Below are 139,925 nucleotides of genomic sequence, written 5' to 3'. Positions count from 1 at the left end.
ATGTCAGATACTGTGTTAAGAATTGACGATTCAAAGGTTAAAGGCTTTAGTTTATGATCTCCAGAAGCTCAAAGTCTAGTAAAAAAGACTGATGAGTTCTGTGATGGAGAATATGCTGACACAACATGGGGACCAGTCGTGAAGAAGGTGGACTCTCTCACCCAGCTGACTGGGTTGGGTCCTGGCTGTGCCACTAACTAGCTCTGTAGCCTTGAGCAAATGTCTAATCTCTCTAAACCAGCACTGATCAATAGAAATATAATACAAGCCACATATATAATTTAAATTTTTCTAGTAGGTTTTTTGTTTTTGTTTTTGTTTTTGATGCACCACACGGCATATGAGATCTTAGTTTTCTGACCAGGGATTGAACCTGCACCCCCTGCATTGGAAGCACAGAGTCTTAACCACTGGACAACCAGGGAAGTCCCTCTAGTAGTATGTTTTAAAAAGTAATGAGAAACAGGTAAAATTAATTGTAATAAGTTTTATGCCCCATTTAATCATTCATAAATTGGGGATAAAAATAGCTTCTATCTCATGGAGTTCTAATGAGGAATAAGTGATTAAATACATGTATTTAGAACAGTGATGGTTTTAAGCATGATAAGCACTCATTAAATGTTAGCTATTATTATTTTTAAGAATAATTGTTTTATTATTATAGAGGCTATGAGAATATAGATAAGGAGCCTAGAATATAGATAAGGTAATGTTAGAATTGAATCCTGAAGAATGAACAGGATTAGCAATTAGCTTAGCAAAGAGTAGGTGGTGGGAGGAAAGTTCTAGATTAAAAGATCAGTATGTGCAGGGAGACATAAATGTGATGAACACTAGGAAGTAAAAACAGTATGGTTAGAATATAAGGCATGTGGGAGTGACAAATGATGATGCTGGATTGGTAAGTGGGCCAAATCATTAAGGACCTTTATCTCAAAGGTATGAAAGAAATTTAAGTGTTTGGTCAGAATTTTTTGTATTTGAAAGGTCACAGTATCAGTGGTATTAAGGATTAGAAAGGGTCCAGATGAGAGGGCTTCACCTGATATCACACAAGTAGTCTGTAGAAAGCTGGGATTAAAACTAAGGATTTTCTGAGTCTTTAGTCTATATCATTTCTATTACACAAGGCTGCTTCCTCGGGCAGTAGAGATAAAAGAGCTTGGAATCTGGAGTTGTGGCTTATGTGTAACTTGGAGCAAGTGACTCAGTACTCTGAACCTCCATTAAAATAGAGATTCTATTATTCACTTCATAGTTTTTTTAGGAGAATTAACTATGTTAATATTGTGAGTCAGCTTGGCATAAACTTAATAAATATTAGCTGTACAACCAAAAAAGTAATCAGTTTCCTTTCTTCCAAAACGTGAAACAGTAACTCAAGAGAGAACATATGCACACGTGAGATAATAGATAAACAATATAAGGCGCTGCTTTTAAGCACTAAAGTTAGAAGTTAAGGGAGGATGAGAGGGAGATGCAAGAGGGAGGAGATATGGGGATATATGTATATGTATAGCTGATTCACTTTGTTATACAGCAGCAACTAACACACCATTGTAAAGCAATTATACTCCAATAAAGATGTTAAAAAATAAAAAATAAATTAGAAGTTAAAATAGTACAGTAAATACTGTGGGAGATCAGGAAAACTGGAGAGTTAGGAATGTCATGAAACTAATAAGTGGGGCTCTAAAGTATGGTCAAGAATTAGATGGGCAAAACAAAAAAAGAAGGACTTTTTGGACAGGAGAAGCAATAATAAACTAGTTACAATGAAGAAATAATGTTGAATGTTAGGAATACAGTTAATAAAATCATTAATTCCTCATGTTTAATGCTTGCTTTTTATATGCCCGGATCTAGGGGTCACACTGAAAACAGATGTTTAAGTGAAAATCTACATACTGAAAAGGGAAACCCTCCCTCCACAAATTCTTCCTTTCACTTGACTCAGAACATGGGCCATCAAGCTCCTACATCCCACCCCCGTGTAACGGAGCAGGACCCTATGGGGACTTCCCCAAACAGACCTGCCCCCACCCCATGTCCTTTGCCTACCTCTTGTTTGTAGAAAATCTTCAGCTTCCTAGGCCTCCTCCAAGTTCCAGAAAGTAAATTTAATCAAAGAAGTGAGAAATGCAGAAAGGAAGGAAAACAGTCAAGCAGGACAAAATAATAACAGTTTAGCCATTAAAAACGTCAAGGACATTTAGTTCATCCTTAAGGGCTATAGATAATATTCTGAGCCATGTCCTTTGAGCTGTTTTGAAGATACTGAACCCTCCCCCGTCCCAGGTGGAAGAAGTTAATTTTATGCTGCCCACAAGCACGTAGACCCAGTCCATTTGGAACCAGAAGGTTGATGATGTTGACTCCCGATTACCTCACCACCAACCAATCAGAAGAATGTCCACAAGCTGATCACACACCCCACAAACCCCTCTCCCTCACCTTGTCTTTAAAAACCTTCCCTGAAAGCCAAGACATCTGGGAGTTCAGGCCTTTTGAGCTCTAGCTACCTGGACTCCTTGCTTGGCGCCCTGCAATAAACGCTGCACTTTCCCTTCACCACAACCCGATGTCAGTAAATTGACTTTACTGCGCACGGGCAGGTGGACCCAAGTTTGGTTGGTAACACACTTTCCAAGTAGAAGGTTGAAGTATTTCATTATGGGGAAACTGATCAGCCCAAAATAAAACACTATAGGTGCCAACATTTGGGGATACTCTAACAAAACAGCCAGGTCCCTGCCCAGTAATCCTGCAGTGAAACCAATTATTCATCATGTCCTTACACACAAACACTTAACTTCCAATCAACATTTTAGTACTCACTCTCAAGTATGAACCCATAGTGAAGGACTACTAGATATGCTGACATATAATCCCTCTTTTGTCCTCTGGGCTTAATGTTTCTTGCCTTTCTATCCTTGACTGAGAATAAAAACAATGTAGGTTTGTCATTGGAAAGCCCTAAGAATTAATTTCCACCTCAAAAGAATAAATTTCCCCCTTTTTAGTCTGTCTTTTTCCCTTTAGACCTAGTTTCTGCTCTTCTTACCTCAAAGGTAAAGCAATAACATTAGCAGTTTTTCAACAAAGAGAGATTAGGTAAAAGTAATGCTTTGTGCAAGTCAAAAATCCAAATCTAATAGGAAAGTTTATTTGAAATACATTTAAATACCTCTTAATAGCCTTTAAGATAATAGTTTAAATGTTGCTTAAATAGTTTTCTCACAGGAGACTCCCTAAAAGACCATCTCTCTTTGATAACAGTTTTCCTTTCTTAATCCATGCTCATCTTCATATTTTTCTAAGTTCTGTAATTTAGCCTTTTCCCTAATCACGCTTCTCACCTGACAAGCCATTTGCTTTATTCTGTTTGATTACATTATTCTTGAATTAGACCCTTTCACACCACTAGCTTTTCCATCTTATCCTTCCTTAGTTTAGCACACCATATTTATATTCCCAATATGGAATGTTCTCAGTATTTTCAGTTTCATTATGTTGTTTCCAATATAGCAGCTTTTTTTCTCCTAGCATCAGACTCATAGTAAATTTGTATTTTTATGTCTTATAGATGGGAAGTCTAAACCTAGAGCCAAGAAATCAACAATAGGGCAGCAGGACATTCTCAAAGAAGGTTCATCCCAAGGAATAAAGATGGAAGAAATTACAAAGAGAAATTTTATATTGGGAGAAACCTGGAAATCTGGAATCAGCACATAAACGAGAAGAAATATCTGGGAAAAGATTTAGTCACCTTCATGAAAATTTCTGCCAAAGAAAGTGATATAGAATCTAATGAATTTGGGGAAAGTTTCAGTGAAAAATCAATGCTTGTTTCAGAGCAGAGTGATACTATAGAAGAGCATTGCCATGAATGTGGTACACATGGAAAAATGTTCAAACAAAACTCAGATTTAATTATACAAAGTAAATGTGTTGTAAAGAAACCTTATAAATATAGTGAATGTGGGAAAACCTTCAGAGACCACACTACTCTCATTCAACATCAAACAAGTCATACTGGAGAACGACCTTATAAATGTAATGAATGTGAAAAGAGATTTAACCAGAGTTCCCATTTAACAAACCATGAGAAGACTCATACTGGAGAAAAGCCCTACAAATGCAATGAATGTGGGAAGGCCTTCAGTTATTGCTCAGTCCTTATTCAACATCAGAGAATTCATAGTGGGGAAAGACCTTACGAGTGTACTGAATGTGGCAAGACATTCAGTCGTAGTACATAACTTACTCAGCATCAAAGAATTCATACTAGTGAGAAACCATATAAATGTCTTGAATGTGGAAAGGCTTTTAGCCGGAGCACACATCTTACTCTACAACAAAGAATTCATACTGGAGAGAAACCTTATGAATGCAACGAATGTGGTAAAACCTTTAGTCAGAGTGCACATCTTACTCAACATCAAAGAATTCATATAGGAGAAAAGCCCTATGAATGTAACAAATGTGGGAAAGCCTTCAGTGATCACTCAGCTCTTACTCAACATCATATTGTCCATACTGGAGAGAAACTTTTTGAATGTAATGACTGTGGGAAAGCTTTCAGTTACTGTTCAGACCTCATTCAACATCAGAGAATGCATAGTGGAGAGAAACCATACAAATGCAATGAATGTGGGAATGCCTTTAGTGATTGTTCAGCCCTTATTCAGCATCAAAGGACTCACACTGGAGAGAAACCTTATGAGTGTAATGAATGTGGGAAAACCTTTGGTAACTACTCAGCTCTTATTCGACATCAAAGAACTCACACTGGAGAGAAGCCATATGAATGTAAGGAATGTGGGAAAGCCTTCAGCAGAAGTACATACCTTACTCAACATCAGAGAAGTCATAGAGGAGAGAAACCATATAAATGTAATGAATGTGGGAAAACTTTTACCCAGAGTTCATTCCTTACACAACACTGAGGGTTCATACTGGAGAAAAACCTTACAAATGTGATGAATGTGGGAAAGCTTTTAGTGACCGCTCAGGGCATATTCAGCATCAGAGAATCCCCACTGGAGAGAAGCTCTATGAGTGTAACGATTGTGGGAAAGCTTTCAGTTTCTGTTCAGCCCTTATTCAGCACAAGAGAATTCATACTGGAGAGAAGCCCTTTAAATGCAATGACTGTGGAAAAGCCTTCAGTCAGAGTACAAACCTCACAAATCACCAGAAAACTCATACCATTGAAAAATCTTATAAATGCAATGAATGTGGAAAAGCCGTTAGTTACTGTTCAGGCCTTATTCAACATCAGATCATTCATACTGGAGTGAAACCTTATGAATGCAATAAATGTGGCAAAGCCTTCAGCCAGAAGACCAACCTTAAAAAACATCAGAAAACTCATACTAAAGAAAAACTCTACAAATGTAATGAATGTGGGAAAGCCTTTAGCCAGAGCACATATCTTACAAAACACCAGAAAATTCATAGTGGAGAGAAGGCAAATATACATACTGAGTGTAGGAAAACCTTTAGACAAAACTCTTCTTTTGTTCAACATGAAAAGCTTCACACTGGAGAGAAATCCTCTGAATGCCTTGGGAACTTGGCTAGTATGGAGACCTTCCCCAGGTAAACAGAAAGAGGATCCTGAAAACTGTCAACTTCAGGACTTCCCTGGTGGTGCAGTGGTTAAGAATCCGCCCGCCAATGCAGGGGACACAGGTTCGATCCCTGGTCCAGGAAGATCCCATATGCCACGGAGCAGCTAAGCTTGTGCGCCACAACTACTGAGCCTGTGCTCTAGAGCTCGTGAGCCACAACTACTGAGCCCGTGTGCCACAACTACTGAAGCCCGCACACCTAGAGCCTGTGCTCCACAGCAAGAGAAGCCACTGCAATGAGAAGCCCATGCACTACAACAAATAGTAACCCCCACTCACCGCAACTAGAGAAAGCCCAAGCACAACAACGAAGACCCAATGCAGCCAAAAACAAAACAAACAAGCAAACAAACAAAAAACCTGTCAACTTCCTAGAGTGACCACATAGTTTAGTGGAAAGAGCACTTGTTTGGGTTTTGGAAGTCCTGGATTCTAATCTCAGCTCTATTACTAACTAGGTCTATTTGTTATTTTGAGGTTAAGTTGCTTTACCTCTTTAAACTTTGGTTTACTCACCTGAAAATTTGGAAGGCCTGATTAATTTATATTTAAGGTCCACATTTATTGTTTTTTTTACTAATGCAGGCTTCTGTAGATGTGGTTCTTAAACTGTGACTTATTTACTCTACATCAAGTGTGATTCAATGAAGATATAGACCACATGCCATATATGCTATATATTACCCTTGTATTTTTTCTCCAAAATGCAACATATTATGAATATTGAAGAATATTGAGATATAATAGTATAAATTCCATGATTTATTGCAGTAGGAACATTGGGATCTTTTCTTAAGGATATGATGTTGGATAAAACCCCAGCAAAGAATGAATCGAACTGTTGGTATATAAAGCTAGCTTTCGGGACTTCCCTGGTGGTGCAGTGGTTAAGAATATGCCTGCCAATGCAGGGGACACAGGTTCAATCCCTGGTCTGGGAAGTTCCCACATGCCGCAGAGCAACTAAGCCCGTGCGCCACAACTACTGAGCCTGTGCTCTAGACCCTGAGAGCCACGACTGCTGAAGCCCGCACGCCTAGAGCCCGTGCTCTGAAACAAGAGAAGCCACCGCAAAGAGAAGCCCGCACACCGCAATGAAGAGTAACCCCCACTCGCCGCAACTAGAGAAAGCCTGCGTGTAGCAGCAAAGACCCAACATAGCCAAAAATAAATAAATACATTTATTTAAAAAATAATAAAATAAAGCTAGCTTTCCTAGAATTTATTCAAACTTAATCTTACAATGTAACTTTCTCAACTTTCTCTACTAAATTGAGTATTGTTGCCATCATCTCCCAGATGAAAAGGAACTAGAAACATGTCTTGGGCAGATTACCAAGAAAAGATGAAATTGGGAACTTCATTTGTTATTTACACACCTAAATATGTAAGGGTCATCTGAATGAGAATAAATTTTGAGTTTCAGAACATCTAGAAAAGTTCGTTGGTCTGTTGTCTGACTTCTTCCTGTGGTTATAGAGACAATGGCCTGAAAATATGAAGATTTACCTCAGAATCCTGTGATTTTAAATTCACTACCTAGGGACAGAAAAAAATCCACTTATGGAACTTATCCAATACGTGGTTTTGGAGAGTAGTCCAGACTTTCAAAGTCTGGTGTTTGTTTTGGTGTCCAAGAAAACTGTTCACACATAAGCATAAACTGTAATGGACTTGCTACACAAGCTTTGGGAAAACCTGGACTTAAGGCAGCAGTGTTTAAGCTTTTCTGAATTTATGTATCCTTTTAAGAACCTATGAAAGTCGCAGACTTTCTCACCATAAAAATGCATGACATGTTCACACAATTTTGTAAGCAGTTACAAAATAAAGTTAATAGTATTACAAATACATATACACTATACTAACAATAATTTGAAAGTGTAATGGAAAAGAGATTTTATTCACAATAGCTATAGAAACAAAAAATATTTAGGAATGAATTTAGTAAGAAATAGACAAAACCAAAAAAAATTTGAGCAGTCTGCACATTCTCTTGAGAAATAGCTCATTTGAGGGAATTGGTACGGAAAATGGTTAAGGGCACCAATTTCTCAACCTATCAGTTGTGTAACTTTTGGTCAGAGAATATAACCTCTCAGAGTTAGTTCCTTCATCTGTAAAATAATGACAAGGTTACCTGTCAAGAGTTACCTTAGAGATTAAATGAGATGATATATAAATGTGCCAGACACTTTGTGGGAAGTTTACTATTGTAATTATATAACATATATAATATTATATGTTATTAATTATTTAATATAATAACATACTGTAATATATAGTATATAATATACTACAATATACCATAATAGTTATTACAGTAAGCTATTATAGTATATTGTACATATTATATAATAACTTATGTGAACTATTTTATTATGCTGTGACCTCAATGATGGCATAAATTATAAATTATTTAGTCAGTCAAAAAATGGTAGGCTCAGAAGGAGTAGGAGATATCCTTTCTATTGAACAATAATAATAGTACCTAATGGCCCTGAAACCAAAATTGACTGGAAATGTAACTTGCCGAAGGACATTTTTTAAAGTCAGGTTTATTGGGGTATACTTGAATCAATAATTTAAAATCTTCCCACAAAAAAGGCTCTAGACACTGATAGATTTACCAGTGGATTCTGCCAAACAGTAAATAAAGAACTGTTCCATGCTTCCAGAGAGTAAGAGAGTCTGCTCTTCCCAACTCATTCTGTGTCTAGCATAGCCTTGATACAAAAGTCTGACAAGGACAATATTTAGAAAGGAAAATTACAAGCCAGTCTCATTCATGATCATAGATGCAAAACTCTTGAACAAAATATTGACCCACTGTCTATCCAGGTAAGTGTGAAAGATAATACAGCACTACCGAGTTGGATTTATCCAAAGAATGAATGTTGGCTGAAGATTATAGAATCAATCGACATTAATTAATCCCACTGAAAGATCAAAGAAGGGAATTCCCTGGTGGTCCAGTGGTTAGGACTCCACACTTCCATTGCAGGCGGCTCAGGTTCGATCCCTAGTAGGGGAACTAGGATCCCACAAGCTGCATAGCTAAAAAAAAAAAAAAAAAAAAAAGGAATATTAACATTATTTTAAAAAATCAAAGGAGAAACACATATGATCATCTCAATGGATGCAGAAAAGGTTTTGGTAAAATTCAACATACATTCACCAATAATAATACTTCTAAGCAAACTAAAAATAGAGAAGAACTTCTTTTGTTTGAAAAAGAACATGTATAAAAAGCCAAGGGCAGCATCACACTTATGGTGAAATTGTGAAAGCTATCTCAGCTATCTCAGAGTAGTAAGACCACTACCACTCAATGCTGTACTGTAGGTCCTAGCCAGTGCTGCAAAGCAAGACAAACAAAAGAGAGAATTGTAATGAAGAAATAAAATTCTTATTATTTAGAGTTATTACTACAGTATGCAGAAAATTTTAAATCCTCATAAATAATTAAAATCAGTGAGATTTAGCAAGATTGCTGGATACAAAATAAATTGTTTTTCTATGAGTTCTAACATTGAACTTAAAATGGCATTAATATCAAATACACAGGAATAAATTTAAGAAACAATGCAAAATTCTTCATAGGAAAAATAAAACTCTATTGAGTGGCATTAAATAAGACCTAGATAACTGAAGTTACATATTATGTTTATGGATTGTAAAATGATACAATATTGTAAAAATATTTACTCTTCTAAAATTGATTAATAGATTAATGTAATTCCAATTAAAATCTCAACATTTTGTTGAACTTAATAAGATCTTTCTAAATATTTGGGAATGAAAAGAGCCAAGAACAGCTAAAAGAGTCAAGAAAAAGGAAGAAGAAGAGAAAGAGGAGGAAGGGGACACTTTCTCATCCATACCCAAAAACTTCCTTTAGAGCCTTATCAACGCAGAGTGGTATTGGTTCAAGGATAGACAAATGGACCAGTGGAACATTAAAAAAAGAGCACATCTGGTATGTAATAAATAGGACCCTGTAGAAGAGTAAGGAAAGGAAGGACTTTTCAATAAATTGTGCTAGCATAATTAGATCTCTATATGGAAAATATACACCATACATAAAAATTAATTCAGCTGCATTAATTAATTTGCTGAAATGTAAAAGGCAAAAGTATAAAACATTTAGAAGAGAATATTTCAAAATCCCTGAGGACTTTGGGATAGGAGAGGGTTTCTAAAGGAATAAGACACAACAGCACTAAACATAAGGGGAAATTTGATAAATTTAAGTGAAATGAAGAACTCTGTTCATCCAAAAAAAAAAAATATATAAAATAATGAAACACAGAATGGGAGAAGATATTTCCAATATAAATAACAAACAGGAGTAGCATGAAAATATGGTATAAAGAACTTTTATGAGTCCATGACTCTATGAACTCTATGACTTCTTGAGAGAGTGAGCCAGGCAGAAGATGTTTGTCTTTTATTTAGCTTGAGATGTCAAACACAGCGTCACTTTGGCTTCATTCTGTTTCTTAGAAGCGAGTCACTAAGCCCAGCCCATAGTCAAGGAGAAGGCAATCAGACTCCACCTTTTGATAAGAGGAGTGCCAAAGAATTTGTGGAAATATATTTTTTTAAAACTACAGCAACCAACTTTATTAGAAATTAGGAAAATGCAAGTTATCCTCTAATTAAATACTACTGATCTTCCACAAGAATTACTAAAATTAATATGACAAGAAGTACTATTTGGCAAGGATGTGACATAATAAGAACTTTCATCACCACTATTGTCTAAACTGATACAACTACTTTAGAAAACAGTTGGACACTATCTAATAAGTTGAAGATACACATACCCTATTATCCTAGACATATACCCAAGAGAAATATGTGCACAAGGAGATTTGTATAAGAATGTTCATAGTAGTATTGTTTGTATAGCCAAGAATTGGAAACAACCTGAATGAACCTGTACAGTAAATTGGATAAATAATGTTGAATACTATTCAACAATTGACAATGAACAGATCAGAGCTACACACAAAAATATGGATGAATCTTACAAGCATAATTTTGTGAAAAGAAGACACAAAGGAAACATTTAGTATGATTATACTTATATAAATTTAAAAACCACAAAATTATGATATATTGTTTAGGGATGTATGAGTAGATGGTAAAATGTATTAAGAATGTAAAAAATGGTTACCATAAAAGTCAGGATTGTGGTTTTCTGGGGGGATAAGAAGAGTGTGGAAGGCAGGGTGAGTGGAAGGGACATACTGAGGGCTTCTGGAGTGCAGCAATGCTCTTTTTTTTTTTTTTTTTTTTGCTCCTGAGTAATGGTTATATCTTATAAATAAGGTTTTATTTACTTCTCTGTATGTTTTGTTTTGCAATAAAGTGTAAAACTAAGCAAAGACAAACAAGGAAGCTTTCTATGTTATCAATGTGTAAAGTTTTCCAAAATATATTGTGAGGTATCAAAAGCAAGACCCAGAACATATGAATCTATATATTTACATGCAAGTGCATAAAGAAACTCCAGAAGGTTAAGTAACAAATTAATAATAGTAGAAACCTGTGGATGGTGGAGAAAAGAGAAGGAACCAGGTAGGTGAGTAACAGGGATGGGGAGGAAACTTTTAACTGTATAACTATTTATACATTTTTGAACTCTATGAGTGTATTACCTTTTCAAAATACAAAACAACCAAATAAATACAATTTCTTAACAGCACTATTCAGAAGTCTTATAGGAAAATGTGTCCTCTTTAGAACAGATTCCCACTCACTTGGAGCCTCATGTATTATCTTCATCCAGCCTTAGCTCCAGTAGCTCAGGAGTCAAGGTTTATTCCTGGACAGTTGAAGGTCTGGAAAGTGGAACAACTAGTGATTACACAGATGAACATCTGCAGCTCTCCAGATGGGATTAGAAGTCTTAGGTGCTTAGTCCTAACTGCAGGGTCAAGCTTTAAGTCCTTGCACAAGCACTGACTAGCAATGGTGGGTCACATAATTAAACAGAAGACCCACGGTTAGCAACTCAGTCAGGTTTGTACACACACCCACAACAGGGAGCTATATAAATGGAATTCAGACCCTTTTTCTATGAACAGACCATTCCTGTTCCCTTTCAGGGTTAAACACTTGAAATTTGCTTGTACATCCACCTGTGGAAAAACTCATTTATTGTACCCTGGTAGACCATTCATTCAACATGTATGCAACAAATTGTTAATGAGTAGCTGCTATTTAACATGTACTCCTCGAGATACTGGGACTAAACCTGTGAACAAAATGGGCAAAACTCTATCCTCATGGAGTTTGCATTGTAATGGGAAATGCAGACCAATGAATAAGTAAAATGTATAGTGCAGTAGATGGTGATAAGTATGAATGAAAAAATATAGCAAAAAGATAATAGGGATGGCTTCTTTTTTCTTTTTATTGTCTTGTTATTTTAAATATGTTGAACAGGTAAGCCTGCACTGAGAAAGTGATATCTGAGCAGACCTGAAGGATATGAGGAAATGAGGTAGGCACGTGTTTGGGAAAGGGTGTTTCCAGGCAGAGGAAGCAGCCTGTGCAAAGGATTGAGGCAGGAGTATGTCTGACTTGTCTGAGGAAGAACAAGGAACTAGAGAGGAGGGTGGAGGGGAGGAGGGGAGGATGGGAGGGCTCTTGCAGGCCACTAGAAGCACTTTGGTTTCTTTACTGAACAGGAGGGAAACTCTTGGAGAGTTTCAAACCCTTGGGGAATTTTGCACTACTTCTGTGTGTAGAATAGACAGGAAAGGGGCAAGGTTACTAGAAACCGGGGGACCAGTGACAGGCCTATTGTAAAAATTGAGGTGATGGACCCGAGAAACGCCTGAGGATCTACATACTGGAAATGTTCTCAATAGCCAGCTGTGGTCACAACCACTACTGGCCACAGGGCAGGCTAAGATTATTTTCTTTTTTAAGTGAAATGAGGACTGTTTGGACTTCACCTCAAATTGTATCTTGTTGCCAGGTAGAACTGGCCTGGAGGAAAAGACAGAAGCAAATTTCCAGAGTAACGAACTCCCTCTTTATTCACAACAGGAGCAACTTCACATAAAACCTGAGGTGCTCAATCAGTAAAATGCCTTTAAAATGGTTTTGTAGAAAGGAAACAAAAATTAATGTAAAATTGTGTCAAAGGAAAAAAAAGGAGAGGGGAGGAGGTTGGGATTAACATATACACGCTACTATATATAAAATAAATAATCAACAAGGACCTACTGTATAGCACAGGGATCTCTACTCAATACTCTGTAATAACCTATGTGGGAAAAGAATCTGAAAGAAGAATAGATATATGTATATGTGCAACTGAACCACTTTGCTGTATACCTGAAACTAACACATTAAAAATCAACTATACTCTAATATAAAATAAAAAATTTTTAAATTAGGTGAGAGATTGATAGGCCTTCTAGTATGATAGCAAAGGAAATAGTAAAAACTGGTTGAATTATGGATATATTTTGAAGGTGGAGCTGATAGATGAGATGTAAGATCTGAGCAAAAGCAAAGACTCACAGATAACTGCACAGATGGAGTAGTTGTTTACTGAGATGGGGGAAGATTGGGGAGGAGAAAGTTTGGGGAGAAGATTAGGAATTCAGTCTTTGGCAATGTTAAGTATAAAATACTTGTCGAGAAGGCAGCTGCATATGTGAATTTGGAGTTTGAAGGAACAGTCCAAGATGGAAAGACATTTCCATATACGTGGTATTTAAGGACTGAGCCCTGAGAGTGCAAATGTAAGATTCATACAAGAGATAGTTATAATACAACATGTAATAAGGACTATTAATAAGATTGAAATAACTTCAGGAATCCTGGGTGTATTCTAGGAGTTTCTAAACCAGTCTTGAGGAGTCAGCAAAAGCTTCGGGGAAGAGGTAGTGGGTAATGTCTGAACTGAGATCCAAAGGACAAGTAGGAACTGGCAAATGGGAAAGGGAGAAGGAATTCCAGGGGAAATGCAACCTCGACGTCCAAAAGCAAGAGAGGACACGAAACAGTCGGGAATTCCCCTGCCCCTTTCCACTCCAACTTCTCTGTCACATTCACCCTCCTGCCGGAGGAGGGACTATAGACGTTTGGAGGGAAGTTAAATTGGAGAGATTTAACATTTGGATTTGGTGGGCAATATTTTTGTGGCTTCTAGTTACTTCTGTGTGGAGTGAAGTTCTTATTCGGCATCTAGCAGTGCAATTTCTGGAAGGTAGCACGCAGAGGCAGCCGCGAACAACAGGAGGCTTGATGTGCAGAGGCTTCCAAAAGCCCTATTCCGAGACCAACTCCGAAAACAAAAATCTTGTTTTCAGACACAGGAACTCCTGTCCCCTGTCAAAACGGATCCAAACGTTATCCAATCGGAAATGGAATTCTGAAAATCTGGCTCCCTTTCAGGCAAAGAAAAACCTCTTGAGATTTTTGACAGGTTCTTCTCAAGCGAGGGTTTCCTCAAGGCTTTGCCCCGCCGCCCCCTCCTCGGTTCCCCCTGCAGATCCTCCTGTGAGCCCAGACAAGCTTCTGAAGAAGCGGGTTCAGAGACTGAATATTTGGCGGATTGGAAACAAGCAGACTTGGAGGGGCTGCTGGAACCCTGTGGTTCTCAAGGGGACCGAAAAGAGGCCGAGTAAAGGGAGCACTGAGCTGAGCTAGGGGGGAGGAAGAAAAAGACGAGGGAAAGAAGAAAAGAAAAGAAGCCATTCTTGTGTTTGAAAACCCACTTGTGATAACGGAGTTGAATATCGACGAGGGAACATCCGTTTATAAGCAGAGTGGGCCAGCTGAAGTGTATTGGACAGGAAACCCAGAGATCGATGCATCGGAACCAACCTTGGCTGCAAGTTTTATAGCAACTCCATCGTTAAGCTGTATTCAAACAGTTGAACTAAATCTACATCTAGATCTTACATATTTCACCTTTCCTAAGGTATTTACCTTTCAAAAGTCGCCTCTCAGAGGATCAGTCTGCCATAGAAGTGTGGCACGTGAGTCCCATGTTCTAACCTTTCATGGAAAATTCTCGCCCTTCTGCTTGATAAATTAAGACATTTCTGATAAATTAAGATTCATTTGGCTGTGGCACAGTGCCCCGGGGTGTAAATATGCTCTCCTCCCGGATTCCCATCACGGGAACAATGGGAAGAACTGAATCCTTCAGTAGACGTAGTCTTGTACATGATTTCATGGAGGAGGGAGGAGGACAAATTCCACATTTACTTCCATTATGTCCTCCATTAAAGGGTCTTTAAATTATTATCTGTTTATTATGCTTTGATTAATTATGTGCAAGTAGATGCAGATATAGCACAATCCACAAGAAGTATTTTTAATACAGATTTAGGTTCAAAAGAAAAACATCAGATTTCAATGTTTATACCTGTATTTGGTACAGAGAAGCATGGTAGGAAAATCAAGAAGATACTAAATATAAAAAGATGTTGTATTCGAATAAAATTCTATGAGAGACACGGGATGGCAATAACGAATTCAAGGAAATAAAAGATCAAAGGAAAATCTTTCACAGAAGTTTAACAAGGGCTTTCTCTTCTCTCTCTTTCTCAAGAGATGTTGGTAAGTATTAAATTACTATAGTTTTAAGATTCCTTTGATATAAGCTACTCTATCCTTCAGAAAAATTGAACCTTATGAGGAAAAATGTTACATGTCCACTGAAAAAAAATGTGAGGGGGAATATCGAATTTATCAAAATTCTGTTGGGGGTTAAGAATGCCCCCAAAGCAATTGAACTGTACAAAGGAGACCGAATAAAGAGGTGCTTCCAGAGCCTGGGTAGCTCAGTCGGTAGAGCATCAGACTTTTAATCTGAGGGTCCAGGGTTCAAGTCCCTGTCCAGGCGCTATGGACCTGTGTTTCCATGGGCCAATGGTACTTAAGATTTTCTCCCAAAAAAATGTGGGTTAAACTTTGATGACTTTTACTTACCTACAGTGAGAAAACGCCAAGAAGTCAGTTACCTTCAGCCTTAGCTAGTGGTTGAGATTTGATATTCTGTTCCAAACAAAAGATGATTTTAGCAGTTTTTAATAATAGACACTTCCTGAGGAACACAGTACAAAGCCCTTACAGCCCATGAAATATAAGAAAGCTATCCCTCGAGACTAGGGTGTTTTATTTATATAGGAAGACAAATGAGTTAGAATAACTAGAATGATTCTGAAAAAAAGGAATAAAGTGGAAGAAAACATTCTTATTATTTCAAGACTTACTATACAGCCACAGTAATAAAGAGTGTACATTTTTGGCAGAGGGATAGATATATGTCGATGAAAGAGTATAGAGAATCCAGAAAGCACCACATGCAAGTACATCTAAATTATTTTTTACAGAAGTGCAGAAGCAATTCAGTAGAGGAAGAAAAGTCTTTTCACAAGATTGGGGTGGAGCAATCCATAGACAAAAGAAGCCAGCCTCAGCCTAAACCTCACACTTTATTTAAAAAGTAACTGAAAAAAAAAAAGTAACTGAAAATGGTTCATAGATTTAAAATAAAATATAAAACTTTTAGAAAAAATATGAGAAAATTTGGGGGACCTGGGGCTTGGTGGAGAGTTCCTAGACATAACACCAAACACACAATCCATAAAAGACAAATTTGACTAACTGGATTTCATCAAAATTAAAAACTTTTGCTCTGCAAAGGACTCTGTGAAGAAAATTAAAAAAACAGGCTACAGACTGGGAGAAAATATTTGCAAATCACATATCTGGCTAAGATATATCTAGAATATACAAAGACCTCTCAAAACTCCACATTAAAACAACACTCAATCCAATTAGAAAATGGGCAAAAAACATGAAAAGACATTTCACCAAAGAGGATACACAAATGGGAAATAACCACATGAAAAGATGTTCAATATCACTAGTCATTTAGGAAATATATATTAAGACCATGGTGAGATATCATTACACACCTATTGCAAGAGATAAAATAACAAATGGTAACAACTGCAACACGTTGGTAAGAATACAGAGAAACTGGATCTGTTATACATTGCTCATAGGAATGTAGAATGGTGTAGCCACTCTGAAAAGTAGTTTGTCAGTTTCTTAAAGAACTAAACACACACTTACCATACAACTCAGCAATTCCACTCCTAGGCATTTATCCCAGAACAATGAAAACTTATATCCACACAAAACCCTGTGCATTATTATTTATAGGAGCTTTATTTGTAATAGTTCAAACCTGAAAACAACCAAAATGTTCCTTAATAGGTGAATAGGTTAAAAAAGCTGTGGTCCATCTATACTATGGATTACTACTCAAAAGTAAAAAAAATGAACTATTGATACATGCCACCTTGATACATTATCTTTGCAACTTCATGTGAATTTATAACTATAAGTATAATTACTTCATGTGAATTTATAATTATTTATGATTATTTCATTGAAATAATATATTTATTATATAATATACACACTTCCTCTTCCTCATGAACTTGGCCATGTGACTTGGTTTGACTAATGAAATGTCCGTGGAAATGTCCAGTCTGACATATCAGAGAAGTTAAGAACCATTATGTGGGGAATTAGGTAGAAGAGCCCTTGGTAATCAAATCACTTGGTTCATAGATAGGTGAGTTCTGTATGTTGCTGTGAGCTTTAAATGAACTGCTGTGACACAATCTCCCACTCAGAAGTAACCCTGCAAGATAGTGGTGAAAAGAAATCCTCCCAGTGGTTAGAGCTTTAGATGGTTCATTTGATGTTCCTCTTTACATGGAGAGAGAAGTGGCCTAAGATAAAGCTGTATATGGAATCCTAGGTAAAAGGGAATGGTTGGCTGGAAGGTCAGGAATCTGAAAGGAGCAAGATTTGAAGATTAGAGACCAGAGGTGTGGAGAAATGCATGTGGATTGCCTTGTGGGAATTGTCACAATGCTGAGGATCTTTTATCATATATTAATACCTATCAGATAAAATCTACTTCAGAACAGCCACTGAACAATTAGCTGGACAGATCAACTCATCCAGCAGATGTCATCACCCTCAGACATCAATAACAGGAATTTCTTATTTTAAAATATTGTTAAAAGATTGAAGGAAGGTTTTTTACCCTCTTTTTTTTTTTTTTTTTTCTTCTTGATGTGGGGCTGAAGTGTGGTGAGTCATGTCTCCAAGTATCTCAAATGATCCCAAATACTTTAAGGTTGAAATTTCCAGTATACAAACATCTAACTGATTGTAGACAGCCATAAACCACAGCTAGCAAGAGTAAATGCTGAATGAATGGGGTAACACTGCAACCAGTGTACTGTGACAACACAGCAAAGGAAGATGAGAATTATTCATCCTAGAAGAAATGTTAGGGGAACTTAATAGACAAATCGTTTGAAGTAGTCACAGAAAATGGAGGGCAGACCGCATTTGTCCAAAACCTTTGGATCCATTGATCCCAACATTTGAACAAAAACTTGAAGGAAGCCAGGGAGTAAATCTTATAGATATCTGAGGTAAGTATTCTCTACACAGAGGGAACAGCATCAGAACAATATGTTGGACATGGTAAAATAGAGGAATAAAAGCAAAATATTCTCTAAGAGGTGAGGACAAATACCTACTTAGTCACACAGACAAGAATCCTTCAGCAGATGAGGAGTAAAAGAATCCACATCACAACTGTAGAATAGAGGTGGGAAAAAAAAACACAAAAACCCGAATCAGAGAGGACTGTTTAGAATAAGTGTGATTTCCCTTCACTAACTGCAGGAATAATCACAGATAGGGGCATGTGGAGTGTAGTCTCTGGGAGAGTTAACACTGTGTCCTGCTTGATAACAACAACAACAAAAAAAACTGGTGGCATTAGAACCATTTCCTTAATTCTTTGACCACTGTGGAACGGTCACTGTCTTTCACATCTTCCTTATCTGACTCTAAAAGGAAGAGACATTTCGAATACCATTATATAAGTGACAGTGTTTTTGAAATCACTCAGAAGTGAATGGGTGTAAAACCAATGGAAAAAAAGGTCATGAATGGTATTTTAATAAATGAAATAGAAGATATAGGAATAGAAATAGGAAATATCAGAATAAACCCATGCAGTAAAATACTGTTTGGTAGAGTTTGGCCTCTCTGTCTCTCCAAATATCTATCATCTATCTATAGCTGTATCGGTATTGGTATAGATGATTGATAGATAGAGATAGATTCAGATAGTTATCTTTCTCATTTATATATATAAATCTCTCTCTCATATGTATAAATGTGTGTATATATATATATGTATATATATATATATATATACACATACATTTGTTTGCATATTGTATTGAGTTGTGACTTAAAATGTATTTCGACACTGAGTTGCAGTCAGAAAAGTTTTGAAAAAAGACTTTCTTGAGAGGGTACAATTTGAAGATGGCAGCATCTCCCTGAGATGACCAAGATCTCGGGGTGGGGGGTCGGGGTAAGAGCCCCAAAGGAATAATGGAGTTTCGCTTTCCTTGTCTGGGGTAGCTGCATAGCTGGGCTCAGGTAGGGCAGTGCGCGTGGCTGGGACCCGAGGAGGGTCTCTGCTGGTGCGAGCTGCTAAGCTCGCCACTCCACCATCGCTCCTTAAGTTTTATTGTGGACGGGGACATGGAGTACAAGGAGAAAAAACAAACAAAAACAAAAACACACTAGCATACAAGCCTCGGCCTAGCCATGTGACTGAAGGAACACTCTACGCTCACTCTCCAAAAGCTTCCAGTACTAAAGAGAAAAGATTTACAACCTTCCAGACCGGCCCCTTCTAGCGTCATCGCAGAGGCAGCTGCAAATGAGAGCTGTGTCCAGGAACTTCCCAAAGGCTCTGCTCTCTAATATAAGCCTCGGGAAAAGGAAGGTCCTATCTTTTTAAAAACTTTATTTCTTTGTTTAGTCCAAACGGCCCCAAACGAGATACAATCGAAATTGTGACCCCCGTGTAATAATTTGAGAAACAAATTGGGTTAACTCTATTTCAGGCGCACCGTCCTGAAAATCTTGTGCCCTTGCGAGCAAACAAAATGCCTCTCTTTTATTCAAAGTGTTATCTAAGATTTTTCGACAGGTAACAGAGGAGGTGGTTAACACGTTTCCTTTCCGGTGGCAGCCGAGCTGACTCCACGACTTCCGATCTTCTCCCCGAGAAGGTCCACCCAGAGTTTTGCTCCGCGGGCTCTTCCTCCGCTCCGAGAGGCTAGCGGCTCCAGGGAGTGGGGAGGGGTGCTGGGGACGGGGTTCAATGACGAGCTTGGGCACTCTTGGGCAGGTTGGAAAATTGCAGACCCGAAGATGATGACCCGAGGTCATCTGGTTGCGGAAGAACTGATCTCCTACGTGCCTCGAGAGAGAGGGGCGACGAAAACCATCAGAAAGAAAGGAAATCGAAAAAAATGTTCAGTGCAGAAACGGTGACATAATCATCGAAGGGAACAACAGTGGCAGCCGTCCAAGACTAAGCAGAGTGGCGCAGCGGAAGCGTGCTGGGCCCATAACCCAGAGGTCGATGGATCGAAACCATCCTCTGCTATTAGAGCTTTTCCATCCCTTGCTCAACTTTACTCCAACTAGGCTACAAGCACGCTCAAAAACCGAATCAATTTCTACCTCTTCCATGTTCAACCAGTTGACATCCACGAGTTTGAGAATCCGCTAGTTTGGCTTCTTGCTTCCCACCTTACTTTGAAATCCCACCATTCTCTCACTAGGCAATTCCAAAACCCTTCTACCTATCTGAAGTGACACACTGCCCCGAATTGTAAAATTCCTTCCATCCCTGGTGTCCAGTAGAGGAGCAATGGAAATATTCCTTCAGTGGAGGTGGTCTTATATCAATATATTGTATGCGACCTCTTGGAGAAAGAGGTGATAAATTCCATATTTACTTCTGTTACAACTTCCAGTAAAGGGCCTTTCAAATTTATTATCTACTTACGATGTTTTGATTGATTGCATTCTATTAGTAAATGCAAATATAAATGAAACCAAAAGAATTAATTATAACAGATTTGTGGTTCCGTCAAGTATCAAAATTTCAGATTTCAGTGTTTATACCTATATTTGGTGCAGACTAGTATAGTAGGACGATCGAATAAAGACTTTAAGCGTAAACATACATTATATTGGCGTAAAATTCTGTGGAAATACAAATTCATGGAGAAAAAGATCGATGAAGTGGGAGATGTCTGGACCCATTTTTGAACAGTGTGGGTTTTGAATGGAAGTCGTTCTCCGAGTTCCTTAACTTAACAGCCTTAAAATGACCTTTCTTGAAAGAATCGTATTCAATCCGTGCCATTTTTATCGTTATTGGAAGGAATGGTATTAGAAATCTTAAAACGTTATTCGTTTTTTAATTTCTCAGAATGTTAGTGCCCTAGTTCACTCTGGCTTAGCCTGAATATTCAGCCGCAAATTAAATCTCCCTCTTCTTTGCTCCCCTCCTGGAGTTCCGACCCCACTGGACTAGGTGAGGATCGCGATTGGAGAGGGTGGCCGGGGCGGGGGTGGGGGTGGGGGGTTGCTGAGCGAGGGACAAAGCCGGGTGCCTGCGGAGGCGCTCAGGTTCTCGGTCGGTAGACAAGAAATCCCTTTGGCCCCCTCCGGAGCCTCGAGACCCCGCCAGGGTGCCATCGTACCTGCATACTCAAAGTGCGAACAATCGGAGGGCGACACACATTCAGCCTCGGGGAGGCGACCCTGGATGGTGGCTGCGTCCGGAGCTTGTCATCCCGGAGGCAAATGACTGACACCTACTGGCTGCAGAAAGGGAAGGGCAAAGGAAAGGAAGAAGGGCGGGAATGCCCAAGCAGCAAACCCGGCCTCCGTTATTCCCCGCTGCTGGCGCCACGAACGCCGTCTGGGCTGCCCAGGTCCACGCGCCCGGGTCTCCGGTCCCGCGCTCCCGCCAGCGCCCCGCCCCGCCCCCCGCCCCCAACCTCCACCGACTCACGCTGAGGGGCTCGGACTGCCCTCCCTACTCCGACTCCGGGGGACGGGAGGGCGGACGGAGCGGTGCCGGGGCCGGGAGCCGGAGTCTGGAGACCCGGCGCCTGCTCGACTCTAGCTCTGGGACTCCGGCCGCGCGCTTCCTCTCCAATCCCTCTCCTCGTGCCGCGCGCTGCAACCCGGGGAGGAGAGAAGAGAGGCCAGAGCGGCCAGCTTAGGCCTCAAACTAGCAGAGCAGGCTACGGGGGCTGCCGAGGTCCCGCGTGTCCTCTGTTTCCACCGGCCGCTCACTTTCGGATGCAGGACCTGGAGGGTGAGGAGCGCCCCGAGACCCTTTCACTTTGCTCGCGCAGAGATCCCAACCGTCACCGGAACACTTCGACTGCGGCTGAGTCAGCAGGCGTCAGAAACCTCGGGAGCCCAAACCCGAAGTCAAAGTCGCCGACTCCGCCTCACTGCTCCACATGGGCACTTACGTGGGCAAGCTGGGACTCTCGCCATCATCCCCAGCAGAGGGGCGCACAGACTCGTCGGAGAGGCCCTTGAACCGCCGGCCAGATCAGCCCCTTCATGAGGTCCCCCGGGTTCAGCACGTCCATCGTGCCCACCCTGCCCCTCGGCACAGACCTGCGAGGAGGCTGCCGAACGGGGATCCTACCAGTCCCAACGCGTGGGTGGTCCACGAGGCTTGGAGGCGCTTTCCCATGAACAGGTCCCGGAGTTCCATCATGGGGCCTCTTCCCTCAGACGGGTGGGAAAGTTACTTCAAGCGGAGTATCTGGTCTCTTCGGCACCCCAGGGCAATATGGAGCCCGGTGACCATCAGGCTCGCTCCTCGTGAGCGGACAGCGCCCCCCTCCACTGCCCCAGCAGAGGTAACGAACTCTGCAGGGGTCTCACCTTCTGAGAAGCCCCCAGACCCATGTGCGAAGGAGACAGTGCTGAGGGCCCTCAGAGAGTGCAAGAAGGGGAAAGTGAGGTGGGAAGAACGACTGTCCCATGAGAGCTTGGACAGTAGGAGAAGGATTCCAGAGACCAGACCATCTGCGTTTAAGCCTCTGACGAAAAATGGAGTCCTCACTTCTTTTGTGCCCAGGCCTGGGCCTCTGCAGAGAAGCCTCGACTGCTGGGGCTCAGATCACAGTTTGAATAACAGGCCCAGCTGCTCCTCCATGGACTCCTTGGCCAGCACACACACAGGTGGCCCCCTTAGCTCCCAAAGAAATGCTATTACAAGCTCTTACAGCTCTTCTAGAGATTTCTCTGAGCCTTGGAAGAGAAGTATTCCCAGTACATCACTCCAGATACCAGAGTGGCCAAAAACAAGGAAAGAACATGGTCATCCGTCTCACTCTCCAGTCCCACCGGTATCAGATGAGCCCCCAGAAACATCCGGCAGCTCTGGGCAGCAAAATCAGATTCCCCTGCTTCTATCAAGCCCTGGGAGCCTGCTGTCCCTGACTCCACCTCCTCAGCTTGGTTATGCAGTCCCTGAAGACCTGGCCTTAGGGAAGAAAGCTGGACTCCAACGGAGCAACAAAGCCAGAGAGGATACGACTGAGGTCACCACAGACTCTGTCCCTGACACTTGGTCTGCTCTTCAGCCTTCCCTGTCCCAGGGCACTGACCCTCAGCTGGAAAGCTTACATAAAATGCAGAAGTCTCCAAGTCCACTGGCCTTCCCACAACCTACCGGAGAGGCAATCAGTGTGGCCCACTCGCCTCTGAAGACAGCGAGCCTGCTGGCCCCACTTGGGTGCTCACATTCAGAGCCCCTTTCAGGCACCTCTTCAGACTCAAAATCCACAACTACTTTCATCCTTCTGACCCTTGTTTTCCCACATCACCAGTCACTGACACCACATGGCCACCTTCAACCTCTCAGGCTGCCATACCCCGAGACTCACCTGCCATTATCCCTCAGCACCCACTATGCAAAGCACTTTGTTTGGATTGATGAGCAGCCCAACTCCCCATCTTCCTGCATCTGCACCTCCTGTTGCAACTTCTGCTGACCGCATGTCAAAACCCATTTTGGGGCTCCCAGCCAAGAGTGAGATAGGAGGCTCCTCATATTCCAGAATTTCCAGCACAGCTGCAGCATCTTACACCTCCGGGTATCTCAACTCCCACCTTCAAGCCTATCTTTGGCAGCATAGGACCACTTAAAACTATGCCCGTGAGAGCTCCTTTCTCTTTCAAGCAGACCTCTCCTCCACCTACTCCTGCTTCTACCCGTCTCTTCCATGGCCTGGTCAAGGCTACCTCTGTAGTCGTGTCCACCACCCCAGCCAGCACAGCCGAAGGCTCTTTTAAGCCACCTTTGGACTTTGGTGTCGTGAATGTTACCAGTACCATGGGCAACACTTGCTCCATCCCTTCCACTTGCCACACTTTCCCTCTCGGAGCTGCCTGTGCCTTCAGGGCCAGCTTCTCCCCAGCTGCAGGCTTCACTTCCCCACTATGCCAGCGTCCAACCGTTCCTACTGTGCACACAGTCACCATCTTTAGCCAGGTTCTTCCCAGTGCTGTCCAGATATCCCCTACCAGGAGCACCGCCAATTTTAGCGCTGTGGGTAGCCCTCTGGCAACTTCAGCCCTAGTAACTACCAACCAGCCTGCATTGTCATCCAGGATCTCCAGTTCGACCGCAGCATTCACGGTTCCCTTGGAGTCAAGCTCAAGGCCACCTTTCCCACTATCCCTGGGAGCCACTCCCCAACCTGCGTTTGGGGCTGCATATGTGCAGAAGCAAGAAGCCCCCCAACCAGCCCTTGGCCCAAGCTTCAGTAGCTCTTTCATTTTTGGAAGCTCACCAGTGACCTCCTCAATCCCAACACCGACTCCAGCCCAGCCATCCTTCAGCGGTACCACGCAGTCAGCCTTTGGGGGTTTGGCACCCTCAGTCTCCACCTTTCACATCCCCGCCAGCTTCCGGCCGGCCTTTGACAGCACTCCAGTAGGTTCCCTTTGGTCAAGCTAATACGAATGGTTTGGGAGTTGTCACCCCAACCCACCGGAGTGGGGCTTGTGGCTCAGTGTTTGGCAGCACAGCCCCACGACCTTTTGACTTTGGGGGATTGGTGACCCCTATAGACTGTGAGGAGACTGGGATGGGCGTCACTGCCCCAGACATGAGCTCCAACTCTGGAGCATTCAGCACTGGAGCAGAGCCAAGTGAGACCACTAGCACCATCACACCCTTGGGAAAAGGCTGCGGCCCAAACAACCAGGGCCGGACCAGCCAGGGCACACATTTTGCCTTGGGGAAGGCCAGCATTTCTGCAAGAAAAACTATGTTTGGGGACCCCTCCATGGCTCCCTTTGCTCAGAGCACCCCTGTCACTGGATCAGTTAAGGCAGGCAGCAGCCTTGGCTTTGGGATGCCCTCTCCACCGCCCCAGGGCTCTGCTGGGAGAAGATCTTTCAGACTGTCAGCTCCTTCATTTTCCATTGGTGCAAAATCAAAATCCCCAAAGAATAGGGAGCAAGGGCATTCCCGAAGGCCTCATGCCCACAAGAAATAACTTGTGTTCCTTGCCATTCGTACTCTGATTTGGACCTCAGCATAGTGAAGTGCCTCAGTCACTTCTAATTCTCTACAGCAAAAATACCCCAGAGCTAAGGTGAGAGCTTTATACATTCACCTTGTGGTCCTAACCTACATTCTAGAGGAAAATGAAGGACTAAAGTATCTAGTGGTGATAGCAGAATGAAACTGAGTGGAACCAAAGCTTTGGAATTGAACGGAGCCTTGCCTCTCCCTCCCTACCCACTCCTTTCTGTGTCAAGCGTGAGCTCAGTCAGGACACTGCCTCCTGCTTTTTTCTCTGGGAACAGACGCGCCAGGGAGGCAAAAAGTACAACCCATATTCTCTTGCATCTTTGGGAGGAGGAGTAGATTCTCTCTAAATCTTAGCCTGCTTTTATTTGGCTCAAAGAAGTGGTTCCTTTATCTGGTCCCCCAGGAAGGCCGATTCCTCATTTCTTGCTATTTTGCTCCTCAGTTGGTTCTTGGGGCAGATTTTTTTTAAATTTAATTTATTTATTTTGGAGAAGCTTTTAATGCAATTTGACCTTGAAGCCAACTTTTCCTTGAGGATAAATGGTCTACCCATGAGAGCATCCGTGGGAGGGCCAGGGGAGGAAAAAACAGAGTGGTGCAACCTTGCTTCTTTTCTTTACACCATAGGTCATAATTCCTCCATAATTACGAGTGAGAAATGCTCAATTAGGGAACCAAAGCGTCTACTTTTCTTTTAATTTGTACCTTATAAAATCACCCTCTACCTCACATCTCTCCCAGATAGGGTGGGTAGGGCAGGAAAACTCTTGGGCCTGAGAACAAAGGGAGAAAGGGAGGAAGAGCAGATACCTAAGTTGACCTCTGTACCGTAAGCAATGGGAGGTCTATGAGTAGCTACGACACATTCCTTAGCACGTATCATCCTGATGGAAAAAAAGAAAAGGCAAGAATGACTTCCTGAATACATCTGTCTCCTGTTTTATGGATACCTTGGAAGAGAGCTAATTGGAAAAATAAGCAATCTTAAATTGGTTGATAAAATAAAAATAAATTGTTGAAATGAGTTTATGATACAGGAATTGCTATAAAACTCATATCTATTCAGAGGCAGAAAGATATTAAGAAACTTGCCCAAGCTCAACCAGTTAGTAAAGGTTAGATTTGGGATTTCAACCCTATTGGCTCCAAAGTCTGTGTTCGCTTCTCCCTCACTACAGCAAATCACCAAAGTCAGACCTCTAACCCAGGTATATACGACTCTAAATATCCATGCTGTTTCTACTTTGAAAGGCATTCCACAACCCAAGATTGCCATCTTACAGAGGGGGGCAAGAGGAAAAGTATTAGACAATTTCTACAGCTCTTTACACGATAATTTAACATTTATACAGTGATGTCTATATACCTTGTATCGTGCTTTGCACCAGACATTCAGAGGTGAAGGAAAACTTCTGCTTTGGAGATTACAATTTAGTGGGGAGACTGGTAAGTAAGCCAGTGATTCCATAACAAGCGACAGGTACTAAGGGAATGGAAGCAGGGCAGAAGGTCCTTTCTTATCTAAGTCTTGAAACTTGAATTCTGTTTTACGGTGTGTGTTCTCCAGTTCTAGCAACTGGAGAACAGGCCAAAGACAAAACACGTGCAAAGGAGGGTCTGGAAGACAGAACGCATCTATCTGGATAACTTTCAAGGAGTCAGACATGGTTTGGGAGAAGAAGGGGCAGATTATGGATATGCTTATAAACCATATCGTGCAGTGTGCACAGGGTTCCAAATGCAATGGAGAGTCATGGAAAGATTTTAAGTGGGAAAGAGACAAGCTTGGGTTTAGATTGCTCTAGCTGTCATGTGAGGGAGGAGTCAAATGGGGACAGGCTGGAGGCTTGGAAATGTTTGGGAGACTGCGGAGACACCAACAAAGATGAAAGATACAAACATTCAAACTAGGTAATTAATTACCTGGTTAACAGGGATTGTTAACCAGGTAGTTAAGAGTGGGCGTGGGGAGGCAGTAGAGAGAGGAGGGATTAAGAAGCAGGACTTGGGGACAGATTGCACCGTGTGGGCAGAGGAGATGGGCAGAATAAGGGTAAGGGGGAGTTGGAGAAGACCGACCCTTAGCCATCTGACTTGGAGGATGGAAAATGTAATTTTGGCAGAATACATGGAATTTTGTATAGACTGAGTGTGAAATGACTAAGGAATATGAAGGAAATATTTGTCATATTCAATCATTCATTCACTCAAAAAATACTGGGCGTCTGATACTGGTTACTAGGCACTCTTCTAATATTTGGGATGTTCTCAGTGACAGATAAAATTCCTGTTCTTGTGGAGTTTATGTTCTAGTAGGGGGTGTGATTAAAAACTAAACAATAAACGTAATAGGAAATAACTACCATGTGAAAGAGATTGTAACCGGCATGGCAAAAATATAGAGCAGGGTAGGAGGATTAAGACGGTGCTACAGTTTCATCTGAGCTCTTATGAGAGGTTGACATCTGAGCAAAGACTTGAATTCACTGACAGACTTAGCCATGCCAGAGTATGAGGGAAGAGGATTCCAGGCAAAGAGAAAACCTGGTGGAAGTCCCCAAGAGTGAGATGCGGAACAAGTAGAGGCTTTGGGACAAATAAATGACATGACTTGACTCATTTTTAGGATGGTTCTGGCTGCTGGCTGAGATGGGACGGTAGAGGAGTGAAAGCGGGGAGACTGGGAGGAGGGTTCTGCAGGAATCCAGGTGGGATTCAATGGTGGCCCAGACGAGGATGCTTACAATGCAAGTGGTGAGAAGTGGTCAGATTTATATATATATTTAATCGATTTGCTCTTAAAGGGGTTGTGAGGTGTGAGATGAAGAGAGGAATCCGGGATAAAGCAAAGGTTTTTGGTTAGGGCAAATGAATGTATGGAGTGTCTGGTGAGGGCTAGGGAAAGATTGGAGCATTGTCAATGTACCTTAGAATATCGAAACCTTCGGAAAAGGTGAGATCCCTTACGGGGAGGGTATAGAATATGAAAAAGAGGGCTAAATTCGTCGTTTTAGAACGGCAGGAAGTTAATGAACTTTTCAAGTGCAGTTGGTACAAGTAGCTAAACTCTTCAGAGAAAAGAAAATTGCTTCATCTCATACAATTAACAAAAATGAATTCCAGATGGATTAAGGACTCTGATAGTATGAAATAAAATTATTTTTAAAATAATTTATTTTTATAAATTATTTTAAATAGGTAGGAGGAAGGAAGCCTCACTCGGGGACTTTGAATCTGATCTTTTGGCGGGGCTCAGACTCGTCAGTTGGAGAGAGGCCCCCAAGAAGCAGAGTTCAATCAGGCCAAATGTTTTCTTTCTCTTTTTCTTTTTCCTCACTCCGAGATGGGGGAGAGTGAAATAGGAAGAATGTGGAGCTTTAAAAAATTAACGTTACTTTTCGGTTGTTTCGGTTCGTCGTGTTCCCTTTCCTTCTCCTCCCTCCCCGCCTCCCCCCGCCCCACCCCTCCGGCCCCACGGCCCCCCGGCTCCCCGCCCCGAGAATTTGAAGAAACCATTTTGTTTCCTTTTCATTTAATTGCCTACAGAGGAACAAACGAGCGGTTCGCTGGCCGGTTAGCTCAGTTGGTTAGAGCGTGGTACTAATAACGCCAAGGTCGCGGGTTCGATCCCCGTACCGGGCAAGTTGTGCCACAAGGGTTTCCTCTTAGATTTCAACACAGATGAGAGCTCTTCCAGCCTCAGGTGCACTGCGATGTCACAATTAACGTCAGGGTGAGAGACAAACCTCGCGCGGAGAACTTCAAAAAAATTTAGACATACATCTTTGATTTCCCTCAAGGTTGAAGTCCTCCTTTGAATCCCATCTACAGGGCGAAAGGATAGTAGTGAGTGACCAGCAAGGGAAATAGAGCTGCTTTGGGCATATTATTTTTCCTCTGGGTAACTGATTCTTGCAAAGAAACTGACCCTATTGGATTATTTTCGTCCAAAAATAAACTGGGAAACCATCCACACTTTCTACACTTCCACACTTGGGTCTTAACTAGTTCAGCGAAAGATGAAACACGATTTTTTTATATGATGTGTGAAAAAAAAATTTATTAATATCAACACAGTAGGAAAGAAACAGCTTTGCCAGTTGTCTCTTTATAACAGGGAAAGAGCTCCCAATGACCAAAGCTGGAACAGTTTGAACAACAGATAGTGTGGTTTTGGATTATCATCCAAAGTATAAAATACATATTCACGAGTCCATACTGATATAAATCAATCAATCAATGAATACAGGAGAGGGGAAACATTTTCCTTACAGAAGAATTCCAACTAATATAAGTAAATACTCCCCCCCACCCCCCCAGGAGATGAAGCTTAATCCCCTCCCTTCCGGAATATGGGCCATACTTAGTGACTAACTTCTAAATAGTAGAGTAGGAAGTAGGAAAAAAAAACAGGAACTTCACAAGGGAGAAAAATGGCAAACACTACCTTAAAAATGATCAAGGTTGGCATCACCAATGGTAAGCTATGCTCCTATCACGTAACATCTGCTATGATGCGATGGGACCAGTACTTTATCTCTGTGGTCTCCCACAAAAACCTATAACCCCAAACCAATCATGTAAAAAATATCAGACAAACCCAGATTGGAAAACAGTCAAGTATACTACAGAAATAGTTCATCAAAACTGAGAAACTGTCACAGACTAGAGGAGGCTGAATACAATGTAGGATCCTGGAAACAAAAGGGACATTAGTGTAAAAACTGGTGTGATATAGACAAAGTCAGGAGTTTAGTTATTAGTAAAGTACCCACGTTGGTTTCTTAGTTTTAAAAAAGGTACCATGGTAATGGAAGAAGCTAATATTAAGGGAAACTAGGTAATGGGTATAAGGCAATTCTCTGTATTGTCTTTGCAACTTTTCTAAAATTATTCCAAGATAAAAATTTAATGTTAAAAATTACGATAAGAAACATATCTCTTTGCCACCACTGAAATCAGTGTTGAGGCAAACGCCTGGTTGACAGTAGGTCCATGATAGGTAGTTGTTCAAAGCTGAAGGAATGTGATATTGATGTTTTATTTTGGTGAGGGACATGGCAGAGATATTTATATGGTTATCTGTGCTAGATGATGTATACTTGTCCTGCCAAATACTCTCCTAGAGTCCCATTCGCACACTGAAATGCAAACCAGACCAACGAGATTTGTCTTTAACCTGTAAAAGACATCTGAAATGGAGCCATCTGGTTTATGTTGAACTTGAAGTTTGGTGGGTTTCTCTCACAAAGTTTCAAATCACACCCAAAGTGTTTTCTTTCCTATCTTGGCCCTAAAATATTTCCATTTGGGCCAATAAACATCTGAACCACTTCTCTTTGTTACATCCTGCCCCACAAAACTGGGTTTATCTATCACACCATGGTCCCATTATAAAATCCAAGTTTTTCAGAAAGAACAGTGGCTAGTTCAATGTTCTTTGGTGGGTTCTTCACAGAACTCAGACTTCTCCCAGGTAATATTCATCACACCTTCCTTTTTGTTCTTAAAGACTTCATAGATTATTTTAATGCTGGGTGGATTTGTGTGTGTGTGTGTGTGTGTGTGTGTGTGTGTGTGTGTTTAAGTTTTAGGCATCTCTGATATGCATAAATGGAGGTGGTTCCTAATTTAATTTAGTCTTCCCATTAATACACATAATACCTGATACTTAAAATACAATAGGAGAGGTGTATTGCATTGGGCAGAAAATTTTAAATCATACAGATTTGATTACAACAAAGGAGTTCTTCAAATAGAAATGAGTGGAAAATGTGACCTACCTTTACAGAAGGCAGCTATAGCTGTTGAAATAAACAACAAAAGGAAACAAATTGCCTGCTATTGCAAGAGATACAGGCAGTTTCCTTACACTATTCTCTATCAGCTCAGGAAGCAATGTTGTGTACCTGGCCTAGATATAACACGCTTGTAGAAGTCTTATAGATTGAGGCTAGTCATAACCTACACTATCTGCCAGCACTCCCCAAAGAATTTGAGTAAATGAAAACAAGAAATAGATATTTTACATTATTTTCTCAAGGTCACAAATACAATGACAGGTTTGGAACAAAGAACCAATGGAGCCTGGCATCACAGTTTGTGCTCTCAAGCATCATTCCATACTGCCTCTCATTCTCAAAGGAGAGGACAACTCTCTGATATTTATGCACTGATTGTTTATTTCAGGAACTAGGACCAGTTAAGAACTTTATGACATTCTTAAGTAAGACATGTCTGCCTAAGTTTCATATTGTCTATATTTCTGTGTCAAACATCGTTCTTAACGTGTATACATTTGCTGAATTCTTACCTTCTTTTTTCCTTTTGCATACCTTTACCTGCCACATAGCTCCAATATCAATATTGGAAAGCACATTTCTCTTTTGTAAGATATTGCTTTTTCGCAGTAAGAGTAGCAAAAGGTGTGGTGAAGTCCTTCAAAGTGCTCCAGTTCATGTTATGTTTCAAGACCGATAAGCACCATCGTTTCCCAATTGCAGATTTGAAACTGAGAAATATGTCCTATAACGAAGTTGTAGAAGCTCCTAGAAGTGAAGTGGTTTGGCTACCTATTTCAAGGGTCCAGAGGCTCAGAAAGTTTTTCGTGTCTTGGCACAGCATGTAAACTTCTGTGCCTATTTCAGGCGAGAGAAAGTAAAAGAACTTGATAGAAATTCTGAGAAATAGTCCCGAGACTCTATCATTAGTCAAAAATTCTTGAGAAATGCATTGGTGAAACAGGAAAGTGACATCTACTTCAAATACTATCAGAATCAGCATGATGTTATAATTGGCTCTGTGGCTTAGTTGGTGAAAGCGCCTGTCTAGTAAACAGGAGATCCTGGGTTCGAATCCCAGCGGGGCCTTAGGAGGCACTGTTTTAAATATGGCAAATAAAAATTGGAACTAACTGGAGTTTATATGCGTTGAAGTCCTAGGAGGAGAGAGGACAGCATTAGTCCCCTTGCTTACAAAATAAATATAATATCAACAACTCTCCCAAGAACGTTGAAAGGTGCTAAAAACCCAGAATACTTGCCCTGAAATCCTGAGATGAAGATTAGAATTGCCTAGAATAATTGCTTCTTGGTCTTTCCTTTACCTTTTAGATCAGGTGTCAGACATTGCCAGTTCGGTTTTGTGTGATCTCTTCAATTATTTTTGCCTCCTAGAACTTTTAACACAACGGAGACGTTTGTTTTTCTTGATTGATTCATTGAATGGTCAACCTCTCCCCTCAGATCCCCCCAGTTTTGCGCCAGATAACTTTTTGGCACATTGAATAGCGCCTTAGAGCCATGCTTCTCAAAATTTTGTGAGCACATGAATGACCTGCCATGGTCCATTACAGTGAGGATTTTAGATTACTACATCTGCAACAGGGCCTGAAAGTCACCATTTCTACAGTCTCCCAGATGAGTGACGTCTACATTACTGTTACGTGGACCATACAGTGTGAGGCAAGGCTACTGAATTAGTGATCTAGTTTCAATGGGTGTGCTTTCAATTTCTGCACTTTCATATGTTTACAGCTATTTTCCACACCCATTACTTAATCTGGAGTTGTTTTTACTCATTTGCCTTTAGTCAAATCTAATCCAAAACAAATAAAAGAACAAGGAAAAAATTCTAATATAAATTAGAGTAGTGTAAATCAAGTGGTGTTATAACCGTTTCCTCCTTTTTTTTTTTTTTTTTAGTTTATTTTTACTGGAGTGTAGTTGCTTTACAATGTTGTGTCTGTTTCCGCTGTACAGCAAAGTGAATCAGTTATACGTACACATATATCCCCTCTTTTTCAGGTTTCCTTCCCATTTAGGTCACCACAAGCATTGAGTAGAGTTCCCTGTGCTATATGGTAGGTTCTCATTAGTTATCTCTTTTATACATAGTCGTGTATATATGTCAATCCCAATCTCCCAATTCATCTCACTCCCCTTTCCCACCTTGGTATCCATAACTTTGTTCCCTACATCTTTGTCTCTATTTCTGCCTTGCAAATAAGTTCATCTGTACCAGAAAATGAACGACCATTTATCTCTGTGGTTTCATTTGGCAATTTTAAAAGTAATTAACTGATTTCGTGCAAACTTATTATAATACTCAGTGCATGTGCCCTTTGCTACCTCAGGCTTGCATACTTTTTCAGGACATCTGGTAGGGTCAGGATTGGCCACGTTGGGGGCTACTCATTACTTGCTTTACAATAAACTTCTAATCAAATTATTGGAAAATAATAAATCATCATTTATGCTGCCAACTCGATATCAGGGAAAAAACGGACTCCAATCTTGCTAGCTGGGAAATACTGTCTCTCTTCTCTGTTTCCTGCAACCTTGTGACCAATCCAAGTTTGAGTTGCTGAGAGCAGGAGTTTTCAGCTTTGCTCTTTGTCAGACGTGCTGATGCAGAGCTGTCCTATCACGAATTTCTCACAGAGAATTCGAGGAAAGACCATGGTTTTGCTGCTGAGCACCTTCCTGATCCTTGAGGTAAAAGCTGGGAAGTGGACAAATACAGTGACGAAGGGCAGGTGAAGTGAGGAGAAAAATAAAGTATAGGCTACTACGTCAGCTGTTGCACAGATTGACATGGCTCGAAGCACAGGCGTTCCAGGGCAGTGTGAGTGACACTGGATAAGAAGTTGACTGACGACTCCCACCTCAACGTACTCGGCACAAAGTCCGGTCCCATGAATTCCCAAACACTACTCTTTTTGTCACTCCCCCCTGGGGCACAGCCCACCCCGCCCCGCTCAGCAGTCTCCTCCAGACAAGCATGCCCTCTCGGTAGTTTGGGGGTCTTCAGGGCTCTGTGTGTTATGTCCTGGGTCCTACGATGAGCAAGAGAGATGGAAATGAAAGTCACAGGGTAGTATCGGGTAGTTCCTTGTAATCACATGCCCTAGGAGCCTGAGGTTACCCTGCCTGATGTTGGGGAAGGAATTTGGACTCTGCTTTTGAGTTACGTTTGGTTATGAGTCGTAGAGTTCCTATATTCTTATTTTAACACGTTTTTCAAAAGGAGGGAAAGCAAAGTGAGTGAGTGAAAATATACTAGAAGAGAAATACTCAAAATTATTAGACTTGGGGAGCACCAAGGAAATGCCGTTTTATTGGACTTGTAAAACGCAACGTGCGTGTGACGTTTCCGTAGTGTAGCGGTCAGCACGTTCGCCTTACACGCGAAAGGTCCCCGGTTCGAAACCGGGCGGAAACAGTGCTCTGCCCAGGCTTTTGCCACTTTACCCACAAGTACAACTACTTCCTTACTACCTTGCTGCCCTCTCGAAGGTGCCAGACCTCAAAACAAAGGGCTTCCAACCTATCCTCACAGCAGCAGTGCTCAGACCTACATCTTGTTAAAGTACTTACTGGATTTTCACATTTCTGTAGGTTCCTCGGACTCCAACACCTTTTACAATGTGTGAATTATGAGTATGTCCTTCCAGTCTGTGCCTAGTGTTTTTCTCTCCGAATGGACTTTTGAGGAAAAACGTGTTCAGTTTTGGGGGGGTACAGTGTAGCAATCTTTCTTGTATGCTTAGTCCTTATTATGTCCTGTCTAACATATAGTTGCTCGTCTCAAAGGCATGGAGTATTTTGCTAAATTTTCTTCACCAGACCTTACTGTTTTCACTTTCACTGTATAGGCAAATGATTTGAAATGCAAGCAAATGGCCAGGAAGCAGCTGAGGTGTGCTTACCGCAATTAGAATTGAATAAGTGAATGAATGCCATCAGACAAACAAGGATGTAAAACAAACAAACGAAAAACAAAAGGTGATGTTTCCAGACGTCTTCCATCTCTGGCATTTTCTTTTTTCCTTGCCAGAAATATTTTCAGAAACCTTCAATATAAAATTTGTGTGTGGAGAAGGTGGAAAGGAATGGAGGAGGGGGCGGAGGAAATGAATCAGAAACGTTTCCCGTCCCCAGAAACTACACGGAGATTTCGTGTCCGGCAGAGGCCGTTGCTTAACCTCACTGTCCTTTCCTTTTTCTCCTAGTTCCCGGGGTCCGCGTTCGTACCCCCGTCAATACCCTCAGGGACTCGGTCTGCAGCCCGCCTTGATCCGGGTCTCTCTGCTCAGGTGTTTCCACAACGCGGTCAAGGCCAAGCCGCCCCTTCTCCGGAAGCCCAGGCTGCGCGCCGGGATCCGTAGGCCGAGTCGCCTCAGCCACCTAGGCTTGCCTGGGAGGGGTGGCCGCTCGCTGCCACGAGTTGTCCTTTGGGCGCAGAGACCTGTCGCTTGCGTGGGTTCAAAAGGCAGTTGCCTTTAGGCACAGAACAGTCCCGGCCGGGCTCGGAAAGGGGTGAGGGTGGGTTTACCGGCGTGTGTGTTTAGAGACAAGTCTGTGGGACAGACGTACGCGGAATGGGGCGCGGGGACCCTCGCAGGCAGGGTACCGAGGCCGGCAGGGGCTCCTCTCGGACGCTTCAGGGGCTCGGCATCCCGCTCAACTCAAGGTGCGTGCCCGGCGGGCGGAGATGGCCCGCGTTGCCACCAGGAAACCCGCCTCTTCCCGGAGTCAGGACCATGAACAGCGCACTCTAGATTTGCCGGGCTGTGTGAGGGATTTCTCAGAAGAGAGAAAGGACAGGGGGAAATGTTCTGATAGTATATTGAGCTGGTGGTGTGTGTGTTTTAGGCACCGATTTTCTTATTTACAAAAACACATGAAGTACCGCATACAGTATTTCTACTTGATGGTTATGGAAGAAATGTTCACACATTAAGATATGGGGAAGTCATTATGGCTTACATATGATTTAACTAAAACTTAACCCTGACTAGAACAGCCTGTTTTGCGACCTATTAAACATACCTTTTACATCTGCTTTAACCATTAAAAAAAAAACAAAAACCAAAACATACCATTACATCTGCTTTAACCATTTAACTTTTACCATTACCAGAAGTAAAAATGTCTATTTTAAAGATGGAGATTAAACGCCTCCCTTCCTGGGACGCCAGTGCCAGTAGTACTTCCTCTCTACAGGGACCCTGGCTCTTGTCCCTCGTGGACTAAGGGGAGTCCCATGATCTGAATGCCTGGGAGTTTTCTCAAATGTTTGGGGGGATTTTAGCTGGCTTTTGCTTAGATTAGGTCAGACTAGATCTCAGATGCTGTGAACTTTGAGAGGACAAAAGTATGACAGACAGAAAGCAGTGTTTCTAAAAGAGTTGCCTATCACCTAAACATCTGATGGCTATTTTATTATGTGGCCCTGAAGATTATGGCCTGAAATCCTCTCCATGGCCACTCCTATGTCTTCAGCTTCATTTTGTACCTCACTGCCCCCTCTCTCCCAACCACACTGTCCTAGTTGCAAGCAGTTCCTCTTATTTCCCAGGGATGTGTGCACATATTATTCGTTCTACCTCAAATACTTCTCTATACCTAGTGAACATCTCCTCAACCTTGAAACTTGACCTCCACCATTACTCCTTCAGATAAAACTTTCTAAGTAAATCTTCACATTTCTGTTAGCACTGTACACCTCTCTTTTATTGCAAAAGCCAGTTAGGTGAAAGATGGCAAAGCTGGGATGAGACAGCATTGCATTCTGGATTCCAAGTTTGTGCCGTCAAGAACATTACCATACCGTGTCTCTCTCTCAACATCCAAGATCCTTCTCTCGAGGCAGTTGTACATTTTGAGGCGTCTCTTTTGCCCAATTTGAAAACTAAACTAAACATACAACCAAATTGTCTAAAAAGAGCATGTCTGTGTGTTTGAAATGTATGTGGTATTAAATCAGTTCCTAACTTCCCACATTCTGTGTCAAATTTGATTTCTGGAATGTGTGTACCTTTACTGAATGACTGAATTCTTGCCTCTTTTTGCCTTTACCGTTGACTTTTGCATGCTTTTATCCGATGCATGGTTTATCACAGAATTTGCCCATGATTCTCCCTCTTAGTGAGGCTTACTCTTTTAACAGTAAGAGGAAAAGATGTGATTCTTACAGCCGAATGCATTTCCAAACCAAATAAATGTGCACTACTTTATAACACTTAATTAAAGAGAATACAGGGCAGTCATTAGTCATCCGCGCACACATCCTCAGGGTCCAATAGAAGTACGTAAGAATATATGACGCGGGTGGAAGCATGGCAGATCAACAGATTGACTGCAAAAATTAGCAAAGAGCACTCGCAGGCGAAAACTTGCTTTCAGGGAATGACATTCTTGCTATCACGTATGGAATGTTCTAAGGGTTACAATTCTTATGATTTTAAATATAGAAATTGAAAACAACGTTGTATTATGTACACTCACCGCAAATTACATGAATCTGTCGGAGTCAAAGGTTTTGCGGTTATTTCTATCCTCATTCCGGAACCAGCGACTTCGGAGGTCTCATTTAATGAAACAGGCATACTTAAGCGCTTGTTTCGTGTGGGGGCCAGTGGCGCGATGGATAACGCGTCTGACTACGGATCAGAAGAGTCCAGGTTCGACTCCTGGCTGGCTCGGAACCCTTTTGACACCCAATCGCCTTGCAATTGACACGCCGACCAGTTCTTCAAACTTTCTCGGATCACAATGACGTGCTGGGAAAAGCTCCCTCACCTTGCTTCTTGTTGCCCCACAGGGCAATCAATCCCGCCTCTTGCGCAACTCGGAAGGACCCTTCAAAGGCGATCACAGGAACGTTCACAATCTAACGTTTTCTGGTTTCAATCTCATACCGCAAATATGGAGAAAGGATCCCACAGAGACACCTATACACAGATTCAAATCAAAGAGGCTTTAAGAAAACAGAAGAGGAGGAGGAAGAACAAGAAGAAAGAAAGAAACAATGTGGATCTACGAGTGTCTTCACCAATATTAGCCTCACTGGTTTACCCCTCAACCCCTTCCGAATAGAAAGACAAGAGGCTTTGACTGAGGCAATGGTAAATCCAGAAAAGCCGGGCTTGCGCGGACCGGATAGCGCAGCTGGTCCTGACCACCACGCACTCAAGATTCCAGGCCGCAGCTTGCTTCCCAGCACCGCGACTTCCAGAAGAGCGCTGGTTCGACAGTTCCAAAACGAGGGGGTAACGCGAGTGACGTGTTGGTTTTTTTTTTTTTTTTTTTTTCTTTCTTTTCTTTAAGTAACCTGAGCTTTGTAAGTCTCAGCTAGAGACGTGTAACCACCTTGGGTGGCAAGGAGTAAAAGCGACCGTGGCCAGTACGGGGATCGAACCCGCGACCTTGGCGTTATTAGCACCACGCTCTAACCAACTGAGCTAACCGGCCGCGACAGAGCACAGCTTTTCGCTTAAAACTTTTAACCACCGTTTCCCGCAGTACCTCTTCGGGCAAAGACAAACGTTTACTTTCCATGGTCCTCGGATACCTAGCTGCTCCATGTGTAACCCACCAAAGATCTGCTGTGCCCTCTACACAGAAAGCCAAACTCGGACAGCAGCCCTTTGTCCAAAAGGAAGCCTTGGGTTGCACGGCGCCAAGCAAGGGACTGCGAGACAAGTCTCACGTCCACTCCGCCTTCGTCTTTGAGATGCGGGTGTTTTTAAAGGGGGGGGAACAAAGAAGCTGGCATTGACCACCGACTTCTGACATTTCGGAATCATTGCTTCAGGAGTCAGGATGTTTCCGGTTTACCATTCTCTGGCCAGGTGGTCCACGGCTCGGGGATCTCTTAGCTCAACTTGCCCTGCAGAAACAAACTGACTTTGGACGTTAGTGATGACATCTATAACAGCAATTTTACTACATTAACGATGTTATCAACAACAGCAATTTTAGTCTGACTCTGGTTGATTAGTGCTCAGTTGGCACAGAATTGAGGTCAGAGGGGACAAGAAAGGACGGCCTGGCAGACCAGTGGGCATTTCCCCCTCTCCGTCGTCCCTCGGTTTCTGTCGGTCAAACACTGCCCCGGCACAGAATGGGCAGCTGCCAGAGTTCAAGGGCACCGAATCCCGGTTACTTTTCTGCGATCATGTTCTGGCACCTAAGAGATGGTGATCACAGAACTTCCTAAGGTCACATAACCCACATAGGACAAAATCGAGCAATTTTCAGAAATCTACTGTACCCGGACGCTGCCTAAAATGTCTGTCCTGCCTTTGGAAAGGAATTCTTCGCTTAAGGGTAGTATTTGCCTGGTGTGACTCATTGACTTTAGTATTATTGGTTTTAATACAAAAGCGCAGTAACCCCGATCATTTCCTGGAAGAGAGAAGCAATTCAACGTGGCCGAACCTGGGCTAGCCAGAAAGTCTCTTCTCTCTTAGACACACCAGCGGGGGGGCGTGGGGGTGGGTGGGGGTGGGTGGGGGGGGTGGGTGGGGGTGGGGGGGGTGGGGGGGGAATAAACACAAGCAGGGGAAGCGCAGTTTCCGTAGTGTAGTGGTTATCACGTTCGCCTCACACGCGAAAGGTCCCCGGTTCGAAACTGGGCGGAAACATCTCACCTCTCCGGAGTCTGCTTTTTGAAGCATCCTCCTGAACCTCTCAGGAACCTTCCGAGAAACCAGGTAGGTGAGGCGGCTCCCGGACGCCGACCAAGTCTCACCCGGAAACCTGGGGGACTCCGCGAGCATCGACAATCGGACCCGTCGGAATATCCTTCAGGCACCATATTCCGTCTTGTATGACAGAGCCTGCACTCACTCCTAGTTCAGGGGCTGACTGCCAGCCATTTACACAACAGCACATATTCCATGGATTCCCCCGGCCGTTGGCCGACAGCTTCCTCCAAAAACGTCGGCTTCCTCTTTCACGTCCAGGAATACGACTGAAAACCAGTGTGCCTTCTTTCCCTCTGGTTTTCTTTCAAGAGAAAGCGTCTCATTCTGTTTATTAAGGGTGGAAAGCAACAACAACAACCAAATTCTCCTGAGAGAAGCTATACTTGGAACTTAACCTTTTAAAGGGGTTGGGGGGTGGGGGCGGGGAGGGAGAAAGGGCGCAAGAGGAACGAAAGAAGAGAAGAACGCCTTGGTGCTCTGTGGCCGGTTAGCTCAGTTGGTTAGAGCGTGGTGCTAATAACGCCAAGGTCGCGGGTTCGATCCCCGTACTGGCCACTCCCTTCGGTCATCTGCGCAGGGAAACTTGCTTCTTAACCTACACACAACTGCGAAGAGTGTAGAGTCCTCTCTATAATAGCATGTTCCAAATCCACCTCCCTCGCATACCTTTTATCCACTCCTTAGCCAACTCGGCTCTCGGCCTACTACAACTTCAACATTCTTCCCGGCAGGCAGTGTTCTCTTTCCTCCGGGACAAGTGGCTGAGGACAGAGAGACGTGCAGGGCCAGAGGGCACAAGAGTGGCAGCTCGACCTAACACGAAAACTGGGCGGGAAAAAGTGGAAAAGATTACTGGCAACCTTTTGTTACAAGCTTATTCGCTTTTAAATTCTCTTTCCAAAGTAGTTGCGCAATCAACGTCCTTTCTCAAATCCTCAAGAGATACAAAGTAAAGAGGCGTTCTTCAAAGGTCGTTCTTTCCACGTCTCTGACGACTCTTTCAGAGGAACTGACAGCCGAGATTGCCCTGTGAGGAAGGACCACGCCAGGTGGACTGGTTCAGGATACTTCCTCTTCCCTCCATGTCGGCAGCACTTGGAACACTTTGAGCAAGAAACACAAAACACAGACTTTTCTTTTCTTTTCTTTTCTTTTAAGGACAGGAATCGAATCTGGATTCCTTAGACAGACGTGCATCTCATATCGTCGCTTCCGACTTGAAAGGACAGTTCAGTATCATGGTAACTTCTCTGATCTTTGTGGGAAGTCCTTCCCCACACTTGCAGAGTTTTCCTACCTGCGTGCGCTGACCAGTGCTAAGCTCCACGTGGAGTGCTTTCTGGAAGTTTCTCTTCTCACGGCTCTCTCCTTTCCGGTACTCTGTCCTGCCAGCTCTAGCTGCCTTGGTCTCCTGGACTATCCGCCCCGTCACTTCAACTCAGGGAGTTCACCAGCCGCCGCCTGGGTTCCTGTTGCATGCACTGGGGCCTGGAAACTCTCTCAAGGCAGTAAGGACTAGGGTGCCGTCCTAGATCTCACCTCATTCCCAGCAAAATCGCTCATTCCTTTTTTTCTGTCAGGGAGTACCATCCTTCTTTGCCTGATGTTTGGTGTCTTGAAAACTGTTTCGTCTATTTTGTCAGGTTTTGCTTCTTTCAAGCAGGAGGGTGTATCTGATCCTTGAGATTTCGTCTTAGCTGGAAACAGGACTTTCTGCCCTTTGGAGGACGAAGGGGGAAAGCTGAGGCCTCTTCGGTGTGTCCTGCGGGTTGCAGGCTCCGGGTGAGCAGAGAGGGGCAGGCTGGTTAGTGCAGCGGCCTGTCTCAGGGCAGTTGGCATTGCCTTTCTGGGAAACGTGGGGCCTCATGTTGCGTGTGGCAAGCAGTGTGCACAGGTATTGCACTGGGTCTCCAGGCTCCAACTGGGTCAACCTGTCTGGAGGGCTCAGGCTACAGGCCTCAGCGCCGCTCAGATGGTCTCCTCTGGTGTGTGAGTGTGATGTGTGTGTGTGTTGGGGGGCGGGGGGGGGGGCGGGGTTTGGGCCAGGGCTGTTTGCGGGAGAGGAGGGCTCTTGTGTGAGAGCAGGGCTGAGTCCAGGAGTGCTGAGGGGCCGAGGCCGCCAAAACGGGCATTCGGATCTCTGTCCGGCTGGCGGGCGGAAGGTGGGAGTTTTCTGATGAGGGGGTGGGAGCCTTGGAGGGCGTGGGATCCGGGCGCTCTTTCCTTATCGCCGCCCCGCTGTCGCCCGCGGGGCATCGGAACACCTACGTGCTCCGTCAGTGCCTCCCCGTGGGTGAATTCCGGTCGTCCTCTCGGTGGCCTGGTGATGACTGCCACTTAGCACAGCCTCAGAGGCTGAGACTGGATGAATCAGTGGGACCCGCCCAGCACCTGAGTCCACCGGGATGACCCCGCTCCGTCCTTCCTTCCCTTGCTGCCTCTAGTCCCCTTTCTTTCTCTCTCTCTCCCCACACACACCCCCGTCTCTCCTTTCCATTAGGTTACTACTTCTCTGTGGTACCCTTTTCCCAATACTTTATTGAAGTATATTTTTAAATGAAAAGAGTTTATGTGTAGTTTGAGCTGATAAACTTTACCGATGTATCCTACTCCCATGTGACCACCACCCAGCTGGAGACTGAGAGCATTCCCATTAGTCCAGAAAATCTCCTTATGCCCCCTTACCAGTCAATATTGCATCCTGCAAGCTAATCGCTGTCTGATTTCTAGCACCAGACAGTTTGCCTGCTCTTGAACTTCATAGAAATGGAATCATATGGCATATCCTATTGTGAGGCATTTTGGGGGTCCAGCATGATAATTTTGAGAGTGATCTGAGTCCTTACACGTGCAATAAGTCACAGAACTTTGTTCCTCTTATTGCTGGGAAGTTTATTCTTTCGATTTTATAAACAAACCAAAATTTATCTGTATATACAAGGACACATGACATACATAGCTCATCATGTTCATAGTGGGAAAAAAGGAGCTCAGCGGGACGGCTTGTCAGCAGAGTGGCGCAGCGGGAGCGTGCTGGGCCCATAACCCAGAGGTCGATGGATCGAAACCATCCTCTGCTAAGCTTCCTTCTTCTAACGCCCAGTTCTTTTCTCCTGGATCGCAGGCACAACATAGCATGAAGAAATTTCGTCAACTTACAGATGCACCTTCTTCTTCGACCACCTCTAGAATCCATTGCCACCCCCTACCTAATCGTTGTAAACCAGTTAGCGTTTTCCTTTCCCCTCCTTTTCCTTTCCTTTCCTTTTCTTTTCTTTTTTTCTTTTTTCTTTTGCCATTCGGGAGGGGGGGGACGGGGGTGGGGAACACAATCCACCCTCCTCACTCATTTCAAAAGAGAGGCGAATCTCTAGCCCTTCTCACTCGAGAATAGTTTAAAAATTTACCGTTCATTTCCAATGGATCAGCATTATTTCTTCCAGGAAATAAAATACACACTTCACTCCAGTTAGGGTTTTATATTTTCTTTACACTCGAAAGAAAAACATTTTTTCTTGATTTCTGCCCGGTGACTATGTTGCATTTTTACTTGGGCGCGAGTCTCCTACCCTTTGTCGCCTCTTTTTTCGCTCCTATGCATGATTTATCAAATTTAGATCAAGTTAATGCGAATGTTTTGTGAATCCTTTTTGAAAGCAATACATGTTGCAATTACCATGAAGACACCATTCGCGTGCACTCTATGGGAAAAACAGAAGCAAAGGAGTTAAATGTGAAATGGCAGGAGAAAATGAAATGAATGTGTTAAAATAAAAAGATCTCTGCATCACTATCTAACTGTCAAGCTCAGGAGGGAAAAACACACACATGGAAGTCTTAGGAAAAAAAATTTTTTTTCCGTTTTTTGAGGAAAACTTTTTAGTGAAAGTACTCTTTAATGAGTCCTTACATTATGACAAGGAAGTATAAATTCCTCCAAACAGGAAGCACCCTAAATAATGAGAATTTTTAAAAATCAAATGGAAAAATAGAAATAAGGTGAAGATGGGGGTAGAGGGACCTGTTCTCTTCCTTTACCTGTTGCTTTGAAGGTGTTCTTATTGGGACATCCACTAAACCAACACTCTTCAACTTATTTTGCCTGCTAACCCTCTAAATTGTTCAGAGGAGGGAATAGCCAGGTTCTGACCAAAACTCTGGGTCCTTTGGCTCTGCAACTTGTGCCACCATGTGATGGAAGGGAGGGCTTACGCCTTCAAGACACCTTTCCTATGGGTCCCCAAGAGGTCGAGGCCACATCACTTCCATGTGTGAGATGTGATGAGATAAGCAGTAAATCACGCTCTAGGAGTAGAGAGCAATCGCGCTCAGCACGCCAAGCAAGAACACTCGAGTATCTGGGAAGGACATGAAATACCTGACCAAAGCGAGTGGGAGGTGGGAGGAACTGAAGCAGGAAACTTGTGCAATGCACAATTCTTTTGTCAAGATAGATAAAACAGCAGATATTAAAGTCCCCACCACTGGAAAGGTCGACGAGGATGGGATTCGAACCCACGCGTGCAGAGCACAATGGATTAGCAGTCCATCGCCTTAACCACTCGGCCACCTCGTCCCACACTGAAGAAGTGCTTTTGAATACTCTTTAAAAGTCTTGCTTTTGGCAAAGCCTTACATTTTCATCTTTCTGTACAGTACCATTCTTCAAAGTCATTTTAAGAGAATTTTCACACAGAACCAGTTCTTTCCCCCTTCCTCTTGGGAGCCTTTCACACTTTGATAATCTTTTAACCTGCTCGTGTCTCCAGCCTCAATTGTCATCCTTCCTCAGTACTCGCATTGCCTTCCAGTCAAGGTAAAATTGTTTCTATTCTCTCCAACCTCCATTAATCTTCTCATTCTTCACTGGCGACACTCTAGTCTCCACCTCTGCCCTCACTTCACCTGTCTTCATTCTCTACACGTTCCTCAGATCTCAGTTTGGGCCTTACAGCTCTTCTCCCCATCTCCCTCCTCTCCCCCTTCCCTTCCGCTTCCCCCCCCCCGCCAATCCTCCTTCGAAAAGCCCTTCTTACTGAGGTTTTACAGTTGAAAAAATTTCGAGAATATGTTTTCTCTCACAAACATATTCTCATTCCATTTCTGCCACAGAATTTTATCCTAATACTATGTATTTTTATGCTCAATTACCCAATCATGCCACTATGCAATAGAAAGTATTTATTTACATTAACTGGAATCTAAATTTCAGTTATTTCCAGTGACTATAAATCTGTGTTTAAGTGTTTTTTTTCTGACTTGAATTACCTTCATATTTAGTAAGAGCATTCAGTAAAAGATATTAATAGCTAATTTTGATAAGGAAGTTGTTATATATGTAAAGTAGAACTGCATTGGTAAGACATCTTTTAGTGAAAAGGCAGGGAATATTTTCTCCCATCAATTCATGCATTTGTGGATGAAAACTTCTTATGGCTGGAATAAGAAGAATTCGGTGAAAATTAGCAAAAAGACCATTAGTTTTGAATAAGTGTGTGGCTTACAAAAGGTGCTTTTATGATTATTTAAGGTGCGTTATTCAAAGTAGAATCTTCAATACATTTCCACTGTTCATCTAAATTTAACAAACGGTGGCAATAAATAAGAGTGATAGTGAGCAGGGTAACTCTAGTAACTACATAAAAATTATTTTTACAAAATATGGATTTCTATTTGAGAGAGTCAAGGAGAATAATTTTTTTATGAGTTTGAATAAGTGTAAAAATATTAAAGCACTAACTTTCTGTGATATATATGTATGTTCCCTTTCGTTAAAACTGTAGTGTTCGTAGTTGGAAGTAGATGAAGAATTTGTCACTTTCTCCTCTGTGAAATTGTATAAAATACACAAAGGAGACGCAGCCCTGTGTCTTGTTTACAGGTGAGACTTTGGAGACACCAATATTCCCATTTGTTTTTTCTTGTCAACAGGGAATATTTTTACCCCTGAAGTAACGTGCCACAGTAAAATGTTGTATAAAAAGTAATAGAATGGCATGATTTGCAAGGGAATGTGAAAGTAGAATCCGTTCACATCCATCGGGAGCCAGCGCGCGATCAGGAAGATACATTTTAGGAAAATGTTTCACTGTCTCCTACTGGATCTGGCCATCTCCAGAGAAGCAACGCTGTAGCTGAGTTGCTCTGGGGCACAGTGCTCTCACTTTTTCCATCTTCCTTAAACACTAGAGCTGAGTTTTCCTGTTCACATTTCTTTTCTCCTCGCCTCTTCCATCCCGGGCTCTCTCCAAAACTAAACGACCCCAGCAATTCCTAGGACGACCGCTCTTTCCGAATAGGCAGAAGAGGATCCGAGCTCTGGGCCAGACCAGGAATCGCAGAGAAAGCCGAGGAGCAGCGCGTCCAGCGAAGTCCTCAGTGAACCCTCGCTAGGAAATGTCGGGGTCGCGTGGAGTAAACTCCGCAGTCACCAGGGACGAAGTCTATAATTCAGTTCATTTGCCCGCTTTTCCAGAACAAGCAAAATTCCTGGTGCAAACTCCCAAAGCAGCGCGTGCAGCATTCCTGCTTCAGTTCCTCCCACCTCCCACTCGCTTTGGTCAGGTATTTCATGTCCTTCCCAGATACTCGAGTGTTCTTGCTTGGCGTGCTGAGCGCGATTGCTCTCTACTCCTAGAGCGTGATTTACTGCTTATCTCATCACATCTCACACATGGAAGTGATGTGGCCTCGACCTCTTGGGGACCCATAGGAAAGGTGTCTTGAAGGCGTAAGCCCTCCCTTCCATCACATGGTGGCACAAGTTGCAGAGCCAAAGGACCCAGAGTTTTGGTCAGAACCTGGCTATTCCCTCCTCTGAACAATTTAGAGGGTTAGCAGGCAAAATAAGTTGAAGAGTGTTGGTTTAGTGGATGTCCCAATAAGAACACCTTCAAAGCAACAGGTAAAGGAAGAGAACAGGTCCCTCTACCCCCATCTTCACCTTATTTCTATTTTTCCATTTGATTTTTAAAAATTCTCATTATTTAGGGTGCTTCCTGTTTGGAGGAATTTATACTTCCTTGTCATAATGTAAGGACTCATTAAAGAGTACTTTCACTAAAAAGTTTTCCTCAAAAAACGGAAAAAAAATTTTTTTTCCTAAGACTTCCATGTGTGTGTTTTTCCCTCCTGAGCTTGACAGTTAGATAGTGATGCAGAGATCTTTTTATTTTAACACATTCATTTCATTTTCTCCTGCCATTTCACATTTAACTCCTTTGCTTCTGTTTTTCCCATAGAGTGCACGCGAATGGTGTCTTCATGGTAATTGCAACATGTATTGCTTTCAAAAAGGATTCACAAAACATTCGCATTAACTTGATCTAAATTTGATAAATCATGCATAGGAGCGAAAAAAGAGGCGACAAAGGGTAGGAGACTCGCGCCCAAGTAAAAATGCAACATAGTCACCGGGCAGAAATCAAGAAAAAATGTTTTTCTTTCGAGTGTAAAGAAAATATAAAACCCTAACTGGAGTGAAGTGTGTATTTTATTTCCTGGAAGAAATAATGCTGATCCATTGGAAATGAACGGTAAATTTTTAAACTATTCTCGAGTGAGAAGGGCTAGAGATTCGCCTCTCTTTTGAAATGAGTGAGGAGGGTGGATTGTGTTCCCCACCCCCGTCCCCCCCCTCCCGAATGGCAAAAGAAAAAAGAAAAAAAGAAAAGAAAAGGAAAGGAAAGGAAAAGGAGGGGAAAGGAAAACGCTAACTGGTTTACAACGATTAGGTAGGGGGTGGCAATGGATTCTAGAGGTGGTCGAAGAAGAAGGTGCATCTGTAAGTTGACGAAATTTCTTCATGCTATGTTGTGCCTGCGATCCAGGAGAAAAGAACTGGACGTTAGAAGAAGGAAGCTTAGCAGAGGATGGTTTCGATCCATCGACCTCTGGGTTATGGGCCCAGCACGCTCCCGCTGCGCCACTCTGCTGACAAGCCGTCCCGCTGAGCTCCTTTTTTCCCACTATGAACATGATGAGCTATGTATGTCATGTGTCCTTGTATATACAGATAAATTTTGGTTTGTTTATAAAATCGAAAGAATAAACTTCCCAGCAATAAGAGGAACAAAGTTCTGTGACTTATTGCACGTGTAAGGACTCAGATCACTCTCAAAATTATCATGCTGGACCCCCAAAATGCCTCACAATAGGATATGCCATATGATTCCATTTCTATGAAGTTCAAGAGCAGGCAAACTGTCTGGTGCTAGAAATCAGACAGCGATTAGCTTGCAGGATGCAATATTGACTGGTAAGGGGGCATAAGGAGATTTTCTGGACTAATGGGAATGCTCTCAGTCTCCAGCTGGGTGGTGGTCACATGGGAGTAGGATACATCGGTAAAGTTTATCAGCTCAAACTACACATAAACTCTTTTCATTTAAAAATATACTTCAATAAAGTATTGGGAAAAGGGTACCACAGAGAAGTAGTAACCTAATGGAAAGGAGAGACGGGGGTGTGTGTGGGGAGAGAGAGAGAAAGAAAGGGGACTAGAGGCAGCAAGGGAAGGAAGGACGGAGCGGGGTCATCCCGGTGGACTCAGGTGCTGGGCGGGTCCCACTGATTCATCCAGTCTCAGCCTCTGAGGCTGTGCTAAGTGGCAGTCATCACCAGGCCACCGAGAGGACGACCGGAATTCACCCACGGGGAGGCACTGACGGAGCACGTAGGTGTTCCGATGCCCCGCGGGCGACAGCGGGGCGGCGATAAGGAAAGAGCGCCCGGATCCCACGCCCTCCAAGGCTCCCACCCCCTCATCAGAAAACTCCCACCTTCCGCCCGCCAGCCGGACAGAGATCCGAATGCCCGTTTTGGCGGCCTCGGCCCCTCAGCACTCCTGGACTCAGCCCTGCTCTCACACAAGAGCCCTCCTCTCCCGCAAACAGCCCTGGCCCAAACCCCGCCCCCCCCCCCGCCCCCCAACACACACACACATCACACTCACACACCAGAGGAGACCATCTGAGCGGCGCTGAGGCCTGTAGCCTGAGCCCTCCAGACAGGTTGACCCAGTTGGAGCCTGGAGACCCAGTGCAATACCTGTGCACACTGCTTGCCACACGCAACATGAGGCCCCACGTTTCCCAGAAAGGCAATGCCAACTGCCCTGAGACAGGCCGCTGCACTAACCAGCCTGCCCCTCTCTGCTCACCCGGAGCCTGCAACCCGCAGGACACACCGAAGAGGCCTCAGCTTTCCCCCTTCGTCCTCCAAAGGGCAGAAAGTCCTGTTTCCAGCTAAGACGAAATCTCAAGGATCAGATACACCCTCCTGCTTGAAAGAAGCAAAACCTGACAAAATAGACGAAACAGTTTTCAAGACACCAAACATCAGGCAAAGAAGGATGGTACTCCCTGACAGAAAAAAAGGAATGAGCGATTTTGCTGGGAATGAGGTGAGATCTAGGACGGCACCCTAGTCCTTACTGCCTTGAGAGAGTTTCCAGGCCCCAGTGCATGCAACAGGAACCCAGGCGGCGGCTGGTGAACTCCCTGAGTTGAAGTGACGGGGCGGATAGTCCAGGAGACCAAGGCAGCTAGAGCTGGCAGGACAGAGTACCGGAAAGGAGAGAGCCGTGAGAAGAGAAACTTCCAGAAAGCACTCCACGTGGAGCTTAGCACTGGTCAGCGCACGCAGGTAGGAAAACTCTGCAAGTGTGGGGAAGGACTTCCCACAAAGATCAGAGAAGTTACCATGATACTGAACTGTCCTTTCAAGTCGGAAGCGACGATATGAGATGCACGTCTGTCTAAGGAATCCAGATTCGATTCCTGTCCTTAAAAGAAAAGAAAAGAAAAGAAAAGTCTGTGTTTTGTGTTTCTTGCTCAAAGTGTTCCAAGTGCTGCCGACATGGAGGGAAGAGGAAGTATCCTGAACCAGTCCACCTGGCGTGGTCCTTCCTCACAGGGCAATCTCGGCTGTCAGTTCCTCTGAAAGAGTCGTCAGAGACGTGGAAAGAACGACCTTTGAAGAACGCCTCTTTACTTTGTATCTCTTGAGGATTTGAGAAAGGACGTTGATTGCGCAACTACTTTGGAAAGAGAATTTAAAAGCGAATAAGCTTGTAACAAAAGGTTGCCAGTAATCTTTTCCACTTTTTCCCGCCCAGTTTTCGTGTTAGGTCGAGCTGCCACTCTTGTGCCCTCTGGCCCTGCACGTCTCTCTGTCCTCAGCCACTTGTCCCGGAGGAAAGAGAACACTGCCTGCCGGGAAGAATGTTGAAGTTGTAGTAGGCCGAGAGCCGAGTTGGCTAAGGAGTGGATAAAAGGTATGCGAGGGAGGTGGATTTGGAACATGCTATTATAGAGAGGACTCTACACTCTTCGCAGTTGTGTGTAGGTTAAGAAGCAAGTTTCCCTGCGCAGATGACCGAAGGGAGTGGCCAGTACGGGGATCGAACCCGCGACCTTGGCGTTATTAGCACCACGCTCTAACCAACTGAGCTAACCGGCCACAGAGCACCAAGGCGTTCTTCTCTTCTTTCGTTCCTCTTGCGCCCTTTCTCCCTCCCCGCCCCCACCCCCCAACCCCTTTAAAAGGTTAAGTTCCAAGTATAGCTTCTCTCAGGAGAATTTGGTTGTTGTTGTTGCTTTCCACCCTTAATAAACAGAATGAGACGCTTTCTCTTGAAAGAAAACCAGAGGGAAAGAAGGCACACTGGTTTTCAGTCGTATTCCTGGACGTGAAAGAGGAAGCCGACGTTTTTGGAGGAAGCTGTCGGCCAACGGCCGGGGGAATCCATGGAATATGTGCTGTTGTGTAAATGGCTGGCAGTCAGCCCCTGAACTAGGAGTGAGTGCAGGCTCTGTCATACAAGACGGAATATGGTGCCTGAAGGATATTCCGACGGGTCCGATTGTCGATGCTCGCGGAGTCCCCCAGGTTTCCGGGTGAGACTTGGTCGGCGTCCGGGAGCCGCCTCACCTACCTGGTTTCTCGGAAGGTTCCTGAGAGGTTCAGGAGGATGCTTCAAAAAGCAGACTCCGGAGAGGTGAGATGTTTCCGCCCAGTTTCGAACCGGGGACCTTTCGCGTGTGAGGCGAACGTGATAACCACTACACTACGGAAACTGCGCTTCCCCTGCTTGTGTTTATTCCCCCCCCACCCCCCCCACCCCCACCCACCCCCCCCACCCACCCCCACCCACCCCCACGCCCCCCCGCTGGTGTGTCTAAGAGAGAAGAGACTTTCTGGCTAGCCCAGGTTCGGCCACGTTGAATTGCTTCTCTCTTCCAGGAAATGATCGGGGTTACTGCGCTTTTGTATTAAAACCAATAATACTAAAGTCAATGAGTCACACCAGGCAAATACTACCCTTAAGCGAAGAATTCCTTTCCAAAGGCAGGACAGACATTTTAGGCAGCGTCCGGGTACAGTAGATTTCTGAAAATTGCTCGATTTTGTCCTATGTGGGTTATGTGACCTTAGGAAGTTCTGTGATCACCATCTCTTAGGTGCCAGAACATGATCGCAGAAAAGTAACCGGGATTCGGTGCCCTTGAACTCTGGCAGCTGCCCATTCTGTGCCGGGGCAGTGTTTGACCGACAGAAACCGAGGGACGACGGAGAGGGGGAAATGCCCACTGGTCTGCCAGGCCGTCCTTTCTTGTCCCCTCTGACCTCAATTCTGTGCCAACTGAGCACTAATCAACCAGAGTCAGACTAAAATTGCTGTTGTTGATAACATCGTTAATGTAGTAAAATTGCTGTTATAGATGTCATCACTAACGTCCAAAGTCAGTTTGTTTCTGCAGGGCAAGTTGAGCTAAGAGATCCCCGAGCCGTGGACCACCTGGCCAGAGAATGGTAAACCGGAAACATCCTGACTCCTGAAGCAATGATTCCGAAATGTCAGAAGTCGGTGGTCAATGCCAGCTTCTTTGTTCCCCCCCCTTTAAAAACACCCGCATCTCAAAGACGAAGGCGGAGTGGACGTGAGACTTGTCTCGCAGTCCCTTGCTTGGCGCCGTGCAACCCAAGGCTTCCTTTTGGACAAAGGGCTGCTGTCCGAGTTTGGCTTTCTGTGTAGAGGGCACAGCAGATCTTTGGTGGGTTACACATGGAGCAGCTAGGTATCCGAGGACCATGGAAAGTAAACGTTTGTCTTTGCCCGAAGAGGTACTGCGGGAAACGGTGGTTAAAAGTTTTAAGCGAAAAGCTGTGCTCTGTCGCGGCCGGTTAGCTCAGTTGGTTAGAGCGTGGTGCTAATAACGCCAAGGTCGCGGGTTCGATCCCCGTACTGGCCACGGTCGCTTTTACTCCTTGCCACCCAAGGTGGTTACACGTCTCTAGCTGAGACTTACAAAGCTCAGGTTACTTAAAGAAAAGAAAGAAAAAAAAAAAAAAAAAAAAACCAACACGTCACTCGCGTTACCCCCTCGTTTTGGAACTGTCGAACCAGCGCTCTTCTGGAAGTCGCGGTGCTGGGAAGCAAGCTGCGGCCTGGAATCTTGAGTGCGTGGTGGTCAGGACCAGCTGCGCTATCCGGTCCGCGCAAGCCCGGCTTTTCTGGATTTACCATTGCCTCAGTCAAAGCCTCTTGTCTTTCTATTCGGAAGGGGTTGAGGGGTAAACCAGTGAGGCTAATATTGGTGAAGACACTCGTAGATCCACATTGTTTCTTTCTTTCTTCTTGTTCTTCCTCCTCCTCTTCTGTTTTCTTAAAGCCTCTTTGATTTGAATCTGTGTATAGGTGTCTCTGTGGGATCCTTTCTCCATATTTGCGGTATGAGATTGAAACCAGAAAACGTTAGATTGTGAACGTTCCTGTGATCGCCTTTGAAGGGTCCTTCCGAGTTGCGCAAGAGGCGGGATTGATTGCCCTGTGGGGCAACAAGAAGCAAGGTGAGGGAGCTTTTCCCAGCACGTCATTGTGATCCGAGAAAGTTTGAAGAACTGGTCGGCGTGTCAATTGCAAGGCGATTGGGTGTCAAAAGGGTTCCGAGCCAGCCAGGAGTCGAACCTGGACTCTTCTGATCCGTAGTCAGACGCGTTATCCATCGCGCCACTGGCCCCCACACGAAACAAGCGCTTAAGTATGCCTGTTTCATTAAATGAGACCTCCGAAGTCGCTGGTTCCGGAATGAGGATAGAAATAACCGCAAAACCTTTGACTCCGACAGATTCATGTAATTTGCGGTGAGTGTACATAATACAACGTTGTTTTCAATTTCTATATTTAAAATCATAAGAATTGTAACCCTTAGAACATTCCATACGTGATAGCAAGAATGTCATTCCCTGAAAGCAAGTTTTCGCCTGCGAGTGCTCTTTGCTAATTTTTGCAGTCAATCTGTTGATCTGCCATGCTTCCACCCGCGTCATATATTCTTACGTACTTCTATTGGACCCTGAGGATGTGTGCGCGGATGACTAATGACTGCCCTGTATTCTCTTTAATTAAGTGTTATAAAGTAGTGCACATTTATTTGGTTTGGAAATGCATTCGGCTGTAAGAATCACATCTTTTCCTCTTACTGTTAAAAGAGTAAGCCTCACTAAGAGGGAGAATCATGGGCAAATTCTGTGATAAACCATGCATCGGATAAAAGCATGCAAAAGTCAACGGTAAAGGCAAAAAGAGGCAAGAATTCAGTCATTCAGTAAAGGTACACACATTCCAGAAATCAAATTTGACACAGAATGTGGGAAGTTAGGAACTGATTTAATACCACATACATTTCAAACACACAGACATGCTCTTTTTAGACAATTTGGTTGTATGTTTAGTTTAGTTTTCAAATTGGGCAAAAGAGACGCCTCAAAATGTACAACTGCCTCGAGAGAAGGATCTTGGATGTTGAGAGAGAGACACGGTATGGTAATGTTCTTGACGGCACAAACTTGGAATCCAGAATGCAATGCTGTCTCATCCCAGCTTTGCCATCTTTCACCTAACTGGCTTTTGCAATAAAAGAGAGGTGTACAGTGCTAACAGAAATGTGAAGATTTACTTAGAAAGTTTTATCTGAAGGAGTAATGGTGGAGGTCAAGTTTCAAGGTTGAGGAGATGTTCACTAGGTATAGAGAAGTATTTGAGGTAGAACGAATAATATGTGCACACATCCCTGGGAAATAAGAGGAACTGCTTGCAACTAGGACAGTGTGGTTGGGAGAGAGGGGGCAGTGAGGTACAAAATGAAGCTGAAGACATAGGAGTGGCCATGGAGAGGATTTCAGGCCATAATCTTCAGGGCCACATAATAAAATAGCCATCAGATGTTTAGGTGATAGGCAACTCTTTTAGAAACACTGCTTTCTGTCTGTCATACTTTTGTCCTCTCAAAGTTCACAGCATCTGAGATCTAGTCTGACCTAATCTAAGCAAAAGCCAGCTAAAATCCCCCCAAACATTTGAGAAAACTCCCAGGCATTCAGATCATGGGACTCCCCTTAGTCCACGAGGGACAAGAGCCAGGGTCCCTGTAGAGAGGAAGTACTACTGGCACTGGCGTCCCAGGAAGGGAGGCGTTTAATCTCCATCTTTAAAATAGACATTTTTACTTCTGGTAATGGTAAAAGTTAAATGGTTAAAGCAGATGTAATGGTATGTTTTGGTTTTTGTTTTTTTTTTAATGGTTAAAGCAGATGTAAAAGGTATGTTTAATAGGTCGCAAAACAGGCTGTTCTAGTCAGGGTTAAGTTTTAGTTAAATCATATGTAAGCCATAATGACTTCCCCATATCTTAATGTGTGAACATTTCTTCCATAACCATCAAGTAGAAATACTGTATGCGGTACTTCATGTGTTTTTGTAAATAAGAAAATCGGTGCCTAAAACACACACACCACCAGCTCAATATACTATCAGAACATTTCCCCCTGTCCTTTCTCTCTTCTGAGAAATCCCTCACACAGCCCGGCAAATCTAGAGTGCGCTGTTCATGGTCCTGACTCCGGGAAGAGGCGGGTTTCCTGGTGGCAACGCGGGCCATCTCCGCCCGCCGGGCACGCACCTTGAGTTGAGCGGGATGCCGAGCCCCTGAAGCGTCCGAGAGGAGCCCCTGCCGGCCTCGGTACCCTGCCTGCGAGGGTCCCCGCGCCCCATTCCGCGTACGTCTGTCCCACAGACTTGTCTCTAAACACACACGCCGGTAAACCCACCCTCACCCCTTTCCGAGCCCGGCCGGGACTGTTCTGTGCCTAAAGGCAACTGCCTTTTGAACCCACGCAAGCGACAGGTCTCTGCGCCCAAAGGACAACTCGTGGCAGCGAGCGGCCACCCCTCCCAGGCAAGCCTAGGTGGCTGAGGCGACTCGGCCTACGGATCCCGGCGCGCAGCCTGGGCTTCCGGAGAAGGGGCGGCTTGGCCTTGACCGCGTTGTGGAAACACCTGAGCAGAGAGACCCGGATCAAGGCGGGCTGCAGACCGAGTCCCTGAGGGTATTGACGGGGGTACGAACGCGGACCCCGGGAACTAGGAGAAAAAGGAAAGGACAGTGAGGTTAAGCAACGGCCTCTGCCGGACACGAAATCTCCGTGTAGTTTCTGGGGACGGGAAACGTTTCTGATTCATTTCCTCCGCCCCCTCCTCCATTCCTTTCCACCTTCTCCACACACAAATTTTATATTGAAGGTTTCTGAAAATATTTCTGGCAAGGAAAAAAGAAAATGCCAGAGATGGAAGACGTCTGGAAACATCACCTTTTGTTTTTCGTTTGTTTGTTTTACATCCTTGTTTGTCTGATGGCATTCATTCACTTATTCAATTCTAATTGCGGTAAGCACACCTCAGCTGCTTCCTGGCCATTTGCTTGCATTTCAAATCATTTGCCTATACAGTGAAAGTGAAAACAGTAAGGTCTGGTGAAGAAAATTTAGCAAAATACTCCATGCCTTTGAGACGAGCAACTATATGTTAGACAGGACATAATAAGGACTAAGCATACAAGAAAGATTGCTACACTGTACCCCCCCAAAACTGAACACGTTTTTCCTCAAAAGTCCATTCGGAGAGAAAAACACTAGGCACAGACTGGAAGGACATACTCATAATTCACACATTGTAAAAGGTGTTGGAGTCCGAGGAACCTACAGAAATGTGAAAATCCAGTAAGTACTTTAACAAGATGTAGGTCTGAGCACTGCTGCTGTGAGGATAGGTTGGAAGCCCTTTGTTTTGAGGTCTGGCACCTTCGAGAGGGCAGCAAGGTAGTAAGGAAGTAGTTGTACTTGTGGGTAAAGTGGCAAAAGCCTGGGCAGAGCACTGTTTCCGCCCGGTTTCGAACCGGGGACCTTTCGCGTGTAAGGCGAACGTGCTGACCGCTACACTACGGAAACGTCACACGCACGTTGCGTTTTACAAGTCCAATAAAACGGCATTTCCTTGGTGCTCCCCAAGTCTAATAATTTTGAGTATTTCTCTTCTAGTATATTTTCACTCACTCACTTTGCTTTCCCTCCTTTTGAAAAACGTGTTAAAATAAGAATATAGGAACTCTACGACTCATAACCAAACGTAACTCAAAAGCAGAGTCCAAATTCCTTCCCCAACATCAGGCAGGGTAACCTCAGGCTCCTAGGGCATGTGATTACAAGGAACTACCCGATACTACCCTGTGACTTTCATTTCCATCTCTCTTGCTCATCGTAGGACCCAGGACATAACACACAGAGCCCTGAAGACCCCCAAACTACCGAGAGGGCATGCTTGTCTGGAGGAGACTGCTGAGCGGGGCGGGGTGGGCTGTGCCCCAGGGGGGAGTGACAAAAAGAGTAGTGTTTGGGAATTCATGGGACCGGACTTTGTGCCGAGTACGTTGAGGTGGGAGTCGTCAGTCAACTTCTTATCCAGTGTCACTCACACTGCCCTGGAACGCCTGTGCTTCGAGCCATGTCAATCTGTGCAACAGCTGACGTAGTAGCCTATACTTTATTTTTCTCCTCACTTCACCTGCCCTTCGTCACTGTATTTGTCCACTTCCCAGCTTTTACCTCAAGGATCAGGAAGGTGCTCAGCAGCAAAACCATGGTCTTTCCTCGAATTCTCTGTGAGAAATTCGTGATAGGACAGCTCTGCATCAGCACGTCTGACAAAGAGCAAAGCTGAAAACTCCTGCTCTCAGCAACTCAAACTTGGATTGGTCACAAGGTTGCAGGAAACAGAGAAGAGAGACAGTATTTCCCAGCTAGCAAGATTGGAGTCCGTTTTTTCCCTGATATCGAGTTGGCAGCATAAATGATGATTTATTATTTTCCAATAATTTGATTAGAAGTTTATTGTAAAGCAAGTAATGAGTAGCCCCCAACGTGGCCAATCCTGACCCTACCAGATGTCCTGAAAAAGTATGCAAGCCTGAGGTAGCAAAGGGCACATGCACTGAGTATTATAATAAGTTTGCACGAAATCAGTTAATTACTTTTAAAATTGCCAAATGAAACCACAGAGATAAATGGTCGTTCATTTTCTGGTACAGATGAACTTATTTGCAAGGCAGAAATAGAGACAAAGATGTAGGGAACAAAGTTATGGATACCAAGGTGGGAAGGGGGAGTGAGATGAATTGGGAGATTGGGATTGACATATATACACGACTATGTATAAAAGAGATAACTAATGAGAACCTACCATATAGCACAGGGAACTCTACTCAATGCTTGTGGTGACCTAAATGGGAAGGAAACCTGAAAAAGAGGGGATATATGTGTACGTATAACTGATTCACTTTGCTGTACAGCGGAAACAGACACAACATTGTAAAGCAACTACACTCCAGTAAAAATAAACTAAAAAAAAAAAAAAAAAGGAGGAAACGGTTATAACACCACTTGATTTACACTACTCTAATTTATATTAGAATTTTTTCCTTGTTCTTTTATTTGTTTTGGATTAGATTTGACTAAAGGCAAATGAGTAAAAACAACTCCAGATTAAGTAATGGGTGTGGAAAATAGCTGTAAACATATGAAAGTGCAGAAATTGAAAGCACACCCATTGAAACTAGATCACTAATTCAGTAGCCTTGCCTCACACTGTATGGTCCACGTAACAGTAATGTAGACGTCACTCATCTGGGAGACTGTAGAAATGGTGACTTTCAGGCCCTGTTGCAGATGTAGTAATCTAAAATCCTCACTGTAATGGACCATGGCAGGTCATTCATGTGCTCACAAAATTTTGAGAAGCATGGCTCTAAGGCGCTATTCAATGTGCCAAAAAGTTATCTGGCGCAAAACTGGGGGGATCTGAGGGGAGAGGTTGACCATTCAATGAATCAATCAAGAAAAACAAACGTCTCCGTTGTGTTAAAAGTTCTAGGAGGCAAAAATAATTGAAGAGATCACACAAAACCGAACTGGCAATGTCTGACACCTGATCTAAAAGGTAAAGGAAAGACCAAGAAGCAATTATTCTAGGCAATTCTAATCTTCATCTCAGGATTTCAGGGCAAGTATTCTGGGTTTTTAGCACCTTTCAACGTTCTTGGGAGAGTTGTTGATATTATATTTATTTTGTAAGCAAGGGGACTAATGCTGTCCTCTCTCCTCCTAGGACTTCAACGCATATAAACTCCAGTTAGTTCCAATTTTTATTTGCCATATTTAAAACAGTGCCTCCTAAGGCCCCGCTGGGATTCGAACCCAGGATCTCCTGTTTACTAGACAGGCGCTTTCACCAACTAAGCCACAGAGCCAATTATAACATCATGCTGATTCTGATAGTATTTGAAGTAGATGTCACTTTCCTGTTTCACCAATGCATTTCTCAAGAATTTTTGACTAATGATAGAGTCTCGGGACTATTTCTCAGAATTTCTATCAAGTTCTTTTACTTTCTCTCGCCTGAAATAGGCACAGAAGTTTACATGCTGTGCCAAGACACGAAAAACTTTCTGAGCCTCTGGACCCTTGAAATAGGTAGCCAAACCACTTCACTTCTAGGAGCTTCTACAACTTCGTTATAGGACATATTTCTCAGTTTCAAATCTGCAATTGGGAAACGATGGTGCTTATCGGTCTTGAAACATAACATGAACTGGAGCACTTTGAAGGACTTCACCACACCTTTTGCTACTCTTACTGCGAAAAAGCAATATCTTACAAAAGAGAAATGTGCTTTCCAATATTGATATTGGAGCTATGTGGCAGGTAAAGGTATGCAAAAGGAAAAAAGAAGGTAAGAATTCAGCAAATGTATACACGTTAAGAACGATGTTTGACACAGAAATATAGACAATATGAAACTTAGGCAGACATGTCTTACTTAAGAATGTCATAAAGTTCTTAACTGGTCCTAGTTCCTGAAATAAACAATCAGTGCATAAATATCAGAGAGTTGTCCTCTCCTTTGAGAATGAGAGGCAGTATGGAATGATGCTTGAGAGCACAAACTGTGATGCCAGGCTCCATTGGTTCTTTGTTCCAAACCTGTCATTGTATTTGTGACCTTGAGAAAATAATGTAAAATATCTATTTCTTGTTTTCATTTACTCAAATTCTTTGGGGAGTGCTGGCAGATAGTGTAGGTTATGACTAGCCTCAATCTATAAGACTTCTACAAGCGTGTTATATCTAGGCCAGGTACACAACATTGCTTCCTGAGCTGATAGAGAATAGTGTAAGGAAACTGCCTGTATCTCTTGCAATAGCAGGCAATTTGTTTCCTTTTGTTGTTTATTTCAACAGCTATAGCTGCCTTCTGTAAAGGTAGGTCACATTTTCCACTCATTTCTATTTGAAGAACTCCTTTGTTGTAATCAAATCTGTATGATTTAAAATTTTCTGCCCAATGCAATACACCTCTCCTATTGTATTTTAAGTATCAGGTATTATGTGTATTAATGGGAAGACTAAATTAAATTAGGAACCACCTCCATTTATGCATATCAGAGATGCCTAAAACTTAAACACACACACACACACACACACACACACACACACACACAAATCCACCCAGCATTAAAATAATCTATGAAGTCTTTAAGAACAAAAAGGAAGGTGTGATGAATATTACCTGGGAGAAGTCTGAGTTCTGTGAAGAACCCACCAAAGAACATTGAACTAGCCACTGTTCTTTCTGAAAAACTTGGATTTTATAATGGGACCATGGTGTGATAGATAAACCCAGTTTTGTGGGGCAGGATGTAACAAAGAGAAGTGGTTCAGATGTTTATTGGCCCAAATGGAAATATTTTAGGGCCAAGATAGGAAAGAAAACACTTTGGGTGTGATTTGAAACTTTGTGAGAGAAACCCACCAAACTTCAAGTTCAACATAAACCAGATGGCTCCATTTCAGATGTCTTTTACAGGTTAAAGACAAATCTCGTTGGTCTGGTTTGCATTTCAGTGTGCGAATGGGACTCTAGGAGAGTATTTGGCAGGACAAGTATACATCATCTAGCACAGATAACCATATAAATATCTCTGCCATGTCCCTCACCAAAATAAAACATCAATATCACATTCCTTCAGCTTTGAACAACTACCTATCATGGACCTACTGTCAACCAGGCGTTTGCCTCAACACTGATTTCAGTGGTGGCAAAGAGATATGTTTCTTATCGTAATTTTTAACATTAAATTTTTATCTTGGAATAATTTTAGAAAAGTTGCAAAGACAATACAGAGAATTGCCTTATACCCATTACCTAGTTTCCCTTAATATTAGCTTCTTCCATTACCATGGTACCTTTTTTAAAACTAAGAAACCAACGTGGGTACTTTACTAATAACTAAACTCCTGACTTTGTCTATATCACACCAGTTTTTACACTAATGTCCCTTTTGTTTCCAGGATCCTACATTGTATTCAGCCTCCTCTAGTCTGTGACAGTTTCTCAGTTTTGATGAACTATTTCTGTAGTATACTTGACTGTTTTCCAATCTGGGTTTGTCTGATATTTTTTACATGATTGGTTTGGGGTTATAGGTTTTTGTGGGAGACCACAGAGATAAAGTACTGGTCCCATCGCATCATAGCAGATGTTACGTGATAGGAGCATAGCTTACCATTGGTGATGCCAACCTTGATCATTTTTAAGGTAGTGTTTGCCATTTTTCTCCCTTGTGAAGTTCCTGTTTTTTTTTCCTACTTCCTACTCTACTATTTAGAAGTTAGTCACTAAGTATGGCCCATATTCCGGAAGGGAGGGGATTAAGCTTCATCTCCTGGGGGGGTGGGGGGGAGTATTTACTTATATTAGTTGGAATTCTTCTGTAAGGAAAATGTTTCCCCTCTCCTGTATTCATTGATTGATTGATTTATATCAGTATGGACTCGTGAATATGTATTTTATACTTTGGATGATAATCCAAAACCACACTATCTGTTGTTCAAACTGTTCCAGCTTTGGTCATTGGGAGCTCTTTCCCTGTTATAAAGAGACAACTGGCAAAGCTGTTTCTTTCCTACTGTGTTGATATTAATAAATTTTTTTTTCACACATCATATAAAAAAATCGTGTTTCATCTTTCGCTGAACTAGTTAAGACCCAAGTGTGGAAGTGTAGAAAGTGTGGATGGTTTCCCAGTTTATTTTTGGACGAAAATAATCCAATAGGGTCAGTTTCTTTGCAAGAATCAGTTACCCAGAGGAAAAATAATATGCCCAAAGCAGCTCTATTTCCCTTGCTGGTCACTCACTACTATCCTTTCGCCCTGTAGATGGGATTCAAAGGAGGACTTCAACCTTGAGGGAAATCAAAGATGTATGTCTAAATTTTTTTGAAGTTCTCCGCGCGAGGTTTGTCTCTCACCCTGACGTTAATTGTGACATCGCAGTGCACCTGAGGCTGGAAGAGCTCTCATCTGTGTTGAAATCTAAGAGGAAACCCTTGTGGCACAACTTGCCCGGTACGGGGATCGAACCCGCGACCTTGGCGTTATTAGTACCACGCTCTAACCAACTGAGCTAACCGGCCAGCGAACCGCTCGTTTGTTCCTCTGTAGGCAATTAAATGAAAAGGAAACAAAATGGTTTCTTCAAATTCTCGGGGCGGGGAGCCGGGGGGCCGTGGGGCCGGAGGGGTGGGGCGGGGGGAGGCGGGGAGGGAGGAGAAGGAAAGGGAACACGACGAACCGAAACAACCGAAAAGTAACGTTAATTTTTTAAAGCTCCACATTCTTCCTATTTCACTCTCCCCCATCTCGGAGTGAGGAAAAAGAAAAAGAGAAAGAAAACATTTGGCCTGATTGAACTCTGCTTCTTGGGGGCCTCTCTCCAACTGACGAGTCTGAGCCCCGCCAAAAGATCAGATTCAAAGTCCCCGAGTGAGGCTTCCTTCCTCCTACCTATTTAAAATAATTTATAAAAATAAATTATTTTAAAAATAATTTTATTTCATACTATCAGAGTCCTTAATCCATCTGGAATTCATTTTTGTTAATTGTATGAGATGAAGCAATTTTCTTTTCTCTGAAGAGTTTAGCTACTTGTACCAACTGCACTTGAAAAGTTCATTAACTTCCTGCCGTTCTAAAACGACGAATTTAGCCCTCTTTTTCATATTCTATACCCTCCCCGTAAGGGATCTCACCTTTTCCGAAGGTTTCGATATTCTAAGGTACATTGACAATGCTCCAATCTTTCCCTAGCCCTCACCAGACACTCCATACATTCATTTGCCCTAACCAAAAACCTTTGCTTTATCCCGGATTCCTCTCTTCATCTCACACCTCACAACCCCTTTAAGAGCAAATCGATTAAATATATATATAAATCTGACCACTTCTCACCACTTGCATTGTAAGCATCCTCGTCTGGGCCACCATTGAATCCCACCTGGATTCCTGCAGAACCCTCCTCCCAGTCTCCCCGCTTTCACTCCTCTACCGTCCCATCTCAGCCAGCAGCCAGAACCATCCTAAAAATGAGTCAAGTCATGTCATTTATTTGTCCCAAAGCCTCTACTTGTTCCGCATCTCACTCTTGGGGACTTCCACCAGGTTTTCTCTTTGCCTGGAATCCTCTTCCCTCATACTCTGGCATGGCTAAGTCTGTCAGTGAATTCAAGTCTTTGCTCAGATGTCAACCTCTCATAAGAGCTCAGATGAAACTGTAGCGCCGTCTTAATCCTCCTACCCTGCTCTATATTTTTGCCATGCCGGTTACAATCTCTTTCACATGGTAGTTATTTCCTATTACGTTTATTGTTTAGTTTTTAATCACACCCCCTACTAGAACATAAACTCCACAAGAACAGGAATTTTATCTGTCACTGAGAACATCCCAAATATTAGAAGAGTGCCTAGTAACCAGTATCAGACGCCCAGTATTTTTTGAGTGAATGAATGATTGAATATGACAAATATTTCCTTCATATTCCTTAGTCATTTCACACTCAGTCTATACAAAATTCCATGTATTCTGCCAAAATTACATTTTCCATCCTCCAAGTCAGATGGCTAAGGGTCGGTCTTCTCCAACTCCCCCTTACCCTTATTCTGCCCATCTCCTCTGCCCACACGGTGCAATCTGTCCCCAAGTCCTGCTTCTTAATCCCTCCTCTCTCTACTGCCTCCCCACGCCCACTCTTAACTACCTGGTTAACAATCCCTGTTAACCAGGTAATTAATTACCTAGTTTGAATGTTTGTATCTTTCATCTTTGTTGGTGTCTCCGCAGTCTCCCAAACATTTCCAAGCCTCCAGCCTGTCCCCATTTGACTCCTCCCTCACATGACAGCTAGAGCAATCTAAACCCAAGCTTGTCTCTTTCCCACTTAAAATCTTTCCATGACTCTCCATTGCATTTGGAACCCTGTGCACACTGCACGATATGGTTTATAAGCATATCCATAATCTGCCCCTTCTTCTCCCAAACCATGTCTGACTCCTTGAAAGTTATCCAGATAGATGCGTTCTGTCTTCCAGACCCTCCTTTGCACGTGTTTTGTCTTTGGCCTGTTCTCCAGTTGCTAGAACTGGAGAACACACACCGTAAAACAGAATTCAAGTTTCAAGACTTAGATAAGAAAGGACCTTCTGCCCTGCTTCCATTCCCTTAGTACCTGTCGCTTGTTATGGAATCACTGGCTTACTTACCAGTCTCCCCACTAAATTGTAATCTCCAAAGCAGAAGTTTTCCTTCACCTCTGAATGTCTGGTGCAAAGCACGATACAAGGTATATAGACATCACTGTATAAATGTTAAATTATCGTGTAAAGAGCTGTAGAAATTGTCTAATACTTTTCCTCTTGCCCCCCTCTGTAAGATGGCAATCTTGGGTTGTGGAATGCCTTTCAAAGTAGAAACAGCATGGATATTTAGAGTCGTATATACCTGGGTTAGAGGTCTGACTTTGGTGATTTGCTGTAGTGAGGGAGAAGCGAACACAGACTTTGGAGCCAATAGGGTTGAAATCCCAAATCTAACCTTTACTAACTGGTTGAGCTTGGGCAAGTTTCTTAATATCTTTCTGCCTCTGAATAGATATGAGTTTTATAGCAATTCCTGTATCATAAACTCATTTCAACAATTTATTTTTATTTTATCAACCAATTTAAGATTGCTTATTTTTCCAATTAGCTCTCTTCCAAGGTATCCATAAAACAGGAGACAGATGTATTCAGGAAGTCATTCTTGCCTTTTCTTTTTTTCCATCAGGATGATACGTGCTAAGGAATGTGTCGTAGCTACTCATAGACCTCCCATTGCTTACGGTACAGAGGTCAACTTAGGTATCTGCTCTTCCTCCCTTTCTCCCTTTGTTCTCAGGCCCAAGAGTTTTCCTGCCCTACCCACCCTATCTGGGAGAGATGTGAGGTAGAGGGTGATTTTATAAGGTACAAATTAAAAGAAAAGTAGACGCTTTGGTTCCCTAATTGAGCATTTCTCACTCGTAATTATGGAGGAATTATGACCTATGGTGTAAAGAAAAGAAGCAAGGTTGCACCACTCTGTTTTTTCCTCCCCTGGCCCTCCCACGGATGCTCTCATGGGTAGACCATTTATCCTCAAGGAAAAGTTGGCTTCAAGGTCAAATTGCATTAAAAGCTTCTCCAAAATAAATAAATTAAATTTAAAAAAAATCTGCCCCAAGAACCAACTGAGGAGCAAAATAGCAAGAAATGAGGAATCGGCCTTCCTGGGGGACCAGATAAAGGAACCACTTCTTTGAGCCAAATAAAAGCAGGCTAAGATTTAGAGAGAATCTACTCCTCCTCCCAAAGATGCAAGAGAATATGGGTTGTACTTTTTGCCTCCCTGGCGCGTCTGTTCCCAGAGAAAAAAGCAGGAGGCAGTGTCCTGACTGAGCTCACGCTTGACACAGAAAGGAGTGGGTAGGGAGGGAGAGGCAAGGCTCCGTTCAATTCCAAAGCTTTGGTTCCACTCAGTTTCATTCTGCTATCACCACTAGATACTTTAGTCCTTCATTTTCCTCTAGAATGTAGGTTAGGACCACAAGGTGAATGTATAAAGCTCTCACCTTAGCTCTGGGGTATTTTTGCTGTAGAGAATTAGAAGTGACTGAGGCACTTCACTATGCTGAGGTCCAAATCAGAGTACGAATGGCAAGGAACACAAGTTATTTCTTGTGGGCATGAGGCCTTCGGGAATGCCCTTGCTCCCTATTCTTTGGGGATTTTGATTTTGCACCAATGGAAAATGAAGGAGCTGACAGTCTGAAAGATCTTCTCCCAGCAGAGCCCTGGGGCGGTGGAGAGGGCATCCCAAAGCCAAGGCTGCTGCCTGCCTTAACTGATCCAGTGACAGGGGTGCTCTGAGCAAAGGGAGCCATGGAGGGGTCCCCAAACATAGTTTTTCTTGCAGAAATGCTGGCCTTCCCCAAGGCAAAATGTGTGCCCTGGCTGGTCCGGCCCTGGTTGTTTGGGCCGCAGCCTTTTCCCAAGGGTGTGATGGTGCTAGTGGTCTCACTTGGCTCTGCTCCAGTGCTGAATGCTCCAGAGTTGGAGCTCATGTCTGGGGCAGTGACGCCCATCCCAGTCTCCTCACAGTCTATAGGGGTCACCAATCCCCCAAAGTCAAAAGGTCGTGGGGCTGTGCTGCCAAACACTGAGCCACAAGCCCCACTCCGGTGGGTTGGGGTGACAACTCCCAAACCATTCGTATTAGCTTGACCAAAGGGAACCTACTGGAGTGCTGTCAAAGGCCGGCCGGAAGCTGGCGGGGATGTGAAAGGTGGAGACTGAGGGTGCCAAACCCCCAAAGGCTGACTGCGTGGTACCGCTGAAGGATGGCTGGGCTGGAGTCGGTGTTGGGATTGAGGAGGTCACTGGTGAGCTTCCAAAAATGAAAGAGCTACTGAAGCTTGGGCCAAGGGCTGGTTGGGGGGCTTCTTGCTTCTGCACATATGCAGCCCCAAACGCAGGTTGGGGAGTGGCTCCCAGGGATAGTGGGAAAGGTGGCCTTGAGCTTGACTCCAAGGGAACCGTGAATGCTGCGGTCGAACTGGAGATCCTGGATGACAATGCAGGCTGGTTGGTAGTTACTAGGGCTGAAGTTGCCAGAGGGCTACCCACAGCGCTAAAATTGGCGGTGCTCCTGGTAGGGGATATCTGGACAGCACTGGGAAGAACCTGGCTAAAGATGGTGACTGTGTGCACAGTAGGAACGGTTGGACGCTGGCATAGTGGGGAAGTGAAGCCTGCAGCTGGGGAGAAGCTGGCCCTGAAGGCACAGGCAGCTCCGAGAGGGAAAGTGTGGCAAGTGGAAGGGATGGAGCAAGTGTTGCCCATGGTACTGGTAACATTCACGACACCAAAGTCCAAAGGTGGCTTAAAAGAGCCTTCGGCTGTGCTGGCTGGGGTGGTGGACACGACTACAGAGGTAGCCTTGACCAGGCCATGGAAGAGACGGGTAGAAGCAGGAGTAGGTGGAGGAGAGGTCTGCTTGAAAGAGAAAGGAGCTCTCACGGGCATAGTTTTAAGTGGTCCTATGCTGCCAAAGATAGGCTTGAAGGTGGGAGTTGAGATACCCGGAGGTGTAAGATGCTGCAGCTGTGCTGGAAATTCTGGAATATGAGGAGCCTCCTATCTCACTCTTGGCTGGGAGCCCCAAAATGGGTTTTGACATGCGGTCAGCAGAAGTTGCAACAGGAGGTGCAGATGCAGGAAGATGGGGAGTTGGGCTGCTCATCAATCCAAACAAAGTGCTTTGCATAGTGGGTGCTGAGGGATAATGGCAGGTGAGTCTCGGGGTATGGCAGCCTGAGAGGTTGAAGGTGGCCATGTGGTGTCAGTGACTGGTGATGTGGGAAAACAAGGGTCAGAAGGATGAAAGTAGTTGTGGATTTTGAGTCTGAAGAGGTGCCTGAAAGGGGCTCTGAATGTGAGCACCCAAGTGGGGCCAGCAGGCTCGCTGTCTTCAGAGGCGAGTGGGCCACACTGATTGCCTCTCCGGTAGGTTGTGGGAAGGCCAGTGGACTTGGAGACTTCTGCATTTTATGTAAGCTTTCCAGCTGAGGGTCAGTGCCCTGGGACAGGGAAGGCTGAAGAGCAGACCAAGTGTCAGGGACAGAGTCTGTGGTGACCTCAGTCGTATCCTCTCTGGCTTTGTTGCTCCGTTGGAGTCCAGCTTTCTTCCCTAAGGCCAGGTCTTCAGGGACTGCATAACCAAGCTGAGGAGGTGGAGTCAGGGACAGCAGGCTCCCAGGGCTTGATAGAAGCAGGGGAATCTGATTTTGCTGCCCAGAGCTGCCGGATGTTTCTGGGGGCTCATCTGATACCGGTGGGACTGGAGAGTGAGACGGATGACCATGTTCTTTCCTTGTTTTTGGCCACTCTGGTATCTGGAGTGATGTACTGGGAATACTTCTCTTCCAAGGCTCAGAGAAATCTCTAGAAGAGCTGTAAGAGCTTGTAATAGCATTTCTTTGGGAGCTAAGGGGGCCACCTGTGTGTGTGCTGGCCAAGGAGTCCATGGAGGAGCAGCTGGGCCTGTTATTCAAACTGTGATCTGAGCCCCAGCAGTCGAGGCTTCTCTGCAGAGGCCCAGGCCTGGGCACAAAAGAAGTGAGGACTCCATTTTTCGTCAGAGGCTTAAACGCAGATGGTCTGGTCTCTGGAATCCTTCTCCTACTGTCCAAGCTCTCATGGGACAGTCGTTCTTCCCACCTCACTTTCCCCTTCTTGCACTCTCTGAGGGCCCTCAGCACTGTCTCCTTCGCACATGGGTCTGGGGGCTTCTCAGAAGGTGAGACCCCTGCAGAGTTCGTTACCTCTGCTGGGGCAGTGGAGGGGGGCGCTGTCCGCTCACGAGGAGCGAGCCTGATGGTCACCGGGCTCCATATTGCCCTGGGGTGCCGAAGAGACCAGATACTCCGCTTGAAGTAACTTTCCCACCCGTCTGAGGGAAGAGGCCCCATGATGGAACTCCGGGACCTGTTCATGGGAAAGCGCCTCCAAGCCTCGTGGACCACCCACGCGTTGGGACTGGTAGGATCCCCGTTCGGCAGCCTCCTCGCAGGTCTGTGCCGAGGGGCAGGGTGGGCACGATGGACGTGCTGAACCCGGGGGACCTCATGAAGGGGCTGATCTGGCCGGCGGTTCAAGGGCCTCTCCGACGAGTCTGTGCGCCCCTCTGCTGGGGATGATGGCGAGAGTCCCAGCTTGCCCACGTAAGTGCCCATGTGGAGCAGTGAGGCGGAGTCGGCGACTTTGACTTCGGGTTTGGGCTCCCGAGGTTTCTGACGCCTGCTGACTCAGCCGCAGTCGAAGTGTTCCGGTGACGGTTGGGATCTCTGCGCGAGCAAAGTGAAAGGGTCTCGGGGCGCTCCTCACCCTCCAGGTCCTGCATCCGAAAGTGAGCGGCCGGTGGAAACAGAGGACACGCGGGACCTCGGCAGCCCCCGTAGCCTGCTCTGCTAGTTTGAGGCCTAAGCTGGCCGCTCTGGCCTCTCTTCTCTCCTCCCCGGGTTGCAGCGCGCGGCACGAGGAGAGGGATTGGAGAGGAAGCGCGCGGCCGGAGTCCCAGAGCTAGAGTCGAGCAGGCGCCGGGTCTCCAGACTCCGGCTCCCGGCCCCGGCACCGCTCCGTCCGCCCTCCCGTCCCCCGGAGTCGGAGTAGGGAGGGCAGTCCGAGCCCCTCAGCGTGAGTCGGTGGAGGTTGGGGGCGGGGGGCGGGGCGGGGCGCTGGCGGGAGCGCGGGACCGGAGACCCGGGCGCGTGGACCTGGGCAGCCCAGACGGCGTTCGTGGCGCCAGCAGCGGGGAATAACGGAGGCCGGGTTTGCTGCTTGGGCATTCCCGCCCTTCTTCCTTTCCTTTGCCCTTCCCTTTCTGCAGCCAGTAGGTGTCAGTCATTTGCCTCCGGGATGACAAGCTCCGGACGCAGCCACCATCCAGGGTCGCCTCCCCGAGGCTGAATGTGTGTCGCCCTCCGATTGTTCGCACTTTGAGTATGCAGGTACGATGGCACCCTGGCGGGGTCTCGAGGCTCCGGAGGGGGCCAAAGGGATTTCTTGTCTACCGACCGAGAACCTGAGCGCCTCCGCAGGCACCCGGCTTTGTCCCTCGCTCAGCAACCCCCCACCCCCACCCCCGCCCCGGCCACCCTCTCCAATCGCGATCCTCACCTAGTCCAGTGGGGTCGGAACTCCAGGAGGGGAGCAAAGAAGAGGGAGATTTAATTTGCGGCTGAATATTCAGGCTAAGCCAGAGTGAACTAGGGCACTAACATTCTGAGAAATTAAAAAACGAATAACGTTTTAAGATTTCTAATACCATTCCTTCCAATAACGATAAAAATGGCACGGATTGAATACGATTCTTTCAAGAAAGGTCATTTTAAGGCTGTTAAGTTAAGGAACTCGGAGAACGACTTCCATTCAAAACCCACACTGTTCAAAAATGGGTCCAGACATCTCCCACTTCATCGATCTTTTTCTCCATGAATTTGTATTTCCACAGAATTTTACGCCAATATAATGTATGTTTACGCTTAAAGTCTTTATTCGATCGTCCTACTATACTAGTCTGCACCAAATATAGGTATAAACACTGAAATCTGAAATTTTGATACTTGACGGAACCACAAATCTGTTATAATTAATTCTTTTGGTTTCATTTATATTTGCATTTACTAATAGAATGCAATCAATCAAAACATCGTAAGTAGATAATAAATTTGAAAGGCCCTTTACTGGAAGTTGTAACAGAAGTAAATATGGAATTTATCACCTCTTTCTCCAAGAGGTCGCATACAATATATTGATATAAGACCACCTCCACTGAAGGAATATTTCCATTGCTCCTCTACTGGACACCAGGGATGGAAGGAATTTTACAATTCGGGGCAGTGTGTCACTTCAGATAGGTAGAAGGGTTTTGGAATTGCCTAGTGAGAGAATGGTGGGATTTCAAAGTAAGGTGGGAAGCAAGAAGCCAAACTAGCGGATTCTCAAACTCGTGGATGTCAACTGGTTGAACATGGAAGAGGTAGAAATTGATTCGGTTTTTGAGCGTGCTTGTAGCCTAGTTGGAGTAAAGTTGAGCAAGGGATGGAAAAGCTCTAATAGCAGAGGATGGTTTCGATCCATCGACCTCTGGGTTATGGGCCCAGCACGCTTCCGCTGCGCCACTCTGCTTAGTCTTGGACGGCTGCCACTGTTGTTCCCTTCGATGATTATGTCACCGTTTCTGCACTGAACATTTTTTTCGATTTCCTTTCTTTCTGATGGTTTTCGTCGCCCCTCTCTCTCGAGGCACGTAGGAGATCAGTTCTTCCGCAACCAGATGACCTCGGGTCATCATCTTCGGGTCTGCAATTTTCCAACCTGCCCAAGAGTGCCCAAGCTCGTCATTGAACCCCGTCCCCAGCACCCCTCCCCACTCCCTGGAGCCGCTAGCCTCTCGGAGCGGAGGAAGAGCCCGCGGAGCAAAACTCTGGGTGGACCTTCTCGGGGAGAAGATCGGAAGTCGTGGAGTCAGCTCGGCTGCCACCGGAAAGGAAACGTGTTAACCACCTCCTCTGTTACCTGTCGAAAAATCTTAGATAACACTTTGAATAAAAGAGAGGCATTTTGTTTGCTCGCAAGGGCACAAGATTTTCAGGACGGTGCGCCTGAAATAGAGTTAACCCAATTTGTTTCTCAAATTATTACACGGGGGTCACAATTTCGATTGTATCTCGTTTGGGGCCGTTTGGACTAAACAAAGAAATAAAGTTTTTAAAAAGATAGGACCTTCCTTTTCCCGAGGCTTATATTAGAGAGCAGAGCCTTTGGGAAGTTCCTGGACACAGCTCTCATTTGCAGCTGCCTCTGCGATGACGCTAGAAGGGGCCGGTCTGGAAGGTTGTAAATCTTTTCTCTTTAGTACTGGAAGCTTTTGGAGAGTGAGCGTAGAGTGTTCCTTCAGTCACATGGCTAGGCCGAGGCTTGTATGCTAGTGTGTTTTTGTTTTTGTTTGTTTTTTCTCCTTGTACTCCATGTCCCCGTCCACAATAAAACTTAAGGAGCGATGGTGGAGTGGCGAGCTTAGCAGCTCGCACCAGCAGAGACCCTCCTCGGGTCCCAGCCACGCGCACTGCCCTACCTGAGCCCAGCTATGCAGCTACCCCAGACAAGGAAAGCGAAACTCCATTATTCCTTTGGGGCTCTTACCCCGACCCCCCACCCCGAGATCTTGGTCATCTCAGGGAGATGCTGCCATCTTCAAATTGTACCCTCTCAAGAAAGTCTTTTTTCAAAACTTTTCTGACTGCAACTCAGTGTCGAAATACATTTTAAGTCACAACTCAATACAATATGCAAACAAATGTATGTGTATATATATATATATATATACATATATATATATACACACATTTATACATATGAGAGAGAGATTTATATATATAAATGAGAAAGATAACTATCTGAATCTATCTCTATCTATCAATCATCTATACCAATACCGATACAGCTATAGATAGATGATAGATATTTGGAGAGACAGAGAGGCCAAACTCTACCAAACAGTATTTTACTGCATGGGTTTATTCTGATATTTCCTATTTCTATTCCTATATCTTCTATTTCATTTATTAAAATACCATTCATGACCTTTTTTTCCATTGGTTTTACACCCATTCACTTCTGAGTGATTTCAAAAACACTGTCACTTATATAATGGTATTCGAAATGTCTCTTCCTTTTAGAGTCAGATAAGGAAGATGTGAAAGACAGTGGTCAAAGAATTAAGGAAATGGTTCTAATGCCACCAGTTTTTTTTTTTTTTGGTATCAAGCAGGATACAGTGTTAACTCTCCCAGAGACTACACTCCACATGCCCCTATCTGTGATTATTCCTGCAGTTAGTGAAGGGAAATCACATTTATTCTAAACAGTCCTCTCTGATTCGGGTTTTTTTTTTTTTTCCACCTCTATTCTACAGTTGTGATGTGGATTCTTTTACTCCTCATCTGCTGAAGGATTCTTGTCTGTGTGACTAAGTAGGTATTTGTCCTCACCTCTTAGAGAATATTTTGCTTTTATTCCTCTATTTTACCATGTCCAACATATTGTTCTGATGCTGTTCCCTCTGTGTAGAGAATACTTACCTCAGATATCTATAAGATTTACTCCCTGGCCTCCTTCAAGCTTTTGTTCAAATGTTGGGATCAATGGATCCAAAGGTTTTGGACAAATGTGGTCTGCCCTCCATTTTCCGTGACTACTTCAAACGATTTGTCTATTAAGTTCCCCTAACATTTCTTCTAGGACGAATAATTCTCATCTTCCTTTGCTGTGTTGTCACAGTACACTGGTTGCAGTGTTACCCCATTCATTCAGCATTTACTCTTGCTAGCTGTGGTTTATGGCTGTCTACAATTAGTTAGATGTTTGTATACTGGAAATTTCAACCTTAAAGTATTTGGGATCATTTGAGATACTTGGAGACATGACTCACCACACTTCAGCCCCACACCAAGAAGAAGAAAAAAAAAAAAAAAAAGAGGGTAAAAAACCTTCCTTCAATCTTTTAACAATATTTTAAAATAAGAAATTCCTGTTATTGATGTCTGAGGGTGATGACATCTGCTGGATGAGTTGATCTGTCCAGCTAATTGTTCAGTGGCTGTTCTGAAGTAGATTTTATCTGGTAGGTATTAATATATGATAAAAGATCCTCAACATTGTGACAATTCCCACAAGTCAATCCACATGCATTTCTCCACACCTCTGGTCTCTAATCTTCAAATCTTGCTCTTTTCAGATTCCTGACCTTCCAGCCAACCATTCCCTTTTACCTAGGATTCCATATACAGCTTTACCTTAGGCCACTTCTCTCTCCATGTAAAGAGGAACATCAAATGAACCATCTAAAGCTCTAACCACTGGGAGGATTTCTTTTCACCACTATCTTGCAGGGTTACTTCTGAGTGGGAGATTGTGTCACAGCAGTTCATTTAAAGCTCACAGCAACATACAGAACTCACCTGTCTATGAACCAAGTGATTTGATTACCAAGGGCTCTTCTACCTAATTCCCCACATAATGGTTCTTAACTTCTCTGATATGTCAGACTGGACATTTCCACGGACATTTCATTAGTCAAACCAAGTCACATGGCCAAGTTCATGAGGAAGAGGAAGTGTGTATATTATATAATAAATATATTATTTCAATGAAATAATCATAAATAATTATAAATTCACATGAAATAATTATAGTTATAAATTCACATGAAGTTGCAAAGATAATGTATCAAGGTTGCATGTATCAATAGTTCATTTTTTTTTTACTTTTGAGTAGTATTCCATAGTATAGATGGACCACAGGTTTTTTAACCTATTCACCTATTAAGGAACATTTTGGTTGTTTTCAGGTTTGAGCTATTACAAATAAAGCTCCTATAAATAATAATGCACAGGGTTTTGTGTGGATATAAGTTTTCATTGTTCTGGGATAAATGCCTAGGAGTGGAATTGCTGAGTTGTATGGTAAGTGTGTGTTTAGTTCTTTAAGAAACTGACAAACTACTTTTCAGAGTGGCTACACCATTCTACATTCCTATGAGCAATGTATAACAGATTCAGTTTCTCTGTATTCTTACCAACCTTTGGCAGTTGTTACCATTTGTTATTTTATCTCTTACAATAGGTGTGTAATGATATCTCACCATGGTCTTAATATATATTTCCTAAATGACTAGTGATATTGAACATCTTTTCATGTGCTTATTTCCCATTTGTGTATCCTCTTTGGTGAAATGTCTTTTCATGTTTTTTGCCCATTTTCTAATTAGATTGAGTGTTGTTTTAATGTGGAGTTTTGAGAGGTCTTTGTATATTCTAGATATATCTTAGCCAGATATGTGATTTGCAAATATTTTCTCCCAGTCTGTAGCCTGTTTTTTTAATTTTCTTCACAGAGTCCTTTGCAGAGCAAAAGTTTTTAATTTTGATGAAATCCAGTTAGTCAAATTTGTCTTTTATGGATTGTGTGTTTGGTGTTATGTCTAGGAACTCTCCACCAAGCCCCAGGTCCCCCAAATTTTCTCATATTTTTTCTAAAAGTTTTATATTTTATTTTAAATCTATGAACCATTTTCAGTTACTTTTTTTTTTTCAGTTACTTTTTAAATAAAGTGTGAGGTTTAGGCTGAGGCTGGCTTCTTTTGTCTATGGATTGCTCCACCCCAATCTTGTGAAAAGACTTTTCTTCCTCTACTGAATTGCTTCTGCACTTCTGTAAAACATAATTTAGATGTACTTGCATGTGGTGCTTTCTGGATTCTCTATACTCTTTCATCGACATATATCTATCCCTCTGCCAAAAATGTACACTCTTTATTACTGTGGCTGTATAGTAAGTCTTGAAATAATAAGAATGTTTTCTTCCACTTTATTCCTTTTTTTCAGAATCATTCTAGTTATTCTAACTCATTTCTCTTCCCATATAAATTTTAGAATAGTCATGTCTATAGCTACAAAAAAGTCTTATGTGGATCTTGATAGGAATTATGTTAAATTATGTTAAACCTCTATATCATTTTCAGGAGAGTTGACATCTTAGCTATGTTGAGTTTTATAATTCCAGAATCTCTCTCCATTTATTTAGGTCTTTGATTTATTTCATCAGAATTTTATAGTTTTGTTGTTTCCAGCATGTACATGTTCACATGTCTGGATAGATTTTCATCTAAGTGTTCCTTTCCTTTTTTTAAAAAAAAGTACTGTCTTTTAGTTCTGGGGTCCACATGTTTATTGTTAGTATATAAAAATACAATTGAGTTTTCTATTTTGATCGCGTATTCTGTGACTTTGCTGAACATACTTATTAGTTCTAGGAGGATTTTTGTTTGTTTGTTTGTTTTTAGGTTCCTTAGGATTTTCTATGTAGACCATCACATAATCTTCAAATGGCATGGGAAGTACAATCCTTCCACAGAGAGGGAGGGGGGAAACGTGTATTTCTAAAGAGAAATACAAGCCACTGAGCAAGAAATTGCACCATCAACACACAACAGGACAAAATTGCAGAAACGTATGGTAAAGTATGCCAATATTTCTGGGTAGGGTGAGCATTTCACCTAAAGTTCATACTGCAGTATTTGTGAAATAACTCCCTACCATTTGGGTTTATCATTAGAATGTGACATTACCACGGTTTAGTGGAGGGCTTTCCCATCTGCCAAGTAGCTCAGTTGTGAGAGTGAATAACTGAAAATCTAAAGGTCCTGACCCAGAGAATACTTTACCCAACAAATATAGCTTCCAGTTCCTTTTCTAAAACACCCTAGTCTCGAGGGATAGCTTTCTTATATTTCATGGGCTGTAAGGGCTTTGTACTGTGTTCCTCAGGAAGTGTCTATTATTAAAAACTGCTAAAATCATCTTTTGTTTGGAACAGAATATCAAATCTCAACCACTAGCTAAGGCTGAAGGTAACTGACTTCTTGGCGTTTTCTCACTGTAGGTAGGTGAAAGTCATCAAAGTTTAACCCACATTTTTTTGGGAGAAAATCTTAAGTACCATTGGCCCATGGAAACACAGGTCCATAGCGCCTGGACAGGGACTTGAACCCTGGCCCCTCAGATTAAAAGTCTGATGCTCTACCGACTGAGCTACCCAGGCTCTGAAGGCACATGTTTATTCGGCCTCCTTTGTACAGTTCAATTGCTTTGGGGGCATTCTTAACCCCCAACAGAATTTTGATAAATTCGACATTCCCCCTCACATTTTTTTTCAGTGGACATGTAACATTTTTCCTCATAAGGTTCAATTTTTCTGAAGGATAGAGTAGCTTATATCAAAGGAATCTTAAAACTATAGTAATTTAATACTTACCAACATCTCTTGAGAAAGAGAGAGAAGAGAAAGCCCTTGTTAAATTTCTGTGAAAGATTTTCCTTTGATCTTTTATTTCCTTGAATTCGTTATTGCCATCCCGTGTCTCTCACAGAATTTTATTCGAATACAACATCTTTTTATATTTAGTATCTTCTTGATTTTCCTACCATGCTTCTCTGTACCAAATACAGGTATAAACATTGAAATCTGATGTTTTTCTTTTGAACCCAAATCTGTATTAAAAATACTTCTTGTGGATTGTGCTATATCTGCATCTACTTGCACATAATTAATCAAAGCATAATAAACAGATAATAATTTAAAGACCCTTTAATGGAGGACATAATGGAAGTAAATGTGGAATTTGTCCTCCTCCCTCCTCCATGAAATCGTGTACAAGACTACGTCTACTGAAGGATTCAGTTCTTCCCATTGTTCCCGTGATGGGAATCCGAGAGGAGAGCATATTTACACCCCGGGGCACTGTGCCACAGCCAAATGAGTCTTAATTTATCAGAAATGTCTTAATTTATCAAGCAGAAGGGCGAGATTTTTCCATGAAAGGTGAGAACGTGGGACTTACGTGCCACACTTCTATGGCAGACTGATCCTCTGAGAGGCGACTTTTGAAAGGTAAATACCTTAGGAAAGGTGAAATATGTAAGATCTAGAAGTAGATTTAGTTCAACTGTTTGAATACAGCTTAACGATGGAGTTGCTATAAAACTTGCAGCCAAGGTTGGTTCCGATGCATCGATCTCTGGGTTTCCTGTCCAACACACTTCAGCTGGTCCACTGTGCTTATAAACGGATGTTCCCTCGTCGATATTCAACTCCGTTACCACAACTGGGTCTTCAAACACAAGAATGGTTTCTTTTCTTTTCGTTTTCCCCCCGTCTTTTTCTTCCTCCCCCCTAGCTCAGCTCACTGCTCCCTTTACTCGGCCTCTTTTCGGTCCCCTTGAGAACCACAGGGTTCCAGCAGCGCCCCCAAGCCTGCTCGTTTCCAATCCACCAAATATTCAGTCTCTGAACCCGCTTCTTCAGAAGCTTGTCTGGGCTTACAGGAGGATCTGCAGGGGGAACCGAGGAGGAGGCGGCGGGGCAAAGCCTTGAGGAAACCCTCGCTTGAGAAGAACCTGTCAAAAATCTCAAGAGGTTTTTCTTTGCCTGAAAGGGAGCCAGATTTTCAGAATTCCATTTCCGATTGGATAACGTTTGGATCCGTTTTGACAGGGGACAGGAGTTCCTGTGTCTGAAAACAAGATTTTTGTTTTCGGAGTTGGTCTCGGAATAGGGCTTTTGGAAGCCTCTGCACATCAAGCCTCCTGTTGTTCGCGGCTGCCTCTGCGTGCTACCTTCCAGAAATCGCACTGCTAGATGCCGAATAAGAACTTCACTCCACACAGAAGTAACTAGAAGCCACAAAAATATTGCCCACCAAATCCAAATGTTAAATCTCTCCAATTTAACTTCCCTCCAAACGTCTATAGTCCCTCCTCCGGCAGGAGGGTGAATGTGACAGAGAAGTTGGAGTGGAAAGGGGCAGGGGAATTCCCGACTGTTTCGTGTCCTCTCTTGCTTTTGGACGTCGAGGTTGCATTTCCCCTGGAATTCCTTCTCCCTTTCCCATTTGCCAGTTCCTACTTGTCCTTTGGATCTCAGTTCAGACATTACCCACTACCTCTTCCCCGAAGCTTTTGCTGACTCCTCAAGACTGGTTTAGAAACTCCTAGAATACACCCAGGATTCCTGAAGTTATTTCAATCTTATTAATAGTCCTTATTACATGTTGTATTATAACTATCTCTTGTATGAATCTTACATTTGCATGCTCAGGGCTCAGTCCTTAAATACCACGTATATGCAAATGTCTTTCCATCTTGGACTGCTCCTTCAAACTCCAAATTCACATATGCAGCTGCCTTCTCGACAAGTATGTTATACTTAACATTGCCAAAGACTGAATTCCTAATCTTCCCCCCAAACTTTCCCCTCCCCAATCTTCCTCCATCTCAGTAAACAACTACTCCATCTGTGCAGTTATCTGTGAGTCTTTGCTTTTGCTCAGATCTTACATCTCATCTATCAGCTCCACCTTCAAAATATATCCATAATTCAACCAGTTTTTACCATTACCTTTGCTGTCATACTAGAAGGCCTATCAATCTCTCGCCTAATTTAAAAAAAAATTTATTTTATATTAGAGTATGGTTGATTTACAATGTGTTAGTTTCAGGTATACAGCAAAGTGGTTCAGTTATACATATACATATATCTATTCTTCTTTCAGATTCTTTTCCCACATAGGTTATTACAGCGTATTGAGTAGAGATCCCTGTGCTATACAGTAGGTCCTTGTTGATTATTTATTTTATATATAGTAGCGTGTGTATGTTAATCCCAACCTCCTCCCCTCTCCTTTTCTTTCCTTTGACACAATTTTACATTAATTTTTGTTTCCTTTCTACAAAACCATTTTAAAGGCATTTTACTGATTGAGCACCTCAGGTTTTATGTGAAGTTGCTCCTGTTGTGAATAAAGAGGGAGTTCTTTATTCTGGAATTTTGCTTCTGTCTTTTCCTCCAGGCCAGTTCTACCTGGCAACAAGATACAATTTGAGGTGAAGTCCAAACAGTCCTCATTTCACTTAAGAAAGAACAGAGTCTTAGCCTGCCCTGTGACCAATAGTCGTTGTGACCATAGCTGGCCATTGGGAACATTTCCAGTATGTAGATCCTCAGGTGTTTCTCGGGTCCATCACCTCAATTTTTGCAATAAACCCGTCACTGGTCCCCTGGTTTCTAGTAACCTTGCCCCTTTCCTGTCTATTCTACACACAGAAGTAGTGCAAAATTCCCCAAGGGTTTGAAACTCTCCAAGAGTTTCCCTCCTGTTCAGTAAAGAAACCAGTGTTTCTAGTGGCCTGCAAGAGCCCTCCCCTCCTCCCCTCCACCCTCCTCTCTAGTTCCTTGCTCTTCCTCAGACAAGTCAGACATACTCCTGCCTCAATCCTTTGCACAGGCTGCTTCCTCTGCCTGGAAACACCCTTTCCCAAATACGTGCCTAACTCATTTCCTCATATCCTTCAGGTCTGCTCAGATATCACTTTCTCAGTGCAGGCTTACCCGTTCAACATATTTAAAATTACAAGACATTAAAAAGAAAAAAAAAGCCACCCCTATTATCTTTTTGCTATATTTTTTCATTCATACTTATCACCATCTACTGCACTATACATTTTACTTATTCATTGGTCTGCATTTCCCATTACAATGCAAACTCCATGAGGATAGAGTTTTGCCCATTTTGTTCGCATGTTTAGTCCCAGTATCTCGAGGAGTACATGTTAAATAGCAGCTACTCATTAACAATTTGTTGCATACATGTTGAATGAATGGTCTACCAGGGTACAATAAATGAGTTTTTCCACAGGTGGATGTACAAGCAAATTTCAAGAGTTTAACCCTGAAAGGGGACAGGAATGGTCTGTTCGTAGGTAAAGGTTCTGAATTCCATTTATGTAGCTCCCTGTTGTGGGTGTGTGTACAAACCTGACTGAGTTGCTAACCGTGGGTCTTCTGTTTAATTATGTGACCCACCATTGCTAGTCAGTGCTTGTGCAAGGACTTAAAGCTTGACCCTGCAGTTAGGACTAAGCACCTAAGACTTCTAATCCCATCTGGAGAGCTGCAGATGTTCATCTGTGTAATCACTAGTTGTTCCACTTTCCAGACTTTCAACTGTCCAGGAATAAACCCTGACTCCTGAGCTACTGGAGCTAAGGCTGGATGAAGATAATACATGAGGCTCCGAGTGAGTGGGAATCTGTTCTAAAGAGGACACATTTTCCTATAAGACTTCTGAATAGTGCTTTTAAGAAATTGTATTTATTTGGTTGTTTTGTATTTTGAAAAAGTAATGTAGAGTTCAAAAATGTATAAATAGTTATACAGTTAAAAGTTTCCTCCCCATCCCTGTTACTCACCTACCTGGTTGCTTCTCTTTTCTCCACCGTCCATAGGTTTCTACTATTATTAATTTGTTACTTAAACTTCTGAGGTTTCTTTGTCCACTTGCATGTAAATATATAGATTCATATGTTCTGGGTGTTGCTTTTGATACCTCACAATATATTTTGGAAATCTTTACACATTGATAACATAGAAAGCTTCCTTGTTTGTCTTTGCTAAGTTTTACATTTTGTTGCAAAATAAAACATACAGAGAAGTAAATAAAACCTTATTTCTACATCTTAACAATCAATTATAAATTGAACACCCATTTAACCATTACTCAGGAGCAAAAAAAAAGAAAAAAAAAAGAGCATTGCTGCACTCCAGAAGCCCTCAGTATGTCCCTTCCACTCACCCTGCCTTCCGCACTCTTCTTATCCCCCCAGAAAACCACAATCCTGACTTTTATGGTAATCATTTTTTACATTCTTAATACATTTTACCATCTACACATACATCCCTAAACAATATATCATAATTTTGTGGTTTTTAAATTTATATAAGTATAATCATACTAAATGTTTCCTTTTTGTCTTCTTTTCACAAAATTATGCTTGTAAGATTCATCCATATTTTTGTGTGTAGCTCTGATCTGTTCATTGTCAATTGTTGAATAGTATTCAACATTATTTATCCAATTTACTGTAAAGGTTCATTCAGGTTGTTTCCAGTTCTTGGCTATACAAACAATACTACTATGAACATTCTTATACAAATCTCCTTGTGCACATATTTCCTTTGGGTATATTTCTAGGATAATAGGGTATGTATATCTTCAACTTAGTAGATAGAGTCCAACTGTTTTCTAAAATAGTTGTATCATTTTAAACAATAGTGGTGATGAAAGTTCTTATTATGTCACATCCTTGCCAAATAGTACTTCTTGTCATATTAATTTTAGTAATTCTGGTGGAAGATCAGTAGTATTTAATTATAGGATAACTTGTATTTTCCTAATTTCTAATAAAGTTGGTTGCTGTAGTTTTAAAAAAATATATTTCCACAAATTCTTTGGCACTCCTCTTATCAAAAGGTGGAGTCTGATTGCCTTCTCCTTGACTATGGGCTGGGCTTAGTGATTCGCTTCTAAGAAAGAATGAAGTCGAGGTGATGCTGTGTTTGACATCTCAAGCTAAATAAAAGACAAATGTCTTCTGTCTGGCTCACTCTCTCAAGAAGTCACAGAGTTCATAGAGTCATGGACTCATAAAAGTTCTTTATACCATATTTTCATGCTAGTCCTGTTCGTTATTTATATTGGAAATATCATCTCCCATTCTGTATTTCATTATTTTATAGTTTTTTTGTGTTTTTTTTTTGGATGAACAGAGTTTTTCATTTCACTTAAATTTATCAAATTTCCCCTTATGTTTAGCGCTGTTGTGTCTTATTCCTTTAGAAACCCTCTCCTATCCCAAAGTATAAATATAACTGTCTCTTACAAAAAGGTAACTTCTATAATCAAAAACCACACTGTTTGTTGTTTAAACTGTTCCAGGTTTGGTCATTGGGAGCTCTTTCCCTGTTATAAAGAGACAGTTGGCAAAGCTGTTTCTTTCTTAGTTTGATATTAATACATTTTTTTCACACGTCATATAAAAAATCTTGTTTCATCTTTCGCTGAACTAGTTAAGACCCAAGTGTGGAAGGGTAGAAAGTGTGGATGGTTTCCCAGGGTTTTCTTGGGCGAAAATAATCCAATAGGGTCAGTTTCTTTGCAAGAATCAGTTACCCAGCGGAAAAATAATATGCCCAAAGCGGCTCTATTTCCCTTGCTGGGTCACTCACTGCTAACCTTTCGCCCTGCAGATGGGAGTCAAAACAGGACTTAAACCTTGGGGGACATCAAATTTTTTAAAGTTCTCAGCGAGAGGTTTGTCTTCCAGACATTAATTGTGACATCGCAGTTGACCTGAAACCGGCAGAACTCTCGTTTATGTATAAATGTAAGAAAGCGGTCTTGTCACACAGCTTGGCCCGTACGGGGATCGAACCCGCGACCTTGGCGTTATTAGCACCACGCTCCAACCGACTGAGCTAACCGGCCGCTAGACGTCTAACGTATTCCTCCTTAGATAGTTAAATGAAAACGAAATAAAACGGTTTCTTCAAATTCTTCTGGGGGTGGGGAAAAGGGCACATAAAGAACCAAAACAACCCAAAATAAACATTAAAAAAAAAATCACATTCTTCCTATTTCACTCTCCACTATCACGGAGTTAGGAAAAAGAAAAAGAGAAAAACTTAACATTCGGCCCGAATGAACTCTACTTCTTGGGGGCCTCTCTCAAACTGACAGTTCTGACCCCAAAAGATCAGAGCCCCGGAGTGAGGTGTCCTTCCTCCTACCCAGGGAAGCCCAGGGGCCAACGAGAAGATGCTCCAAGCCAGATTTGGCGGCGGGCGGATCACGGAACTGACCACGGAGCGGCCACGGAGCAGGGCTCCGAGGACTCGGCCCCTGCGCGCGCCTCTTGCGGATGTACTTCGCTCCTGGAGACCCATTCGGACAGATCCCAGGACATGAGACCTGCGAACCTGCACTCTCTTGCCGCCGGCCTCGTCCTCGGAGTGATCCTGATACGCCTCCCGCCCCGTGCACTGTGTGGTGGGACCTGACCCGGAGCAGAACTAAGCCCGCAGAATTAGGGGCCTTTATCTGGACCAGAAGAGAAACATCTAGATCTGAGAAGGGTGGCAGCGTCGAGACTCAAATTGAGCAACTTCAGAGGAAAGAGGCAGAAACACCTGCACCTGCCAGGTGCGGAGCAGCCCCGACTTTTTTCACTGGCCGAAGGGCCTCCAGAGAAAACCCTCAAAGGCGGAGGTAATCAATATTCTGGAATACCTGAGAGCTAGCCCTGGCACCACAGACACATTGGTAAGGAAGCTCTGAAAATACTTAAGGGAAGGTAGCCCAGCACCAAACCCAAACCCATTCTAATAATAAATGGAGAAGAAGTTTGCAAAGGAGAATGAAAGAAGTTGCATCCAGCAAAGTAGGAGGAAAACCAAAAGTATGTTAAGAGTTGAGGGTTGACCTCATTCTTTCACTTCTCAACAGGTACTGAGCACCCACGATGTGTCAGACCGTGGTGCACATGCTAAATATATAAAGGGAGACACTGAGGCTAGACCTCAGCATGAGGGGCTGTGGTTAAAGAGCAGTAAGTGGTACAGAGTAGCACCCGGTGAGCGGGGCTGGGATTAATCCTCAGAAGAAAAAAAAAAATTACTCTTCAGGGTTTGGAGTCAAGAAAGGCAGGCAGTGACTTCCTCACAGAATGGGCTTTATGGCTTCTGTTACCATCCCAGCCCCCAACCCCTTGTCCTGACTTGCCTTTACTTCTCCTCCACTTCCCAGCTTCCCGGAAGCACTCAGTCGCCCTGACTTGCTAATTCCTGCTCCTGGTGGCTGCTGCTCCACGTGGTGAACAGGGCACTGTTGGCAGTGCTAAAGCAGGCTAAGCGGGACCCTTAGTACTGGGGTTGGACCCCTTGGTACTGGGCCCAACCTCTTAGAACTTGGGGGTGTCCCCATCAAGAAGGTTTGACCAGAACCCTAAATCCCTAGGGTTGGAAGCTGGAAATGCCCGAGAGTGACATTTAATTATGGAAAAAGATGGTGAGTGAAAAAGATGGAAAACTGAAAGACAGACAGAGAAAGACAAAGATTAAGTGACAGGAAGAGAAATACAGACAGTGGGGAAGAGCATAAGGGACAGAAACAGAGCCTGAGGGAGAGAGATATTGAGAAGATAACGAAGGAGAGATGGAAAGTCTGAAAAGAGGGAAATAGAGGCAGAGAGAGAGTGAGAGAGAAAGTGACTAAAGGGACACAGGGACCAGAAATGAGAGACAGGAGTAGAGCAGTGGAGATAACTAAGGACCGAGCAAGCAAGAGAGGAGAAGAGTAGAGGAGATACTGACTGAGAGACAGGGACAGAGACACAGACACAGAGAAATAAACAGAAACAGACTAAGACACAGAGAGAGACAGAAAGGAAGATATCCAGAGAAACAGGAGGTTGAGAGACACTTAGAGACAGAGACAAGTTAGACAGGAAGAGACTGAGGGAGAAGGGCACAGTGAGACAAACAGTGAGAAGCAGAGACAGGTCAGGGTCTGAGGTCCAGAGAGAGACATGAAGCAAGGCGCCCAGTCCAGGAGCTGAGCAGAATTTGAGCCAGAAGCTGATTTGCAGGGGGAGGAGAGGAGCATAAAGAGCCATATTTCTTTGACATTTAAAATAACAATATTCACGATGAGAATAATCACTTATATTCACATAACTCTTTGTCTGTAACAAAGCACTTTTAGTTGGGAGTGAGGACGTTTGCAGACACAAGTCAGTTTTATGCAGAACAGGTGCTAAATCCGAATTCTTGGGAATTTCCTCTTTCAAAACAAGCTTTCTCTTGTCCAATAAGTGTATACATCCAGGACTGAGGTGGCCACACAGGGAATGGTGAGGATGTGGGGCTCAGACCCCACCCCTAACCTGGCTCTTCTTTGCCAGACCAAGCCAGGTCTGCAGCTGCTGGAAGATGTTCTGTGGCGAGGTGGAGAGAATTTGGACGGTCAGACTCCAGCACTAGTAGAGAGCAGGAACATGCAAATTAGTATGCAAGTGACAATGCAAATCACCCAGAGCTTTTTCTCTCTTACCTGGCGTGCTAGGCGGAGGCTGGGAGAGTCTGAGGGTCTCTCAGGTGCCATGTCCAAGCAATGAGAAGCACTAGGGATGAGAAGGGCTGACTCTGAGGGTCCCAAAGGCTGTGTTATACTTAGCACATGCCAGGGGTCTATATCCCCTGGAAAGAAAGGAGAGAATGGTGTGTTGAGCTGGGGCCAGGTAGACACTAAGGAGTCAGGTTCTGATAGCATGCTCACCATTAACAAACAGCACTTGGGTGGCCCCTGGGGTCTGGCCACCATAGTAGGAGTTCGTCTGGGACACAGCCTGGGCTATGGATGAGGCTGAAAACCCGAACACCTGCTCACATAGCTCTAGTTTGGAGGGCAGAGCTGGGAGCTGGGAGAAAGGGCATCCAGGGACCTCACAGGTGACATCTGTGGAGAGAGGTAAGTGTGGAGTACATAGCTAGCCCCCTACCTCTTTAATAATCGTTTACAGAGCTCTCCCCACTGATGACCAAGACAGCTCCAGACCCTCCTTTCAGTGAGTTCATGGTCCTGTCAGAGACATACTCAGCCCCAGACAGCGATGGCCCAGAATGACCAGGGCTGTTATGGACAAAGGCCTGGAGTAGGGGTGGGGCCGTCTCAGAGGGAGCACAGTGGGCTCAGGGACAGCATCCTGCAAGGGATAAGACCTTAAGGAATTAGCCGGTGTGAGGCAAACAAAGAGAGAAAAGAGGAAACCGCATGTGCAAAGGTCTAGAGGTGAGAAGGAGCCTGGAGTGCTGAAAGCACAAATTGGACACCTGCTTAATATCCATAGCTCCCCTGTGCTTTCAGGGTAAATCTAACTTCTCAGCCTCACATTAATTCATTCCTTCCTTCACCATTTATTTGAGCACCTACCATGTAGTCAGATATATGTTGAACAATATATTGGGAACATAGTGACAACAAAACAGCCCCAGGCTTTGCTGTCACAGGACTCACAGTCCAGAGGGGAGATAGGCAATAAAGAATGTATGCTAAGACTGTGGAAAGTGCTAAGGAGAAGAACACGGAGCTAATGGGGTAGGGGGCAGGGAGGCAGACTTATCTTGAGAGATCGTGCCCCCCTTCCTGAGGAGGGGACATCCTGTGTTGACACTTGAAAACAAGTAAATTGTGTGAAGAGGGGAAGATAAGTAATCCAAGAAAATGCCTGAGGATTAGGAAGATTGGTGTATCGGGGCGTGGGGTGTCAAAATATGCAAAGCCCTGTGAGGAAGTTGCATTGTATGGGTGAAGGGAAGGCCTAGAGACCAGAGAAGAGGCTGGGTCAGGGATCCAGGCAGGAGAGCATGGGGACCCCTACCAGGACAGCAGAGGTGGGAAGAGAAAGGGGTTGGGTGAACTGCAGAGTTGTCCAGGATAAAGAGTGGGCAAGACTCAGTGATTGACAAGCTATGGGGATGACGGGAAGGAGGCATGCAAAGCACTGTTAGGGTTTCTAGCCTGGTAACTGGAGAGGGTAGGGCCATTCCTGGGACAGGCACATAGATGAAGAGCAGATTGAAGGGATGATCACTCATGTTGAGGGCTAAGTGTGTGAGTGAGAAGGTACGTGAGGGCCAAGCACACATGCACACTCTAGTACGGCTGTTCACCCCACACCCCACACCTGCAGGTTAAACGAGGCCCAGCAGTCCAGCTAGTTGTCCTATGGAAATGAAAACGAGTCCAGACTACCTGTTAGATGGCTTGTCTGGGCATAGCACAGAATGTATGTTTTGGGGGTGAGGGTTAGGCCAGTCACTCACAGTAGCCAAACTCGGTACAGGTCTGGTACAACCACTGCCGGTCGCCAACGCCGGCCACTTGGGGTTCTGTGACCTTCAGCTGTGCCACTGTCTCTGCTCGAGAAAAGCTTAAACACTTCTGGCCCAGGCTGTGTGTGACAACCTAGGGGACAATATACATACATACATACATTCATACATACATTCCTCCCTTCCTCCCATCAAGCCAGAGCATGGAGCCATAGATCCCTACAAGTCAAAAGTCAGAAGTCAGAAGAGTGAGTCCCTGAGTTCTCCTGGGAGTCAGTCGTCAGAGGTGGTGGGGACCTAGGTCCCTGTGGGTTAGAGATTAAGGTACTAGATGACCAAGAACATCTTACCTGTGAGATCTTGGACATGTGAGAATATCTTAGATCTCAGTTTCCTCAGCTGTGCCTACCTCGAACTATTGTGAGAATTCAATGAAATAATAAATGTGAAGCACACTGCACACTACTTGGTGCAGACAGCGCTGGAAAAGTGACAGCTGGATTGCAGCTGTGGATTCCGAGGCTGGGATCCCGGTCTCTAGGAGAACTGTGTCCCCGGGGCTACCTTTTTTCATTCTATAAATACTAATTGAGAGCTTGCCGTGTGCTAGACGCTGTTGCAGGCTCCAGGAAGAGGCCAGAACAAGGTAGGCAAGCTAGATAGTAAGCATAGTCGTTAACATTTGCATACGGTGTGCCAGGCTCCCTGTTGAGTGTTTTCCATGCCCCTACTTCATTTCACCTCCGAGGTCCCTATGAGATGTCATACCCACTTTACAGATGAGGAAACTAAGGTGCAGAAGGCTTTACGCTTGCCGAAGATCACACAGCGGAGGTGGAGCAGGAACCCTTGTCTGCCGACGCCTGGCGGTGCTCGGGGGTGCTCACCTGCACTGCCCGACGAAGCCCGCGGTAGGGCGCAGGGCTGCTGCAGTTGTCCCGGTCCCCGAGGAGGAGTCCGCAGAGCTGTCGCACACTCAGCGGCGCTCCCGCTTGCCCGTCGTACTGCACCGCCCCTCCCACGAGTGCCTGCAGCGCCCCCAGCAGCTCTGCCTGGTCCGCAGCGCGCCCCAGGGACCCACATGCGCCCAGCTCCGCTCGCAGCGCTGCCTGAGCCGAGCCGCCCGCGCGCAGCCGTCGCTCCACCTCCGCAAAGGCTGCGGACGCAGCAGCCCGGCACTGTTGGGAGCGAGAGGCAGCGTTGGCGAAGACTCGGACCCGGGCCCCGGCCTTTCCCTTTCCATGACCTGCATCCTCCCTGGGCTCCCCCACTTTCCCGGCGCCAGATTCATCCCGGGGGCAGTTGAACGCCACTCTGACCCGAGGCCCCGCCCTCTTCCGGCTCCTCCTCCGGGTCGTCCCCCAGGCCCCGCCCCACAGTGGAACAGCCTCCTGATAGGGTCTTCCGTCCCCAGGCCCCGCCTCCGTATCAGCCCCGCCCCTGTTGGGTCTCCTCCCTTCTTGGTACCCGGACCCATCTTCAGCTCCCGCCTTCTTCCCAAATCCACCCATCTCTCGGGGATCCCAAGTCCATCAGACACCGACACCTTGCAAGCTTCAACCTTTTCTTTTGGCCCCCATCCTCAAGGCCTCTTCTCTCTCCCTATCCCCCTCGGACTGGGCCCCACATCCTACCTCCGGGGATCCGCCAATCGCAGTGTTCATTAGGCTTCTAGACACCACCTAAAGTCCGACCGCCGGAGAGTATCAGGTGACTCCGACCACTGAGGCCCTCCTCCCCACCCGGACCCACCGCCCGCCATCCTTACGTCATTATACTCGGAGAAATCCAGTATGGCCCGCACAGGAGCGGAAGAGGCGACGGAGGCGAAAATGAGATGGGGAAACTGAGGGAAGAGAAGTTGTCAGCCTGGGGGCTTAGGGACTGGGATCCCATATCTTCCCGCCCCTGTGTCACTCACTCGTTGTGTGATCTTAGGCAAGTCCCTACCTTCTATACACGGGACTCCCGTGAAGGCAGATTGTAGGAAACTCTTCTGGGCCGAAAGGAGGGTGTGGGAGGAGGGAGTGTGGCGGGCAGGTATTCTATTATCTGAGTTGGGGACCCCAGAGTCCAAGTTCCCGCCCCCCAGTCCTCTCAGAGGAGTCCCGGGACCTTCAGCCTGGCCCAGGCAGCCAGGGAGCCGGCATAGGAGCCTCCGAAGCAGAGCCAGGGGCTGGAGAAGGAGACGTTGAAGAGGCGGGAGAGTGCGAGGCGGGCAGAGACCACATCGGCCAGCCTAGGGTCAGAGGGGAGGCTGGGTCAGTCCCCATCACCGGGAATCCCTGAAGATTCCCCCATTGTATAGGCGGGAATGGAGAGTTCAGGGAGTCTGGCCAGAAGCTAGGGCTCTTTTCTCATGATGTATTTCTGAGGACTCCCCATGCCCACAAACTCATTTCTACATGAGTGCCTAGGTCAGGGGAGACCCATCTGGAAAGCCTCCACCATTCCCTTCCAGACTAGGTGGGAGAGGAAAAGCCTCCAAGGCAGTTTGGGTGAAAATCTAGCCTGTAGGAGAGATCAGAGAGTTAACTGGGGAGCCAGAGCCAATCAGACCTTGTGGCCACTGCAAAGCTTTTGCCTTTACTCTGAGTGTGATGAGAGACATGTGAGGGATTTGAGCCGGGAGAGAGGTGATCTGGTTTATGCTCTAATGATCACTCTGCTTCATCTGGAAAATAGACTGGAGGGATCAAGGGCAGAAACAAGGAGACCAGTGAGGAGGCTGTGTCATCCAGGTAAGAGATGCTGGTGGGCTGGACCAACAGGCCATAGTGAGACAGCAAAACGTAAGAATACAGTGGAAGGGGGGGTTGGGGGAAAGGGAAGGAGAGAGACCCAGAGATGGGGAAAGAAAGAACAGGGCACTGAAAGACAGAGGCAAAAACATGGGACCAGAGACTCAGAGGTCAACTTCGGGCAGTGGAGGAGAGAGACACAGATGCAGAGATGCCAAAACACAGACATCCTCAGTCCCATGGCCCCAAACACTTTCCCGACCCCTACTCACGCATGGCGGCTGGACAAGAAGCGGAGCTGGGCCACGTCGAGCCCCTCAGCGGGTATACTCAGGCCATAAAATCTATGTTCCAGACCTATCACCAGGGCCCCCCAGACTGGGGCCAGGGTTGCAGGGTGCCCTGTGAAGAGCCCAAAGGGGGTGTGTGTGAAGTGGGTGTCAACTCCTGCAACCCTCAGACCTCATAGCACTGCAATATGCAACTCCCCTTCCTGGCCTCCACCAATTCCTCAGCTATGTCTTTCCTCACCCTTGCATCTTACCTCTCATCACTGAGCCAGGCCCAAGGCTGCCTTCGCCCCCCAGATGCAGGAATACAGGCCCATCCTGGCTGGTCCAATGTTGGTCATTTACCCAATACCGCTAAGAGGTAGGATGGGGAAAAAGAAATAGGACTGTGAGAGTTCTGACCTGTTCTTTATTCCCTGTTCGCTCCAGTCTCTCTCCCTAATGGATCTCTGTATACTTATAGTATCTGAAATAGGCTTGTTTATTTACGTGTTCATTTCTCTCCTGTTTGTCTTCTCATCTAGAATGTAAGATCTACAAGAGCAGATATTTTTGTCAGCTTTTTCACTCTTATATCCCCAGGGTCAAGAGTAGTGGCTAACACTTGGTAGGCACTTGCAGTATATTGAAATAATAATTGTAGAATAAGTAATGAATGCAGATGGATTTAGGAATAGGGTCTACGTGAGATGACCTCTGGAGACTGTGGATAGAGTAGGTGTGAAAAATGGTAAATCTGTTCATTCATTCAGTAGATATCTTCAAGTGCCTATTGTGAGCCAGGTGTGGTTCCAAAGACGGTCCAGATTTTTGCTCCATACTGAGACTTGGTGGTGGGTTTAGTGTTTAATCTGAAGGATGCGGGGGCGGTGTTGAGGGGCAGTGAGGGAGTGAGAGTGAATGACAGGGAAAAGGAAAGACTGAAGGACAGGACCTGAGGGACAAAAAAAGTGGGAGGCTGAAGAAAGGAAGGGGAGACTAGGGGGTAGAGGGCAAATCCAAAAAACAGAGGGGCTAGACTAAAGGGCCGTAAGGGATTCTGACAGCAGGCATCGGATAAGACTGAGGGGGAGAGGGATGGGGAGACAGAGGTGTAGAGATAGGAATGGAAAGCAGAGACTGAGGGGCAGGGTAGGGAGACTGAGGAGGGGGGCAGGGGACACAGTGGACTCCCCTTCTCCGGGCCTCACCTGCAGGAAGGATCGTCTGTCAGAGGCATTGAAGGGGTCCAGTGGCTGCTCCAGCCACCCCTCTTTTGGGAGGGCCACACCTCCCTGGTCCAGGCTCAGGCCCAGGCCAGAGCTCTCCTGAAACCGCTGAATGTGCTCACTTAGGCGCCTAAGGAGGGAAACTGTGGGATGTGGAGGGGAAAGAGTCAGGCCAGGCCCCCTTAGGAGCCCCTGCCTGACCCTCAGGATCCTCCTACCTGGAGCTGAGGACCCCCAGAGGGAAACCATGAGCAGAGGGCCCAGCCACGGGACAGGCCGAATGGCCATGCTGTCCAGTCCTCTGTGCAAGGGCTCTAGGTGCTGTGTTCTCCCCGCTCACTCAAGACTTCAGCTAACATTCCCAGGGCTGGCCTTTAAATTTATAGTCTTTGATCAGGAGCTCAGGTTTCTTTTCAGACTCCTGTCCTGGGACAGGTCAAGCTTCTGTTGGAACCACTAAAGCGAGGCAGGGACGCCAGAGTCTGTATATGGAGACCTGCTGGTGTGGCCCCTGGATATCCAATTACTTCTCTCTCTGCTCCCGATATTCTCCTCTCTTGCCCCCTGATCTCCCTCCCCTCTGGCCTTCAGTCTCCCTGCCTGTGCCTCAGTCTCTTCTTTCCTTCAGTCACCACTTCTTTCTACCTCAGGACCCCCTCTTGCCCTCTTCCTCTCTCTGCCCTCAGCACACTTTCAGTTGCCCCAACACTCAGTCTGTCCCTCTCTTTGTTTCTCGCTTCTCTTTCAGTCTTCTCTCTACTTCAGTCTCTCTCTCGTTTAGTCTCACCATGTCTATTTTCCAGTCTCCCCCTTTTCTGCCCCTCATCAACCCCACCCCCAACCCTCTGACCCACAATCTCACCATGTTCCCTAGAGTCCTTAGAACACTTTGAATATCTCAGGCTTGCTCCTGCCTCAGAATGCTTGCTCCTGCCGTTCTCACTCTGTGGATTCCTATTTCTCCATAAACCCTCATGTCGTGCTCCCTCACCTCAGTCAGATCTCTATTCAAAGGTCAGATAGGTCTTCCATGGTCAGCTCTTTACAAATTGTCAAACCTGTAAGTCTCCTTTATTCTTTACTCTTCTTCATAGCAACTTATCACTATCAGAAGTATACATATTTTATATGGTTCATCATCTGTCTCCCAGACTAGAAAGTAAGCTCCATGGGGCTATGGATTTTCATCTCTTTTGTCCATTGCTAAATGTTGGGTCCTTACTACAGTGTACATAGTGGGCAATCAATAAATGTTTGTTGAGTGAATGACTAGTCCATCAACTAATGTTGCTAATTCTACTCTAAAAATTTATCCAGAATCCAACGACTTCTCCCCATGTCCAGCGCTATCACTTTCTTGTAGTCACCATCATCTCTGACTTGGACTATCAACAAGCCTCTTAGCTTTATCTCTATCTTCAAAACGGACATATTTTACTTCTGGACAATGCACCCTTTTCAATGGTTAAAGCAGATGTACAAGGTATGTTTGATGGGCCACAAGACAGGCTGTTCTAGTTAGCATAAAGTTCACGCCAAATCATGTGTAAGTCACAATGACTTCCCCATATCTCAATATGTGAGGTGGCAACCTCGTCTGGGTTTGGTTTCAGGGTAATGCTTGCCTGGTAAAATGTGTTTGGAAGAGTCTCCCCCTCTTCTACTTTTTGGACGAGTTTGAGAAGGACTGGTCTTAATTCTTCTATGAATGTTTGGTAGAATTTACCAGTGAAGCCGTCTGGTCCTAGACATTTGTTTGTTGGGAGGTTTTTGGTTACTGATTCAATCTCCTTGTTAGTAATAGGACTGTTCAGATTTTCTGTTTCATCACGATTCAGTGTCGGTAGGTTGTATATTTCTAGGAATCTATTTCTTCTAGGTTGTCCAATTTGTGGACGTATCATTTAGTCTTAGGCAGGCACAAGAAGGTGAAACTTGTTATTTTGTGTGAAAAAGGTAGTTTGCCAGGTGGCCGGTTAGCTCAGTTGGTTAGAGCGTGGTGCTAATAACGCCAAGGTCGCGGGTTCGATCCCCGTACGGGCCAACTCGTGCTTTTGGCTCTTCACTTACTAAATACTCTTGCTGCAGGCACCTATCAAATTGGAAATAACCCCGCAGACGTAAAATTGGGATTAAATGTTGACTTCATTTGTTCTTCAGCAATGGCACCTACCTTCCTTGTCTCCCCCTCTGCTTCCCCCCCACAGGCCCCGCCCCCAGCAAATATAGTCCCAGCAAGAAATGAAATTTAGATGTTTCAGGTTTGACAAAGGTGCATTTTCATCACTCAATACTTGAAATACAAAACCAAAGTTCATTTAAGGAGGGAGCAATGTTGGTAAGGCACAGTCCCTTTGAAAGAGCTAATGGCTGATGTTTTCTGGGAGGGGGCTTAAGACAGGCTTTCAGAGGCCAAGTGGGTTGACATATTCTATGGAAGCATGGTTATTGGGAGGAAATGCTTTTGTTTGGTTGGCACTCAAAGGTATGTTTATTGGAATGAGTGCATCCCTGGCTGGCTCACTTTCAGAAAGCAGGGGTTGACAGTGATTGGTTGTCATACAAAAGTATGTTCACAAAACAATTGTCATGGATAGATTGAATTGGTTTAAATTCAGGTCTGGTGGCTACTTGTCACCACTGCTACAGGACAATCAGTCTCTTCCTAAGTTTGTGATTAGTATGTGTTCTCAATATTTTACTTTGGCATAAAGCAAAATTAGTTGTCTAAATATCCAAGTAATGTATAATAAAACACTGATTTTTATTATTAATGACTTTTCATTAATTTTTTAATTACCTTGAGGGTATTATGCTAAGTGAAGATAAGTGAGACAGAAACAGACAAATTCTGTATGATCTCACTTACATGTGGAATCTAAAAAACAAAAACAAAATCAAAATCGAGTTCACAGACACAGAGAACAGATTGGCGGTTGCCAGAGGCGGGGGTTGGGAGATGGGCTAAATGAATGAAAGGGGTCAAAGGTACAAATTTCCAGTTATTAAATAAGTTATGGGGATGTAAGATACACCATGGTAGAATAGTTAATAGCACTGTGTTGAATATTTGAAAGTTGATAAGAGAATAAATTCTAAAAGTTTTCATCACACAAAGAAATATGTAACAATGTATAGTGATGGATGTTAACTAGACTTATTGTGGTGATCATTTTGTAGTATATACAAATATCAAATCATTACATTTTATACTTGAAATTAATATAAGGTTTATGCCAATTATACCTCAATAAAAATACTGACCAAAAAAGAATTACAATAATAGAACAATAGAAAAACTCTTGTGTATGTAAATGTATGGGGACTCCTTTCTCTGATATGCCCTTTCTTGCACCCACTAGTCACCCCTCCCAATTCAGCTCTGACCCAGACACTGACAGGCCTGGATTTCCCTCAATATGCAAAGGCAAGAATCTCTCAGGCCATGTCTTTGCTCATTAGCACACAGTATGTAAAAGGCCAGAGACAGAACCTGGCACTGGATGGACCAATGAAGTGAGTGACATATTCCTTTCTCCTGGTTTTATAAGGCAATGGCGGACATAGGTTTTTGAACTCAGTAAGCATTGTGCATTGCCAACAAGGGATGGACTCCTTCTGCATCAATGGTTTTAAGCTTGGGGAGAGTTGCCCTTGGACCTTTTGTGCTTGTATGTTACAGCTGACACAATCCTCTCATATTATCTCATATTATTGTATGGGATGCAGAACCCACAGATAGGGAGGGCCGACTGTAAGGAACTTAATGAGCCACAAATTTTGATATCTGAGGGGATTTCAGGAACCAATCCCCGCAGATGCAGATACCAAGGGGTGACTGCATTTATTTGTTTTTGTGGCTTGCAATAGGTGCTTTATGATGTTTATAAATTAATTCTATTCCAAACCCTACTTCAGGATTTAATTTCATCTCTGGTTCCAGAAGCCTTCACAGACTTTCAACACAACTCCCCAAATACCCATCTGAAACCTGTTTTAATGAGTTTTTAAACAACCCAGTACCCCAACCCCGAAGTGTCTGGCAGCGTCTTACTGACTTGGTAGATTATGTACACCTGGCTCAGCACTTAGCACATAGTAAGTACTCAGGAAAGAAATTTCATTAGTGGAGAGTTAGAACTTCTGGTTAAAATACTTACTTATTAAAACCAATGTCCTGTATTCAAATTCCAAACTCCATATGCTTGCACTAGGGTTTTCCAAATGTACTCCAAGAGGAACTTGTCTCGATATTAACTGTCCTCTGATTCCAAACCTGAAGCCCTTACCTGGGCAATTAGATTCAGTGGGTTTGGAATGGGGCAAAACAGTGTTCTGTAGTGAGTAATAAAACATGTATGTTCCACCTTTGTAGAGTTGTGAGACATGGTTCATGAGGCTGCATTCTCACCACCTCTGTTATACCACTTCCTTTCCTCTTTGGTTTCCACTAAAAGAAGTGTCTTCTCTTGAGCATAGTGAGTTGGGTCTGGAAAAGTATGTATTCCTGTAGCATCATGTGCTTTTTTTTTTTTTTTTTTTTTTTTTTTTTTGTCGTAATATTCCTCATCTTAATGTAAGTCCATAAGATCAGGGGTGGTTCAGTGTTTCCCTAACCCTGGTTAAAGCGTGGCACAAACTTTGTGATTAGATAAACTAATAAACTAGTGAAAATAAACGTTTTCATTAGTTTTTTCCCAAGAAACATTACAAGGATTTGTTTTCTCTCTTTAAAGCTTGGTCCCAGATTTCACGCGTGTAAAATTGTTCATAATCTTCCAGGGACTAGGAAGTCTAATTAATTTTAACCCAGTAATACTTGACATGTTGGTACTGGCATGTAGCACCGGGATGGCCGAGTGGTTAAGGCGTTGGACTTAAGATCCAATGGACGTGCGTCCGCGTGGGTTCGAACCCCACTCCCGGTAGACTTCTTTTCGCGCGTGTCTTACCTGAAAATGAAAATTCCTTGTGCAAAGTTGGAAGATAGTCCAGCATGTAGATGGTTCTGAACTTCTTTTATCCAATCTGACAGGATCTATCTATAATTGGGTGACTTAGATAGTTTAGATATAATGTAAATATTGACATATTTGTATCAAAATCCGCTATCTAATTAGTTGTTTTCTATGTGTTCCTTTTGTCCTTTGTTCCTTTCTTGTATCTCTTTCTTCCTGTCTTTGAAATATATGAGCATTTTACATGATTTGATGATATCTCCAGCATTGCCTTATCATTTGTATGTCTTAAAAAAAATCATTAGTCGTTTCCCTAGGGTTTTCTATATACAGCTACAATTAATCAAAGTCCACCTTCAAATAATGTTATGCTGCTTCCGGTGCAGTGTAAGAAGCTTGCAATAATATACTCCCTCCTATATTGTGTGTTATTGTTGTCATAGATTTTGCTTTCAGGTATGCTGTAACTGTACAATACGTCACTACTACTTTTGCTTAATGCAGTCTATCATTTTTAGAGTGATTAAAATTGGGAAAAAGTATTCCTTATATGTACCTCCATTATATGTACAGAAATGGATATTCATTCTTTTGTATTCCTTTTTCCTGAAGTCCATCTTATAACATTTCCTATTTTGCAGGTCTGATAGTAATGCACTCTTCAGTTTTTGTTTGTCTGGAAAGACCTTTATTTCTTCTTCACTTTTGGAAAATATTTTTTGCTTGGGTTAACAGATTTTTTAAAAAAAATTTCTTTTTTTTTAGCCTCTCATCACTTTAAAATGTCATTCCGTTATCTTCTGGTATACCTAATTTCTGATAAGTCTGCTGTTTTAGATAGATAGATAGATAGATAGATAGATAGATAGATAGATAGATGATAGATAGATAGATAGATAGATAGATAGATAGATAGATAGATAGATAGATGGCTTGGAATTCTCTGACCTTGGAGCTGAGGTTTGATGTACAGGTTTCCTCTGCTGTCGGAAAGTAGAGCATTCCTATAAAACCTTTCACAAGCTGAATTGGTGTGAAGTGAAGAAGCAGTTACCTTAGGACACTTCTTGCACATGGATGCACAAAATAAATGTAGGTAAAGTGCAGATGCTCACAGACACAGTTCAAAGCTATAGCGGCTTGATGCTGAGATGCTGACTGTAGTTCCTGGGGGAGGAGCTTGGCGGTCCCACCCTTGCTGTTCCTGATGCGCGCTGCCTCTATAATGGCTTTCTACAAAACAGGTACAAACGTAGGTCTTTCCTAAAACTGAAGTGGAAGCAAAGTGAACTTTTGAAAAGCGAGGGACACCTGTATTTCATTATCTTGGGAAAATACTAGGCCAGTAACTCTTCAAATATTTTTTCTGCTCTTTTCTCTCTCTCTTCACCTTCTGGGATTCTAATTACGAATATATTAATCAATAATTCTTCAGTGCTCTTTTTTTCTTTTTTTTCTTGGTGTTTCAGCTTGGGTAGTTTTTAGGCCTACCTTCAAGTTTATCACTTCTTTTCTCAGCTCTATAGAGTCTACTAGTTAGTCTGTCAAAGGCATTTGATAGACTAACTACTAGACTAGTTAGTCTTACTGTGTGTGTGTGTTTAAATTTAACATATTTATTGGACTTTTAGTTTGCAACAATCTACTGAAATGTGTCATCTGTTTATGTGTTGGGGTAACGTGGGGACCTACTACTTTCCATTGGCATCTGAAATGGGTGCGGTCTCGAGGGACTAAGCCTGTAATCTGTGGGATCTGATGCTATCTCCAGATAAATAGTGTCAGAATTGAGTTAAACTGTAGGACACTCAGCTAGTGCTGTAGAATTGCTTGATGGGGGGAAAACTCCCATGTAGTTGGTGGCCAGAAGTGTCAGAAGCAAAGTGTTCTTGTGTGAGTAGTGAAGGAGACACACAGGAGGAAAACCAGTTTTTTTTCTAATGCACTTCTCAGCCACAAATTCACCCTTTTAGACTACTGTTTGAAAAGGGTTCTGGGCCTTTTAAACATTTATTTTCTTGTGCCAGCTGGCACTGAAATTTTATCAGTGGAGGGTGCAGGAGAGACACAGTAGGAGGAAAGAGTTTTGCTTTCTGGTTCCAGGAGCTCCTGCAGCCGTCAGCATCTCCAGCATCCAGCTCCATTCTACTGACTTCCAAAATAGCAGAGAAAAGAAACTGGATATTCACAAATCCATTCACAAATATTTATTGAACAAGTGTGGTCAATATTCCAGGATGCAAAAAAGAATTAAGACTGTTTGTGGGGATCATACAAAATAAAAAACAGTGGTTTCCAGTAACTGCTGTAGCTCTCATTGCAAACTCTCAGATGGTAAAGTCATTGATTAAAGACAAAATATCCAATGATTTGCAAAGCAAATCACTGATAATCTCATTGCATATGAGAGGGGCATTGTCATCTGCTGAGAATTCTGAACTGTTTGGTGTCCAAATAATAATTTACAGTGCTTCATTCATGCCATGTGTGGAATGATTTTTCATGCAACTTTTTACATAGTCCATCCAGTGTTTCCCTCTCTTCTTTGAAAACTTCCAGTGCCTGCCACCTTCAGAAACCACATGTATAAAGTAAACATCAGGCTCTTAGTTTTCCACATCATACAGCAATTGAACAACACGGGTTTGATCAAGGATCAATTCCCCAAACTGTGTTCAACAAAATGAGGGCTAACACTTTTCAAAATTATAAAACCTATGGAGACAGCCCCACCAAATTGCAATCCAGGATCTTTTGTTTACTAAGCATGCTCTTTAACCAGCCAACCCACAGAGCCCTCTTGAACAGAAAAAGAAAAACAGGTAAAGAAATATAGTGTGAGAAGGTTTTCATTTTCACATACTAAGAATTGCGTTTGGAGAAGAATACACATATTTTTTGAAGTAAAGAACAAACAAATTCTTTGGAATATGACACTGCCATGGCATCTGCTTCAAAGAACCACATCCTTGGCAAACTGATCACACTTTACTGATGTTGCTACATCAATAACCACAAGAAGATGTGAGAGTTAACAAATAATATCACACAATAAGTAAGTTTAATTTTTCTAGTAGTCATATTTTAAGAAGTAGAAATAAACAAGTGGAATTAATTTTAATGTTTTAACTCCAAATATTATCATTTCAACATGCAATCAATAAAAAAATTAATGAGATGTTGTACATTCTTTTTTTTTAAACTAAATTTTAGAAACATGTGTTAATGGCTATTGTTTTGGACAGGGCATTTCTACAACATTCTGGGGGAAAGGAAAAAATACTCACTTCACAGTATAATCTCTGTAGATTTTTTTGGGGGGGGCAGGGATGTTCCCAATATGCAGAGTTTTGAAAAAACCTAACTTATCTCCTTTAAGTCCAAGAGTGATTTGATTATTATATCAAAGGTCTTTTTGTTTATTTAAGAGGGAGGTTGAAATGGACTTCTTTCTAAAACAAGCCTCCACCACCAAAAAAAAAAAAAAGTATTCAATGAAACTTACACGTTTATAAAAGAGAAAAACAAACCAAAAATCTTGAGAGTAGAAAAGTCGGTTACCTTGGTTGGTTAAAGCCTAGTGGAATAATGCTAAAGTTGTGAGCGTCTCCATATAGATGTTCTATTTTTTTTTCTTCTACCGTGGAAGTTCCCTGTTGATGTTAGCTGGAAAAAGTGGGAAATAAAATACAACGCACTAGTCCAGTGCTGCTTAAAGTATGGTCGGCGGAATAGCAGCAGAAGCATCACCTTGCTAAAAATTCATGGGCTGCATCCTAGTACCAATATAGAATCTCTGGGGAGGAGGGGGGTGAAGCCTAGAAAACTGGGCTTAGTACTTTTTCTTAGCGATTCTTCTCCGCGCTAAGTTTTGAGAAGCATTTACATCAGGAAGTTCCAAATCCTTTGGACCTTTCTTCTCTCCCCACCCCGCTCCCCTTTTAATTCGGTAACAGCCCAACTGATGATGTATCAAACGAGGTCTAGACGCGTGGCAGGTTCATTCTTTCGGTTGCTGACACCCCTCACAATGCACATTGTCCAGAGTCAATCAACTTTTGTAAGATAAATACATGAATACCAACAAATGAAAGTCTCCTTTGCATGTTTGTGTTCCTTTCCCAGCTTCACCTTGATTTCCTTCCCAGGCTCCTCCTCTCGGCCCCAAGCGTCTGAAGTCACGCCCCAGGAACACCTAGAAAGGAGATCCAGCTGTTGAAAGAGACACCACCCCCAAACTGCCACTTTCCTCTTCTCCTTTGACACCGTCGCCCTCTTCTTGTCTGTTTAACTTTTGTCTAGGATCGCTTACAACTCGGAACACTTTGTTAGTCTCAGTCTTCGGCGGTGAGGCTGCCGCGCTCTTCTGGTTGAGATCCGGAGCTGGGCGGGGAGATAAGAGTCTGAATAGCCTTCTCGGGTGTCAGGGCAGATCTTTGCCAAGATCGCTGAATTGAGGGCCTAAGGGGGACGCTATGATTTCGTTTGTCCACAGAAGCGTCTTTCCTGCTTCAGTTTCTCCAGTTGATGTCCCTTCTTTTTCCTCTAGGACCGATGCTCAGAGACAGAAAGTGTGCAGGGGAAGAACCGGAAGAGTGAGAGCCCTGCCCAATGGGGGAAAAATTAATGAAGAAAATACTGGTCAGACTTTGTTTCTTTTCTTTGACACTTCTTTGATCTTTAAAAACTAATATATACTTCACATTCTATAATATTCACATAAAAGTGTACAATTCAGTGTTTTTGAGTATATTCCCAGAGTTGTGCAACCATCGCCATTATCGAATTTCAAAACATTTCCATCACCCGCAAACCAACTCTGTACCCTTTCCCCAGCTCTTGGCAACTACTACTGCCGCTATGGATTTGCCTATTCCGGACATTTCATATAAATGGAATCATACAACATATGGCTTTTTGTGTCTGGCTTCTTTCATTTAGCATGAAGTCTTCAAGTTTCACTCATGTTGTAGCATGTATCAGAAATTCATTCCTTTTTATGGTCAAATAGTATTCCGTATTTAATTTTTTAAAGTTGTCTTTCTAAAGACCTTTCCGTCAACTCCCCTTCTCAGTATCATTAAAAGAAACGAGATTAAAAGGACATTTCAGAAGAGAGATAACTTACGCATCCATTCAGACTTAACGGACAGCCAAAATTGCACTGTGTGGCGGGCACCATGCAAGGCGAAGAACCAGATCGAAGGACGTTAAGAATTTGTTTGTTATCAATTTGAAAAATGTACACAGAGACATATTTTTTTTACTTTTTCCTAAAAGGCAAGGGGAAGTCGAGCCAGCCAGGAGTCGAACCTAGAATCTTCTGATCCGTAGTCAGACGCGTTATCCATTGCGCCACTGGCCCCCCTTGTTACAAAGCTCTCTATTACTCATTATTCATTAGAATCATTGAGAAAACTGTTGATTCATGATACAGACGGAAATTAGTTGTACAAGAAAGACCTATGGATTCTAGTAAAACTGATTGGTTATCTTCGGAGTCAATTTGTATAAGTTACACTCACTTAAAATATTTATAATTATGAAAGAATTTTCTGCCTTGGAGCATCATGTATGTGATAGAACGACTGTGGTTAACATCCCCCCCCCCCATTTATGTGCGTGATTGTCTGTATTGTTTCTACTTATGAACGCTTCTTTAACTTCTGCAGTCGGTTCATCTGTCCATTCATCAAGTCATTTCATTTTCCTTTGGCACTTACTGATGTTGAGTATGGGTCAAAAATTAGTGACCCATTTAATTTTCAATTTTGATATAGTGAAAGAGAAAGTGGAATAAAACACATTCTTGAGGTATTAATCATATTTTTCAATCTCACTCTCCAAAGAGCCAAAACTCTTTACACAGGAAATAATTTCAGACTCTATGCAGCAGAAAAACATTCCGAAACACCCACCCTCCCAAATTAGGCGAAATGGGGATAATAATTTAATAAAGGTAAACACTTTAAGAACCAAATTCATATAGGAACTTAGAAGTTCAGAGTTAATATAATTATAAAATTAGAGAAAACCGGTATCGTTACATAAATTGGCTAGTTATATTTAAGGGCTCAATGTAGGCGAAATAGGTATGTGGAAATACAAAAGTGTTTATAAGTGAGGGCAGTTCTTTGAGCGAGAAGTACAATAGTTTGGGTCCGAGTGTAGTCACGGTGCCCACAGCCTTTATCCATACTCTTCCCTCGTTAGATTTATTGCGTTGGCCCAAGTTGTGTATCTTCTCTTTGCCTCGGTTTCCTCATTTCTATAGTACAATGTTTTAAAGAGCGCGCGCACACACACACACACACAGATATTTATGATCCTAGACCTTCATGGTTCTCACTAGCCTGTTTTGTTTGTTTGTTTTTTTAAATACCAGAGAACTCTTTAAGGAAGCTACCTGCATCTCCATTAACAGAGCGGGGAATTTTATTACAGATTTTTAAAAACAGAATTTCTTGTTTCTCTTTGCCATTGGGACCTGCGGCTACTTTTAGATTTAACAGAATGGATACAAAACAAGCAGCTGTTTTGAGCGTTCACTAAGTCTCTGGCTTCCCGGGTACTGAGGGGTAGCTGCATATAGTTGGGCTGAAGGAAGCCCCGCCCCCGCGCTCAAGGGATTCGCAGGTGCCCGCCCAGTTTGGAGGAGGATGGAAGAGCCAAAACACTGAGAGTGTACTCGGGACGGGACGGAAAGCTGCCTCCTTACTCCTCAGTTTGTTTATGGAATAAGACGAATAGTTGAGAACCACACTGAGAAAGTCATTTCGTAATTTGAATAGAAAAGCACTGAGAAACGCTGTGAGCAGGATTTGAACCTGCGCGGGAAACCCCATTGGATTTCGAGTCCAACGCCTTAACCACTCGGCCATCACAGCTTGATGCCCAGTCCCCATTTAGGTATTAAAAAACACTCTGTAGGTCCCTGATTTATAAACCTGCTTACCAATTCTAGCCATCCTTGCTTATTTGGCGTGTTTACTTTAAGCAGTACATAAAAGGAGATCACTCCTCAAGTCCCCTCATCAGATCTCTCCGCTCAGCCTCATCCAACTTGTCCCCATCCTGCCAGGCTCCAGGCTGTGAAGTCTCACCTCCTTGAGAGAAGGCAATATTCCAGCATCACAAGAATCCTTGATTTTCTAAAATTTTCTACAGTCTTCATGGATTGCCTGGTTTAGCTTCATACTTGGCATGGAATGAAGTAAGAGTTGTATTAAGTGTGTCTACGATCCTGCTCATTTGTGTTCTCCACAAATACACTATGCCTTGCTGCTAGGAGGACAATGTGGCAGGATCTACCAATATTTCAAACGCATATACTCTTTGATACAGCATTTCCACAAATGTAAAACATAGACTTGAACACATGAGAAATTATATTGTGTTCTAACTTATTCTCTGCAGCATTAACTGTAATAGTAAGATTGAGAAAAACCTAGTTAGTCAGAACTATTAATTAGATAAATTATGGCATAACTACACAGTGGAATGCTATGCATATTTAAAACAAAATGATAAAGATCACTATGTACATACATATACTATAAAATAGAAGCAAGGTTCAGAGCAATCTCTATAGAATGATACTATTGGAGATATATTTGTGTTAGATTGTATATGCATTTTACAAAAACAAAACAAAACCAAAACCAAAAAAAAAAAAAAAACTCTCAAGGATAATCAGTGAACTCAAAACAAAGTTCCCAGTTGAGGGGCTGGAGACTAAGGAGGTGGAATTCTTTGGAAGCAGGAGGAAGAAATTTACTGCATGTCACATTAGACTTTAGATGTTACCTATTTAAAAAATCAAATAAAAGCTCAAGAAAACACTATAAATGAGGAAGTGGAGGAGAAAATTTTTCTTACCAGAGTTCTCCTCTGGAATGGTGAATAGCCCTTCCTTTCTGGAACTCAGCAATAGCCAGCACTCTGAAGGAGGCCTCACTTTGAGCCTCAGAAGGAGCTAATCACACAAATAAGATTTGAAGCCACTCAGGAAGCCTGAGGCAAAAAGGCAAGAAGGTTCTGGAATGCTGTCCAAGCCTAGCCCTGGACACACAGGGCACGGGAGACCTGGGAGTCTCTAGGAGAATCACCTGATCCAAGATCAAACGATTCTGGAATGTTCTTCAGACACTGAATTGGATCTTCCATTTGTGAGCAACCAGGACGAGCTCAGTAGGTCAGACCCACCATCTTCACACCCTGACTTCAAGGCCCTTGATTTGCTCTAGGATGTTCTGAAGGAAGTGGAAGAATTAGCAGAATTTAAATAGCTTAAACTTCCTCCTTTGGGTCTAGGAACACAACTTTAAAAGTTGTTTTTGTGTGTGTCTTGTTTTGTTGATTTGTTTTTGCAGAGAAAAAGCATAGCTCTCTTTTTATTTTCTGTCTTGGCCAGAGTGTAGTTCTCTTTACAGCGGACAGTGCCCAGGAGTTGTTTTCCTGGGAAATCCTCTCCCGGGACAAAGAGCACTGAGTGAAGTGACTCTGTATAAATCTCCAGTTTCCTGTCCCCAGTTTTGTCATTTAACCAGTGCACAGTTCTGGCGGTTTCATAGCTCTTCCAACAGAACACTTTGGAGAATTAAATAATCTTGGGGTGAAGACTGTGAAATCCACTCACAAATTAAAAAGCTCTTTTGAAATGTTTGTGTTTTTTTCTCAGCTAGATCTTGGTTTTCTTCCTAGTACTTCTACTCTACTAAGGAATTCACCCCCAAGTGGAGGTGGGGACAGAAAAAGGAGGTTGTTTAAAATAACGTCGTCCAAAAGCAGTCACTGTTCATCCCGTCCTCCCTGTGTCCACCTTGGGAGTTTAACTTTTGTCAGGGATTCTTTTCAGTTCTAAATGGTACCACATTCTTCTACACATCAACATTCCCCCAGGAGATGTTCTTTCTCTTTCCTCCTGGATTGATGCCTGCGGACTGGTATTTTCTTTAAAGCGTCTTTGATTTTAAAATTTGTCCAAGCGTCCTTCTCAGTCAACTTCCTTTCTCAATTTCAGGAAGAAATGGGAGGTTAAAAGATATCTTAGAAAATGCCTCCTTTGATGGCTACGAAGACTCTTTCAGACTCAACTGACGGTCAGGACTGTATGGTGGGGCAGCGCTTCTGGATGTGAAGGATCAGTTCAGGATAATTTCCTTTCAAAATGTTTTAATAATTTGTTTCAACATCACCCATTGGCCACTGGCCTCCCTGCACAAAAAGTCAATATCAGCTTATACTTGACTAAACATAGTTGAAGTCAGAAAAGGAAATGGATGTTTTGGTGATTGCTATAGACTGAACGTGCCTCTCTCCCCCAAATTACGTTGAAACCTAATCCCCAATGAGATGGTATTTGGAGGCGGGGGCTTTAGGTCATGAGGATGGAGTCCTCATGAGTGGGATTAGGTCCTCATAAAAGAGATGTCAGAGAGCTCTTTCACCCTTTCCTTCATCTGAAGACACAATGAGAAGACTGCTGTCTATGAGACAGGGAGCCAGGAGGCAAACTTTCACCAGACTGAGAATCGACACTAGCCTCCAGAACTGTGAGAAATAAATGTTTGTCCTTTAAGCCACCTGGTCTATGGTATTTTTGTTACAGCAGCCCATATGGACTAAAACTGGGATAGAGATGTAAATGAGGCGCACAAGACTGAGCCAATTCTGGAAAGGTAGACCCATTCATTTGTGATCAGTTTGCACAATATACATTTGCCTACAGTGTTCATATTTAAAACAACAAAAATCAGCTTTCAACTTTAGAACAAATGGTAAGGTGGTGAAGGTCTCTGTAGACTAATTTATAACATATGATTGAAGAGCTGATATACCCCTGAGGTAGGATAGGTAAGGTGTACTGTTGGCTCAGCCAGCTGAAGGCTCACTGCTTCTGATGGTCTTTCTGACTGGGTATAGAGAAAGTAGCACTAACCATATCAGTAGCTGCATACCAGGTGCCAGGGCATGTGTTAATTTTCTCCATTAATAAAAGAACATCTGGAATAGCAGATGCAATGGAAATAATCACTTGACTAGATCTACAATAACTGTCATTTTCCACAACCCATTTACCTTCTACAGTTGAGTAAGTGAGTTGAATAGAAATTTGGTGAATCTCTGTCCCTGTATCTTTCAAGTTTTTGATGTTGGCACTAATCTCTGCAATCGGTCCAGGAATATCAGTATTGCGTTTTGTTTAATTATTTTCACAGAGGAATTTCTGGTGGCCTCTAATTGGCCTTTTATGCCATAATAACCTTCACTCCATTAGTCATGGAAATGATATAGAGATTCTGTCTGGAATTGGGAAAGTAACCACAGGTTGGGCTCAGGGATCCACTGTGCCCACAGTGAAATGGACAGGGGGCAAAACTTCATTGGTTGTCTGACCTTCATGAGTACCTACTGCCTGGGGACAGCAATGATGTTTTTTATCTCCAGCAAGTAATGCCAGTTCCGAGCCATTGTCTAGTAATTCCGGGAAAGTCTGATTTTTTCCTTTTCCCTAATGCACAATCATTTTGGTACATGAGCACAGGTCCCTTTAGGAAAGGCTAGGAGGAAGAATAACAGTATAACTTTTGGCAATGTGACGGTAGTCTTTCTCAAGGGGAAACAGATTTCTCTTCATTCAAAACTGGCTTGAGTCTGGAAGACTTTTCTGCTACAGATCAGGTCCAAGATCAAGCTGCCCTCAGGGTCGGTTCCTGGTGAAACCTCTTTTCGTAGAAATCCAAATTCCGAAGAGAGCAACCACTTCCGCGGCGCCGGCTCATCTCCTCTGATATTTTCCCAGGGACCCTCACAGGCCTCGTCGAACCCAGCAGAGGAGAGAAGGGAGAAAGGGGAAAACTGCCCCGTGTGAACAGCGAAACCATGCATCGGCGCGGGACTCTCAGGATAATTTCTTCTTTCAAACAAAGAGTAAGTGCGAAGATATGTGGGGTTTGTTATTTTTTAATATAAGCAAGTTGAAATCAAGTAGAAGTACATAACATTTCAGGAAAAAGGTTTGTTTCCGCCCGCTTTTGAACCGGGGACCTTTCGCGTGTAAGGCGAACGTAACAACCACTACACTACGGAAACACATGCTCGTTGTTTCTCCAGCCCTTATACATAACTGAGTAGACTTTGCCTGTAGAACCCAGGTTTGTTTACTTCATGTCTGTTGAGGAAATGTTCATTGTTGCAGCGCATTTCTCTCCCCTTTCCTCCATTTATGAAAACAAAACAAAACAAAAACAAAAACAAAAACCTTTCATAATCCCAATTCTTGAAAATATTCCAGGCTTGGAAAGCTAAGGCAGCATCCTGGAGAATTTTTTTTTTTTTTTTTTGGTGAATTAAGGATATAAGTTTGTTGTTGTTGTTTGTTTGTTTTTGTTTATTTGTTTTACTTTTTTGTTTGCTTATTTTTTAAAGCTCTGATGCTTGCATTCAGACTCCACTGCTCTCCATAATATACTGGTGTTACGGAATGAGAATTCTGCAGCCTACAGTTTCCAAGACAGAATTTAAGGTACTCTTTTGAGGCCCCACTGGGAGTGATTTTTCATGCAGTCTTTTATATGAACGAATCCTTCCACCTCAGCATTTCTATACAAAATACCCCACTGTCATCTCCTGACCTCAGGATCCTCATTTCCTAGCTAACAACAGGTTCACAATTTTCTCCATCATTTAACTTCTAAAAATATCTGCTTTATCAAGCTGTCTTCAACATTGCTGGTGATATTATTCTCCAAAATTACAAAAAGCAAGAGATAGGATTCCAAACAGGATATTCTGTTTAAGCAGATGTGCCGAGATATGGAAGATACGTGCCCATATATGGAAGTTTTCCATGGCGCATAGTATAAGTGCTTTCACTGGATAATGTTGCTAATCTGTCCTGATCATTTGTGTAGAAAATACACCAGTATCAGATGCAAAAGACTGAAGAAGATCTTTCTTAAAGTAAAATGAAGATACCGCTTCTGTGGAGAAGACCATCTTCACTGTTAGACAACTAATCAGAAGTCATGGTGGTATTGGATTTTAAGCTCTGGGAGGGTGAGGAAGGGATCATGTGTGGCTTTGGGACCATTATATTGGTAGTTCTCAATAAACATTTGTCAAATCAGGGGACAATATTCGAGGTAACTTTCTGAAATGTATCCAAATTGCATGTGACATTCTTTTGCCCTGCAAGTGCCCAGCAGTATCACCTGGAAGTCTAAGTAAACTCTGGCAACATACCTGCAGGTGGTCACTCATTTCACTTCTTGAAGTTTTCATGGTGTCGTATGGATATTATATCTCACTTCTTCTAACTTCAATATAAGAACAAAACTGGCTATTTTAAAATATCAATTGAATAAATGACATGTGACATAAGGATTACCTGAAACAATATGCAAAGCACCTGGCAACATGGTTAATTTCCTTACTGAGAGAGATTAGTCTGTTGCTATATATTTTAAAGGAAATAGTTTCAAGGAATGACAAAAGTACTTTTGGCACAGAAATGTGGAAATATTTAAAAAATACAAAGCACTGAGTTCCATTTTGGTTAAGTTGTAGGAAGTTGCAAGTGTGTGTCCCTCTCAACCTACTAACTAAAGCAAAGCCATAAGCTTAAGGGGAGTAGATTTTCTGAACCCATCAGGAGCTGAGGATACAAAAGAATCAACATAAACTAAATTCTAGAAAGAGGCCTTCATAGGAGAAAAGAAGCCTCTGGCTGTCCTTATTCCTAACAGATGGGCAGCGGCACAGAGGAGGAAAAACCTGTGAAGACCAGATTAGGAGAAACCAGAAGAAACTTAGACATTTTTAAGGTGTGCTTGTGGGCTTGCTTGACCCAAACAGAATTTCAAGTAGCCAAAACCAGTTCTGGTTGTCTCTGATGAGGAGAGTAGGTCAAAAGGGGGTGAGGGAAAAGGCCAGAGAGTGGAAATACCCACTGAGGCACTCTCAAGTTCAAAACATTCTGAAGTTGGGGAGCACGGCAGGAACACGAAGAGCAAACAGTACAAGGCACTTTGTGTTTTAGCTGCCAACAGCCAGGACTGGAGAGCTGAGAGAAATCTCTCCAAGGCTTACTGAATGGAGAGAGATCTCACAGCCAAAGAAACCTGGGGGAGGACAGGAGAGCAAAGAGAATGCCCAGTCACCCAAACAGCTGACATTCTGGCTGTTAAGCAGAGAGAGGTTTCTCAAGGTTTGGAAATCCGGGAGAGTGGCAGTAAAAAACAAAGGGAGGAGAAAAGACTACAGATCAAGCACTGTAGTAAAAAACATTTTTTAATAAAAATAAATAAATGCATACAATTAAATTTTAAAAATTGGTTTTTCCACTCACTTTCCACCGAATTTTTACTAGAGGACAAAGAAAATGAAGACAGCTACTAGTTCATATGGTGGATGCTGATACAAAGTTAAAGAAATGTACTAAAGATAAGAAATACCATCTTACAGCTTTTTAAACAATTAAAAACAAAATTTATAAATTGCATAATGTAAAACAAGTAAATGAATAGTTAACTTGCCTCATTAAAAGAAATAGCTCTCTTTAGAATAGTCTTTCAAATCTTAGTCGATATACTATATATATAAAACGAGTCAATTAACTTCAGATGCAAAAAAAATAGAAAAAAAAAAGAGAGAGAAGGTTGTAGGGTCCAACAGAGAAAAGAAAGCAAGCAGAAATTTGCTGCTCTACTGGTCCCTGCCATCGTTGACACCTGCTTGCAGGTAGATCAGGCCAGGCTCAAAAGGGCAAAGGTTTCCCAACTCCTTCCTCTGAGTTGCCTGACCTTGGCTTCAGTTCCCCTACTCCTCTCAGATTCCGGTGTTTCTCCCTGGTCCGGAACAAGGCCCTGACTCCGGACTCGCTGTGGTCTCGACTTCCCTCGTCATAGATTTGGAGATTTTGGGGGTATGGGGAGGGGTCAGAGGTTCAGGAGGGGGGCGGTCTTCACAGTCCCTTTGCCTCAGACCTCAGCCCTGCACTCGGGCGCCACCAAGTGGCCTATGGCTGGCATTGCAGCGTCAGGTCCCTGTCTCATTCCGCTCCGGACGAACGGCTACAGATTTAGCTTAAAGGCGACTGCGGAACCACCCTGAAGCCAAGCGGCTAAAGGCCTCTGGGAAGAGATGACCCGCCCGGTATGACCTCCAAGAGCCGAGAATCCGCACCCCGTGCGCGGAAGCTGAGTCCACCAAGCTCTGCTCTGTGCTCAGTTCCGTGATCCGCCCGCCACCATCTCAGGCTTGCAGGGGCTTCGCGTTTCCCGAGGCCTTCTGGGAATAGTTGCAAGGAGGTAGTTGCTCCCGGACATTGATTTGAGTCTTCCTCGGTCGGTATGAGAAAGACTGAGTTTTCCTGGGGAGAAGCACGGTTCATCCGTGCAGGCAACTGGGACTTGTCTTTTCCTTTTTGATAGAAAAAAGAACATTTTAAAAAACATTTTACAAAGAAGACAGCCGACTTTAATTAGGTATGACTTTAAAACACGTAAGTGAAGACATTTTACGCGGGGTGGCCGGTTAGCTCAGTCGGTTAGAGCGTGGTGCTAATAACGCCAAGGTCGCGGGTTCGATCCCCGTACGGGCCAATGCCTCTCCGTCTTTTTCTCGTCCTACCTATAGACCACGTCACCGGTGGGAATTGCACCCGTACATCCAATTACAGACAGTCCTAATATCACTACCACTGAACGATTTGATTGTGGTTTTCTTTGTTTTTTAAAGAAATAAAGTACCAGAGTCAGGATGGAGAGCTTTTAAAGAAAATTGAATGAGGTAAGGTGGATGTATTTAGGGGAAGAGGAAACTGGGAGAATTAGAGAATGTCTTGCATCATTCTGGAAAAAACTTCAGGCAATAATGTTTTGATATAGTTTATACTTCTGAAATGTAAAAACATCATTCCTCTTCATGGTAAGTTGCTCAGTTGGTTAGGGTATTTATTGTTTTTATAATGTCAAGGTCGCTGATTCGATTCCTCTTGAAGAATATGCCTCGTGGTATTTCGGTTTTCTTTTTCTCAATGTGGGAATATCTCAGGCTTGTGGCGTAGCCTCAGACCAGCAACCGCGAATGCTCTGCGGTAAAATGGAGCAATGGTCAGCCTTTGGGTTATATTTGACCGTTACCTCGGTGCTGCCAGTTACGAAGCCATTTACAACTCGTCTAAATTGTTTTCGAACGTTTATCATAAAAGCGTTGGATTTAAGATTTGAATCCAAAATGAAACCGGGGTGCGCAGTGGGGGATAGGAGGGCAAGAGCCCCTGGGGCTGCTCTCAGTCTAAGTGCCTCACTCTCCCTGTCTGTCCTTTTCTTGAAGTCTGGCGCCTGGGTCTCCGTGTGCCCAGCATGAGACTCCTGTTTCTCTCCTCGACCCTTGCACTGTCCCTCAGACTCCCAGCATATTTTTACTCTTTCTCTTGTTTAAAAGTATGGGGTTACTTTGAAAATGACATACACGATATTGATTAAATAATTACATAAGTAATGTCTCAAGCACAGTGCCAGGGACACAGTGGGTGCTCAATAAATCCAAGAAGGCAAGGCCTTCCTCTGCTTTGGTCAGTGCTGCATCCTTTGTGTCAAGTACTGTGACTGGCTCAAAGCCAGCGCCTGAAAAAATGTTTTTAATTAATAAAGGGCATCCACTACTCCATTGCATATTAAATAATATACTTACAGATTTTAAGTATGAGAAGGCCTCGACAGGTCATTGCTAACTTTGAAGATGAAGGCGGCCACCAGCCATGGAATGTGGACATTCACTAGAAACCAAGAATGACCTCTAGCTGACAGCCTTCAAGAAATGGGAAATTCCTAGAGATTTATCAGTACCCACTGTTCATAACATATTTCCATTTGTCAGAGTCCTGGTGTTGTTTTGCCTGATATTAGACAACATCAGTAGAATACAATGAGTCATAATTTCAGTTTTCTTTCTAAATGTTAACTTGGTACACTTTGAACCTAACATCTAGGCAACTGGCTTTCAATTGAGGATTTACATTACTTACCTGTCAAACCTTATTAATATATAAATGTGTAGGACCTACTCCAGACTTATTGAATCTCTCTGCTTGATATTGTTGATATATTGTTTATATATTCTTATTACATGGCTTGGATATTCATGGCATATTGTGTCTCAGAATTATTATATGTTATGTATCAAGAATTTTTTTCTCTGTAAAGATTGTTCATTCACATTTATAAATTAGATGCACAGTTTTCTGTCTTCTTTGAAAATATGGTTGATTGTTATGTCTAAAGAGATTTTTGTCTAAAATTTATTTTGGAATGGCTCTGTTATACCTTGCTATTCTTGTTCCAAAATTCCTTGTTAGTGGCATTAGTCTTGTTATAAACTCTCATCAGATCTTTCACTTCAGAAAGGCTAGTTAGTAAAATTTGTTATTTAGATTCCAGGCTGATAGGGTCTAAAGTTGTCTCTGGGGATTAATCTTTGCCCTTCTTGGTGGTGGGGGGGACTTTTAAAATGTATTATGTCCTTTGTATGTCCTGCTTTATAGGCAAATAGGGAAAGTGCACTGAGCTTTTCTTGTATCTGCTTCTTCTCATTTGTCTTCAGCTCACAATAGTCCTTATGCTAAAGTGGTATATTTTGGGGTGGCATAATCTGCTATCCTTCATGACTACCTTTTTTGCTCACATTCCTTGGGAAGTAGATGGGGAAGAACTCTATGGATAAACTGAGGAAAATGAAACCAGGTTTCCAGTGAAGTATAAACAGGATTTCAGGCATAGTGCAGGACTATTTCTACTAAAGCGAAAAGACAGTGACTCTGGTGGAACTCCAGTCATAATCTTTGAAATTTCTCTAGATAAAAGGGAAAAGCCCAATGTATAGGCCAGTGCTACACAGTGTACATTTTAGCTATAAACTACAATGTCACTTAAGATTCAAGAAAGTGATAATCTACTTGTGATTTATTTCCTCAAAATGTTATTGAGCTCCAATTTTCCCCCTGTTCACTCAGTAGGTTCTCCTGATGCACAAACAAATACAGTTCTTAGGGCTGTACAAAACCAAAATGATGACGGTCTACATTTGACATTGCTCTCTTGTTCTCAAAAATAAAAATGAGTCTGATTCCAAACCAAATGTCGTGGCTTGTTAATTCTTTGCCTGACACTGATAACCAAACTCCATCATTTAGCTGACTATGTTGGATGTCACAGGTTAAGAGAGCTGAGACTGAACTTCCAAGACAGAATTTGAAATCTTACTCTCTATCAGGTACTGCAAGATAATTTGTGCTCAATACATATACCAATCATTAGCAAATCCATCACTTTCTATCAATTACAGGAAACTTATTCACTTTTCCCTTCATCACAACTCTTCATATTGTGATGCTATTATCTGGAAAAAGACTCTCCACAATTGGAATAACAATTCAATACAGATTTTTACCAGTAATATAAATTCCTCAATGCATCTCCAGCATGTTTAGTGGCAACTACACTGTTGAAATACAAAAACCAGAAGGGAAAGGCCCCGCTGGGATTCGAACCCAGGATCTCCTGTTTACTAGACAGGCGCTTTGACCAGCTAAGCCACAGGGCCCCCTCTCAAACTACAATTCAGTTATATCATATTTGTAATATTTTCTGTGAAGTGTAGCATTTTGCCAGAAACGTACTTGCTTTTGTGACAGAGAGAACGCACCTGTATTTCTGAACTACATTTCTACACTAAAGCAGAAACTTCAACATTAAAAAATAAAAATGCATTCTTCAGCGCGAGGTTTTAAAAATTATTTTAAATTGGAGTGAAATTCCTATTTCATGGTGACTATCGCCCTCTAGAGGAAATATTGGATATTGCAACACATTTAAAAATTTTCTCAATTCATTTTGTCCACAAATGTGGTCACTACTGTATTTCAGGTAATTTTCTAGGTACTGGAGATAGAGCAGCGAACCAACCAAACAAAAACTTCTTCATCTATAGGATTTGTATTCTAGAAGCAGGGAAATAAAGCAAGTTTTAAAAATTTCTCCCTCCAACCCCCTCCCCGCCCCCCCCAAACGAGAGATGTAAGCACTAATTCCGCTACCGCAAGGTTACAGAGCCCACGGTGCTACTTTCTGAGCTAATTCACTGCACATGAGCAAGACTATCGTGCTTCCTTCTATTTTATCTAACCTGGCACAAGAAAGCAAGCAAAGATAAGGACACGCTGACGCACAGGAGATTCTGCTCATTGCACCGTTGAGTTAAAACTGACTTGATTCCTGTCTTCATAGGTTGTAAAAATGAGTGGAGGATGCAGAGAATTAAAGAGAAAATTAGGGTACAATGTGGTAAATAACTCCCGCAGGATGCCGTGGGAGCCTCTAACTTGGGCAAGATGCAGGGCGTGTCTTAGCAGAGTCACATGACCTCTCTTCTCAGTTTCCAGCCAGGTCAGGTTGATGATTGCAGAAGGGGTTGTGGCATGTTGGCCGAATACAGCTTAGCGTGGGGGAAGAATAGATGAGACCATCATTCTGAAATGTTTAAATAACCACCTTGTGCCTTGTGCTTTATGGGAAAGGACGAGGGCTTATGTATTCACTGAACATCCACAAAATGCAAGACCCTGGAGAAAAGAGAAATCACTTAGGAGATCCTGTGACAGATCTACACACCCGATTTCCTCTAGGCACCCCTCAGCTCTTCCCTGCCTGTCTAGCCTGTACCTAATCTACTTTCTTACAACAAGATTTATTCATTCCCTTTGTCCCTATGTCCTGCTGCCATTCCTCTCCTTACATAAACAACTTTTCTAATTTGTTTATTGTGTATCACTTTGATCATATATTTTTTTTGCAAAATTGACATTTTTGTTTTGTGCACATATATTATAAATTTTTATATAAATGATATATTATATATTCTTATGCCTTTAAAAGAACATTATGACTTTAAGATCCATCAAAGTTGCTCTGTGTGCACTTAAATCATTGCTTCTAATTGCTATGTAAGATCCCATAATGGGCACTGTATTTCCTTTCTTCTGTCCCAGTGATGGGCTCACAGGTTGCCTCCATTGTCCCCCCACTCCATATAACACCACTTCCTCATCCATCCCCCTTTATGTACTTGTGCGAGTGTGTATATATATGTGTGTATATATATACGCACACTGATTAGTGTATGTATATATGTATACTAATTAATCCCAGTTTATTTTTGTAAGTCTATACTCCCACCAGCACTGCATATCCCTTTATCCCTGCCCAGGCTTAACATTATTCAGCTTTCTACTTTGTAATCTAATATGTGTAGAGTGATAAATCTCATCATTGTTTTCTTTAAAATTTTATTTATTTTTCTAAAGATTTTGAGCATCTGTCTATATGTTTGTTAGTCATTCGAATTGCATCTTATGTACACTGATACTTTTCTTATCATTTGTCCATATTCGTATAGAGGTTGGTGTATTTTTCATGTCGATATACCTGGGGTACATTGTATACTGTAGTTATTAGTCTATTGTGAATTTTAGACCTTGCAGTATTGTCTACTGTTATGTTACCTGTCTGTTGACTTTGACAGAACTTCATGGCAGAGCCTTGATTTTATTAAGGATTTATCTTTTTTTCCCCTACTGGTTTGTACTTTTGAGGTTATGCTTAAAGGGTCTTTCTCTGCTACTAGGTTAAAAAATATTCTCTTTTAAAAAGTATAGATTTTCTTTTTTATATTTGAGACATGATCTGTCTAGATATCTAGAGAAGTGTACTGGATTTTTAAATGATAGTCTATTGGGGTTGTGTCTTCTAGTGTCCTAAGTTTTGGTTTAGTAAGGGTCTCCAGGATGTGTTGGTGGTCATGTAGCATCCTACACTTCCTTTACTTAGCCTTCTCACATTTTCATGAAATTATGTATTTAGTAAAATTGTGTGCTTTTCCTGTTAAAATATATGTCTGCAAGGTCAGGGAGAGTCTAACAACCCAGCACAAGTCATAGCACATAAATAGTAAATTTTATGAAAATAATTGTTTGAATTATGTTTTATGAATTTCCCATCAAAAACCTTCCAAAGATTTGTTTTTTGTTTATATTCTTGTAAGCCTGGACCAATGTTTCATGGACCTATGAGGTCAATCCTAGACTACCCAGATTGTAAACAAATACTTTTTGGTTTCTTATAAGAAAAGATATGAGAACAAGAATCCTATGTTGCTGTGATTGGTGAGTGGGAAGGCTTTGAACTTAAAAGTTTATAAATTGCGTACCTGCTTGGGTTCAATCCTTGCTTCTGGCACATGAGCTTATTTTCTAATTTGTCCTTTTCGATAAGAACTGGAAACCCCTCACGTTTGTTCCAGAAAACTTATGAGTTTCTGTTTTGTGCTCAGGCTATTTGGTTATTTTTTGCTCTCCTATAATCCTACACCTTACCTCCAGAGCATAGAAAAAAAATCCAAGTAGGCAGTGTTTAATAGGTTGAATCTTTCCACTGTGGTCCTTGCCCACCATCAGTTTGGTATAACCACCCCAAGCCCATCAGTTTTTAAGTCTACTGTAAATTGATTCTAAAGAGAAATGAAAACTGAGAAGACCTTGAACAGCTAGGATTATGTGACCTGCAAACAACCACCTCAGTCTGGTGGCCCTCACCAGTGACTCGATTTCCAAAAGGCTCCCGACTCTTCAAGAAGGCTCTGGAAATCAGGGCCCAGAGTTTGAAGGAGATGTGTTGGACCAATATTATATCACAAGGAAAGAGGGAGGGAAGAGAGAGAGATTGTGAACGGGAAGTAAAATTTCTCCTCTATTCTTTGGGTTTCTGGCTGGGCCTGAGAAGTAAACTAGCATAAAACAGATTAATAGGAGAAAAACATACAAATTTTATTAAGTAAGTTTTACATGTACGTGGGAGCCCTCACAAGAAAAATGAAGACTCAAAGAAGCAATCAGAGCCCAACGCTTATGCACTAGGTTGGACAAACGTTGTGAAAACGTGCCAAGACGAAAGGGTTTGGACTAGGGCAATTATGTGGAAAAGCGACTAGGAAGATAAGGGTTAGTTTAAGGAGGTTTTTTGGTACAGATTTCTCTCTGCTTGGACTCCCCAGTCTCTGGTGATAAGAATGCTTCCTTCCTTCTGGTACAGAGAGGGCATATGGGTATTTTATCTCCTGCTTTTGGAAAGAAAAAGGAAGGTAAGAGTGCCCTTCTTGCATCTGCTGTTTTTCAAGTGTCTTTAGCTTAAAACAATCAACATACCAGAGAGGCATATTTTGGGGTGGCATGCTCTGAACCCCTACAATTGAAAACATTTTTTTTGCCTCCCATCTTAATGCACAAATATCCCAAGTTTAACTTAGTGAGCAGTCCCCATCCGGCCAGCTCTAACCCAGCTGCAAAAAAAGGGAGGTCGTGTGAGTGCTGCTAACTTCGTTTATAATTCCCTTGAAATAAAGATACGTTTATTCAGCCCCGGTTATTTGCTAGGAACTACAGCAAAAGATGCGTACACACAGGGGTTTTAATTGTTGCACTTCTCTATCTGCAGCACTTCGACAAGTGCTTGGCACGTAGGCTCAAAATAAATACTCTCTGAGTGACTGGATAAATATAGATTAGTTTAGAAGTGTTCAAAGGGGCACAAATCAATCATGTGTTCACAGATGATGCAATTTGAGGACATATTTCAAGCTTGTGCGTGAGTGAGATGCACTAGAAATGTAATTAAGCTCCAAAATTTCCTGTGTTCAAAGTTATCTATCTTTGAATCGAATAGCTATATTTTCTGATGTATTTTTCTAGAAATTTTTGTATCTGGGGACAGGAAGCCCACGTACTTGTGGTTCCATAGTGTAGTGGTTAGCACGTCTGCTTTACACGCAGAAGGTCCTGGGTTCGATCCCCAGTGGAACCAACTTGTAAACTGCTTTTTTTTTTTTTTTTTTTTTCCTTTTCCTTCTCTCACTCCAATGCTAACAGAGTGGGTTTTTCGCTTTCGTTTTTGTTTTTGTAGATTAGGCTTCTGAGAGCTATTTATGAAACAGAATTGCAGATTCTCTCCCGACTTTTCTTTGGGAGCTCCACTTTCATACACTGCTTAGCTCTCTGAGGCAGTGTGGAGCATCGGGTTGTCACCGAAAAATAGTCTTGTTATTTCTGTTATCTCCAGTCATCATAAAAGTCAAGCAAAAATAGATCTCAATGAGGCCTGAGCGTTGGGGACAATAAACATTTTCTCACCTCAAGAGTGAGAGAGCCTAATCAGCAAGAATTTCTAAAATTGTAAAACTGGGCGGAGGGGCGAGGATCCGATTTTAGGTCAAAAGGGTGTAGCCTGGGCCTCAGATTGGGAACAGTGCCAAAGAAATGTGTGGACGGGTCTCAACAGATGCTGAACCCTCCAGCATTTCCCAATTCTTCAGAGGACTCAGGTTCTCTCTCCTAGAAAGTCAAGCTCTCCTAGCTCCTGCCTGGAAGTCTCAGGAAGAAGGCTCCAGGTTTATGCTCCTAAAAGGATAAAACAGTGATCTCTGTCCTGAGAGGCATTTGATGTGTTTGATGGCTGAGGTTCCAGACTAAAGACAAGAGACATCTATGAAAACCTTGACCTTACCCACTGATCTTCCCAACCCTCTTCGACCCCACTTCCACTCAAAATAAGCAAGCACCGTCCAAAGGGTCAGAGCTTGCAATAGACTTTCACATATCCTGCTCTAAACCATGAATAGAAAGTCAGAATAATGATATTTCTGAAGAATGTATTAAAGAAATGTAACAAAAACAGAAACAAAAAGCAACTTATGGACAAAGGCTACATAGGTAGAACAATGCTGAGAATAAACCAATATTAATATACTCCGAGAGATGGGAGACAACATTGAATACTGAAATAAAGATAAGTGTATTTGCACAAGGAAAGAGGCTTTTGTAAAATAAAAATATATTATCAGAAATAAAAATTTTAATAAATAGATCATAAAGTGTGATAATATCCTGGAATATCAAGCAAAAAAGTTAGTGATACAGAGAAAAATATAAGTTTATTAGAGGAAAAGTCTAGGATGTGCAATATCTAAGTAGTATTACTTCCTGATATAAAGAATAGGGAAAATGCAAGGATGATAAACCTCAAAAAATTAGGTACATATCACAACACTAAAAAAAAAATCTAGATAGGCAGGGATCACTGAGTAGTCAGTAAAAAGGATTTTTGAAAAGTCACAGAAGGGATAAGTTAACAGAGTAGCTGACTTTTCAAAATTGGCACCAGATGCTAGATGACAATAAAGCAATGGATTCAAATCTGAAAGAAAATGAAATCCACCCTAGAATCCTATATGAAACCCAAGTATCCATCAAGTATGAGTGTAAAAGAGAGACATTTTCAAATATACACTGCCTTGTATAATTTACCTTCAGTACTTCCTTTCTTGGGATCCATGGGAGGATACGTTCTACCAAAATGAAAGTGTGGGTTAAGAAGTAGGAAGACTTGGGATACAGAAAGTATGAGATGCAAGTGCAACATAGGAGATAAGTAAAGGGATAGTCCAGGATGACGGGAATATCATACATATGGAGTGTTAAGGGGAGCAAGACCAGACTGTAAGAGTTCAGAAATGTCTGGGGAAGAATTCTTCAAGGAGATGAAGTTGAGAGAAACCTGGATGTGGATAAACACCCTGAAAAGAGATTTAAATAACTGGTGGATGGATTTGGGGGTGAAATAATAAGACCTATTGAAAATTGTGCGAATAAAAATATGATTAATTATTCCATGTGGGAGGAGTAATAATAGTTCGTTAGGCTGGTTTAAAATTAGAAAATATGTATAAGGAGTGAAAAGGAATAAATAAGTAATCATTAGTTGCAGATGATATGATATCTACAGAGAAAACTGGAGAATCAATAAATGTTTAAAATCAATAAATGAGTTTAGCACATTTGCTAGATAACTGTTCATAATTTTAATTCAGAAATACATAGAAAATAAGGTTTAAAAAATTATACTTAAGAATAAATCTGACAAATTATGTACAGTACTTTCACAGGGAAAGTTATAAAATATTATGGAAAGATATAAAAAACTACCTAAATAAATGCAATGATACAACACATTAATGAGAGCAAAAGTTCTATAAAATAAAAATACAAAATTTCTTTAAAATTATATAAAATTATATATATACAATGAGATTTCAATCAAAATTCCAACAGATTCTAATACTTGGAAGAACTAGAGAGCTTTAGCAAACTAAATTATTTTAAAAAAGAAAAGAATGTTAGTGGTGTTTTCTTTTCTAACGTCAGATGTATTTTAAAGGATAGTAATTAATATGTGTGGTATTTTTGCAGAGATAGATAAACCAATGGAACAGAATAGATAGCACAATATAGACCAAGGCAAATAATGAAACACCAAATACCTATATAGGAGAGTGGAGGTAGAAGGGAGGGAATTGGAAAGAGTGGATGGAATATTCATGACTTATCTGAGAACACGGGTGTGGTTTAGGCCCAGAACTGATGCAATCCTCCTTTTCAGTCCTTGTATGAGCTTTTCCCATTGTTGTCATGGTAACTGTCAACTGTCAAGGTGCTGGTGGGTGTGTCATTTAGCATGCTAATGTATTCTAATAAACATATAATGAGGCTCAAGGTCTACTGGAAGTCAAATCTTCTGCCATCTTGCATGTAGTTGGTTCGAAACAGTTCTTGTATTTTTTCTCTTTGCAGCTTCCTCCTGAAACTTAGATAAGAGTAGTTGGTTTCTATTCAAGGGAAGGGGTAGGGGTATGATTCTGGGGAAACAGCCTTGGTGACACTATGGCAAACATTTTGGCAGGCATGGGGCTAATAAATAGCCTAGCTGAAATCTTGAAGTGAACCTTAATTCTGAGGACAGACAAAACTCTTCCTGCCATGGCTGGAATTAACTTATCACCATCAAAATAGCTGAGGACTGTAGTCAATTTAAGTAGATGCTGAGTTCAGCATCAGTGTTTACAACATTACTACTACAAAGGCACAGATAGCAATACTATTTATTTACTTATTTATTTAACAATAACAACAATGGCTTATTTTATCATGTTTTTGGTTTGTAGCTCACTGAGCTAGTGCCCCATACATATCATGTCCTTAAATCTTTAGAACAATTGTCGAAAGTGGTAACTCTCATTAACTTCCACTGAGAGAGGAGGATGATGAGGCACAGAGAAATTAAAAAGCAGACCATGAGTGCCATAGATAGAGGAGGGCAGTTTTCCCTCTGCAAATTGGCAGGTTGTGAATGATGCTCCCAACCAATATTCAAGCAATCATAAAAGGACACCTGGAAAATGCAAATTTTTAACCTTAGAATTCCCCTGCTCAGTTTATATCAGATTTGCTAGTGATGTCATACAAAGCTACACAACATAATTGTGAACCAGAGAACTGACATGTCTAGTAGAAATGTATTGGCACTAAGTATCATGTGGTGCATGCCAAGCAAATTCTCTACTTTTTGAGCAAATCACCAAGTGTAGGTCTTCTTTAACCCATTACTAGCCTGGCACTACAAGTTAATTCTGTGCCAGATTTAGGACCCTAACCCTCTTACCAAGAAGTAGCCTCTGGGTCATAGTACATGGATTTCCGCTACTCAGGCCAGTAAGTGCTGGAGAAAGTATGTTCTAGAGAATTGAAAGATCAAGATGTTTGTCTCTGTTCTAAATCTGAGTTTCCTCACTCACTGGTGGGAAAAAAAAATTGATAGGAGCCAGTCTGGGTTAATACATACTTGATCCCTGAACTCACCCTTATAAAATTGAGTAGAAATAACACACACAAAAGAGAAAATTGAAGTAGATGTGATCCAAATGAACATGGATGGTCATTGTGAATATTGTTAGACTACTGTGAAGCAGCCTCAAACCTGGGCTGCTGAAGGGATGACACTGAAAATATAAGGCATTTCAGCTTAATTACAATATCTCTGAAGCTTTGTTGGTTCGAGTTTCAGAATCCATGTCAGGTGGACACTTGGGGAGGAAGTGGGGGCTATTTTAGCCCTATGAAGGGAAGGCTTTAGGAAATCGAAGACGATATCTTCATGCTGAAACTTCTAATAAGCTGCTAAAACTATGAGAAAGAAGACAGAAGACAGTATTTTTTTGAGCACTGAAAATTTACAAGGCCCAGGGGAGATGAGGTACCATATATGTATTCTCAGAGTGCTGTGCTATGAGAAGTGAACTCACCGCTCCTCTGGGGATCTGCTTCTTTTTAGTCATCTCACTGTGGTCCCCAGGTAGCATCTACTGCTTCTGCTTTCCAGCCACCTCCCCACCTCGGATCAACGCTCTTCCACTCCCACCTTACCCAGTCCACTTGCCTCTTTCTAACTCACTCAAGAAACTGAAGAGGCTAGAGATAGTGGCTATTCTTTTGAGTCATGATCCCCACCCCCCAAAAGTTCCTCTAATTTTCCCCAGATTATCAAAGTTTACAGTTTCTCAGCACTGACCTAGCCATGATACTTATACACCCTACTATATATAAAATAGATAACTAATAAGGACCTACTCTATATATAGCACAGGGAACTGTATTCAATACTCTGTAATGACCTATATGGGAAAAGAATCTTAAAAAGAGTGGATATATGTATATGTATAACTGATTCACTTTGCTGTACAGCAGAAACTAACACAACATTGTAAATCAACTATGCTCCAATAAAAATTAAAAAAACAATAAAATGCATCCAAAAGAAGAAAAAAAGAAATGCGTGATTCATAATCAGTCCTTTGTGTGCTAGAAAAGATTGCCACAATAAACCGGATCTGCATTTGAACAGTCATTTCATCGTGTTTAAAAGAAAAAGTTTTCTATTATTATTGTTATTACCTCAACTTCTTCATTGCGACTTCCAGGCAATGCCAACAGGAGTGTTGGACATGGGTATGGTTGGGAAGAGAAGAATTGGAGAAAAACAAACATAAAAACCCCCCAAAACCATGGATACTTTCTGTTTGGCTGGCCAGTGGGGGCAGGATGCTGAACATTTGTCTTCAAATTTGCAAAGGTTTTAGAGAGGCTGTCTCCATGGCAGTGTTGAAAAATATCGGTGATGCCCATATGTGGAATAAAGCTACTGCCGTGACTCGGTTTCGAACCGAGGTTACTGCGGCCACAACGCAGAGTACTAACCACTATACGATCACAGCATGCCTTCAGGAAGCATCTACTTTAGAGCTGTACCTCTGCTCTTTTCTCAGGAACGTCTATTCCTGTCATCTAAAGAAACATGCACTTTGTTTTCCGTCTTTAGTTAGAAATGCCTTCTCAGTTTATTGCCTTATTCTGCTCCTCCACTTGCTAATACAGTATGTTGCTCCTGGCAAACCAACCAAAAGGAACAAAAATTAAGTTTCACTACATGGAATTTTCCAAACATGATGGCTCCTCTCTGGGGTTGCTAACACTTGTGGACTGACTACTCTCACTTCCACTTCAGCTCGTGCAGGTCTCTTGCTTAGTTTTAAAAAGCGTGGTCCTCAGACCTCCAGCGATAGAATGGAGAGGGTGTTGCTTCGAATTGAACCTTACTGGGTCCCATTTTTGGCCAAACTGGTCAGAATCTCCAGGTGCTTGGCGTAGAATCTGGCATCATATCAGGTGCCAAAAGTGAGTTCAAAGGAAGGGATATGGCTCCATCCTGACCCATACATCTGTGAATCTGGCACGCCCCTGGACTCAGCCTGCCCAACTGAGAAAATGTTCGGTGCCTCGGGGTGCTTACACCTCATTGAAACTTGTTTCTCCCAGTTTTGCCAGTTGCCCGAGGGGGACAGGGGACAGTGCTTCTTGTATGGCCTGGAAGCTCTATGGGTCGCCCGCACCCCGTCACAGACACCTCTGCCTGCGCACAGTAGAGTCAGGGTCCTGGACATGCTCTTTCCTTGGTACAGAATGATTTCCTTTCTTCTCTTTACCTGGTTAAATTCTATTCATGCTTCAGCTCTCCACGGAATTCACTGGGGAAGCTTTTCCTGAACTCCCCTCTCCGCACAACATGTTCCTCTCGGTCTAAGTCAAATTTATTTTCTCTGTTCCATGATTCTTTTTTTATTTTTCCATCAGTGTCCCCATATCAGTTTCTTATGATGTATTAGTTACTGGAGTTATTTTAAATTAATGTCAGTCTCCTCCCTCCCTCCCTCCCCTCCCCAGCTGTGCTCCAAGAGGAGATAACTGTCGTGTTCAATAGTCTATTGCCAGGGTTCCACATTTAGTAAGTTCTTTATGAATATTGCTCGGGCGCACAATGAATGAATGAATGCACAGAGATTCCAATCCAATCCTTTATGGAGGCAACTTCTCCCAACAGTATGTGGCCAGGCACATGGCTTTATTGTGTGCAGAGGCTGTGGGTAGGAAAGACCGTTAGAAAATGAAGGCAAAGGAGTTCAGAATTACCTCAGCAGCTGACCATATAAAGCTTCTCAGCAGAGCCAAAATGATGTCTTTAATTTTCTGAGATTTTCTTTATCTCCTTTCGTCTAGATCACACAAAGCCATCCTAATTACTGGCAGGTTTGCTGAAGAATTACCTGCTTCCCAGTATTAATTTGATCAGGGAAGAGAGCTAGGGATTTTGTCTCAAGGAAATGAGCTCAGTTAAGCTGAAGGAAAGGAAATGCTGCCTGCACAGGGAATGCAGGCTGCTTTTGTCTCAGGCCTGTTTGAGTTGGACCTCTCCTTCCTTTCTTTCCCTCAGGGACTTCCTCTCACCCTATTTAGAAAGCACCCTATTTATGGACACAAGTGCTTTTCTGCATTTTCTGCTGGGGTGTTTTTAGCAATTGGACTGATTTGCATGTGCTTCTCTATAAGAAGAGAGAAAAGCCAATCCTGTGTGTTAGTCCTTGGTGTGGCACAGGCCTAGAAAATGGCCTCTCTTCTTGTGCTTTTTATTTTTGAAAGCCTTTCTGAGGATTTTGCCTGACACTTTTACTACAGTGATTCTGAGTAGGATAAGAGACAGGGTGGCCTAATCCAACCTGCTAGCTCTATGTTTATCAATGCCATGGACTTTTCTACTTCTGACTTCCCTACATTTTCTATTAAAAGTAAATTTAAAACTCTCTCTCTTACTCAGGGGCATAGCTCCAGGAACCCTTCCCTCTCTTTCCTATATTATTTTAAAAAAATCTCTGTAGGGGGAGTTCCCTGATGGTCCAATGGTTAGGACTCCATGCTTTCACTGCCTTGGGCCCAGGTTCAATCCCTGGTTGGGGAACTAAGATGCCATGTAATGTGGCCAAATAATAATAGTAATAGTAATAATAATAATAACCTCTGTAGGATCTTTCCTATCAGCTTTTATTTCTTTCATCTGAAATGTTCTCTTGCTACCCTTTGAGCTACTAACATTATTGTCCTTCAGTTAACAGTCATATTTCCCCAAAGTGACATGTACCATATCTGGATATGCTACCCTCACCAGCTATCAGATAATTTGTAAGCCTGCTGGTTTTCAGTTGGCCCCACTTTGAAGTGCATATCCTGCCACTTGGGCTTTATGATGCATAAGAGTCATTGGTCTGGAGTTATGCATGGCAGACAGAAATGCTCTAAGGAGACTCTTGCAAAACTCATGAAGAGTATCACACCTGGGGATTTAGAATAAGGCCAAGTCTTATGCTGATGGCAACTATTATTTATTTGAAAAGTAGCTTCTAGCATCTACTGAGCCATTTTAATTACTGAATGCCTGACAGTGGGACATAAAGCAAATATGTGCCCCAAAATATTCACCAGGAACTGGGTGTCCTATGATCTACCAAATTATAAAGATGGATATCACAGTAGCATTTCATTTTAAAATGAAATTCTATAGACAAGACCAGATCTGTGATGGTCTGAGCAAGATGTGTGATGCTCAGACTCCTGTGCTATCTGTTTCTATTGCTTTGCTACCTCTCCTTCAACTCTTTTTTATAACCTCTTGGTAAACTCCCTATGACCAGTTAAAAAAGGATTAACAATCATGGCCTTGTTTTAGAGTGGCTTTGCAGAGCATTTTAGCACTAGTAGAATTGGATAGCTGTGCGCTACAAGTTATGCCTCCACTTAGAGATGGGAGGTCTTGAGAGAGAGTAGTGAAAAGAAATCCCCCCTGTCAGCAGAATATTGGGTGGTACATCTGGTTGTCCACTTCTTATGGTAGGGAATCTGGCCTGATGCAGGAAAAGCGAGTCTATATGTATCTTTACTAATTTATAGACAGGGACTAGTGAGTTATCCAGCTAATCAAGGACATGGAAAACATGACTAGAAAATTATTATCATGAAGGTCTTGTGGAGTGTAATGTACAAGGACACAGTCAGTATATGAGTTACCCCAAAATGACCACCAGAGGGCTTCCACCATGAAGGAGGCTCTTAAGAATGGGGTAGAAATGATGATCTATCCTGTGGATATTAGTCAACCTCTTTCCCCAACAAATCAGTGATTGCAAAATTGCCCATGTACAAATTTTTCAATATCTCTCTTTAACATTCCTACTCATACCTTAGACCAAAGTGTATAAGACCAGGTAGTTAAGAGAAGGCAGTTATGTGTGGGTTCTGTGTTGAGGTAGCTAATATCTTGATTTATAGCTTTATCTCTTACAAATTGAGAATCTGATTGAATAAACTACATTGTGCTTTCTTGTCTTACTCAGTTTGGGCTGCTATGACAAATATTATAGGATGGGTGGCTTAAACAACAAACATTTATTTCTCATAGTTCTGGAATCTGGGAAGTCCAAGAGCAAGGTGCCAACAGATTCCATGTCTGGTGAAGACCTGCTTCCTGGTTTGTAGGTGCTGCCATCTCTCTGTGTGCTCATGTGATTTCTTCTTTGTGGGCTCCAGGAGTGGGTGGGGAGCTCTGGTCTCTTCTTCTTCTTACAAGAGTGCTAATCCCACCATGAGGATTCTACCTTCATGACCTCATCTAAACCCATTTACCTCCCAAGCCCCCATCTCCAAATACCATCACATTGGGGGTTAGGATTTCAATATATGAAAGGGGGGCAGGGGGCTCAAACATTCAGTCCCATACCATTTCTTTTCTAAATTGTAACTGGAACGATACCCACCTAAAGTGCATTCATGTTACATATGTAGCCCATAAATGGTCTGTACTGAATATCTCTTCCATGTTTTCTTTAAAGCCTCATTCTCTTCTCTTTTGGGACCTCAACTATTCACTTTGAAGCCTTCACATTATAGTACAAAACTGGAACCCAGGACTGGATAAGTGAAGTGATTGCTGGATCTGGAGGAGGGAGAAAAGGCCAGTGGAAGATTCTCTCTTATTCCTTATTGTTTTATATCACCTTCCATTTGCAATGACTGTGGCGTCTAAAACTCTTACAGGAGTATATGAAATTAGTAAAGATTTTTAGAAAGTAAGTTTTCTCATTTCTCTAAAAAGAAAACACATCCCTTTTAAATTCCCCAATGAAGGTAAAGAAACCATGTATGCTAAAGTCAGTTTTACAAATACCATCATAGACATTACTCAACACTGATACTTATATTCATGTTAATGTATGTCATAGACATGGAAATGCAGTATCTAGATCCCCCACCAAGGAAAGAATTGCTGCCCAACTGTAGAATGCACTTAGTAGATAGGCAGCAGCTCTTAGCTCCAGGGTTCACCAGAGTTGCAGATCTCCACCCAACTCAAGGCACGCCCGTCCTCAGGGCAGTCCACTTCAGTGGCAGAAGTAAAGCCTGATCCAGGGACATTTTCACCGAATGTGGGGCAACTCTGACGGGCAATACAGGCTCCATTGCTCCCCACATGTTTGTCTGGCCTGTATCACAGTTTGACATTCTCTGTCCAATCCTAGTTCTTTCCTCCCTTCACAGATGTTGGTCCCTAATAAACATCTTGCACCCCAAACTCCATCTCAGCATCTGCTTCCAGAGAACTCAAGCTACATCACTATATCACCATAATTTTTTTCCTGGGTGTCTTGCATTTCATTATCACTTCATTCGACAGGGCTTCTGCAAGCAAAGACTAGGAGTAGCAAATAAATCCTGTATTGAATTATAAACTATGTTCTCAATCTTTCAGTTTTTGAACCACATAATAAAGTCGATATTATTTTTTTAATTAATTTTTATTGGAGTGTAGTTGCTTTACAATGTTGTGTTAGTTTCTACTGTACAGCAAAGTGAATCATCTGTACGTATACGTATATCCCCTCTTTTTTGCATTTCCTTCCCATTTAGGTCACCAGAGAGCATTGAGTAGAGTTCCCTGAGCTATATTGTAGGTTCTCATTAGTTATCTATTTTATACATAGGATCAATAGTGTATATATGTCAATCCCAATCTCCCAATTCATCCCCCCCACCCAGTCAATACTATTTTTATGGTGTCTTTTTTAAAAAGTGGGTTGGATTCCACAGCTTTTTCTATCTAGCTAATCTGTATTATCAAATTTATTATCTCAGATATCAGGGTTGCTATTGCTTTTGATTACTTATACACATTAATTTACACACCCGAAGTCCTATATTATGGTGTCCTCCCCCCCCGCCCCCTTTAAGTTCATCGCCTAATGGGCCTTCTGGCTGTTCCCAAGAAAAACACATTTTCTGTCCTAAGGCTTTTGCATTTTCAGTTCCCTCTACTTGAAATACTCTTCCTCTAGTATCTGCCTGTCTCGTTCTTTTTTTAATTTATGTATGTCTCTGAGCAAGTAACACTTTTAAGAGGTAATCTCCATTTACCCCATATCTAAAATGAGTCCCCATAATGCTCTACGGCTTATCTCCTCACTATGTTTTTCACAGGATGTGTATCATCTTACATATTATATATTCACATGTTTATTTATGGCTCCCTCACCTAGAGTAAATTTCAGGGAGGTAGATTTTCTAGGTTTGACTGTTGTATCCTGAGTTACTACAAGAGTGCGTTAAATGAACATGAGTCCCAAAGAAATAGGACCACGGATTTACTAATATGGGATTAAATAAGTTCTGCATATTTTTAATCGACAAACTCTAGTTCCCATTAGAATTAAATCTTAAAGAAAATGTAAACGGCTGCTGAGTGGAATTTTAAGAATTTCATCATCTGATGTAACTATCCTTTAGTTAGGTCACTTAACCAGGATGCTCTTTCAAAGGACTTTTCTAAACAGTACATTCAGAATTGCTAAATTTCCTAAAAGTAATCAGTGCATCCGTATTTTGGCTGCCTAAGTATACTACTTCTAGATAACATTAGTTTTATTAACTGACTTCAGATACTTGCCATTCGGATTCATCTCGCAACTTCTGAACAAACTTCTCCACATACTATCACTCAAAACACAAAATTGTGTGTACCAGCTTTCTCTTTGACAGTGTAGGTGGCTCTGAAAAGAGCCTTTGTTTTTCAGCTTTTCTCACCTTGTTACTTATTTGGTCTTGTGGTGGCTCTCGGTCTTCTTAGGCAGCAGCACGGCCTGGATGTTGGGCAAGACGCCGCCCTGCGCGATGGTGACTTTGCCCAGCAGCTTGTTGAGCTCCTCGTCGTTGCGGATGGCCAGCTGCAGGTGGCGCGGGATGATACGCGTCTTCTTGTTGTCGCGGGCCGCGTTGCCTGCCAGCTCCAGGATCTCGGCCGTCAGGTACTCCAGCACCGCCGCCAGGTACACCGGCGCGCCGGCCCCGACCCGCTCGGCGTAGTTGCCCTTGCGGAGCAGGCGGTGCACCCGGCCCACGGGGAACTGAAGCCCGGCCCGCGAAGACCGAGTCTTAGCCTTGGCGCGAGCCTTACCGCTTTGTTTGCCTCGTCCGGACATTACGAGCTGAGCAACGTCACCTCAAATAGCTACCAAAAGGAAAGTGCAAGGGCAGCACTTTTTATAACCCTATTGGGCGCGAAAAAGAAAGCGTGTCATTGGTTAGGATGTGGCTTCATTTTAACCAATGGAAAGGCGAAATTGGGATTCTTGCGTTCTGATTGGGCAGAACTAATTTCTGACGGCTTCTTGAACAGCCACCAATCAGACATAGGACGTCGACTTACCTTATTTGCATAAGAGGTTCTATATAAATGAGGTACTTTGCGTTCCTATTATTTTCTCATCGCTGTACGTTGCGAATTTTTATAGATCATGCCTGAGCTGGCGAAGTCCGCTCTGGCCCCGAAGAAGGGCTCTAAGAAGGCGGTGACCAAAGCGCAGAAGAAGGATGGCAAGAAACGGAAGCGCAGCCGCAAGGAGAGCTACTCTGTGTACGTGTACAAGGTGCTGAAGCAGGTCCACCCGGACACCGGCATCTCGTCCAAGGCCATGGGCATCATGAACTCGTTCGTTAACGACATCTTCGAGCGCATCGCGGGCGAGGCGTCGCGCCTGGCGCATTACAACAAGCGCTCGACCATCACGTCCAGGGAGATTCAGACGGCCGTACGCCTGCTGTTGCCCGGGGAGCTGGCCAAGCACGCTGTGTCCGAGGGTACCAAGGCTGTCACCAAGTACACCAGCGCCAAGTAAATTTGTCAAGTAACTGTCTTTTAGATCTAACCCCAAAGGCTCTTTTAAGAGCCACTAAGTTGTCAGTATTAGAGCTGAAAATACAAACTCTGAATTTAGGTTTAAGTTCTAGCAATAACGTGAGCGATTGAGAATTCTATTGTACTGAATCATATGTACTGTGGTCGTAATTTGCCTCTGAATAGAAGGAAACCAGTTATACTACCAAGTGCCTCAGAAACACGGCCCTTAGACCTGGTAAGTTAACACGTGAACACAAAGCGAATCATTCTTGTTTCGGGGGTCTTCTGTGTGAAGTACAGTGGCTTCCTGTTGAAGCCTTAACAGCCTCTATGTCACGTGTCCTTTTTTCTCCACCGGTGTTCTAATATGCATTTATGTAGTAGTAAACTTGGTCTCCAATGACCTCCCAAAATGCAGCCTTTTAACTCAGCAGTTATCTCATGTCCCTGGCCGTACGATGTGCTTAAAAAGAGAATGGCGGGAAGAGCATTAAATTGGCAAAACAATGCTTTCGCTCGGCTTTTAAATTTTGGCCTTTCCAGCCCATTTGGGGTCAGGACAATGCTAGAACTCTCCGTCGCCCTCCCTGCCCCCCCCCCGCCCACCCCCCCACCCCCCCCCAGCCAGGAGGAATAAAGTCTGCAAGGCAAAGAGAAACATGTCTTCAGAGTAAAGATATGTAATATGAGGGCCCACAAAAAAGATTTTATGTGGCCAATTTACTAGTTTTTAAAAACCATATACGGCTAGAGAAACAAGTAACAGATGGGTGGTAAAATGGGGAAAAACAAGGTCATATCCTTCACCCCTGACATTAAGAAATATAAAGGACTGGAGGGAGGTTTTAGAGTTGGGCCTGAGTCCAGGCCTCTGGTCTCATAAAACTCAGGCCTCCAGACAAATCCAACCCGCAGCCGAGAAGCTTGTTGGAGGCCCCACCCGTGCCCGGGGGAATCTTGGCCCGCGATCACTAAATACTGTGCTCTGCCCATATTTTCCACACCCTAGAGTTAACTGTGTGAACTGCCTCGAGCGATCTATTTTAAATGGTTTAAGACACCAGCGTACAGACGGATTGTTACTTTAGCCCTTTCCTTGAAAAGTTGGGGGCCCTAAAAAGGGCCTTTTTAATAAACAAACAGGATCCAACTTTTTTCTTTTAGCCACCGAAGCCGTAGAGGGTGCGTCCTTGCCGCTTGAGCGCGTAGACTACGTCCATGGCCGTGACCGTCTTGCGCTTGGCGTGCTCGGTGTAGGTGACGGCGTCCCGGATCACGTTCTCCAAGAACACTTTCAGCACCCCACGGGTCTCCTCGTAGATGAGACCAGAGATGCGCTTGACACCTCCACGCCGGGCCAGGCGGCGGATGGCGGGCTTGGTGATGCCCTGGATATTGTCGCGCAAGACTTTGCGGTGGCGCTTGGCGCCCCCTTTCCCCAAACCTTTTCCCCCCTTACCACGTCCGGACATTCTCAGGAAATGAGCAGAAAACTGCATTCAACTTGTCGCAGCTCCTTTTAAAAAGTAACCTCTGCGGACCAGAGTGAAAACCAAAAGAGCTGTGGCGGGAATCCCTCTGGGTTGGGGGAGGGGACCTAAAGACCTAAAGGAACAAGCCGGCCATACTACTCCCGTTTGTTCTCTTTCAGTTAATTCTTTTGATTCCTCAAGACCTAGGGTATTTTTCTCCCCTTTTCTCATTTAATGTGTTTCGCTCCTCATCCTCGTTAAACAACAAAACTTTAACATTGTAGATGATACATAAAATAGCACAGAGAATAAAATATTCTGCTTTTATCTCGACCCATATACATGTGTCTTCTTCCTCTACCAGTATTTGCATACGGTTAATACCATTTTATGAAGTTTTTCTCCTAATATATGGGGGAAATATACTACCTAGAAATAGAGCAAGATGGGCTAATAGAGAATTTCAAGATCTTCCAGGTATATTGCTAAATTCTCTTCCACCAAATGTGCGTCAATTTTCATTTTTAATATAAGTTCCTATTATTATTTTACTGATAATGGGTAGAATCATTAAAAATTTTAACTCTATAATAATCCAGACTTGGTTTCTTGTATAGAGAATTAACTTTTAAAAAATTAACCAGCTGGCTAATCAGTATAACATAGTAAATATTTTCTCCACTGATTTGAGGAACTTAATTGATCGTTTATTGAATATTTCACTTAAAATTATTTCGAGTTTTTATTGTTCTGCTGATCAGTCTATGTATAGTGCTCTAGCATTTTAATTATTTGTAATGTTGAAAAATAAGTATTTGCCTGTGAATTCATACCTCATAATTATTTATTTCAAATTAATTTCTACTATTATAGAAAAATAAATCATTTTATCTAGCTGCAACAAAGTAGTTCTTTTAGTACTCTTAACTGTATTAAATCTATACAATTTAGTAGGGTAAATTTGTTATTTTTGAAGTACTGTGTCCTCCTAACCTGCAAAATACCGAATCTGGGTCTTTAAATGTCTCAGATTTTTTTTCTAGGTAACATATAATTTAAAAAAAATTTTTTTACTTCCATTAATTAGGAGAGCAGTTAATTTGTCATTAGTGAACAAGTAGAAAATTCAAATGCAGAGCAAAGAAAGTCTACCTTTGTCTAAGAAAGCCTTTATTAAAAGAATGATTATATATTTCAAACATTCTTGGTTGTATATACTTAATTTAAAAAAATATACTATTTTACTATTGCTTAAATTCTGAGAAATTTTAATCCCGTCTTTAGCATTAGCATATAATCCCATTGTTATTCAATGATTTTCTTTCACTTTCCTTTATTTCAATGAGAGTTACTTTTAGCAAGGTTGCAATACAGTATTTTCAAAGTACTCCTATAAACTATAAATTTCATAAAATAAATAAAAACCTTTGCAAAAACAAAACTGATTCAACCAACAGGAACAAAATTCAGTATATATTACAGAGATGGGTATAGAGCCAGCATAATTCAACAAGTTAATTTAAGGCCAAATACAAATTGAAAATAAGAAGCTTAATTCTCCCCAAGGGCCCCTTTCCTTTCCTTTTTCTCTTTCAAAATTTCTTTCTCTGTCCTTTTCAAATGTACTTAAAATGGCTAAAAAAGCCCTTTGCCAGCCTCTTAACTCAGGAAAGTTTCCTCAAGGACCTTAGAGTCCTCTCTTTAATCATCAAGGAAAATAGTACTCTATTTCCCAGTTTCCTGACTCCAGATTGCAAAACCTACCTAATGTAATGGGTAGTATCTACTTACCTATATAAAAGAGTGAGATTTTTTTCTCTCTCTTTGCAATCTCTTTAAAAGATTTCCCGTGTAGAGCATAATATTTTGAATAAGCATTAAGCTTATTCAATAATAAACTTTCTCTTCTTTTGTTTTACATTATATTTCCCCAACACTAGTTAACTGGAATATATTTTACAGACACTTCTCTACTTTAAAAAAAAAAAAAATTATTTATTTGGCTGAGCCGGGTCTTATGCGGCATGCGGGACCTTCGTTGCAGCCTGCAGGGTCTAGCTGCGGCATGCAGGGATGGAACCCAGGCCCTTTGCATTGTGAGCGGGGGGTCTTAACCACTGGACCAACAGGGGAGGCACCCTTCTCTACTTTAAAAATGAGTAAAATTCCCACCAACTACTAGCCTCCCTTCCTATCTGATTTCATAAGTTTTTGCATAACAACTAGTGATTATAAGACTAGCAATGGATGGATATCTGAAAAGTTTGTCAGATTCTTTATAATTTCTGAAATTGATAAGCAAAGGTTTATTGTTCTATAAACATACAATATATTATTTTATAAAAATACAATGCTCTTCGGGCCATTTTCTAACATAGTAACTGACTTAATATGTCGAGATGAACAGTTCAAATAAAGTATTTTCTTTGTATCTTTATGTTCTTTCACTGTTGAAGGGCAGCTGAATATGCCACCCCAAACTATGCCTCTTTGTCATAAGGGTTATTTTGAACTAACTATTTTTGAGAAACAGCATAGACAGGTGAATCTCTGAAAACAGAAGTTACCTTTTTGTAAGAAACATATTTATAGAGGAAATCTCCATTTGTGTCTCCCTCTCTATACTATGAAGAGAAGGATGATTCTAAATCATGAAAAAGATCTTATGGGAGAAGGCACCCACTTTAACCTGCATAACAAACCCTTGTTTATTATGCTTTTTTCTGATAATGTGTCTCCCCTCCCCTACACAACTTTCTTTTGTCTTTAGCTAAACATGGTGTGTAAGGTGGTGGCTTGGGCCATCCTGAGGAGTTTACTCATTTTTCCTGTGTCTCTCCTGTATACATGAGGTATACATGTTAATAAAATTTTGGTGGTTTTTCTCTTTTTAACTTGTCTTTTATTCTAGGCAGTCGCAGCCAAGAATTCAAAGGGAAAATTTTTTTTCCTCTCCTACACAGTACAAATCAAGTCCAGCAGCAAACTTTATTGGTTACACTTGTGAAATATATCCTATACCTAACCATTGTCTATTACTCCAATTTAAGCCAAACCACCATTATCTCTCAAAAAGACCACTGCAATAGCTTCCTAATTTATATCATTACTTCTAAACTTTGTATTCACCATACAGTTGCCTTAGTGAACTTTCAAAGAAATGTAAATCAGGTTATGCCATTCCTCTGTTCAAAACTCTTAGAATGATTTGCAAAAACTTATAGCATGGCATATAAAACCCTACATGATGATAAAGCCCTACATGATCTGACCTCTGCCTATCTCTGTGAACTCACTTTCTACCCTTGCTTTCTCTGCTCTTGATCTTCCTTAAATATTCTTGATCTTAAACTTGATCTTTATCTTTCTATCTCAAAATGCCCAAATAGATGGGCAAATGCCCAAACTGACTGTAATGGATATACACACAACTAGTAAAACAACTTTAGACCCTTATCAATGGAGAAGGCATCAATTTAAATATGCCTAACAAAGCTTACCCTTGTTTCCCTGGTAACCTCCCTGTACCTGACCTCCCTTCCATCTTTAGCAGAAGATGGTATTTAAGCCGGAGTTCTTTTTGTTTGTTTTGTTTTGTTTTTTGGCCGCACCTCACAGCTTGTGGGATCTTAATTCCCTGACCAGGGATTGAACTCGCGACCTTGTCAGTGAAAGCCACCAGGGAATTCCCTGGAATTCTAAGGCACCTCTAGAGGTACTCATTTTTCCCTGGGTTTCTCCCATGTATACATGAGGTATAGTTGTTAAGAAACTTGTTTTTCTCTTTCGAATTTGGCTTTTATTACAGGGCTTGTTACCCGAAAACTAGGTTCGCCTCTTGGTGGGTGTCGCACCAAAAGACACAACCAAGCCAAAGATCAGGGGAAGGAAGAAAGAATTTATTACTACTTGCAGCAAGTAAGGAGAACACTAGGGATCTTCCCAAAGCAGTGTCTCCCTGAACAGCAAAACTGGGGAAGTTTTAAGCTAAGGGTACATGCATATTCATGAAGGGGCTCAAGCAGAGAATTCAGCACAGAATTGGGGCAAAGGCTGACAGAGTCCAAGCTTTAGTTGATCTGAAGTCACTAGGGGCAAAATTATCATTCCATTCTCCACCTAGGTGGGGGCCTTAGTTCCTGCAGAACTCAAAGACTGTATCAGATTTTTATCTATATCCCTTGAGGAGGAACTAGGACTTTGCTTTATTGTTGAACTATTGTTTCTTGACTGCTTTTCCTTTGTTCCTGCACTCCCTTACTTTCCTTAAGATCATTGATTACTGAGACACGTTCAAGGGCAAGCATTGTGGCCACGCTTAGATCACAAAATGGCTTAGGCCAAAATGGCTTCTCATGTAAATAAAGCCATTCCTGGGAATTCCCCGGTGGTCCAGTGGTTAGGATTCCACGCTTTCGCTGCCAAGGGCCCGGGTTCAATCCCTGGTCAGGTGCGGGGACCCCCTAACCTATCTGCTTACAGGCTCTCAGCCAAAAACTCAGAAGGGTGGAGGAAAAATTATTTTTCTTCCCTACAATTGGAAGACATATTTAAAGACAGAACAATTGAATAATGAATGAAATCATTTGGGTTACGTAACTTCTAAAAAGCCTATGAAAAGTCAAATATTTTACTGCTTTTTGATGGGTCATTTGAGTGTCTAGCATTGTTAGATACTGTTGTCGGCATTTCTTTTTATTTCAAGAAGTCTTATTTATACTAGGATTGGAAGTAGTTCTATTTTAAGTACAAAAAACAGAGACAATAAAAGAGTATGAATAATTATATGAGATATTAGTAGACTTAAGTGCTAAAGAAATTCCAGCTATGAAGAGGCAGTTTCAGTGAAAAATCATAATTAAGTTGCAAAAGAATGGGTTAGATTGACCAAATCTTACAGCAAGGGTTTTTCACCTGGGATCCATATATGCCACAATACCTCTGAGGATAAAAATCAGCAGGATGTGGATGGGGTGGTGGCGGTAGTGGTGAGGGGGGAAGTCCATGAGTTTAGATGGAGAAAAAAATATATTTTAATTAACCTTTAACTGAACTTTGGCATTTCACTTTATTATGAATTTAGGCCTCAAACCTCAGTACCTGTTACTTTGTTACCCAGTGGAAATCACAGATGTTTCATTTTTCATAACAATTGCTGAGTTATCTTAAACCATCTTTTATACTTATTACTGATGGCAGTTAGGCTCCCCAAAAGATTGTGTTATGTACTGTGTTAACTATATAAGCACATATGTCACTCTATCAAATTTACTTTTAAAAATACTTTGATAACTGTAATGTAATAAATTTTTTTGCAACTTTTGCATTTTGTACACTTAAAACATTATTCTGAGAATTTTCCACTTAGTCACCACACAGCCAAAGGTGTTCACAATATTCAAGAAAAAAAAAAGTTAACGTCTTTTATTTTGAGATGACATCAATTAAGAGTTCAGTGAGTGGAGAGTAAGAGGCTAGATTCTGCGACCTAGGCAGTAAAAACCATTGGCAGGGGTATCCCTTATTTGGTTACAGCAACAGAAGTTACTTGTAATGTCACATCAAATAACTCTTTCAAAGGTAACCCTGTCAGCTTTGCTGACTTGGTTTCTGTCAGGAGCCCACAACACACTACATTTCTCCACTACTTACCAACTATTTTGTCAAAACATATCATAATCCTCTATATTATTTTCCTTACCCCACACTTACTTTAAGTCTACGAGGCAGAAGTTGTAAGTCTGCGTGATTGGCAACACTTTACATTTCAATAGCAATAGTTATGGAAAACATTTCCTCAAATGTCTTGATCGGTTTAAAGTTTGTTAGAAATAACTAACCTGTCAAGTTCTCCTGAGGCAACAGCACTTGAGATTTAGGCCGCATCCCAAATATGAGAAACCTTTCTCGGGCTCCAGAGTGGTGTCCCATCTACAGATGTAATCCCAATATTTTAACGTAGCAACATTGCCTCGTGGCACATGTACTGTTAGGGAAAACGTATGTGGCTGACAGTATTTGGGTGGGGGAGACTATCGTGCCACGAAGCTCTCCGTTGATCTGTAGGGGAACTGGATGTCCTTGGGCATGATGGTGACGCGCGTGGCGTGGATGGCACACAGGTTGGTGTCCTCGAAGAGCCCCACCAGTTAGGCCTCGCACGCCTCCTGCAGCGCCATCACGGCCGAGCTCTGGAAGCGCAGGTCGGTCTTGAAGTCCTGCGCGATCTCGCGCACCAACCGCTGGAACGGCAGCTTGCGGATCAGCAGCTCCGTGGACTTCTGGTAGCGGCGAATCTCGCGCAGGGCCACCGTGCCGGGCCGGTAGCGGTGCGGCTTCTTCACGCCGCCCGTGGCCGGCGCGCTCTCGCAAGCCGCCTGGTCAGGTCCTTGCTGCACCGTCTGCTAAATTTGAGTCAGGGTAGTGCTTCTTTTGTACCAAAATATTTCAGAAACTGATGATGCTAATGGTTACCTGTGGACGCACACCTATTAAATATTAGCGATAAAGTCCTAATAAGTCCGTAGACAATCACTGCAGCTAACTTTCTTTAAAACGTGATGAAATATTTTTACCTTACTTTGCTTTCAACAAGGCAGAGAATGGTAAAGTGACTCAAGCTTTTATTAAATCTCACTACCCCCTTTCATCGTCCAAAGTAACAAATGTTAAGCTCTTCTACAGAAAATATGGGTGGCCCTGAAAAGAGCCTTTGGTTTTAACTTATTCCAGTTGCTATAATCTGGGCAATTACTTGCCCTTGGCCTTGTGGTGGCTCTCGGTCTTTTTGGGCAGCAGCACAGCCTGGATATTGGGCAGTACGCCACCCTGAGCGATGGTGACTTTGCCCAGTAGCTTGTTAAGCTCCTCGTCGTTGCGAATGGCCAGCTGCAGATGACGCGGAATGATACGCGTCTTCTTGTTGTCGCGGGCCGCGTTGCCCGCCAGCTCCAGGATCTCCGCGGTCAGGTACTCCAGCACCGCCGCCAGGTACACCGGCGCGCCGGCCCCGACCCGCTCGGCGTAGTTGCCCTTGCGGAGAAGGCGGTGCACTCGGCCCACGGGAAACTGGAGCCCGGCCCGTGAAGAGCGGGTCTTAGCCTTGGCGCGAACTTTCCCGCCTTGCTTGCCCCGTCCAGACATCATGAAACCAACGACTGCACCTCAGAAGACTAACATAACAAAAGCATAGGGGCAGCACTTTTTATATCCCTTATTGGGCGCGAAAAAGGAGGTATGTCATTGGTTAGGAGTGTGGCTTCATTTTAACCAATGGAAAGGCGGCAGTAGGATTCTTGCGTTGTGATTGGGCAGAACTAATTTCTGACGGCTTCTTGAACAGCCACCAATCAGACTCAAGAGTTTAACTTATCACCTTATTTGCATAAGAGGTTCTATATAAAAAGGACACATCGTATCTTTCACCACGCTATTTTTCTTTCTTCTGAGTGCTTTTGAGTTGGTTTTCATCATGCCGGAAGCGGCTAAATCTGCTCCTGTTCCGAAGAAGGGATCCAAGAAGGCGGTAACTAAGGCGCAGAAGAAGGATGGTAAAAAGCGCAAACGCAGCCGCAAGGAGAGTTATTCCATTTATGTGTACAAGGTGCTGAAGCAGGTCCACCCGGACACCGGTATTTCGTCTAAGGCCATGGGCATCATGAACTCGTTTGTCAACGACATTTTCGAGCGCATCGCGGGCGAGGCGTCGCGCCTGGCGCATTACAACAAGCGGTCGACCATCACGTCCAGGGAAATCCAGACGGCCGTACGCCTGCTGCTGCCCGGGGAGCTAGCCAAGCACGCCGTGTCCGAGGGCACCAAGGCTGTCACCAAGTACACCAGCGCCAAGTAAACAGTGAGTTGGTTGCAAACAGTTTTAACGGCTCTTTTAAGAGCCACCATATGCTCAGAGAGAGAGCTGGTGCTGGTTCTGTTTCTGCGCTGGGCCTTCGTAGCTCATTACAGTATTTAGTCTGCGAAGTAGAGCAATTACTGAGCAGTTCTTTAGGACTTTCCTGTCACGGTAAGCTTGAGATACGCTAACTACAAAAACGATGTTACCTGACCCTGGCAAAACTCTGAAACTCCTTGTAACCCTGCCCTGGCCTTTTCATTGTCGTTTAGGTACTTCGTATATTTAAAAGGGCTCAGGTACCAATTCTGATATCTATTAGGGTTACCATTTAGGGTTAAGTAACGAGGGAGGAGTTAATTTTTAAATTCGTAGTAAATCCAAATACGGCTCTGGGACAAAGAATTGGATTCCTGCGGGGGTGCAGAGATTGCGCGGGCAGTTTAAATTTGCCCGGGCGCCCGCTCTTTCCCTCCACGGCCTGATTGGTTGCCGGCATCCAGGAAGAGAAGGGGTTTCGGTGCGCGGGAGG

At 42.9% G+C, this 139,925-nt stretch overlaps 8 protein-coding genes, 29 non-coding genes and 1 pseudogene across 37 annotated transcripts; 18 read left to right on the top strand and 20 right to left on the bottom strand.

Annotated features, from left to right (window-relative positions):
• Nucleotides 1–3,776: 3,776 nt before the first annotated feature.
• On the top strand, nt 3,777–5,617 carry LOC133095658 (zinc finger protein 883-like; annotated as a pseudogene).
• A 9,832-nt stretch (nt 5,618–15,449) lies between these two features.
• On the top strand, nt 15,450–15,522 carry TRNAK-UUU (transfer RNA lysine (anticodon UUU)). The gene has a single exon. It is a non-coding gene; the product is annotated as a tRNA-Lys (tRNA).
• Nucleotides 15,523–20,121: 4,599 nt separating this feature from the next.
• On the top strand, nt 20,122–20,193 carry TRNAM-CAU (transfer RNA methionine (anticodon CAU)). Its single transcript has one exon. It is a non-coding gene; the product is annotated as a tRNA-Met (tRNA).
• A 1,882-nt stretch (nt 20,194–22,075) lies between these two features.
• Nucleotides 22,076–25,138, top strand: LOC133095004 (POM121-like protein 2). Its single transcript, XM_061195807.1, is given in 5 exon segments — nt 22,076–23,435; nt 23,438–23,532; nt 23,535–23,716; nt 23,718–24,575; nt 24,577–25,138. Coding segments are annotated over 5 exon segments (3,057 nt in total).
• A 3,606-nt stretch (nt 25,139–28,744) lies between these two features.
• On the top strand, nt 28,745–28,818 carry TRNAI-AAU (transfer RNA isoleucine (anticodon AAU)). Its single transcript has one exon. It is a non-coding gene; the product is annotated as a tRNA-Ile (tRNA).
• Nucleotides 28,819–31,971: 3,153 nt separating this feature from the next.
• TRNAT-AGU (transfer RNA threonine (anticodon AGU)) lies at nt 31,972–32,045 on the top strand. The gene has a single exon. It is a non-coding gene; the product is annotated as a tRNA-Thr (tRNA).
• Nucleotides 32,046–34,325: 2,280 nt separating this feature from the next.
• On the top strand, nt 34,326–34,398 carry TRNAV-UAC (transfer RNA valine (anticodon UAC)). The gene has a single exon. It is a non-coding gene; the product is annotated as a tRNA-Val (tRNA).
• Nucleotides 34,399–37,590: 3,192 nt separating this feature from the next.
• On the top strand, nt 37,591–37,663 carry TRNAR-ACG (transfer RNA arginine (anticodon ACG)). The gene has a single exon. It is a non-coding gene; the product is annotated as a tRNA-Arg (tRNA).
• A 695-nt stretch (nt 37,664–38,358) lies between these two features.
• On the bottom strand, nt 38,359–38,432 carry TRNAI-AAU (transfer RNA isoleucine (anticodon AAU)). Its single transcript has one exon. It is a non-coding gene; the product is annotated as a tRNA-Ile (tRNA).
• A 1,102-nt stretch (nt 38,433–39,534) lies between these two features.
• On the top strand, nt 39,535–39,607 carry TRNAV-CAC (transfer RNA valine (anticodon CAC)). Its single transcript has one exon. It is a non-coding gene; the product is annotated as a tRNA-Val (tRNA).
• A 544-nt stretch (nt 39,608–40,151) lies between these two features.
• TRNAI-AAU (transfer RNA isoleucine (anticodon AAU)) lies at nt 40,152–40,225 on the top strand. Its single transcript has one exon. It is a non-coding gene; the product is annotated as a tRNA-Ile (tRNA).
• Nucleotides 40,226–42,678: 2,453 nt separating this feature from the next.
• On the top strand, nt 42,679–42,750 carry TRNAM-CAU (transfer RNA methionine (anticodon CAU)). The gene has a single exon. It is a non-coding gene; the product is annotated as a tRNA-Met (tRNA).
• A 1,414-nt stretch (nt 42,751–44,164) lies between these two features.
• Nucleotides 44,165–44,246, bottom strand: TRNAS-GCU (transfer RNA serine (anticodon GCU)). Its single transcript has one exon. It is a non-coding gene; the product is annotated as a tRNA-Ser (tRNA).
• Nucleotides 44,247–47,532: 3,286 nt separating this feature from the next.
• Nucleotides 47,533–47,604, bottom strand: TRNAM-CAU (transfer RNA methionine (anticodon CAU)). Its single transcript has one exon. It is a non-coding gene; the product is annotated as a tRNA-Met (tRNA).
• Nucleotides 47,605–50,057: 2,453 nt separating this feature from the next.
• On the bottom strand, nt 50,058–50,131 carry TRNAI-AAU (transfer RNA isoleucine (anticodon AAU)). The gene has a single exon. It is a non-coding gene; the product is annotated as a tRNA-Ile (tRNA).
• A 544-nt stretch (nt 50,132–50,675) lies between these two features.
• TRNAV-CAC (transfer RNA valine (anticodon CAC)) lies at nt 50,676–50,748 on the bottom strand. The gene has a single exon. It is a non-coding gene; the product is annotated as a tRNA-Val (tRNA).
• A 1,102-nt stretch (nt 50,749–51,850) lies between these two features.
• TRNAI-AAU (transfer RNA isoleucine (anticodon AAU)) lies at nt 51,851–51,924 on the top strand. Its single transcript has one exon. It is a non-coding gene; the product is annotated as a tRNA-Ile (tRNA).
• A 695-nt stretch (nt 51,925–52,619) lies between these two features.
• TRNAR-ACG (transfer RNA arginine (anticodon ACG)) lies at nt 52,620–52,692 on the bottom strand. The gene has a single exon. It is a non-coding gene; the product is annotated as a tRNA-Arg (tRNA).
• A 3,192-nt stretch (nt 52,693–55,884) lies between these two features.
• Nucleotides 55,885–55,957, bottom strand: TRNAV-UAC (transfer RNA valine (anticodon UAC)). The gene has a single exon. It is a non-coding gene; the product is annotated as a tRNA-Val (tRNA).
• A 2,280-nt stretch (nt 55,958–58,237) lies between these two features.
• Nucleotides 58,238–58,311, bottom strand: TRNAT-AGU (transfer RNA threonine (anticodon AGU)). Its single transcript has one exon. It is a non-coding gene; the product is annotated as a tRNA-Thr (tRNA).
• A 3,153-nt stretch (nt 58,312–61,464) lies between these two features.
• TRNAI-AAU (transfer RNA isoleucine (anticodon AAU)) lies at nt 61,465–61,538 on the bottom strand. The gene has a single exon. It is a non-coding gene; the product is annotated as a tRNA-Ile (tRNA).
• Nucleotides 61,539–65,144: 3,606 nt separating this feature from the next.
• LOC133095003 (POM121-like protein 2) lies at nt 65,145–68,207 on the bottom strand. Its single transcript, XM_061195805.1, is given in 5 exon segments — nt 65,145–65,706; nt 65,708–66,565; nt 66,567–66,757; nt 66,760–66,845; nt 66,848–68,207. Coding segments are annotated over 5 exon segments (3,057 nt in total).
• Nucleotides 68,208–70,089: 1,882 nt separating this feature from the next.
• TRNAM-CAU (transfer RNA methionine (anticodon CAU)) lies at nt 70,090–70,161 on the bottom strand. Its single transcript has one exon. It is a non-coding gene; the product is annotated as a tRNA-Met (tRNA).
• Nucleotides 70,162–75,563: 5,402 nt separating this feature from the next.
• Nucleotides 75,564–75,636, bottom strand: TRNAK-UUU (transfer RNA lysine (anticodon UUU)). The gene has a single exon. It is a non-coding gene; the product is annotated as a tRNA-Lys (tRNA).
• Nucleotides 75,637–81,842: 6,206 nt separating this feature from the next.
• Nucleotides 81,843–81,916, bottom strand: TRNAI-AAU (transfer RNA isoleucine (anticodon AAU)). The gene has a single exon. It is a non-coding gene; the product is annotated as a tRNA-Ile (tRNA).
• Nucleotides 81,917–84,353: 2,437 nt separating this feature from the next.
• On the bottom strand, nt 84,354–90,846 carry PRSS16 (serine protease 16). Its single transcript, XM_061195836.1, has 12 exons — nt 90,777–90,846; nt 90,541–90,701; nt 89,605–89,704; nt 89,333–89,462; nt 88,435–88,558; nt 88,088–88,165; nt 87,954–88,001; nt 87,207–87,497; nt 86,311–86,452; nt 84,764–84,943; nt 84,539–84,684; nt 84,354–84,422 (listed from the first exon to the last, which is right to left on the bottom strand). Exons 1-12 carry the CDS (start codon nt 90,844–90,846, stop codon nt 84,354–84,356), a joined length of 1,539 nt encoding a protein of 512 aa, XP_061051819.1.
• A 1,682-nt stretch (nt 90,847–92,528) lies between these two features.
• On the top strand, nt 92,529–92,602 carry TRNAI-AAU (transfer RNA isoleucine (anticodon AAU)). The gene has a single exon. It is a non-coding gene; the product is annotated as a tRNA-Ile (tRNA).
• A 2,801-nt stretch (nt 92,603–95,403) lies between these two features.
• On the top strand, nt 95,404–95,486 carry TRNAL-UAA (transfer RNA leucine (anticodon UAA)). Its single transcript has one exon. It is a non-coding gene; the product is annotated as a tRNA-Leu (tRNA).
• Nucleotides 95,487–100,808: 5,322 nt separating this feature from the next.
• Nucleotides 100,809–100,881, bottom strand: TRNAR-ACG (transfer RNA arginine (anticodon ACG)). Its single transcript has one exon. It is a non-coding gene; the product is annotated as a tRNA-Arg (tRNA).
• Nucleotides 100,882–102,322: 1,441 nt separating this feature from the next.
• On the bottom strand, nt 102,323–102,403 carry TRNAS-CGA (transfer RNA serine (anticodon CGA)). The gene has a single exon. It is a non-coding gene; the product is annotated as a tRNA-Ser (tRNA).
• A 7,645-nt stretch (nt 102,404–110,048) lies between these two features.
• Nucleotides 110,049–110,122, top strand: TRNAI-AAU (transfer RNA isoleucine (anticodon AAU)). Its single transcript has one exon. It is a non-coding gene; the product is annotated as a tRNA-Ile (tRNA).
• A 2,927-nt stretch (nt 110,123–113,049) lies between these two features.
• TRNAT-AGU (transfer RNA threonine (anticodon AGU)) lies at nt 113,050–113,123 on the bottom strand. Its single transcript has one exon. It is a non-coding gene; the product is annotated as a tRNA-Thr (tRNA).
• Nucleotides 113,124–117,360: 4,237 nt separating this feature from the next.
• On the top strand, nt 117,361–117,433 carry TRNAV-UAC (transfer RNA valine (anticodon UAC)). Its single transcript has one exon. It is a non-coding gene; the product is annotated as a tRNA-Val (tRNA).
• A 2,787-nt stretch (nt 117,434–120,220) lies between these two features.
• LOC133095041 (histone H2A type 1-J-like) lies at nt 120,221–129,392 on the bottom strand. Its single transcript, XM_061195870.1, has 2 exons — nt 128,977–129,392; nt 120,221–120,268 (listed from the first exon to the last, which is right to left on the bottom strand). Exon 1 carries the CDS (start codon nt 129,369–129,371, stop codon nt 128,985–128,987), a length of 387 nt encoding a protein of 128 aa, XP_061051853.1. The 5' UTR covers nt 129,372–129,392; the 3' UTR covers nt 120,221–120,268; nt 128,977–128,984.
• A 294-nt stretch (nt 129,393–129,686) lies between these two features.
• LOC133095046 (histone H2B type 1-K-like) lies at nt 129,687–130,067 on the top strand. Its single transcript, XM_061195876.1, has one exon. It carries the CDS (start codon nt 129,687–129,689, stop codon nt 130,065–130,067), a length of 381 nt encoding a protein of 126 aa, XP_061051859.1.
• Nucleotides 130,068–131,223: 1,156 nt separating this feature from the next.
• On the bottom strand, nt 131,224–131,544 carry LOC133095056 (histone H4). The gene has a single exon (XM_061195886.1). The coding sequence runs from the start codon at nt 131,539–131,541 to the stop codon at nt 131,230–131,232; it is 312 nt and encodes a 103-aa protein (XP_061051869.1). The 5' UTR covers nt 131,542–131,544; the 3' UTR covers nt 131,224–131,229.
• A 6,747-nt stretch (nt 131,545–138,291) lies between these two features.
• On the bottom strand, nt 138,292–138,687 carry LOC133095036 (histone H2A type 1-like). The gene has a single exon (XM_061195863.1). It carries the CDS (start codon nt 138,685–138,687, stop codon nt 138,292–138,294), a length of 396 nt encoding a protein of 131 aa, XP_061051846.1.
• Nucleotides 138,688–139,012: 325 nt separating this feature from the next.
• LOC133095050 (histone H2B type 1-J-like) lies at nt 139,013–139,393 on the top strand. The gene has a single exon (XM_061195881.1). The coding sequence runs from the start codon at nt 139,013–139,015 to the stop codon at nt 139,391–139,393; it is 381 nt and encodes a 126-aa protein (XP_061051864.1).
• The last annotated feature ends 532 nt before the right edge of the window (nt 139,394–139,925 follow it).

This window comes from Eubalaena glacialis, chromosome 7 (assembly GCF_028564815.1).
Source record: "Eubalaena glacialis isolate mEubGla1 chromosome 7, mEubGla1.1.hap2.+ XY, whole genome shotgun sequence".
NCBI lineage: Eukaryota > Metazoa > Chordata > Mammalia > Artiodactyla > Balaenidae > Eubalaena > Eubalaena glacialis.
The sequence above is the reverse complement of the archived record's forward strand: the minus strand, read 5'-3'. Positions and strand labels throughout refer to the sequence as shown.

Bases quoted from the DNA above. Each gene is read 5' to 3' on its own strand.
- PRSS16 (XM_061195836.1), bottom strand. From the start codon at position 90,846: ATGGCCATTCGGCCTGTCCCGTGGCTGGGCCCTCTGCTCATGGTTTCC. The intron at 88,002-88,087 runs GTAAGGATGGCG...GTCGGACTTTAG, and splicing joins ATTTCTCCGAGTATAATGAC to GTGGTGTCTAGAAGCCTAAT. The intron at 84,944-86,310 runs GTGAGTGACTGG...CTCTCTCCACAG, and splicing joins CTGTACCGAGTTTGGCTACT to ATGTCACCTGTGAGGTCCCT.
- LOC133095041 (XM_061195870.1), bottom strand. From the start codon at position 129,371: ATGTCCGGACGAGGCAAACAAAGCGGTAAGGCTCGCGCCAAGGCTAAG.
- LOC133095046 (XM_061195876.1), top strand. From the start codon at position 129,687: ATGCCTGAGCTGGCGAAGTCCGCTCTGGCCCCGAAGAAGGGCTCTAAG.
- LOC133095056 (XM_061195886.1), bottom strand. From the start codon at position 131,541: ATGTCCGGACGTGGTAAGGGGGGAAAAGGTTTGGGGAAAGGGGGCGCC.
- LOC133095036 (XM_061195863.1), bottom strand. From the start codon at position 138,687: ATGATGTCTGGACGGGGCAAGCAAGGCGGGAAAGTTCGCGCCAAGGCT.
- LOC133095050 (XM_061195881.1), top strand. From the start codon at position 139,013: ATGCCGGAAGCGGCTAAATCTGCTCCTGTTCCGAAGAAGGGATCCAAG.